Here is a 101390-nt window from a genome sequence, read left to right as displayed (position 1 = left end):
CACAATCATAGACACACCATAGTGGCAAAATCTGCTTAAAGGGGGCATAAACAATTCCAAAATCGAGACCATTAAAATGAAAGGTAGATGCTTACCTAGTTTTGAGGAGGCAGGACAAAGGAATGCTGTCTCATGTCCAAGAGGGCGATTTTTATATTAATCCATGACTTCCATGAAAGCTCCCATTTATCTTCAGGCTGTGGTTGGCCCCGCTGAGCAGCTCCTGTTGCTGCAGCCTCCATGCAATTTGCAGCTGAGTTTTGAGAGAGACGTGAACTCTGGCATGAGCTGGAGCAGTTGGGGCAGCAGTGGTGACTTCTGCAAGGTCACTGGCAATGGCTCCACCTGCATGAACACCACACAGAACTGGGACATTAAAATGCACTTATTACTAACTATAGTGTGACTGGCTTTTCAGTTCAATAGGGAGCTGCTGGTGTTTATTCAGGAGCCTAGAACACTGAAGTCCAGCTTTGTAGTATCTGGTTTGGTAGAGCCATCAGAGCCCTTGGCTACCCTTTTACAGAGAGAAGAGGACACACTGCTGCTCCCCTCTCCCCACCAAACATTTGAGGTGAACTGCCAGCCACAGAGGAAAACGAGAGCAGAAAATGCAGTAAACAAGAGGCAGGTTAGGACATAGCCAGCCCCGCCAAACTGGAGCAGAACTGAGCTCTAAGGCCTGGAAAAAAATTCACTGGAAAAGCCTCTGCCTTTGATGAATCTGAGATTTAGTGTGAAGTTTCATGGCTTGTGTTTCTTATTTATCTCTGAGACCCCTCCCCTCAATCCACTTGTGAGATGGGCTTGGCATGGTTTCCTGTGCATACAGAAAGCCTGCAGAACAGCAGGGTTTGGTTTTTTTTTTTTTGTTTTTGTTTTTGTTTTTGTTTTTTTTTGTTTGTTTTTTTTTTTTTTTTCCCAAGCCCTGAACAGCTGGGCTGTATTTCCCATCATACAGGAGTGGGTCAGAGACCAATTTGTAGGCAGAAGGATTTAAGGTGGGATGGCCCTGAGCACCTGACTAGTCTGGACAAGACTGGTGTCCAGCCTTCCCCAAGCTGCTGCTCTGCTGTGTCATAAACCATGGAGAGGTGAGGGAAGCTTTCCCATGGAATTTGGGGTTGACTGGGCCAGGGCAGTATGTACTTCAGCTGTAAAAATCATGTCCCAAATTCAAAGGAAAAGTGTGTTACCAGGATGGATCTCCAGTGTCCTGAGAAGATGCCACAGGGACAGAACACAGACTTGCTTATCTATTGTCACACGGTGGCAGCTGCAACAAGGAGCAGAAACTGTTAATTCCTTTGGCCAGCTTCTCTCATGGCAGCCAAGATTCCTGCATCAGACACTTTCCTCTTGCTCTGGCTCCTGCCCTAGATGCCTGTCACACTGCTGTGAGCTCTGTGGGAGTGAGAAGAGAAACCACAGCCCAGGAAAAGACAGAGCAGTCGCTGGGATCTCTGTCCTGTGAGCTGAACACCACAGGAACAGCTGTGCCATCCCCCAGCCATGGAGGCGCATCCACCCCAGCCTCCACAACCAGGTCATGTCCACCAATGACTTCAGAGTGACCTTTTCTCACCTGAAAACATGATGTGTGTTTCATTTCACAGCATGTGATAGTCATTACTTCAGTGCATTCCAAATCTGGCCCTTGGCAGCATTATGTGTATTATACTTTCAGCTTCAAGCTGGATTTCTTGTTCTGATTTGCACTCAGCTGTTCCTTATAGCAAGAGAGGAGGGAGATGGAAATCAAACTGCATGAAGAAGGCACAGCAAAAACTGCTTAGGAGCAAAACAGACTGAGATGTTCTGTTTAGTTTTCCTGATTACTTTTTCATATGCTGTGAACATATCAAAGGGAACATAATTACACACATACAAAGAAAAAAAGCCACCAAAAAACCCCACTAACCAACAAGTGAACAAAACCCCACAGAACTGAGCCAACTAGTTTTTCTGCAAGCCTAGATTTTGTAGCTAGGCTAGTATTGGGACCTTGAGTTGTTCTGTGCTCTGTTCTGTTGCCCACAATGTACAGCGAGGCAGAATCTCTCCTTGTTCCACCTCTTCCCCTTCTCTCAGCCTTGTCCCATGAAGGTAGATCTGGCCAACAGCTTTCCAACACTCCCTCACATCAATACAGATCTCCATGGTGGGATTTTGATGAGAGAGATGATAACAGCTACACTTCCTGACCAGCCAGGAAATGAAAAAGTGGAAAAGCTGCATAACTGTATTTCCAGCTCAGCAGCACTTACTTTTTACTTTCCCTCCCTTTTAATTTCAAGATTTTTTTGACAACAGTATTCAAACATGATGTATACTTATAATACAGGGATGTGCAAACACTTGGACATCTCAGTTCCCAGAGAAGGTGTGCAGGAGAAGCCCAAGTTTCTCAGAAAGCCCCTGCAGAGTCAGAGCAGCACAGAAATACCATGCACATTTCTGAGCACTGTGAAAGGAAGAGGTGAGGGCTATGGCATCTGATCCATGTCCTCACCAGCAACCTCACCAGCTCAGGGAGCAAGAAGGGAGGTGCAATAAAGAGGCTCCAGCTGCCAGTGAAAGCTCATTGCAGCTGTGTATCTGTCAAAAGCCATTCCTTTCTCTATAATCCAAACCAAAGTAACATGGCAGCAGTGATGAGCCCTCTGTCAAGGGAGATGATGACTGCCAGACACTAGCTGTGAATAATCCTCAGGGACTTGGGAATGATCTGAGCCATGTTCTGATCCCACTGATGAACATGTATCTTTTTTTATGGTGTGGGTAGGAGAGAAGCAGTGGTAGGACCTGTGTTTGGGTCAGGACTTCCTCAGTGCACCCCAGTTCAGCATCCCTGATTCTATCTCTGACCCACCACTGAAGCACAGCACCTTGAGCTGATTTGGAAGTACCAGCTACTGAGTAACCAGCCTCTGCCTTCAGTGTGGTGGATGGAGTCCTGGCAAAAACCAGCATGCTCTCATCACCTTCAAAAAAACCAGGCTGACATTTCCAGTATTTCTCTCACAGCTGTCTTAACTTGCAGGAAAGTAATGGTTGTGATTCATCCTTTTATCTTTACACTGAAGAGGGAAAAAGACAGTGGTTTTAGCCTGGCTTTAGAATTGTTTTCTAAATAAACTCATCTGTGCTCTAGATCTCCAGTTACAGTGAGGAGTGCCATACACCATACAATTTATGGGACAACAGACCATTAGGGAGAACTGTGATGAACCAATTATCTGTCCCTTCAGCATCATGTTTAGACAGTGCACTGTTTAACTAGACCCTACAAAAATTTAATTACTAGTGTACTTTATGCTTCTTAATTAATACTGTTAATATCTAATCCTTCCCCAGACTTAGAATAGCATTGTCTGTGGGCACTGCAAGGCAGCAGCAGGCTTTTGCTTTATTATCTCTTGGCAGCCAAACCAGACCACTACAAACCTGGAGGAGAATCAGGCCTCCTCTATGCTCAGATGGCAACAGGAATGCCACTATTCCAGGGGAGGGGAAAGAATTCCTGCAGCTGCATTGAAAGCTCTTGTGTTTATTAGTGAAAATACTAACATTTCCCAGTATGCTTTCAAATTGAAGCCAAGTATTTTGCCTTTGGTTTGGAGCTGTTTGTAAAAACAACAAAGTCATACCCAACCAGTAACTTGAGGATCATCAGCTGCAAATGTAACTCCCACAGATGCAGGCAGAAGCTGGCTGGTCTAGAACCTGGTGTGCAGCCTTGGGAGTTTGAAGAGTGCCCTGAGACTGGCTTGTGAGCCAAAGCACTTGCTTTTCTCTAATGGGGAGCAAATTTGTGTATACAGAACAAAACCCATTGCAGAGACAAACATTTGTCTTGTTTGTCTAAAAGTATTTGTCTAAAGTGCCACTAAATATTGCTGCCATTCCCTAGAAAGGCCAAGCAGCATGAATTCAAATGGCAGGAAGCAAGAAGAAGAGATGGTACCTAAAATGCACTACCCATGAGTCCAAGTTCATTAATCATTAGTTGACAAAACCCAGCAGATTGTTACCTGGTATTTGGCACTTCACCTTCAGCCTGGAGAGAGCTGCATCAGCCAGGAGTGAGGACAGGCCAGGTTCTTGGGCTGTGTTCAGCACTCTAGAGGCAGCTTGGTTTGAACAGTACAGCCTCAGCAACACAGTAAACAGCTTTGAGTAAGGATGACAAGGTCTGGCCTGTTAGGTTTAATATTTTAATCTGCTGCCCAAGTGTACTGTGGCTCTAATCACAGCCATGGTGGATTCCTCGAGTAGCTGAAGATTAGAGACCATCAGTAATCCCTGCTGAGCTGCACAGATGAAAGCTAACAAGAGGATTTAAGGAGGAAATAAGGTATATCCAGAAATTCATTATGTTCCAGTTGAGACAAGACAATCCACTAATATCTGACAACTGAGCATAGTCCAGAAAACTGGAAACAGATATTGAAAATGAGCACATTTCAACAGGCCTAATGCAGATGTGATGAACCAGTTCTAAATATTCAATCCAGGAAGCTCTGTCACTAGGGATGGATAGCATTCCTGCTGGCTACTGCAAGGCTCTATGCCCTAGATGGCATTGCTCTGCAACATTAGAAAATACACTCCTAAAATCCAATCTCTCCCTGCAGTCAGCACAAAAGGATTTCAGGCAGTACAAGTGTTGATTTAAGTTCACACACAAAGCAGAGTTCTCTTTTTAAAATGTTACTTGTTTGAGACATTTGCACTGCAGCTGATATATTAATTATTCCACTTTTTCTTTTCCCTGGTTGTTTTTAAAATGCTCACTTGTAAAATCTTCCAGTGTGCACAGTTTGAAGTAGTTTCACTGCACCTGCTCTCTCCAGGCTGTGGCATTCAATTGTTTTTGTTTATTCTGTGCTACTCTTCTCTAGCGACTTGCTTGGCACTGTAAAGAGAGTGCTGTTTGTTCCCCACAGTCTGAGGCTGAAGATCACCCTCCTCCTCCTCCTCTCTGAATGCTGCAGCCTGCTGGAGGCAGCTGGACGGGAAGTGGGCAGGAGCTCAGCTGTGCCCAGAGGGCTGAGCAGGGAGGGAAACCACACAAACCCAACATACCTGCAGCTCGCTCCAAGTCCCAGTGTCCCCACACTGCTCTCCCCAAGGCATGGCCACATGTTTCCTCTGCTTCAGCTTCCCAGCCAGCACAGTGTGCTGGGAGCACCCCTGTGCATCCATCTCCAGCACCAGGGACTGGGAGCTGCACTTCCAGGAGCTGTGCAGCCAGCAGCAACCCGCAGGCTGCCCAGCTTTAGGCAGCAGAACAATCTGGTTTTGGCACTAAAAGCTCTAACAGCTAAAGCCCTTGTTTTCCAGGGTGTGGTTAGCATGTCTAGGATGTCCATGTCCTGGCATGCCTGTGCAAAGGTGGGGAGAAGCCTCAGGTAGGTAGGAAGTCTCGCCTGGAGCTGGGAGGTGTGCACAGGGCTGCATGGATATGCCCCAGCCTTCCTGCAGTGTAAAACCCCATTGCTCTGGGGTGCCAAGCAGCCCCACGACCTGCCCAGCAGGCACGCACTATTTCTGTTGGAATAAACAGGTCAAAATCAAGTGGGCAGAGCCTGGAGGGAGATTTTTATCTGCAATTTACAGAGAACAGACCTCTTACCTCTGCAAGTATTATTTCAAAGCAAATAACTACTGGGGTGGCAAAGACACAAGTCAAGCCTCTGTAAAGCAAGCTAGAAGTGAGCTCCAAAGGGGAAAACCCCCCAGATTTGTGCTCTAGTTTTGCATATTTAAGGTAGTCATGTGGGAGAGGAGTGTTAGTTTTCTTTTAACCAGTTTGTGCTTTTGCTCTGATGCTTCTTTTTTTTTTTTGTTTTTTTGTTGTTCTGCACTAAGAATTCACATCTTTGCTTAGTCAGGGTTTGGGATGGTTGAAGAATAACTGTAAAGGCAACACAGGAACAGCTTCTAAAGAAGCAGAAGTGAATACATAAATATGAATACATGTTCATCCATATCTACTCCATTGAAAGCAATGATGGCTTGCCTTCACACTCTGATTTTCCTAATTTTAATGGAAGCGGTTAGAAATTCATATACTTGCCTGATCTCTGAAAACCAATTTCTAACTCTCCAGGCTGTAAGCTACATAAAAATTTTCTGAAGTGAAGCATGCAAGGCAGAACCAGCAAGATGCACATTTGTCATATCACCATGGCACGGGGCAGGGAGTGAGAGCATCTTCAGAGACCAACAGCCAACTGGATCTGCACCAAATTGTGACAAGAAACAAGATTATCCTTGAACCAGAAAACCAGTCATGGGGAAATACCTAGAGAGATGGAGCATCTGTATGGATTCCAACATATGCTTTGGGTTGCAAGCACACAGAGATGGAAATCAAACAATCACACCAATGGAAAATATTTTCAAGACAACCGCTGGGCTGGCACTGATCAAAGCCATTTTCTGCATTAACATCAAAAGCTGCACCTCACCCCTGCACTCGTGGAGTGTAGGATCAGCACATGTGCCTTTCCTGCACTGCAGGACTCTTCTGCACCTGCAATGAGCTGTGGATGTGCAAATAACCTGCCTGAGAGACAGCTCTGCTTCTTGGAGACATGGAGTGTACTTCAGAAGGATCAGATCCTTTTGTCAGCAGATGTTACACGGACTCAAGTAAAGGTGGTTCAGGTGAGGCAGCCCGACCCAGCTACATGCCAGGATCTCAAACCTTTCCTTCAGGTTACTCTGGATTCCTCAGGAAATGATGAAACTGAATTTAGCTGAAGCATGTACTGGATGACTTCTAAAGGAGCTGCTGTGGGGCACACACCTTTACAGCAAACACACATTCAGTGCCACAGGTAATCCAAAGAATAAAAACTCTCTTTTCTTCTTCCTTCACTCCCTAATCCAGTGCTCAGGTCAAACAAGGGGTATGAAGTACTCTCAAAATTAAGCCAAAAATTAACAAATCATTGGGATTGGAACCCAAAGGGGTGCTCTAGTCCTATGTCCAAGCACACCCTGAAATGTTAAGTTAGTACAAAGAGAGGATATTTTTATTGATAAACGTTATATTGTCTTAGTGTAGATGTCTGACACATTATTAAATCAATTGACAAAACATTTAAAGTAATTCATTCTGATAAAACTTTTTGATATTCCATAGACAATAGTGCTGTGAATTTTGTTTATAGTATAACACATTAAAAACACAGAAATACAAGTTTCTAAGTTCATAGGTTACCAGCAAACAGAGAAAAATGCATGCTTTCATTTCTGTTAGATTTGTAACTTACACAGGCAAGTGGAACAGCTATGCATAGAAGACTACTCTAGATTAAGTTGTAAAACATACAGAAAGGCTGACCTTATAACACTTGTACAAGTATGACAAAACCATTGCAACTAATTTCAAAAGGTAACAAATGTTTTGTCTGTGGCTCCACCATTTTAACACTTTCAAGCTGACTTAATAGAAAGCTATTTTGAGTAGAATTATATTACTAGAAACCACTGCTTGTTTTGCTTTCTGCTGGTTGTAAATGAACATACATTATATATGTACATTTGCACTGAGTTCCACCTACATTTTCTTCCTTATGATTAGAAGCATCACAGAATTGCCCAGAGGTAAGGGACCCAGACAGTGTCATTTGATCCCCAATCAAACAGAAAGTCACTTTTATTGCTGTGCTCCCTGCAGCTTGGATGCTGTGACTGTATCACAAAGCAGACACCTCTCCATGCCCACGATTCAGAGACTGGCACACTCTCAGCCCTCTGGTTTAGAACAAGCCACAGCAGGGATCACGTTCAGCAGCCTAAGACTTCAGCAACAAACTTCAGAATAAACCCAAATTTTCAATTATATCTCTGTGAAATTATCAGATCTTGAACAGCTGACTGCTGGGCCCTGAAAGGATTTAAACATCATCCTCCCCCCTGCCCAGGATGGAGTGCTGGCCCTGGGGCTGTCCCCACATGCCTTGGTGATGCCAGGCTCACTGTGGCTGCTGAGCTTGGCTGCCTTTGGCTTGGCACCCGTGTACACACATCAGCTTGGGTTTGGCTTGGAAAAAACACTGGAAGGGTCTAAAAGTTGCACAGCATACTAGAGGGTTAACAGGTCTGTCTGCTCACCTTTGTGTTCTCTGGAATCCTGATTTACCTGAGTCTCAACTCCCAGTGCCAGGCCTGTGCTGAGTGCTCGGCAGAAGTGCCCCTTCCACTTGTCACACACCCAGAAGTGGCACTCCCACCCTCCCACATGTCCCTCTGGCTGGGGCTCTGATGAATGCACCAGCAAGAGGAACACCCAAGCCATGGCCAGACCTTGCCAGGAGGCTTCATATTGCACAGGACTTTGACAGACAGCAAAAGAATTAAAAAAAACCCCAAACAAATCCCCCAAACTGTTACAAACATCTTCTGAGTAGTGTATCTGTCCTGAAAGCAAAGATTGGATGCAAGGATGAAGGCAACATTCCATCAGTAACCTCACACAATACTGCCTGCATAGTAGGGAACTCCCAGCTTTACCAGGGGGGACAATGAAGTCAATCACACTGCTCCTCAAGGGAATGCTAACTAAAATTCACCCCTAAATCTTCACTGCACACCAGAGAACTCTCAGGTGCACAGACTGTGATTGGCCCATCCATGCAGCCAGGGGAAGAGTTGGAGATATTGGGTAAGGCATCTCTCTACCTTCTCCCTCAAAAGGGACAGAGTACTTCCCATCTTTCCTGACCAAAGACCAAGGGTTACAAAGATCAAGTAGCATCCAGGAAAATCTTCAGGTAAATGTGACCCCTGTGAAACTGAATTACAGACAAATTTTTGTGGTGCCATACTATTTTCGCCTGCACTTGCTCTCCACTGTTGCTGCATGATTACAGATTCCCAGTGTGTCCTTTGCTCCTGGCATCCATTAAACAAAATCAGAATGAAATTACTAAACAAACACGCTTGCTTTGGCTTCTTTCAAAAACCTGTTGTGGTTCAATCTCTGTGCTTGCTCACTTCACCTATAAGCAATTTTACAAGGCAGTTCCATGATACAGAAATGCATGTTATGCTCAGAGGTCCTGACTGCAGTGAGAAACACAAGAGGAAAAGGTTGTTTCTGAGAACCAAGGATGAAAAACTCAGCTGAGCTCTGTGCTTGACAGAATATGGGAGCTCACTCTATGCAAAACTTGCATAAACATTATTAAAAACATTATCACAAACCTTCATGAAAGACTGAGGCTGTACTTTGTACAATCAGGCTTTATCTTCCATTTTTTTTCTTTCCTGATCTAAAATTGCCCCATGCCTTTAAAAGATGGCAAAATAAAGTCCCCTTGAATACATTGTAAAGTCCTTTTACATCTGTAAAAGGATTCCATTGTTGCTGTTGTGTGTTCCCCCAGGAAACCCTACTGTATCCCCCCTGATAGTGATGATGTGACAGATTCTCTACACTGGACATCTGCTGACCTCCTGAAACCAAACCAGTGCGGTGGAAACAGGGGAGAGCTGTGTTTGTGGGTGGTGGGCCCATTTTTACTGCAGGATTTCAAGGTGGGAGGTCCTTGCCTGCTGTAAATGGGAACAGCCCTGCCATAAAGCTGGGACAATAAATGCCAGCTTCCCCCAAGCATTAGCTGGCACATGACACCTGGTCGAGGGGGATCTTCACATTTAACCAGAGCCAATCACTTACTGTTGAAAAGAATTGGGGAAAACAAGTCCAAGGAAGATTAATTCCTTAATGAGAAAGGGGGAACAAAAAAAACCCCACCTCTAAATATAATAATAAAAAAGTCTGCTTGTGGGTAGACATTATGAAATATGGATTTTGGTTATTGCAAATGGTACCTCGTGACAGCGATATTACAAGTATTAAAAGTGCAAGGAGTATTTACTATTTACATATTTCTACATCACCTGCAGAAGCATCTTTGGATCTCTCAGCATTTCTCAGCTTCTCTACTAATAAAAGTTACAAGAACCATTTGAGAAGGTCTCACCCCTTTTTGTGGCCACTTAAAAGGACAGAATGATGCTTTAAATAGCTCAGTCTGCTTGGCCCCTGATCCAGGGAAACCTGGCATTGGCTTTAGGAAGGGACCAAAATTAGGTTCCTAAATCTTCTGCCAGCATGTGGAAATGTTTTCTTGAACCAGGGGCTCAGCACTCTGTGTTTGATAAATAAATAAATAAAATGCACAAATACTGCAGCACAGAACTTTCTGACCTCCCCAATGTCTCACATATGCTCTTTTTTTCCCTCAAAGCTGACTTTATATTCAGCAATAGAACTGGAATTTCAAATGACTAAAAATATTAGAAATATTACTCAATGTACACAGATGTATTACACAGATGCATGGCAACTGCCATGCACCACTAACAGTACCTTGCTAAAACAAATACAAAACTTTGCTTGAGTTTATAAATAGGCATGTGTAAGACTGTCTTAAATACTCATACACCTATAGTATCTTAGCACTTACCATGGTAAGAATTTATTCCTATGCAGAAATAGCTGGTTACCACAGGGCTTCAATTTAACAACAGTTCACACATATACTTTACTAGATAAAGTGTATACATATATATGTATAAATATTTTATTTTGCCTGAATACAAATCTATGTCCATATATTTTTAAAAAAAACACTAAAAACCTGACAATGAATTATATAAACTTGTGACCAAGTCCCTCAGTAAAACTCCCATAGCATAATCTGGTTTCATAAAGTGTAAAAGGCCCAGGTCAGATCTAAAATCCCTTAATTAGATCAATTATATTTATTGTATAATGCATGTCTTTGCACAGGGTGCAAAATTCCCTTGAGGGAGTCTCTGAAAACACGTGAGAAGTGTTCCCATGTCCTGTGCAGTGCCTGATTATCCCAGTGGAACATTCCAGGCACTTTCCAGGCAGGCAGTTTGTGCTGTTTGGAGCCAGGTGCTCAAAGGCTGGTGTGCCAAGCAAGGATCTCCTTGCATTTTCTCCCATCAGCTTACTGGATCAAAACCTGCACACTATTTGTGCTGGCCCAGTGCATTAATTCTGTGTTACAGAAAGCAGCACGTGGGCCAGAGGGATACAGAGAAAGTCAAAGCAAAATTCTGAATCCTGGCAACACAGGGAGCAAGATAAAATAAGGAAGCAAAGTGGGTGACTGCTGGGTGTACAGGGATATATCTGCCCCTGGGAGAGATTTTGGGCACACCAATGGAAAACCTCAGTTACAAATGCTCAGCACTGGAGAGGATCTGTAACCAGCTACAAACATCCTCACAGGGCCAGGCATACAGTGGTGTGGTTTTCCTCAGCTGGCAGTAAAAATGTTGTGCTGAATTGCTGCTGTAAAATTATCACGTTGCCTTTTAGCACCATTCAAATCCTACCTGGCAGAGACAGATTACACTGACAAGATTTCTGTCAGGTTCTTCTGGTGTGGGGGGGGGTTTCAAACTTGTTCTGCAAGTCTATTAGAAAAACAGAAGCCTATCTAAAAAGTACCACAATAATTTCTGCTACATAAATACATTTTAAAATGTGCTGCTTAAAACAATCTGCTTTTTTTGGAGGTCTTCCTGAAATTAGGTGCTTCTACCCAAACTTGGACAGCTTGGACTAGATGTCAGACTGTTTCAGGCCAGCAAATAATCCATTTCATAGCCAATTTACATCCCCAGGGCACAACTAAACAGACTTCAATTCCTTACCCTATTTCTTTACCAGAATAAAGTGAACTTCTCCAAAAGGCAAGGATCAAATCCTCACCAGAGCTTGATTCTGCAGATTCAGCCAGACAAGTGCAAGCAGTTTGGGCAGAAGTTGATGCTTTTTGGAACTGTGCTTCAGATTTGAGGCCACTAAGTGGTAACAGAGTACTTATGTAAATTCCCTTAAAGGTGCTTGGTCTTATTAATAGTCATTTATCTATTCAGGTACGAAAATAAAAAGGCCACTCACCCAAAAATATGCAGTGTCCTCATCCCTTCCAGGACTCTGCTACAAACACAGCACTGACCCTACAACAGTCACAGGGGTTCTGCCCCTGATTTCACAAAGGTCAGATTTCACTCAAGTCCCTGAATACTGAACAATCCCTTCCTGAAACTAAGCCCTGCATTCTGCTGGGAACATCCATTCAGCACACCCAGACTCTGCAGCTCCTTAAATCTGAAGTGGCTGAGGTCTTTCAAATATTCAAACTTCCACTGCTTTCCTTAAAACCATGGCTTTAAACTGATTCAGTTGAAGTTGTACCAGTCTAAAAGGGACATTTTTGTCAGGATTTAAGTCTCTTTTAGACTAACTTGCAGTGGCTGCTGATCAAGCAAAACTTTGAAAGCACAAGGCAGAATTAAATTCAGGTAAGCATGGTCCACTGAGATTGATTTTTAAAATATATTTTTAAACAAGTTTAAAGCTCCAGTGGTGTAACTTTGAAAGTGACAAACCTCACACTATTGCATCTCTGTGAACTTTAATTGAAAGGATTAGGGTTTCCAAAAATCTTAATATAAGAAATATTTGTCAGTCAGCAGAAAGCTATGGTTTTCTAAAAAGTTATTCAACAATACTAAATGTACATTTTATCTCACAAGTATCAATTGGAAAAGACATAAAAATCCCTGTTCTGACAGAGGGGTATTAAAAGTTACCTTCAGGTTACTCCACCTGCCTTGAATGTTGTTTTTCCTAAGCATGACTGCCGTTCTACCCGATTTGTTTTGTCAAGGAAAAAAGCCAGTCCTGCACCTTGTTCTCCACAAGCACAACCATCACAAATCCTAAGTTAATCAATTGATTTCAGTGGCACAGCTGAGGACAGAAATCTTGAAACTAAGCATGCAAGTGGCATCACAGCAAAACCAAAAAATTACGCAAATTAAAATCTCCCATGCACACATTTCATATTGGTGTTCCTATCACAGAAAAAGTCTATTAAAAAGCGTAGCACATGCAAATTAAAATTTAAAAACAAAAAGAAGGGAGGAGAAAAAAGGCAAGTAAAAAGTTCACCTTTGGTAGGGACAAAAGCAGTTTTCCCAGCATGTCTTAAGACCATCTCTTATCATACCCTCTCCTGTCATTCTGCCTTTGAACCACTGTCAAAGGAAGGCCATCCATGTCAAGCAGATCTGAAGCCAGCCAAGGGTCACATATTTAAGTCAAAGTAAGAACTGCAGTGAAGCCTCTCCACGGAGAAAAAGGCTCTTTAATCTCCCTTTGAAATACTCACTGAAGATCATCTGAAATTGCTAGGAATGGAAACAAAAACAGTTGCCTGGTCCAAGAACCAGAGCGGCCTCGGACGTGAAGGTGACCCTTGCTTTCAGAAGATGAAAACTGCAAATGAATCACAGTCATGCTCAAAATACCCAACACAACCCAGCTTCCCTGGTGGCTCCCTGCAGCCCCCAACCCTGAGCCTCAGAGCCCCTCAGCTCCCTCTTTCCCAGTGGCTGTGCCAGCCTGGCTGGCTCCTGAGCCCTGCACGCGCTGACGGCTCGCGGCCATGGGCAAAGCAGAGCCTCCCACGGGGACACTCAGCCAGGCACTGGCTGTCCTCCAGAGCCTGACCTCGGGAGGGCAGAGAGAACCCCCTGGGAGGAGAGAACTCCTGGGAGACTCAGTCCTCTGCAAGGCCCAGTGAAGCTCTGAGTATGCCCTGCACTGGAAGAGAACTGTCCATGCCACTTTTGGAGGCAGCGTACAGGAAGGATGCCAAAAATTGCCAGTTTTATGCTCTTCTAGTCACAGGCTGTGACTGAGCTAATAAGAATGAGAGGTGTTCTCTCTCCTGGCACACTCAGTTGGTCTGCTCTGTTCCAAAGCAGGCCTGGACCTGATGACTTTGATGCAAATCATCAGCACATCTATCAGAAAGCATCGCTTTAGGACGTGCTTATCGAGCCATCTACGGCACAGGTAACAGCAGTTCAAAGTACCTTTTGCTCCTGCTTAGAACAAGCTGCTTGCAGAACATTCTGGCAACACACACAAGTATCAAAGCAAGGTATTTCAGGTTTTACACACAACACAAAACTACAATTGCTACAGTATTTAACGCACACCAGTAGGAAAAGTTCCTAAGAAATACACGTGTAGTTTTTGTGCCATGGGATAGGTAATGGCTATTTCGCAGAAATAGATCCAACTGGCTCCATTGGAGCAGCAGTATAAATATTCAAAATAGAAGAAAAAATAGGCCCTGATATGAAACTTCTTTTATTCCTTCCCCTTATCAGCAAGGACACACTCTGCTTAGGAGCAACTCGCTATGAAGTGAAGCTGCGTGTTTGTGGGGTGGCTTTAGTGACACGTGTGCCACATCGTTGCAAACATCATTTGACTTACAGAAGTATTTTAGGCATTTTAGTGGTTGCTATTATTATTATTCATCTCATTAACAACAACAACAAAAGAAACAAAAACCCAACAACAGGAAGGTACAGTGGGCTTGCTAACACAAGGGGATGTCCTGTGGGCACAGGTATGAGAAGGCTGCTCAAACCTCAGCTGCAGAGCTCAACAAGCAGCAACACAATTGCTTTCCAGGATGGAAACTGGCAATGCAGGCATGTCATTCACTCTCTCTGCTGTCTGTCCCTGGACCCTTTCTTCTTCTTCTTCTTCTTGCCAGGGATCCACCAGCACATGCTGTTCCCAGTGGGACATGGTTTTTTCCACAGGACTTCGCTGCCACACACAGTGCAAGAGCTGCCAGTGCCTCCCCGTGTTAGGTGCAACAAACAAAGAAAACCAGCTGCTCAGCTGAAGGGAAACCACAGGGTGTAAATATTTTCATTTACAACATTTTGCCCAAAGAAAATCAAATTGGAAAAAATCAATTCCAAAAGTGCAAATGAAAAAAAAAATTGGCTTTTCATCTGTGAACACAACGTGGCTCTCTTCTTTTTTCTTTTTTAAACTGGAGCACTTTCTTTTCCTGCTATAGTTTAGGGTTTGGTGTTTCAGGTTTTTTCCTTTCTTTCTGTTCCATAGGGTTTGCTGTACCTTTACTATTATTTGCCACTGTTTGTACCACAGACAAAAACATTCACCTAGCTGGTAGTCTCTTAATACATTTCATAGCAGAACATATACAAGAGGATCAGAAGTGATCAGTGCTCAAAGTAAATACAAGTGGCAGGAACGCACAGTATCAACACATACAAATGAAGCAGTGATGGTGTTTCTCAGGGGTGGAATCTGCCTGCATATTAATACAGAATTATACAAAATCTAGCAGGGATATTGGAACAATGAATAGCTAAACTTTCACAATAACTTAAGATCTGTGAGCGAGTCTGCATTGAAGATATTCCACATTTTAAAATGTGCCATCTCTGTCTGTGTCTTCCTCCCTCCCAAAAGGGAGAGGTGATGAATCCACATGATCTGTTATCAGATAAGTTCAGCTGCTTAAGACGAAAAATATCTGGCCAGGTCCAGTGTATTCTTTAAAGAATGGCAAATTATGACTTCAGTAACTATGTCTGTGCAAAATATGCCTCTTTCCTCTTAAAGAAACCAGTGTCTGTAACTCATTTAGAAAAGTTTTCACATGTACTTATGTCCTTCTCAGAACAAGTAAGACATGAACTATTGAATCCCCCCCAAAACAAGAAATCTGATGAAGCAGAGAAAGTTCTGACCTTCCATTTCCATGTACAGACCATTAAAAACCAGGCCACCTCCTTGGAAGCCCTTCACCTTCTGTTTGGAGATCAAACTATTGCTTGGAAATAACAAACACCCTAGTAATAAAACTCCAACATTCATAGTAAAATGGTAGCAGTATTTACCCTTTGAATCCACATTTAGCTTGCATTCTTTAACAAACCTGTACAAGGTTAATTATTTGTAGTAAAAAGTCATCAGTTTTGTTCCTTGACAATCTTCTTTTATCCATTCTTATGCTGAGTACCTTGAATTGCATTTCCATTTTACACTGCCCTGTGGCCTTTGGATTGTTACAGGAGACCCAGCACTCAGGAGGAGAAGATGCAAGAGAGGACGTTGATCTCTGGCAAGTAAAAAAAAAAAAAAGAACAAAAGCAACACCCCCACCCCCAAACAAACAAAAAAACCCTGCAAACCCAAAACTAAAAGCTAAAAACAAACAAAAAACACTCCCCACAACCAAAAAAACCCAATTATTCTCCTTGAAAGTCAGCCTCCATACGACGTACCCTCTCCTGCATTGTAGCAATAGTCTTAAGTCATAAATTAATTAGTCTTCCATCAAATAACTTAAAAAAAGAAGGAATTGTAGCAGACCAGTTTTGACTGGCTTAACGCCAGTTAGCAGCCAGTTCATCTTGAGTCTCAGTCACACTGTTCAAAAACTGAGCAAGGAAATCACGTGGATGTTGAGAAAAAAGCTCTTCACACGGATGAAGGGTTGTTCCAGGCTGTGGGGGCCAGGGAGAGGGCAAACCTAGACGGGGCCACGGGTCCTATGAACAGTGAACAGGATATAGGTCACGACTTGGAGGTGCCCTGCATCCAGGAAATCCAGCCGTGGCTTGTATTGCACAGGTAAAAAGGAAGCTCCTCCCGACAGTCTGCCACCTGGGTTAGTGATCTCTGCACATTGGCAAGTTCACAAAAGTGAAAACATTGAATTCTGTCATGATGGAGAAACACAGGAAGATGCCGTAAAGGGAAAGGCACACACACCCTAGCTTCTTATCCAGTTTCCATTTGTTCATGTGGACACCAAAAACCTACAATAAACACAGAGTAAGCCACCACAGCAGGAACATTTTGAATCAAGTGGTAAATCCCCTCCTCAGCTACAGGAGCCAAAAGAGAGCTGTCCCCTTACTGATGATGATTAGTTGGAAGCAATCACAAACTGCACCAAGTGAGCTGAAAACCACAGCTCAAGTGAATCAGAGCAGCAGTCACAAAAGCCACCCTGATTTGCATCACCTCACCTTAGGTTTCTGCAGGAAATTTTATTTTGGCAAGAACAATCCCACTTAATTCAATCAGAAATGGATTTAAAGGCCAGGTTCCTTTATTTTTTTTAACTGAAAATTCTTCATGTGCTCCTCTGCATCTCAATCTAGAGCCACACAGTCTAAGACTGCTTGACTTTGCATAGTTTGCTCCCAGCAAAGATTAACATCTTGTGTATGTGGGAATTGTGTTGGTGTGCATTGCACAGGATGCCCCTCCCACCTCAACATTTGGAAGATGTCACATCATTCCTCTTCTATCATTTCTGGGTAAGGTCAGGGAACACCAAGTACTGATTTCAACAGAAACACTGTCAGCACTGTTTTTTGTGGCCTGTGCTGTATTTCAGAAGGATCCTAGAGAGGGCCAAGCAACCTGCTCAGCATTTTGGCTGATTGTCTCACAGGAGAATGGATCTCATCAGGCATCAAGGGACCTGCTTCAGCTCTAGCACAGAAATTCCTGATGGCTCTCCCAGGCTCCTCCCATGGAAAACACAGGCAGAAGTGTCATCCCATGGGAGTGACAGCTCCTGCAAAGAGCCAAATCAAGGCCTTGGGAAGCTTTTCAAGCAGGGAGCACCCCTATCCCATAACAACAGACTTTGCAACCACTACTTCAGCTGGAGGTGAGAAAGGAGCAGGTGAAGAAAATATCTATAAAAATCCCTCTTTTGGAAAAGAAGAACAAAAGTCTATATACATACTGTGACAAAAACTGATGCCAGCAGGAGGCCAACAGAATATATAAGTCCTCTGCTGTTTAACCGAATCTGTAAAAGAAGGAAGTTCATCAAACCATCTCAGAATTTCACACAATATTCCTCTCTGCTTATATTTCCACAATCCTAAACTGCTGAGCTGCTCAACAGTGTCTTGCAAGCTGTAAATGCCAAGTCAGACCATTACATGGCAGATAACTTTGCCTACTCCCTATTTTGCCAAAGGAGTGTTATTAGAGGAAAGTCCTTTGGACCTGACAACATTTCACAGTGTTCCATGTGAGCTTTGCCATCCCTTGTACTATTATATAATGACATTTTCTAGCTCCTATATGAGCCCTGTAAGAACCAACGGGGGAAAGGAAATTTTGCATTCAGTCACCAATTAATGCTTCACAGTGGGGGAAATAAACAAGGACACACACAAGTGCCTGATTTCTTCCCCACTCTCATCTTATTTCTTCCCTTATCTTACTCCTCTTGTTGAAGGGAACAAGTCAGTGATCTCAAAACCTCAGGTGCTGAAAAGTTGTCTATCAGTGCATCATGGCACACTAACATAGGCTGGACATGATTTAGCACCGAGGCAGATCAGACAAGGAGACAATTTACTGTCTGCAGGGCTGTGTACAGGCACATCACAGGCTCTGGTGCAAGCTGTCTTCAGGCAGAGCCCCAGTTACAGTCACTGCCCAAGAGAACTGAGATGCAGGTCCACAAAGCTGGGAAGCCATTAAACTGCCACTTTTAGAGGCTTTGAGCCTAACCTAAGGAACTCACCTGCATCTTTAAGGTCCAAATACTTCTTAAAATGTGATTTTTGTGAGACATAAACCTAATGATACAAAGGAAGGCTACAGGGAGCAAAGCCATCTCTCCAATCCTGCTCCTCAGCTAGGATCACACTTCTCCTTGGTTTCCCATCCTTCTCTTGTGGAACTTAATTATTATCCTTTTGGGCATTGTTATATGACCTCAGACAGCATCATCAGGGCAGCATCATCAGGGCAGCACTCACTGGAGTCTCTCAAGCCACTTCTCCAGGAGCTACTGTGTGGAAGGGACATTTTTCTAAGAAAGGTTGGCTTCTCAGTGCTCCCATCCTTCTAGTCAGATTATAAAGAATCCCAATTGCAAGTGAAGTGGGGATTGCTAACATGTCAAGCAGCACTACAATTTTAAGATTGCATGAATACAGATACACTTGTATCATTTTGTACCACAGCCAAGAAATCATTTTCACCCCACTATTGCTCCTAAATCCAGAGTAATGATTTGGGTTCTTCTAAGCCAAACCATGCTGACTGAGCATTGCTGTTCCCTTTACACATGCTGAGTTCCCTACTGATTGCTGACACCATAAAAAAGGCTACAACCATGATGATAATTTTTTTCTGAAGGGTGCTTGAGGATTTCTTTAGGATGACTGTGCTGTAAGGGTATGGATGGACAGCAGGACCATTCCATTCCTATGGTCATTACATCTTAAATACAATATCCTCATCAGACTGCTCAAAGAAATGAGGATTTGGATTGTTTTAGGGCATGAACACTGATTTTTGGGACTGTCTGCCTAACGGAAGATGAAAAATGTCATGATCCCACTGCTAATGTAAACTTCAGAGATGGACCAGCCTGCTTGGCTTCAGTCATTCCTGTGCATCCACTCCTCCTCTCTTGCTTCCACCCATCAGAATGGCCCACATGTAACAGTCAACCTGCACTTCCATTATTATAAAGTTCAAATGGCCTACATGCAACAGTCAACCTGCATTTCCACTATTGTAAAGTTCAAATGGCCCACGTGTAACAGTCAACCTGCATTTCCATTATTATAAAGTTCAAATGGCCCACATGTAACAGTTAACCTGCATTCCATTATTATAAAGTTCAAATGGCCTACATGTAACAGTTAACCTGCATTTCCATTATTATGAAGCTCAAAAAAGCCCTACACTGACTCTGTGTACTGAAACTGAAATACACACTTAAAGCTGCCTTCCCTGCTATATCTCAAATGAACAGCAGCTGGCTAGGAAAGGGATAATATTTTACAATAAATTCCTGTCTGGATTTTGGTCAGGAATTTTGTATGACTAGTGCAAATGTTTTTAAAAACTGTCAGTATAAAATGTATCAATTGGAAAGGCATCTACAGGAAAAAGAAGCAAATTAAGGAGATGGAATTATTTTACCATGGAAAATGTCTGAATTTAACCTAAAGTGCAAAAATTTAACCTTAATGCTGCTTCTCAGTTACAACTTCATGCTCCATAAAACCAGCAGAGCATTCCAAAGGCCTCTGTGTCTAATTTGCTGAGGACACTGCTTCAAAAAAGAGAAGTTTGGTGCTGTTTCTTCAGACTATCTGCAAGGCTCTTCCTTGGAGGTCATTTAGGGGAATAAAAGATGCCATTAGGGATAATTCAAAAGCAGAAAATGTATGCTAATTATTTACAGCAGTAAGAGCCACACACATCATGCTGTTCCTATGTGGGCCAAGCAAATGTGGCAGTGTGAGCACCACTTGTTCCAGCTGTTCTTCTGTTATTTCTTATTTGCTTCTCAATTATTTTATAGCCCTTTTCACGTGTGGTTTCTGTCCTTTTCTATCCCTTTTCTATCTGCTCCATGGCAGGGAGGTGCCATGCATACCTCCTGAGCCTCAGCAGAAGCATCTGGAATCCTTCACACCTTCTCCAGTAGTTTGAGCTCACCAGGAATTTATTTTTTTTACTCAAACAGTTGCACTTTTTCTTCCAGAAATTCCAGCTGTAATGTGTATCTAGTTCAGCCAAATGAGCTTCCTGACAAACCCTTTCTTTTCCTGAATTTGACTCTGGACTACCCTCTGCTGTTTCACAGATTTCCCATGAGTCTACAGCTCTGGAAATGCAGATTTAACTGATTCCACTCCTGTGGTGATCACCAGCCTACCCCATTTCTTATCATGACTTTTAATTATGAGCACAGAAGCCCAGAAGATGCTGAAATTTGAAACAGAAGCTTAAGAAAAATGTGTCCTTGATCTGTCAAATTAGGGCAGAAATAGTCAAGCAGCCCTCTCATGAGACAAGTGGCATTTCCTGCAAGAGGCAACAGAATATATTTCCTTGGGATATGTGAAAATGTGCAAGTTCAGTGAAAACAAGGGCAGCAAAACATTCAAAACTCACAGTAAGGGAGGAGATAATTTCAGGTTTTGGCAAAGACTGGAAAATGAGTCTCAGCTGGAGTCCTTTTAATTGCATAAGGAAAAGCCCAGTCCCCTGTTCATTTAAGAGGAGGAAATGCCTCTTCCCCAGGAGAAAAGGGGCTGCAGAAGAATCACTCCCTCATGCTGCAAGGAGGAAAAATCAGTATTCCCAAACTCCCCTCTCAGGACTGGCTTGTGTGTAGGGGCTGAAGCAAGGCAGAAAATGCTGCTCTGGCTGATCATGCACAGGAGGTTTGCACATTCACAGCCTCCTCTGTCAGAGATTGAGGGGGGCCACCTCCCTGCTGCTCCTGCAGCAAATGCAAAGAGGCTGCCACCAGCTCCAGCCATTCCCATGCTGCTGTGGTAACCAAGGCTGAAGCCAAACAGCAGAGGAAAAACAATGGATATAAAAGTTATTCTATTCTTAAGTTCTTTTCTGGCAGCTACTTAAGGGAAAACAAGGAGCCACTGCCAAAACCCACACTGGTTTTGCTTCAGGGCCTTAATATGACAGAAATTACGCCAGTAAGGAATTTCAGAAGGGCTATGCTTTGTTTCCAGTCCCTCAGCTGAAAAAGCTGCAGGTCTTCTGCATGTCTGGGTATCCTTTTGCTTCAGTGTCTCTCCCTGGCAGTGCAAATTCAGTCTAAATCCAGCATTCCTGAGGTCTTGCCATGAGACAGCGGTCTAAGCAAACTGGAACTTCAAACATTGATGCATTGCTGCATGTTTAAACGGAATTTCCTTCTCAAACCTGTTTTAGACTCTTAAGAAAGTGTCCCTGTTTTGCTCCATATCACAAAATTCGTTTTGTACAGGGTACACACCTGGAGCGCTGCACATGGCCACTCAGAATATCATGCAGGAGATGCAGGAGCTGTAACTGGAGAGAACTCCTGTAGTGATAGGAGGATTGGCAGGGACAATTTTGCTCCACTACAGCAGAATCATCCCAAAAATCTCTCTGCCACAAAGCCAGGGAGCCAGCTTTGTCCTAACAAACAGTGCCTTGGAATTTAACCAGTGCAAATCAACTGGTCAGCGAGGAGCAGAGCAGTGAGGCTTCCCATCTCCATCTGTGCTTTGCAAGCATTTGCTTCCCTCTGCATCCTCTGATGCCTAAATATGATTGCACTGGGATTATTTCTGCTGTCTCAGGCTGCTTGTTTGGGTAGAAGGAATATCAGGTCTCTCAGACTTCTAATGTACTGTCAAATTTTGCTGAAACTGATGTGATCAAATCAACCTGGCTCTTTATCCTTAAGCTAAAATTCCTGTTCTCTGAAATACTGCTAGATGATGTCTGGTTTACATGCAAAAAAAAAATATTCCAGAGGAAAGCAACTGGATAGAAAATAAGGAGGAAAAATCCTTCCACTCTGCATATGCCAGGTGCACTAGGGAAGGATGCTTGCTGGATTACAGAGTCAGCAATGTGTCCAGGACTCAGTGCTGGAAGAGAGGAGAGAGTGAAAATGTCAAAGGACTCTCAAGGTCCAGAGGGATGCTGCTTTTCCTCCAAAAGCCTGCCAGATTAGCTGTGTACACAACAGAAGGGGAGAGGTGCTGCAAGAGGGTGGCCAAGTGAGCAGTGGAGGTGGAAGCTCCAGTGGGAAGCAGAGGAAGGCAGAGTTAGTACTTGGACATTATTGAGTGCTCAGAAACAAGGGCCCTTGAAATAATAAACATATGGTTGGGTTAAAGACTTGGCATTGTGAAAACAGAAGGGATCTGATGTGGAAAGTTTAATCCTGAATAGATCTGCCTTTTCATGGAAAAAGGGTTGGTGGCTTGGTACAAGCCAGGAATTCTGGAACTGACACTTGAGCTGAAGGCAAAGGGTGAGGCACTTGCAGTGTAACCACATCCTAGGGGAAGATGTTTCATTTAAAGCAGGAACACAGAAGGAAAACCTCCTGACAGATGCCTCCAAGATGCAGCCTGAGAATCATAAGATGGTTTTCCTCTCCCTTCTTGTAATAAGGAAGGCAGAATAAAATAAATACTAAACTAAAGCATAAACTGACAATGGGGCTGGGGAAGCAGCAGTCAGAAGAGAGGCACTCAGTCAAAGTGAGATTTAGACACAGGACATGTCCCCAGGGAATCACAGCTTATTTCCAGTGCTGGCATTCACCTACTGTGACTCCAGCAAGCCCATTTGTCTCTCTGACAGGTCCCCCTCCTGCTCTTTTCCTGACTCATTCTGCTAGATCACAAAGCTGTCTTTTCCCCACTCAGACACCATCCCATGGAGTAAGCTTGAATAAACAAGAAGTCCTGATTCCACATGAAGCCACTTACAAAGAGGAGATACTAGAGAGACACATTTGGGTCCTGTCAAACACCAAAAGAGCAGTACTAAATCCTGTATAAGCTCAGAAATAACCCAGTACTTCTGACTCCCAGAGTTATTCAGGGGACAACCAGGCTGGCCTGAGTCCACGAGCCCCAGGGCAGTTAGCAGGGTCTGCTCATGCAGCCCAAAGGGAATTTCCTGCCTGACAGACCTCAGGAGCTGGAGCTCTACGTGTGCTGCCCCCTCTGACCTGGGTGCCAGGGATGATGCCACACTCCTGGAATGACAACCAGCATCTTGGAGCTCTAGGCACTGTCACCAAGGTACACCTGAGCCAGCTAATGCCAGCCTTTGCTAGCAAGGGAGTAATACTTTAAAAATTAATTGCTAATAACGGGGTGAGGAAAGGGGGCTTGCTTTGTTTTAAAGTCCAATTACCCAAGAATTTGGAGAGAAATCCAGGAACAGCAAGTAAAAACTGAGGAAACTCTCTTTTGCTAATTGTGGAGCAGTTTCCAAGACTGCCTTTTCTAACCATGTGATCACACTGTACAATGGACATTTTGGGTATGCAAAACAGTAGTGACACTGTTATGCCTCCCTGAAAGCTGGCTGCTTCTGTTCAGCCACTTCTTTCATCCTTTTTCACAAAAATATAGATGAGCTACAGATAAACTGCTCATTAAAGAAAGGGATTTTATTCCTGCAGCACTGCTTCCTTGTGGCACTCCTATATCCAAGAAGAGGGAAGATGTGAGGAACTAAAGGCTGGTCAGCCTGACCTTGATCCCTGGGAAGATGACAGAGCACATGATCATGGGAACCACTTCTAAATACACAAAGGACAGACATGTTTTAATTTATGGAGGGGAAATCCCTCTGACCCTGCCTGACAGCCCTGTAGGATGAGGGGGGTTTGCTGGGTGAGGGGAGAGCAACAGACATTGTTTATGTTGACTTTAGCAGGGCTTCTGGCATTCTCCCAAACGTCCTCAGAGACAAACAGAGGAAGAACAGCCTGGAAAAGTGGCCAGTGGAGTGGCCTGATAAGCAGCCAAAGCACTGTGCTCCAAGCCCAGCTGGGGGCAGTCACTAGGGCCTCACCCCAGGGGTCAGGACTGCTTGATGCCTTTTTTAATGAACTGGATGATGGGGAGAGAGATTTTGGTGCCTTATTTAATGAACTGGATGGTGGGGAAAGAGCAGGCTCAGCAAGTTCACAGCCCATACAAAACCAAGGAAGGTGGCTCGTGCTCTGGAGGACTCTGCTGCCATACAGAGGGAGCTGGACAGGCTGGAAAAATGTGCAGGCAGCAAACTCATTAATATCCACAAAGGGAAATAAATGAAAAGCCCTGCACTTGGGAAGGAATAACTCCACAGATCAGCTGGAAAGCAGACTGGCCAAGAAAGACCTGTTGATCCTGGTGGATACCAAGCTGAAGTCAACAATGCACTCCTGTGACATGGAGCATCAACAGCATCCTGGGCTACATCAGGAGAAGTGCTGCCAGTAGGGAGAGGAAGATGATCCTGCTCTGCTCACATTGGTCTGGTTCTGGGCTCCTCAATACAAGGAAAATATGGAGTTCTTGGAGCAAGTCCAGTGAAGGACCACAGGGAAGATTTAAGGGATGGCAGCATCTGGCATACAGAGAGGCTCAAAGAGCTGTGACTGTTCAGCCTACAGAAGAGAAGCTTCAGGGGGATCTGAGCCATGTGCACAAATACCTGATGGGAGAACACAGAGAAGGTGCAGCCAGATTCTTCTGTGTGATATCCATTGAAAGGACAAGAGGAACCACACAATTTTAAATACAGAAATCCCATTATAATGTAAGAATGCTTTTGACTGTTGAGAGTGGTTAAAACCAAAGCAAAGTGCTGAGAGTGGCAGTGCAGACTCCTTGGAGGTACTCAAGATCCAACAGGACAAAGTCCTAAGCACTCTGCTCTAGCTGACCCAGCTTTGAGCAGAGGGTTGGGGACTGGACAATCTCCAGAGGTACTTATCAAGCTCAGCACTTCTGTCATTCTCCTGCCTTTTAATTTTGCATTCACTCAGGGACTGTAATCAACACTCTTCTCTCTGCCCTACCCTGCTGTCTGACTGGGGTCCAGGTAACAGCAACAGCCACAGAGACCTCCCTCTAGAATTCTGTGGCATCTCCTGCTTTTACTTCTCAGAGGGAGCCTTGCAGCAGCTCTGGGGCAGAGGCTGGCTCTTTTATCACTTGGGAAGTAAAGGATAACTTCATTGGTGTTTGGTAGTTTTGTCTTAAACAGGAAAGCTCTGCAGAGTTTCCTGCTGATGGTCACGCTCTGAACCATATAATATTTAACAATTTCCTTCACTTTGCAGTGTGTTAACAGTTTAAGTAATGCCAGAATTTTTCTTACAGATCTCATCTACATTTTATATTTCACCTCTGTGTTTATCCCCTCTGCCTTATTAAAAACAAGATCATTCTTACTTAGAATACATTCAAGAGTATGAAAATCCAGTGCACTCTAGTAAAGCTAGCTTACTTCAGCACAGACTTCTGTCTTCAAGGAAGAAATGGAAGTACTTGTCCTCAAAAGGATGGGAAACGTCCAGTGACAATTAATTTCTACTTCTCCCGTATAACAGAGAAAATTACTTGTTTTTTCAAATAAAATCCACAGAATTTTGGACTTTTTTTCCCTAGATAGATCTGGCTTATTAAAAAGAAATAAATAAGTAACAAATAAGTAACAATGATGTGAACAAATGCAGGACTTACGTATGATCCATAATTCACTGCTAGAGTCTGCAAAGCCCATGGAAGGCCTAGGCCAATTAAAATATCAAAAACATTGCTTCCAATGGAGTTGGACACGGCCATATCCCCCATACCTGCAGGAATGGAAACCACAAACACTCAGGCATGTCTCAGAAAAGTCCTGCAGCTTTAATCTGCAGTCATCCAGGCAGCTTCCCCTGATTAAGGCCAAGATTTGTGGAGGATGCCCCTCACTCCCTCCCTTCCCTTTGCCCCCCATCATAGAAGGCCAGCAGGCTTAAAGGGGCTTAATCCACCTTCCAGGATCAGCTGAGAATTCCCCTCCACTAATCCTCTGCTGCTGAGGGGACCTGCTGTACTGGCTGTGACCTGCTAGGCCTCTGGTGCCACGCTCAGGAGGACTTCTGACCCTTTACTGTGACCATGACATGAGTTTCTGCACTGGATTAATTGCAAAAGGTCTTTGAATCATCTCTTCAGCAGCTGCTTATTTCAGTGACAAGTCACTGGCTTTGCTTCCCAAAGCAGTACTGGCTTCTGGCTTTTCCTCTTTACACACCTGTTTCGAGTGCCACAAATATTGAGGAGCTGCTTTCCTTAAAACCAGCAGTATCTTCCAGTCCTTGTGACTGTGAAGAAAAGCTGGAAGGTGACCTGAAAGATCCTTATGCCATTAAACAGTTCTATACCACTGATATTCAAATTAAGAAAATTACTCTGATTATTGAGGAAGGCTTGAAGCTGACAATACTGCTAGAACTTCTGCTGAGAACCTGTTAACTGCTCTGCAATAGCAGCACAATTTATTTCCTTCTTTGCTCTTGTTTTAAATTCCAGGCTTGTGGAAAGAGCTCTGCTGAGGGAACATCTGTGCTGCCTGAGGAGGAGCAGAATGTCAGGACACAGCCCCACAGCAGGAAGCCATCCCTGCAGTGACCCACCTTGCCTGGCCACGATCAGGCTGGCCATGCAGTCTGGCACGCTGGTTCCTGCTGCCAGGAAAGTGATGCCCATGATGACATCTGGAATTCCCAGGGTGTACCCAATGATTGTCACCTAAAGAGAACATGGAATAAACTGTCAAGGTGTTTACAACAATTAAGACCTGACACCAACTTGGCCCAAATCTGCAAGATCCTGTGAGACAGAGGGTATCCCTCAGTGCAAGCTCACACTTCCTTTAAATAGAGGCAGGCTTTTTTGGTGTATTCATCAACTGGCAGGGGATAGCACTCACCTGCTGTGTACCCTCTCAGGTTAGTTGTTCCATACATTTCCTCCACAGTTTTCCTGATACTAATCTGGAAAAGAGACTGTATGGTGGCTCACTACCCTGGGTAACTGCCTCCTGATCTTGGATGAAGTTTGTAAACATTATTATATATAAATACTAGCTTGGATGAGGTTTGTAAACATTGTTATTTACAAATACCAGCTAAGCAGACACAAATCCACCCTATGGCTCTAGTTCTGCAGGAATTTGACTGAATGTCATGCTATTGTTCATGCTAAGTTCAAAGTGTGATCATTCACAACTCCATGTCTCTTGAGCTTGCTTGCTCCAAGAGAATGAAAAGTTGTTGGGGCCAGATTGTCCCTCAGCACCCCTCACACTGCCCTGCAGGACTAGGAGATGTTCCACTGCTGCAGCTGTAGTTGTTGCCCAAGATAAAGAATCTGGATGAAATGCCAGCCCTAAATCAAGCTCAAAGGCCACGCCTACTGGTCCCTAATTTTCTTCTCTGAGTGTGGACAGGTCCAAAAGAAATAGAAGCAAACCTAGGGTCTCTCACCTGAAAATTCAGGTGTGTAGAACTTCCTATGCATTTCTCTAGACTGACAAACCACCTCCTGCTGCTTCTCCCAGTGGTTTCTAGGTTAGCTGGTACGTACCATCCAGACCATCATGTAAGAAAAAGCTGCAATCCACAGGGTAGAAGAAGCAAAGGTGACCATGAACCATTTTTCCAAGTGGGGTTTGTTGCAGTTGGGCACTGTGAAGTACAGGACAAAACTCAAGGGCCATGTGAAGACCCACTTCAACATTTCTATCTTGCCAGCTGCCAAACAACAAAACAGAGGAAAACAATCATATTTCAGAATGTTATTATTTTGTTAGCATGTGCAAACAAGATGCCAGGGACACCTCAGTCTGTTATGCTAAAATGCCATTCCTTGTTCAGAAGATAATGCTGTGATGGCAGATAGGAGGGCAGAGACAGGCACAGGAGTATGAAGGTTTAACAAAGAGTTTAAGTAATGGGTCAGACCACATGTGCACGCTAGTCAAGTTCTTACAAAACCACATAAAATGCAAGTCCAAGAAAGAGATCTGATTCACCTTCAGTCATGTAATGGGAGGGTATAGAAAAGACGGAGGCAGGCCCTTCACAAGGGAGCTACAAAATTCCTTGCACAAGGGAATTACAGAAGCCAATGGACTCAACTTCCAATAAGGGAAATTCAGAATGGGTAGTACATTAAGTTGTGCATTTTCTCTTCTTTTCCTGCTGGGGTGGGGGGGAGAGGGGGTGGTCAAACATTGGAACAGGTACCCAAAAGTCTGTGGGATGTCCATCCTTATAGATAATAAAACTCAACTGGACACAGGCTTGGAGGAGGACCTGCTCTGAGCAGGGGGTGGAACCAGAGATCTCCAGAGGTCCAGCCTTTCACATACTATGGAAGTCCACAGGACATCTAAACTACTCTTTTTAAGGCTCAGGTCTTTTCCTCACTCAAACTCCAGAAATGCTGTTTGAGTGAGACCTGAACAGGAGCTCCCGAAATTGTATCTTGCCTGTAAAGGGCAGGACCACTCCCTACAGTATTCCAGCTCATCTGAACATCAACACAGCAAATCTTTCCAGCTATGGCAACTGTGACTCAAAGGAATCCTGAGAGGTTCCTGCTGCTTCCCAGTCCCCCATCTCTTCTACATGTGGCCAGGACCCTCACTGCCAAGTGAAAGCTGATGGAAGCCCTCAGAGACACTTCCACCTCTACATCCACCCGCAATGCTTTCCACCATATCCAAACAAACACCGCACAAACGCAGGAGAGCTTCTTACTGGGGAGGTCAAAAGGCGTGTAGGGCCCTTCATGGTCATCGTCGTCATCATCATCATCATCCTCCTCCTCCTCGTCGTTCTCGTTGTTCTCGTTGTCCTCGTTCTCGTTCTCGTTCCTGGCCTCGGCCGCGTCCTCGTCGCGCCGCGTGCCGTTCACACCGCGCTCGGCAGAGTTGCTGGGGCCCGTTCCGTTCTCCACCACGTGCTTGATGGGGATTTTGATGGCTACCTCTGACTCCCCGTTGGTGTAAGTCCTGCTGTTGATCAGCCTCTGTCTCTGTAAATAAAGGCAGACTTGATGAAAAATAAGGCTTTTTTTAAATTTGCGGGTTTTTAAAGCAAAAGGGGGGAACAGAGAAAGAGGTGTGTAGAAGTCTTTACAAATTTATCTTTGAAAGCAAAAAGAATGATTTTCAGCGGGTACAACATGATACTTGCTTGCAGACCACTAGAAAAATCTTACATATACAACTTTTTCAAGAGAAGGTCCAGTGGCCAACTTTTACAAGGTCAATTCCAGCGGAATTGACTCCAGGAGTACTCCAAGACCACTAAGTGACACACTAAGTGCAGTCTTGGGGTAGTACCATATCATCAAACAGATCTATGCAGAGGGCACCTCCTGTGAGCAACAGCTACACGTAACAGCTATATAACAACCTCTGCTAAAACCTCCAAGAGCACAGAAAGTAAGGGACATTCAGTGAAGTCAGTGCCAGAAGGATAAAATCTGGGAGAGCGCTATCAAGGATCCAGAAGAAACACCAGAGTTTCATTTCAAGATAGACACTGCCACAGGAAAATGCAAATTCAGGAGGAGCAGGGCAGGTAGGGGGGGAGATAAGAGACACACCTCATTGATTAGCATGCGGCTGGCCATGGAGAGCCGTGTTTTGGGAGGGAAATGGCTGGTTATCATGATCCGGAGCCCAGCCTCAGAAAATGAAAGCTGGTGTGGGTAGGCAGAGAGCAGCTCATCAACCATGATCACTGAGGCTTTTCGGTGGAAATTTCCTGCAGCCAAGGAACAAAAACAAATTGAGGCCTTCTTTCAGCAGTCTCTCCTTCTGTTCTATGTTGCTCTAAGAAGAATGAACCCATGAGTTCCAAAGTTCTCTGTAAGAACCATTCCTTCAGCTACACCATTCAAAACTAGTCTCATCTGTCCCTAATTTCTGCCTTCTACACACCTTATATTCCTGCTTTTTAATAAATTGTCAACATAGTATGACCACTCATGCAGAACTAAATCTGCTCTGCACACTTCATCACAAGCCTGTGTTAGACACACCACTGCTTCAACAGCAGCCATCCCACCCAGGCAGCTACTCCCAGTTGCAACCTGCACTTCTGTGAGGATATTGTCCTCATCCACCGCTGTGTTCCTGCAAGGTACAAATACAAACGAAAACATTCCTGCACCTTGGGCTTGCAGCTCATGGCTAAGAACAGCCACCAAATCCAGCAGCAACTGCATGTGCCAGAGCAATCCACAGTGTGGGAGCAAAGGGACAGGAAGACAGAGGCCTGGAGCACGATGCCAGTGCCCACTGCTGCCTCTGGGGATCATCCTTCCTTCAGCTGGATGACACCTTGGGCTCTGAGTTCTGTGCCAGGTCTGGGACTTGGCAGCAGTGACACCTGAGGCCTTCTCCAAACACACTTCTGCACAGGTTTATTAAAACCAGTGTTAAACACTGGCAGATGTTTTGTGGCATCACCATTTTTAACCATCACTGTTAGTCTGACTATCTCCTCAGCCTTTATGTTGCTTTTTTTTGCCTACTGAGGCTTACATGGAGTAAATATGTGAGCTCCTCCATATTAAAAAAATAAAAATGCAAACCAACAACAAAAACCAACCACACAGCTTTTCCTTGTGAGTTTTTTCCACACTGGCACTTGTTGAATGGCACCTGGAAAAACTGCCAAACACAGGAATCTTTCTGTTTCAGACTTTTTGGTCCTCTGTTCCGAAAAGGTTTCAGAAAAGGCTTCAGAAGTCTGAAATCCCCAGGCACGCCATTGCAACAGGTGCTGTTGGTGGCCCTGTACCCCTGGCTGGGACACAAAGCAGCACCACTTGCCTCTCCAGGCCTCCTGTGGCCCAGTGCCCAGGAAATACAGGAACAATCTGCAAGAAGATGAAGCAAACCCTCTTGTCTTCCTTCCTGGGCCAGTGTGAGTAACCACAAGTGTCCAAATCAAAAAGTTATCAGCAGAGTAGGCAAAAAACCCATTGTGGGAGTATTTAAAGCAAATCCCACTGGGTCAAGTTGGATGTGCAAGGCCTGAGTTTGTGCTCACTGAGGTTTCCCAATCCAGATTTCCTGGTACAGAATTGCCAGCATAGGTCTGCTGTGGAGAGCTCCAGGCAACAGAGAGCTGTCCCCAAAAAAGCAGCTTCCCCAAATCAGAGTGCACAGCACTGGTGAAAGCCTTCCCTCTGCAACAGGCCTGAAACTGAGAGCTGGCTGCTGCAAATAAACCCCACTACATTTCATGCTTAACTGCTTGCTGTATACAGACTAAGCCTCTCAAGCTCCACTTGCAGGAAAAGAGACCTATTTTTGAGTGGTTGCTTGGGGTTTTTTGAAAGACTAGCTAAACAAAAGAGGCAACCCGTCTGTGCTCAGAGACCAGGACTGATTTGGACAAGACAGAGCTTCTTCTCAGGCTAAGTCAGGGCCTCAGGAAAATGGGAGGTGTTATTCCTGAGAACAGGTACACATACATCCCAAGCAGATACTGCACATGCTTGTTGACTGTTTTAAAGACAAAATAAAGTCACTGTGAATACAGTTTAGGACATCCTTGCAAATGCAGACACTGAACGACTGCTGAGCTATGGGATGGGGGAATTTTTTTTAAGCTGAAGAAATACAACCACTTTTATACATGATCATGACTAAAGTCAAACTGGAACAGATTTCAGCAAAAGTGAAATACCCTTAAAGATCACTCACATGGAAAAGTTGTGCATGGTAAAGCCAGCATATGCAGTAAAAGCACAACGATCAGACCCACAGAGAGTCCCTGCCCTTCCTTCAGTGGGGATATGTGTACACTGGTCTAAGCAGGGCCTTTTTTCTTGCTCAGTTGATGTCCCTTTGGAGTGGAGTTAAATTTAACTGGACATGTTACTTCAGTGCAGAGTAACAGCACCCACAGGAGGAATTAAAATGGCTGTAACAGGCCAGATAAGCAGCCCCTGGGCTTGAAGGAGTCCTTGCAGCCAAGCACCTTGTCCAGCAGCAACAATCAGCCACAAGAGGCCTCAGCCACCTCCAGTGGCACAGGCTGTGGTGGCTGGGATCACCACACTGTGTCCCACATATGGGAGAGGGGTTCCAAAAGGACCACCTGCCACCCCCTATTTCATGGCTTGCAAGAGAGTAGCAGTTCCACTGTGTGAGCAGGGAGAGAACACCCAGAATGATGCAAGTGACAGGGTGACTTACTGGAACAGTTACCTTTCTTTAGTAACACCACTGTGGCATCACAGTTGCTGTTGTCATCCATCTCTGTGTTATTTGCTAAACCATTCACCATATTTGCAGTGTTTTTTGTCTTCCTCTCAAAGAAGTGATGTATGGTTGAGTTGTACCTGCACAAAGGAAACAAACTCAGGATGTACCTTTAATTCTTGAAAAGGAATTCTAGGAAAGTCTTCTTTTCCTAGCCTTGTATCCTGTGCAATACAGCTAAGGGAGGGAAGTAAACTCCTCTGGATTTAAGGAGGATCCCAGAGTTCCAGCTAAATTGCAGATCAAACAATCTCTCTATACCCAGAAGACTATGAAAGACAGAAGCCATAGATCTTGAATGACATGCATGTTTATGTGTTAGGTGTGAATCTTTGCTTGTCATCATCCAAGTATATTTTTTTATCACACCTGAGTATCAGCATTATTTCACTGGGAGGACTCAACCCAGAAACACAACACCTTATGCTAAATTCATCTCAGCTTTGGCATGGCTGGGGAATAATCCTTGCTTCTTGGAGCATCTGGGAGCTGACACAAATAAGAGTCAAGGCTCTCCCCATGACACTCAAAGGCAAGGGCAGACCCCTATAAACACCTGGCAGAGGTCCCTAACTAGGCTGACAACCTTTCAAGCTATATCCAAACAGGTCTGAAAAGACTGTTCACATTACAATGTTGTTTTTAGAAAAAAAAAAAAAAAGTACACATTACAACTGTCTTGCTGGTCAGTTAATTGTTCCAAGAGTAAAAAGCTACCCTCCATGTCAAAATTTCTAATTAATAGATGAATTCTGACTTGTGTTCCTTCAGCCAGCCTGAGTGTTTTGCTGTTCTCACTGAGAATTACTCTCACAATATTACTCTATTCATGATTTCAAAACAAATCTCCAGTCTTACTTGTGGAGACAAGACCACTGGTGTGTTTGGCAGCTGGAAGGTTTTGTTGAATGTTCCAGTTTGAATCTGGGTTTCCTTTCCACTGTCTTTTGAAAACAAGACAGGAGGAGGTGAACAAAACAGCAGAACAGACCAGTTTTACTAGCAAGAAGTTGTGTGGAAGAAGTCACACAGGCCAGATGTGCGAATGTGCTCAGAAAAATCACTGCTGACTGCGCTGTAGTTTCATCACAGATCTCTAGGCAAGCAAGAACTGCTGCAGAGCTTTGCACCCATGAAAAGCAGACTGGAATCTCACTCCTGCTTATTTCTGAGTAGGGATGCTCAAGTGAAGTCAGAAGAGACTGTTTTGGTGGGACTCGAGGATGGATCCAGGTCTCTGCTCTGCCACAGGTTTGCTGTTAGCCTTGGTCAGTTCACACAGGATGAGATCCATATAGCATAGATTCACAGGGTAGTTTAGGTTGGAAAAAACCTCCACAATCATCCAGTCCAATGTTAATTCAGCACTGCCAAGCCCACCACTAAGCCATGTCCCTAAGCACCATATTAAACCCCTTCAGGGGTAGTGATTCCACCACTGGCCTGGGCAGCCTGGTCCTGCACCTGACAACCCTTTTGGTGCAGAAATTTTTCCCTAATAGCCAGAAAGTTTCCCTAATAGAACTGGAGGCTGTTTCTTCTAGGCCTAGGTGAGGCAAAGGGAACAAGGAGCCTTAGAAATTAGATAAACTGAGGGCGCATTTGACTTACTTCATTATAAAGATGTAGATGACATACATCAGCACTAAGACTAAGGACTCCCACCTGGAAACAAGAGCAACACAAACACATCAGAGCAGGGCAAGGCATCAGCAACCCCAGTTCAGCCATTCCCCCATGTTTCTGACATGCCACAAGTGTGCAGAAAGGCTCAAGCCTCCTAGGCTGTCTTAACATTCCTCTATAAAAAAGGGATGCACAAAGAAACAGCTCACACATCCTTCTTTGTTTTCTTGACTTCTGTGACTTTACTTGGCCAAACTGACCTGTCAGCTAAGAACAAGTGACAAAACCCAGGAGTTCAGTGAGCAAATTACACACCCAAGGCCCACCAACACTTCCATAAGGACAATGACCATGGGATGTGGCCAAGGGAGGGGAGCAGCCACCCTGCTCTGCCTGCAGGAGTGTAGAGCAGGACGCTGGGCTTTGGAAAGCCAACTGTGCTGGGACAACCTGAGCAGGGTGCTGGGCTTTGGAAAGCCAACTGTGCTGGGACAACCTGAGCAGGATGCTGGGCTTTGGAAAGCCAACTGTGCTGGGACAACCTGAGCAGGACGCTGGGCTTTGGAAAGCCAACTGTGCTGGGACAACCTGAGCAGGACGCTGGGCTTTGGAAAGCCAACTGTGCTGGGACAACCTGAGCAGGATGCTGGGCTTTGGAAAGCCAACTGTGCTGGGACAACCTGAGCAGGACGCTGGGCTTTGGAAAGCCAACTGTGCTGGGACAACCTGAGCAGGGTGCTGGGCTTTGGAAAGCCAACTGTGCTGGGACAACCTGAGCAGGACGCTGGGCTTTGGAAAGCCAACTGTGCTGGGACAACCTGAGCAGGATGCTGGGCTTTGGAAAGCCAACTGTGCTGGGACAACCTGAGCAGGGTGCTGGGCTTTGGAAAGCCAACTGTGCTGGGACAACCTGAGCAGGACGCTGGGCTTTGGAAAGCCAACTGTGCTGGGACAACCTGAGCAGGGTGCTGGGCTTTTTAAAACCAATTGTGCTGAGACAACCTGAGCAAGGGGCAGCTGCTCTGCTGCTACATGAGTGCTGAGAATGCAGCAGGCAGCAGTTCAAACTGCTGATTACATACAGACAAGTTTTTTCCCTCTGCTGTTTCCATGTCAGACTAATGGAATAATGAAATTTGTATGAAAACAAATTACAATATGGCTTTTAGAGCTTGTTTCTAGGTGATCTTTTTCAGTGTCCAAAATGCTGCATTCTGCTTAGTTCCCCATGGCAAACTGCTAGTCTTTGTGGAAATCATCCTTATCAAACTACTGTATGCTAAACTCATGGAGCATTTTCTCCACAAGGATTTTGAGATACTGCACTAACTATATCCATGTCTCATTCCCTACTTCTTAAGATTCAACACTCAGCTTCTGTGTTGTGTGTTTTGGGTTCTTTTTAGACCACAGTTAAATACAACTGGTCTTCGAGAGAATTTCAGTTAAAAAGAAACACACAAAAAATCAACAAAGGAAACCAGGCCATTGCCAAGAACGGGTGTTTGAAACCTGCCTCTGAAATGGGCAAGAGCCAGTGAGGGGAAACACCAACCCAAGCAGCCTGAAGCTCCCTAGTGCTTGTAATCCAAATGACACCAGCTGGGAGTGACACCAAAGCCAAAGCTGTCACCTCCACTGTCACCTCCAGATGTCACCACATCACCTCTGCGATGTGTCAGAAACAAAACCATGAGACCAAAGCAACTGAAAAGTATCTGCAGCCCTCCTAGACTATCACACCTACTGCACTGCTCTTTAACACATTAATAGGGATTTTTTTATTACTTCTTTTAACTGGCCATTCACTAAATTATGAAAAATCCAACTATACACTTATTTATGACTGCTTGGGTGGCTCCTTCTTGCACACCCACAGCTCTGCTGAGCACACTGTCATCCCCAGACTGTTGCAGGGCATGCAGAGGGCACTGACTCCTGCCACTGTACCAGGAACAGTCTGATTCTCCTGCGCTTTCTTCTCTAGCTCAAAAAATTAGTTACTCTGGCCCATCTTGTGCTGATGTTTCTCATACAGCAGCAAATAGTTGCCCTGCAGAACTTTTTAGCTTTCTCCTCCTCATAAACACTAATTATGACAGCTTTTGTGGTATAACCAGAAAAAATGAAAAGGGATTCACTTACCAGGAAACTCTTTCATCATAAATAAACTGTGGAGAAAAGATTTAAAAATAGCATGTTATACACAAAACAACAGTTGAAAACAGCTCATCACCTGAGGCAGGGAACAGAGTAAAGCAAGCCAGGGCTCGTGGCAATGGCAATGGCATCAAGCTCGGGTGTATTTTGGCACTGCCCTCCTGCCAAGCCTTTGAACTTCTTAACCCATAGTTTGTCTCAGCTAGTCAAGGCTGGCAGGTTCCCCTTTCCCAAATGGCACTGGGTCCTTGTGCAGCAGTTAGAGGGAAAGCAGTGGTGAGCCAGAGACAGGGCTGCACCCCTCTGACCCACCTACCCCCCTGGCTCTCTCACTGGACATGGCCTCTTCCCTGCCAGCTCCCAGCTGGATGCCAAGTGACCCACCAGCAGATCCACAGCAAGCTCTGCAGCTGCTGCCATGCCCTGCTGGGCCCAGGGTGCTGTTCCCATCAGCTCAGGGTGACCATCACCCCAGCTGACTGCAGCTACTGACAGCCCCTTTGGCAACCTGCCGATGGACAGGCACTGTGGCTTCCCCAACAGTGCTGGGGATGCACCTCCTCCCTGAGGGAAAGATCAGCGCCATGCTGAGGGGTGTGAGGGAAGGGTGAGGGAAGGACAAGCACCATGCTGAGGGGTGTGAAAGAAGGACCAGAGCAATGGCGAAGGGTCATGAAGGAAGGGGTGTGAGGGAAGGAGTGTAAGGGAAGGACAAATGCCATGGTGAGGGGTGTGAGGGAAGGGGTGTGAGGGGAGGACAAGTGCCATGCTGAAGGGTGTGAGGAAAGGACCAGCACCATGCTGAAGGGTGTGAGGAAAGGACCAGTGCCATGCTGAAGGGTGTGAGGGAAGGACCAGTGCCATGCTGAAGGGTGTGAGGGAAGGTGCATGAAGGAAGAACCGGTGCCATGCTGAGGAGGGTGAGGGAAGGGGTGCGAGGAAAGGACAGGCGCCATGCTGAGGGGTGTGAGGGAAGGGGTGTGAAGGAAGGACAAGCGCCATGGCGAAGGGGCATGAGGGAAGGAACAGCACCTAGGTGAGAGGTGTCAAGGGAGAACCAACGCCATGGTGAGAGTTGTGAAGGAAGCAGCAGCACCATGGCAAGGGGTGAGGGAAGGGCCCACACCGGCAGCGGCTGAAGGGCCCACACTGGCAGTGGCTGAAGGCCCACATTGGCAATGCCTGAAGGCTCACAGGGACAGTGGCTGCCATGCTCCATGTCCAGGCCCTTCCCCTTGTCGTACCCTGCCATTCCCCGTGCCTCCAGTCCTGCTCCCAGCACAGCAGGATGGCTGCAGAGGGCCCCATGGTGCCGGTGCCTCCACAGGAGGCTGAAGCTGGAATCACATGCAGCCCTCATGGCCCCATGATAGGCTGTGGTCCATTTGGCCCTTCCAAAGCACCAGCAGGGAAATGTGTGACCACACCAGGGATTACAGATCCATGGCTGTGCCCCAGGTAAACAGGAGGGAAAAGGAACGAGGCCCTGAAAGCACAGTGAACACTTCCCCTTGGCCATACAGCCGTAAATAGCAACTCCTGTGTGACAGCCGGCACGAGGCAAGAGTTACACTGGTTACTGGAAGAAAACATGACCACAAAGCGTTGTAAATTACAGTTCCCAGTCACTGTGATCTAATCTGACAGGGCCTGTTTTAGGTTACAATGTTTTGGTGTGATGGGAGGTGAAAGTGTGTGCACCGACTTCTGTGACTAAAAATAACACCCATCTCAATTTTGCCTCTAATGACTCTGACCATGTCCCTTCAAGTTAAGATGCACATGCATCTTTTTCCTTTCAAGAGAACAAGGAGCAGGTTTTGCCAAACTGTACTAGAAGACAAATAATACTATTATAAAGTTAAAAAAAATCATAGGGCTGAATCAAGATTAATTAAGTACAGTAAATGTGGTTTATATCCACTTTTAACCTCTGTGGTTCAGGGTTCACTAAATGGCTTGGAGCAGTAAACAGGTGAGTCTATACTGCTCTATTTCTTACAAGAGCATTGTAAGAAATACTTCCTTTTCTAGTGCAAATAGAGACAAAGTCATATTGATTTTTCCAGCACAGTATCAAGCTTTTTAAAGTTGCTGTATCTCAGCATTGGAAGGAATATATTTATTTCCCCTCAGGTGTATTTATGATTACTAAAGATACCAGTGGAGCACAACTTTTAACACAGCACCACAGGCTGTTGTTTAAAACACCATGAGAACAAACTCCTACAAACAATATAATTCTTTAAGATTGATTACTCTATTCCAGCTGCAGAGAAGTCTCAATGCCCTCATATGGAAAAATTATGCCTGCATGCAAAGCGCTGAAGTGGCTTCTAAGAGGTTACTGTCAAGCTGTCAAAACAAAACCAAAAAAAAAAAAAGCTTTGTGTTTTGCACCTCATTGCTAGCAATTATGTAGAAAAGTTATTTTTCACCAGGTAAAAAATGGCTGGCCTTGCACTATGGGGAATAAAAGTACAAACAGGTAGAGAAAGATCCCCTGTTTGGGACAAGGCAAATGGAGACCATTGGAGCTACAGAGTATATCTGGAAACACGGGGCTTGAGAAGTAGGAAACAAACCAAAACCCCCTGTTGAAACACACCAACCAAAGTAACCCAGACTGCAAGCAACCCTCTTCTGATTCTAAAGTCTCCTTCTTGCTGACATATAGAAGTTAACCTCCCAAAATCACTCTTCCTGCCTTAGGGAATCTAGTGTACTAGGTTAGGGTGGGAGGAAAAAAAGACATGCAACTGCTACATGAAAACTCAATTTTTACATTTCCTGGCACTGCTTGGTACTGGTTACAAAGGTAATGCTAAAATGATAGCAGTGTCTTTATTTAACTCTTGTGCCAATTTTTTTTCAAAGAATAGCCCAATTCTGAAGAGATTTGGAGCATTTTCTGAGCTTGATGAAAATCGGGGTAGGCACTAAGAACTGTTGAAAGTGTAGATTTTGTTTGAGGACTTGCTGTCAGCATGCACTGAACCTGCCCCTATTATGTGTGGAAAACCTAACCTGAAGGTTTTGCAGTAGCTGCTCAGGATCTCTCTCCTCTGGGCACAAGTGCTGCCTCCGTACAGGTTAGTGACATGCATTTCAGGAAGTCAAGAGGGCCAGGAGAGCACTGACCCTCCCACTACAGGCCTGCCTGGGGGCTCAGAACGTGGGTTTAGCTCTGTCCCCATGTCTGCACAGGGCCACCATGACACTCCTCCACCTCCTGCTCTCAGGCCAAGCTTCCCAGCAGAACCAGGGAGACCAAGGGCAGCTTTCCACAAGCAGGAATCCCCATGAGTGCTCGAGCTGGGATGTCAGCTACATGACTGTTATGCCACCTTTAGAGGTGGCAGCAAACATGGGCTCCCACAGATGAAAAACCTTCACAAACAGCAGACATGGGCACCCAAAACCTTCAGAAACTTACCACGATGAGTGCAACAACAGACAGCGTGTAGTAGATCGAATCTCTCAAGAGACTCCACGATGACAGCGCAACAACCTGGGGAAAGAGGCAAAGACAAGGTGTCAGCCAGGCTCTGCAGCACGACTGCCACACCAGCAGAGTGTGCCCAGTGCCACCTTTGTGGGGAGATGTCCCCACACATGCTGGGAACTCGTGGAAGAGGCCTAAGACAGGAAACACTTTCTGTGGCTGCTGGGGGGACAGCTGCAAGGGAGACAGGCACTGCCACATAGCAAGAACCTGTGGACTCAGCTGTCCCTCATGTCAGGCTGTGTGTCCCCACAAAATCTGTGAGGGCTGCTGCTTTACAGGAAGGTAAAGCTCAGGTTTTACCAGCACAACCACACTGATGAGCATCACTACAGCTCTGTGTGCACCTACAAAGGTTTTGGGACAAACACTCAAGTCAACACTCCAGCAAAGTGTAACGAACAAAACCCAGGAATTTTGATGCAACAGAGAATAAAAAGGGATCACTGTGCAGTTCATGTCACTTGTGACCTTCCAAAGCCAAAGAAATGAGGAAGAATTCTCACTGCAGGCTGCATGAGCCTGCAACTCAGAAGAAAATACCACTGAATAGTGAGTTAATCTTTAATTTCATTAATAGTATTCAAAAGGACAGATTAAAAGCATTCATGTGGAGGTAACATCTTCAATATGATTCTATTTTTTGCAGCTCTATGAAGTCCCCTCAGTATAAGCTTCTCCTCAAATCTGTATTTCCCAGTCCTGGAGTGCATTTCAAACACTCTGGATCAAATCCTTCAAAGGTGCATAGCTGAAGGAGGAAGATGGGAGATGGTTCATTTTCACTGATTTGGATCTGAACATATACATTAATTTTCTGACTGTACCCTCCAGTCATACTTGTGCATCAATTCAGTCACATGAACATCATCTTCAGTTCTATTTCAGTGTCAGCAAAAATAGTTTCCCAAATTTCTCCAATATTGGAACTTTCCAAAACTGCTAACGAAACAAATGCTGTAAAAAGATACTGACCATTATACCTGAAAAATCTCTACAGTCTCTTAGTAGCATCGTTTTCTAAAAAATTGATGTCATTTATGCCCAGTGCAAAGTCTCTTTATGCAACCATTTACATGTTAGAAACTCCTACATGAAGCAAAAAATGCAGGCTTTTAAAGCCCTTGGGTCAAACCAGATTTCTACCAGCTGACAATACATTCCAAGGCACACAGACATAGATAAATGGAGATGCTTTCTGATGGAAATTTCCAAATGTAGGAACATGGAGTTGGGTTCATAATTCTATTCAGAGATTCTCAATTAAATCTCACACTTTACATCAGTATGCCTTTTCATTCTGATTGAGCAAATTTTGCAAGTTTATAGAACGATTGGACATTATTCCACTCAGCTTTCAGGATGCTGCTGAAGGTCCTCTGCTCTTACCTCAGCATGGATGCATGCTGGTGGGGATTTTACAGCTGTAACTTCAGATCTGCACACAGAAATCACTTTTCTGAAGCCAAGGACAGCCCCCACAGGAAGAGGCTCTGTCTCATAACCTGTGTCCCTGGCCTTAAAGGTGTCACCAGGCAGCACAGCACACCTGTGAAAGCAAGGTGCCTGGCTATAAGGAGTCAAAAGTAGTCCTCATCCTGTTCTTTGGTATTCTATAATGATCTTGAAGAATAATATTTTCCCAAGGAACTTTCCTGAACGAGCACAGTAAGATCCAGATGCCTAAATGCAGCTTTCTAGCAGGGAGCTACAGCACAGAACTGACAGACCAAGATCCTGTGGGAATCACAAGGAGCCTTGTGCTGATTCCAGATTGGATTGTAGGGGAACGTGCTCATGCCTGGCACCTGCACAGGCTGCCCTCATTTCACAGACATCAGAGTAGGTCTCCCTGATGCAATAACTGTGGGGCAGCTAAATCTCAGACATCTTTGGGGCCCGAGTCACCTATCTGAAGTTTCTCAACCATTTGATCCATGTGATACAGGGAAGCCATGCGCATAAGGCAACCATGTACCAAGGACTCCACATAAACCTTAACATGCTGGAAACTACTGAAATTGCAGATCAGCAAGGCAGAAAAGAAATGAGGGAAGCAACCAGCTTGAGTAAAAACACGATCAAATTTGAGTTTTAAATCAGCAATACTGTCATATTGTAACCCAGCAGTGAGCTGGTCCTATGGGAGCTGAGCATAAGGAGGCATCTGTAGAGCCACTGATTGTCAGTGCAGTGATGTTTCCTCCTTTTGAAGTGAGTACCTGAAATCCAAACACCAGACAAATACCTCTTAGTTATCCCTTGACCACTTAGTGGGGACTGAACCCAGCTTACCTGAGCTGAAAAGAAGAGCTCTGAAGTCAAGGCTTGAACGAGAGCATCCCCTGATGCTCCACACAAGACACACTGAGCCTGCTCCCCTGCATGCTACAGCATCACTCCTAAGGGTAAACATACCCATAATAGCTACCTGGTCTCTCACAGGTAAACTTTCACCCTGCAAAATCCCACATATAAAATTCACTACTCAGAATGCTTACTTCCCTTTTTGATGGGCCGGGGAGCAGAAAAATCAAGATTTTCTCAGTTCTAGCTTGATTTTTGAGGTTTGTAACTCCCAAAGCTGTGGCCCTGTGCAGTACACACCACCTTCTCCACTTAGCACAATGTAGAGATCAGCTACCAGAGGGAAAATTTCCCTAAAATCAGACACTGGGGTCTGCTTCCTGTAGCACAGAAGTTGGCTCAGGGCAACCAGGACCTCAGTGGCAATATGCCCCATGCCTCATCCTAGGACTTCACCTCTTATCCTCTGTAAAAATGACCCTTCTCTCTTCTGCTCATCCAAATTGTTTCTCTGCTCTTAGGAGCATGGAAGCTCTATCTCCACCCAGGAGATATCCATCACCAGAGGCCACCCAGCTGGCTGTTTTCCAGCCTGCTCTGCCCACAGCAGCAATGGGCCCAAGACAAAGCAGATGTGGCAGAACAGGGCTGCTGCTCCCTCCTTGGCAAGGATGTCCAGGGGCATGTGCACTTCTGAGTATTCTGGCTGCTAAAATTCCAGGGGAAGCATTCAATCCCATCCATGTTCTTCAGGGATCTTCTTCACTCTGAATTGTTTTGAGGGTTTTCCTCATCTCATGACTGGTTCTTTGCCTGACATTCTCAAGCGCTGATCAGCTACTAACCCTGCTGGGAAATGCCAGGCTTTGGAAACAATCTCCCTAATCTTGTTTCTCTGTTACCCTCTGGCACAGAAGGTCTAGATTTCGAGGTATTAAGAGCTAATAACCTAATTTGCTGATGTGGAGAGGCAGGAATGCTTGGACTAAGGTGTCAAAAGATTAAAGACAATCCCTGCAAGCGATTAGCCGTGAGAGTCTGTGGAGGTCAGCAGAGATGTGCCAGCAGTGAATCCACCACCATCAAAAGGCATCCAGGAGCAGAGAATCTGGGTCATTCCTCATGCTGCCCCTCTTTGATGTGGACTGCACAGAGGTGATTAGGGAAGCTCTTAGACCAGCCTAGCAGATGCAGGGATCTGGCTTTCTCTGCTGCCTGAAGAGCTGCTGCTCGCTGTGATCCCTCACAAGCCCCCAAGTGCTGTGTCAGCCCCCTGGGTGAGCTGCAGCCAGCTGTGCTGTGGAACCTCCTCACACGCTGCTCCTGGCTTGCAGGAGCTGCCCTCAGAGCTGAGGAGGAGCCTTCTTCAGCCTGTTGGGGTCCCCTCCAGAAAGGGCTGTGGTGCTCACACCGCTGTTCTGCAAACCCTCAATGTGGTTTCAAATCAGCCCCACGGGAAAACAGCAGGATCTCATGCCAAAGCAAGAGAAATGACCAACTGCTGGCCACTGTTACAGGAAGCAGTGAGCTCAGGTGGAGGCCTGGGACAGATTTTCAAGGAATCAGGCTGGCCACAGTTTGCAGTTAATCCATGTCTTATGCATTCAGAATTAAACAAAATTAAAAAGGGCTCTATGTCAGGTATCAGGGTACGAGCTCTGCCTTTAAACTTTGCAGCAGACTATTTTGCTCAGCTCAGGTAATTCCAAGGACCTTGCCACCTGCCTGCTCATTCTCACTGGTCGAGGTATCAGTGAAGCATCACAGATTAATGGGAGAGAGTGACAGTGCCTTACTTGTACTCATCTTTACATTAAATAAGGCTGTAGATCCACCTGTGGCTGTCAGCAGCAAGCCATTGTGGAGCCTCTGCACCTTTCCTGGGAGACACAAGCAGGACTTGGTATGGTTTGGAGGGTGGTGGGTTCCTGACGGCACTTTTGGCATGTCCATAAATCAGGCAAGCAGGTCCAACAGGATCCCAGAGGTGCCATCTCCCAGCACAGCAGGAGTCCTGACCCCACATTCCCTCCTGGCACACTGAACCACTCTGCCACAGCAGACTTTTTAGACAGAGTCCTGCATGGAAAGCCATTGCTCTCCTGTGCAGAGCCCCAGGAAAGCCAGGCAGGCTTTCCAGCAGGCAGTGAGCATCAGCCAGAGGGCCCTGTGCTGGGACAGACTGCACAGCAGGATGTCCTGCACTAAGTGACGCTCCCTCTATACCCCATGGCCGTGCCTGAATATCCCAGGACACTACAAGCATCCAGCTCAGTCTCCAGATCATAATTTTGGCCTCAGGGTCTCATGATTGCAGCATTTGGGCTTCCTTGAGGCTTTGACCAATACAACTCCCAGCTTCAGCAAAGCACCAAATATGAGCACAGGTCAGGCCAAAGAAAAGTCCAGGCCTAATCCTTCTCTCTCAGGCAGTTAAAGCAGCCATGATCTAAGGGACCTGCTGTGAGGAAAGCCTCCTCCCAATTACCAGCCCCCTAATTTCACCTCTACTTTGCCATTCTCTGCAGAGCTCAGTTGTCACTCTGGCTCCCAGTCTGCACACTGTGCACCAACTCCATCTATTCTCATTACTTCCCCAAGAATATTTGCTTTTTTAGGCCTCTCTTGATATTTTCATCACTGCTGCAGCAATCTGTCTATGTGACATTCTCAGAATGGAAATAGTGGACACACTCCAAACCTCAGGACAAAGCCAGAAATATTTCCCTGCTCAACTGGTGGTTATAATCATCCATGAGTTATTTGGACCAGCATGTCTCTTTAGTTCAGATTCCCACAGTGCTGAGGCAGCAGGACCCCAAGGCCTCTGCTGGACCACAAGATCCACAGCAGAATTCAAGGATAGCTGCAGACAGGAAGGCGTGCACAGAGTAAACATCTCCCAGTCTCTTCAGACTGACCAGTTCTTGCCAGAAGTAAAAAACAGAATTTATTATCTCCCTTATTTACACTATAAATGATTTGAGGAAATATCCTACAAATGGTACATCCACGGTATTGATCTGTGTGTCAATTCTGACAGAGAAAACTTAACCGAAAATGGTGATGGTTTTTGTGACAATTAGGAAGTAGCCTTGGTTTGATGCTGATAGGAATCCATTTGCCACTCTTCTGATTGCCTTGGGCAGCACCTCTGAATTAATGGTATCTCTCTATCCTGAAACTCCATCCCCACCTCTCTGTCCTGGCTGCACTCTCGGCGCCTTACAGACTGCCTGATGTTCCACAGCATCCTGCCATCATCCATCAGTCCCCCCTGCTTTCCCTGTACCCGGGCTTTCACACATCTCTGTGTGTGCCATGCCAGCAGCTTTAGGTACCCAAGGGCCACAGCCTTGGCTTCTGAAGTAGTCTGACCTGTTAGCGTGTCCCATGTCTGCAACACAGCCTGTCAGTGAAAAACCAGGCTCATGGTCACTATAAAACACTGCCAGCACCAAACTCCAATGTGCCCTGGGCTCTGAGAGCTATGAACAGTCCCAACAGCTGGCATTAAGCTCTCCTTAAAATACTTCCCCAGAGTTTTACATGTTTTCCACCAACGTTCACAAACCAATGAAGAAAAAGCAACAGGATTTCAACTCTCACCTTTTAAAACTTCTCCACAGTCAAGAAGAAGAAAATAAAAAAGCTCATGAATGCAATCAAAGCCCAAAGTCAGTAATGGCTGCAATCTGAGTTGTGAGTGAAATTAAAGCTTAAAAGATTAAGAGGCATGCAAGCTGGCTGAATGGCAGAAGTGAGGTAAAACAGATTACAGAAGTCCCAGTTGCTTCGTTAAAAAACATTCCACCAGGTTATTAAACTCTGTTTAGTGTCCTGGTCAACACAGGTGTATTTTCCACTGACATAACCCATGGCAGCTGATAATTCCTAGAGGCACCTTGGCTGGCACAAGCATTCTGTGACCTGGACAAAGGAGAGCCTGCTGAAATTAGTTTAATTCTTGAAGTAAAAGAATCCCACTGGTAAAGAAGGAGGCAGGTCAGACAGTCACTGTCATCCTTTTTCTGCTCCAGTATGTTGAGGAATGATGCCCCATGACAGAACCAATAACTGGAAGAGGATCTGTGGCACAAGCCAGCATTCCTGGTCCCCTGCTCCACCTAGAGAAGCCTGTCTATTTCTGGGGAAAGGTGAAATAGAGAAACTTTGACTCAACTGAAAATCAGAGCAATTAAACACTAATTAACAAATCAAGCCATGCACATTCAAAATGAGATGGTAATGCTGGAGTGACTTGCAACTCATGGTTAAGCACACAAGCACTTCTCAGCCTCCTCTGCAGCACTGCAAAACGCTGTGGGTCAGCGCTGGGAGGACAGCATGGTGAGGAGAGAGCAGCAGAGCTGTGAAAACAAGACGAATCTGGATGGGGGAATGTCCAAAAGGGAACAAGCTCTGCTTGTGCTGGCCTGAATGAGAGCTGAATGAAGCAAGGACGGCTTCCGAGAATGCCGCGTCCTTGCCGCCAAGGACGGCGAGAGGGCAGGGGAAGGAGGGGAGGGCTTGGGAAGCACAAACACGAGCGTGAGAGAAGACAGCACAGCTCAACCAAGGCCTGGAGGGGACCCCAGGCTAAGGTCAAGCTCCCCATACACAGCTGGCTTGCAAGCATGGAAAAAGCCCGATGCAATCCATCACAAGGCAGACAGCAGCCTCCTCGCCGCTATCCAGCCTGTGTCCCCGTGAATGCTGCTGGACTACTGACTGAAGGGCTGCATCTGCTGCCATTTCACTCTCCCTCCGTGTTCCCCGACCTCCTCGCTCCCCCTTTGCCAGAAGGAAGCAAAGCAGACACAGCAGCTGAAAAACAACAGCTGGGTTATGTGCCTTAGCAGTTGTCTACCTGCAAGGAGAAGTGCTGGTGTCCAAGGTGTGGGGACATAGGAGGAAACAGCTGCAGACACATCCAGCCTGCACTGCACAGGCAAGTGGGGAATGAGAACAGCTCCTAACTTATTTCCATACCCTGAAATCATCTACAGCTTAGAAGTTGCATCTACTGCCTGGATGAAATAAGAGAAATCCTCCTCTGGGTGTGAGTGCTATGCAGAGTATTTCAACAGGCTGCAAGAAGAAAGCAGGAGGAGCTTCTAAGGCTCACTGCCACAGGCACATGGGCAGCATTCACTATCCACAGGGAAAACTTGAGCTCTCTCTCCAAACATGCCTTGATCAAACATCTCAACACACACCAGACATGAAGTTCTGCTTCTGGAGAGGCCCAGATTAAGCTATAGTTGAAAGCTCTGATTTTCAGAGTGTGGATGCTAGTTTAGAAAACCCAGCCTTTAGGGGATGGCGTTGTCTGGCCATCAAACACATGGGCAGCCTGCATCCACTGTCATTTTTTTAATTCCTCCGATCCAAAATCTCAGGAGGAGATGAAAACAGTGGAAAATACAATTTCCCTGGCTGCAGAGCAGACTCCAGACATCCAGCAGTTGCCTGCCTGGCATGGCTAACATCAGCCAGGAGAAGGAGACATAGAGCAGAGGAGTGGGGAGAGCAGAAGGGATCAAAACCACTGGAAGAAAGCTGCTATGGGCGGATGCATGACCCAAGGCAGGAATCTGGTGAAAGCTTTACTCTCAGGCTCAAGAGCTGGACTGAGAAGGAACACCATCACCACCACACTGGCAAGAGCAACCACTAAATGTTAGGAGATGTAGTTAAGTCATTGCTTAGTTCCAGACAAGAACAGCCCTGGGGATGAGGGCCCAGGACAGAGGCATTCTGTGTGTGCTCTGTGGAAGGAAGTGGGAATGAGGAGAAGAAGAGGGGCTCATATGGCTCAAGGAGCTGAGTGCTCCCAAGGAGAGCTAGGCTGTGTGCAGACTGACATGGCCACTCAAACCATGGTTTTCCAGCAAGGGAAGCCCCGTGGAGCAGCAGGAGCAGCACCAGGACCCACGAGCATGCCACAGAATCCTATGCACCACGGGAAAGAGCAGGCCTGTGCCAGCTCTAATTGGCCCCTAAAAAGACAAGTTATTCTTTTTTATTTAATCTTTCTGTGCTTTGTTTCCCCATCTTTAAAGCATCCCTTCATCTCACAGAGGTTTGGGGAAGATAAATTAACTGCTCATCAACTGCCCAGATACAATAGCGCCGAGATCGGCAGAAGTTCAAGAGGAAATTAATAATTCTGCCTCTGGAACAGGGCTTGAATAGAGCCTGGTAAATAAGGCAGAAGGGCACAGAGCGAACAATAAGAGAAAACAAAATCCTGAATATCTGCTCATTAAGTGAGCAAAGTCCATTGTGTGTGCAGAGGGAGGCAGGGAGCCCGTGGAGATCCCGGCAAGAGACTCTGTAATTAAAGCCTGGATAATAATGCACACACACTGGGGGGGCAAATTAAGGGTGCACAGGGAACCCTCACACTGCTATTTTCTAACTTTGCAGTGTTTGACTTTCAGCCTTCACAACGCTCTTTCAATGCCTTTTTTAGGTGTGCAGAGGCGTGGGCACGCTTCCCTTCTCCCGTTCCAGCAGTAGGATGCTTATTCTGATTTATCCTGAAAAGTGTGTGCATACAGCCAGTAAAGGCTTGGAAGAATAAACAATTAGGGCTGGGGCTCAAGCAAATGCATGCCAGCTTTTTGGGGATGTGCACTTGTTTCTTTTTCTAAACATGGTGCACATAACCAAACCCAGTCTTTTCTTAGGCCGAAGAAGAATACATCCAACACAGCACATACAAACTACAACCTAATTTAAAAAAATAAAACATATCCTGGAGAAGGCTGGACAGTATTTTACAATTCAACTGTTTACTAGTCGAAAATAAAATAAAAACAGAAATGCAGCAGAAGGCCCCTGCAGGTCTGACCTCTGGGATTCCCAGTCCAGGGGCAATACATCTCAAATTCCGAGGGCTCCAGCTGCTCAATCCACAGGTCTGAGCTCAAAGAAAAAAAATCCTGGAGCACAGCAAGCAGCTTTGACCAACCCCAGACTCACCTGGCAACTCACTACTGAGATCCAGGTCCCCAGCAGAACAGAAATCTCACCAACAACCACATTTACCACCTATGTTAGTGCCTCTGTAGAGACATTGTTGACAATAAAACCAAACTCCTACTCACACTAACACAAAGCAAATCATGAATCACACCACTAAGAGGGAATGACTTTTTGGTGAAAGGCTGGGAAACAATGAAAAGCATGAATTGATCCAGAGTTTTATCTAAAACATTGCAATTATTGACACTGACATTTCTTATTTGCTCACTAAAATCACAGTTCCACACGGTGACGTCAATCATTCCAGTGCTCACCCACCCTCTGAGGGTTGGATTGCAGCAAAGGGAGGTTATGTGACTTGACAAAACCACACACAAATCATCAGCAGAGTCCCAAGGAAAACAAAGATGGGGCAAAGCAGTCAAAATCTCAACGCTTGGCTTGAAAGAAACTCACAGACTATGCTTAGGATGACTTGAACTTCTGAAAGCTACCACGGCTGAAGATGTTTTACAACAGCATTTTGGCTGTGATTCATCCTTCTGAAACAACAATCTCCCACCTGCAAAAGGCCTCTGACATTCTGACATTCTCTGTCAAGCCCCAAACTCCAGCAGGTCTTTTCCAAAGCTGTGATTTGTAGCCAATTTTTAGCAGGTTTGAGGCATGCAATCAATATTGTGGAGAATAAAAATCAAAATTGGCTCCTCTGCCATCATTAACTGCTAGACAGTTAATCACCTTCATTTGCATGAAAAAAGCAGCCTGAGAAGGAAGTCCTGTTGATGACAGGAGAACACCTCTGGGGAGCAGAGCCTCATGCCCTGGGAAGGCTTTGGTCATTAAAAATTTACCTCAATTAACTGGGTTTTCACAGTAAGAGTTACAGCAGAACCACTGACACACCGAGCATCAGTAGCTGCCAGCTGCATGCTGCATGCAAATCAGGGCACGTGGGTGGTTAAAAAGTACTGCTGTGACCTTATCCTGAGGCCTCCTCACACTGAAAATGTTCACCTTCAGCCTGCAGAACTTCCCTGCTAATGAAAACAGAACTGAATCATAAGGAAAACAGAACTGGATCATAAGGAAAACCCCATCTCTCTGCATGCTTTCCCACACTGACCAAGGTCTTCTCACTTCTTCTTCCATTGCCCTGTGCTGGTAACATGACTCTGCTTCTCCTCTTTACAAATAAGTCTGCACAGTAACACGCCAGAGAACATTTATGAGATTGTAAAAACACTTGGCATGTTGGCAAGTGTGAAGGTAAATGCAGATTCAGGTATTTAATTATACAGTCAATCATGTCTGCAATTCAGACAGCAGCTCAGATCTCACAGCTTAATTGCTTTAATTTCAGATGAATAGCTTGTGTTGTCAGCAGTGGTTTGACACGCTGGAGAGCAGTCACAAACTACACGAGGAGCAAACAACCAACATTTATTCCTCTGCCCACCCACACACCTTGGGCAGCTCAAAATGCCTGAGCTGACCTTTGCTGCTGCTGTTTTTCATTTCCAAAACGCAGGAGGAACAGCATAGGGTACGTTTAAAAACAGCAAAACCAGAGAAATTTGTGGCAAGGTGGTGAACCTGGCATCTGATTTTGCAGTACAGCCAAGGCACAGGGTGAAGCAAGAACTGTAAGGAATCATTAAATGCTCTTACCTGTCCTGCAAAAAGCCCACACACACCAATAATACAGAGGATGTTGAACACAGCCGAGCCCACGATGGTTCCAACGCCCACGTCTCCTTTTGTGATGAAAACACCTGAAACACAAGTTCAAGAGAAGCTGTGTAAATGGGAAAGAGCTGACTTTTCTACACATAAAATTGCAGACCTCATACCCTATTAATGACTCTAAAGGCAAACTGCAGAGAGTTGCTTTCTGAGGGGACTTGAATGGATTGTGTGATGGAAACCAAGTACATCCAAGTTATGAACTTCCTGCTATTGTGACCCAACATTATGGCAATACACACCACAAACACTGCAAGCTCATGGTAGCAGCTGATGGGACACAAATCCACAGGAAGCTGTCTCCCCTAAGATATTCCCTGAGCAGTACTTTGCTCCTTCCCATATCCCCATCCCAACTGGCTTCAGTGGGATGAAGCTTCAGTAGAAGCTGGAGATGACTCAGAGCTGTCTGGCCACAGCTACTCACAAGCCTCTCGGGATGAGTTACGGGGCTATGCCACAAGCTTTTTTCAGAGCTCTTCTGTCAAATTTGGTTAAAATTGGCCAATGAGGTTAATGGTGAGGGAGATGAACTGACAGACACATGCATCACTGTGCTGCACAAAATCCTTTCCTTAGGAAGGCAGCCTAAAAATAACACTCCATCTCCTGCTAGCTGTCAGTCTGTTTAAATTCACCTCTTGCTTTTAAGGTTCCAACACCAGTTCACATATTTTCTCCAACTTCATCCTTTTCTCAGAAACACAGAAGCCCTCACCTGCCAAGTGGCACAGGGCACCTGGCAGGTTACACCACAGCAGGAAAATGTTCCTGGTGACCATCAGGGCTTCTCTAAGTCACCTGAAGGAATCTGGTTCTATTTTCACCCTGGTGCTGCACTACCCTTAACCAAAGGACAATCCCAACTTGGTGCAATTTAAGTTCCCAAATGATAAGGCTTTGCTTGTGCAATCAGACCTCTGCAGAGCACATAGCTTCACAGCAGGAACACTTCACCCTCTTGATGTGGTTGGGTAGAACATCACTCTCTAGCACTGCCTGCAGTCCCTCTCTGAGAGTTTCCCAGGTTTTGCAACTTAAGGATAGTTGAATCCCTTCATCACACCTCCCATAAGCAGAGAGCTGCTTTGGAAATGTGATGCTCTGTTGTGACAAGCTGTTGCTGTAAGAAAGCATTTCAAATCCTCTTCTCCTCCCCACTCTGGCTTTTCCAGGGAAAAGCAGTGTTGGAAGACTAACCAGAGGGGAGGTGATGGCAGAGAACCTGCCACTGAGGACATGAACAGTGTGCCAGGGTACCAGAGAGGGAAATCTGGGGGAAATCCTTTCCCACAGGGCCCTGGAGCAGGGTGGCAGATGAGGCAGGAAAGTGGACAGGAGAGGATAATGTAGGTGAAACCTGGCTAATGGGCAGGTATGGTAAAATGCCCATTTGTCCTGGCTTGGCAGGGTCAAGACAACAGTACCCCCAGAGTCAGTTCACCTTGACTGTGGCAAGGACTCCCCACAGTCAGTGCCATGTGTGCCCAGTGTTACAACAAACCTTGCAGGCACAAAGCAATGCCATTTCAGCCCTGAAAACAGCCAGGGAAACTGGAAGGTTTAGGGAAGCAGCAGCAGGCTCCTTACCTATGACAGATGTGAAGAGCTCAGGAGCAGAGCTTCCTGCTGCCATGAAAGTTGCCCCAGCCACATCTTCACTGAGATGCAAGCGCTGCAGAGAAACACAGTCACTGATTAGCTGAGGAATCCCACACTGAGCAGCTGAAGGAATTCCAGTCCCAACGTTAACCTGCCTGCTGAGAGTGGGTACCTGTAAAGTTTTGTGTAAACAAAGGTTAAGTATAGGGGGAAAGCCACCACAGGCACTGGCTACTGAAGTGAGCATCACCTGGCAGAGAGGGCAGGTTATGCCAGAGACACTTTTAGAGAGGAGGGAAAGGTCACCATTGCAGCCAACAGGGAAGGCAGGTTCACCACTCATGGGTTTGTGTGCTCCACAACCCCAGCACCACACACCTCATCTTTCCCACGTTCACCTGTAAAGGGCAGGGACAGGGCTCAGGCTTCATTCACCTCCAGCCACCTTCCCTGGCACAAGTTATGCCTTGCTTTACCCTCTCCTTACCCCCTTTCTCCTGGACTACATCACTGACCTCCTGTACCTGTCCCTCAGCAGTACCCAGGGACTGTCTAAAACCTGGGGTTTCTGGAAGGGAAAGGACCCACTGTTCTACAAAAACTTCATCAGCATATGCTGCTTCCAAAGATTTCCTTGGTTAATTACACCCTCTGTGTTTGCACTCCCACTGTTCCATCTGCACCGGCTCCCATTGAGCCAACACCCATCTGCATCTGCTCAGCAGATGCCACAAGGCACTGAAGAGGAGCAACAACCACCCTGAGCTGTTACTACACCAAGGCAGCAGCTGCCACTGCGGGAGCACAGGAAAGGCAGCCAGGAGCATGAGGAAGGCAGCTCAGGGTGGTGGGAAGTGTCCCTGGCAGAGCTGGCTTGCCCCCCAGCCTGGCAGGACACAGCAAACCTGCCTCTGTTCCCATTCCCCTGCACACTGCAGGGCTCCTTTGCTGTTTCCTCCTTGCCTGAGTACCTTTGCACAGAGACAAGAACAGAAATCATCACAGCAGCCTTTTCTGAAGATTCCACAATGGGTATTCCTCACCCCTGAGGGAGGGTAACTCTATCCACTGCCCACACAGAGGTAACAACCCTTTGTACATAAATTATGGGGACAAGGGAAAAGGACAGGATGTGCCCTCACCAGGAGCGCCCTTGAAGCAGAAGACCACAGCACTGCTGGAGTGCTATAAAGCTTGTGGAACCTGATAAAGTACAGATTTATGGGAAACTATTTTAAACAGGATTAAAACTATCGTGAAAGAAGTTCACAGGACCAGAGGCAGATCCTCAAAGGCCAGGTTCTTCTGCAGGATGCTCTGTGAAACTATGGAGACATCCATCCTACAATAGCTGCTGGAACTCATGGTGGTGCCTCCTGAGAGCAAAGCCACCAGCAAAGGGGGCACAGCCACCAGACAGCTGTGCTGACATCATGGCAGGGTGGTTTGCCCTTGGGCATACTGACAGCACCCCAAAATACAAGCCTCTCCTGGACACTGCTCACTCAGCTCAGGTTTTGTTCATCCACAGACACCTGAGCCAGCTTCTAGAGCCACAGTTACCAGTCAGGTTCACTTGCCTGGGAGAGGGGAAGTCAAAGAACTCAGTGTGTCCACATCCCCCAGCATCTCCTATCCCCATTCCCACACCAGTGCTCCCTCTCCTGAACCTTGCAATGGGGTTCCCCAGATTCAGGCCCAGAGGGTGCAGCAACTCTGCAGGACAGAAGCTCCTGCCTTATGTTGTTACCCTTCAGTTACCTCTATACTTAAGCATCAAAAGTGGAATTTGCTGGGGGCTTTTTTCTTTGATGATGCAAAAAAGGCCCACACAGCAGAGTGCTGAACTTTAACTATCAGATTAATTTGGAGACAGCCTCCATCAGTGCTGTCAGCACAAATTATTTGCCCTGTCAGCTCCCACACCTCTCCCAGGGCCAGCACAGCCCACGCCTTGACGGGTGACACTTGTTCCCAGGCACATGGACAGGTGTCTTCTACAAATGGCACAGATCTCTCGCTGCCAAAACCAGCCATATTCTCCTCTCACAGAGATTTCACTGCTGGAACTGACAGCAGATATGGCTCGCAGTAATTTTGGGCACATGGTCTGTGCTTGCTCTGTGGCTGTCCAAGCTGATTTAGGCAAAAATGTTCTCCTTGTCTTCTAAAATTTAGGCATCCTGACCTTACCAAAGAGAAACAGAGTCCCTTGTAATTGCTGGAAGCATTCACAAGCTTCTTTACAGCTGACCTAGCTGTCCCTGCTGCTTTACAACTCACACCCACACAACACAAGGTCTGACAATCATGACTGTGAGGGCAGGGTACGAGATCCATGGTTTCTACCAGGATAAATCACCAGAGGTTTTAATTTCTGTCAGCTAAGGCAAAGGCCTGGTATTTCTGCAGAGACATCTGCAAAGACACAAAAACATGAGGCAGCAGAACCACCCCAGTGGGAATGCCTGGAGCACCTGGAGAGCCTGTCCTGCGAGGAAGAACACAGAGCTGAGTCAACGCACACACACGTCATGTTGAGCAACAAGACAAGCAGCATAGGCAGCACTGCAGGACAACAGCAAATAAATACACCATCACCACAGCCCAAGGCTCTCCAGAAGTGCTGTGAAAGCAGCACAAGAGGAAGGAACATCTAACACTCACTTCACAGATCTTCTCCAGCGAAGGGACGAAGAAGTCATCGCAGACAATTGCCAAGGCGTAGAACATGTACACAGCCTGCAAGGGAGGAGAGAGAGGGCTGAGTCTGGAGACTGTCACACACAACTGAATGGCAGCAGCCCAACCCATCCCAGGTTTCATTTGGTACAGACTTTGCAAGAAAATAAAATGCTCTTGCAAGAAGAATTCATAGAGCTGTCCGGGATGTAACTGAAAGATCGTGGAGTATTTACCCGAAAGTTCTTATAAACTATCAAAAGCTGCCAACATTTTATCTTCACCATAAAGGCTGATCTTTTTTTTGCCTTTTTTAAAATTCTCTGGACATTGCTAATCCACATTGAAATATTTTTGCTTTCCTTCTTTTTTACTCTGGACATTACTAAGCCACACTGAAGTACTTTCGCCTTCCTTTTTTTCCCTGTTGGGCAGTGCAAGGCTTTTCTATCACTGTGTTCTGTAAAAATCTAAACCCTGGAGGAGTAATTTTTGAAATCTAGTGTTCTGGAAAAGAAGCTTTTTTTCTGGACTGAAGTGCCCTGCCATGTCACCTAGGTCCCAGCAGTAAATCTTGCTGAACTTCACATAGGAAAAAATATAACCAAGGGGGAACACAGGACTCGAAAAGACACTGGGCCAATCAGTTCTTTAATGTCATGCAAGAAACATTTAATCTGGGTTTCTGTACTAATCAACAGAATGTTCTGGGGCCTGATCTCTGCCCCAAGAGGCAAACAGTGTGGCTCACATGCACACAGCAAAGCCCTGCAGGGCAACCTGGCCCATCCTACCCACAGGGAAGGAGCTCGCTCCAGAGTTACTTCCACAAGCAGTGCAGCTCCAGTGACTGACTACAGCTGAGAGAAGTGGCCAATATTTGTAGAAAAACAGTGTATTAATCCTAAGGAACCACAGTTCCAAGCACATCACCCACAGATCCTCTAGCTTTGCTTGTTGATGAAGTCCTGCAGAAGCTCAGGCAATGTGAGGAGACCAGAGTACTTTTCTCTGGAGGGAAAGCAGAAATAAAAATGGCCTGCAGTTTTTTTGTTCTTGTTTTGATTTTCCAGGAACAGGTTTAAATCCCCCACCCCCATCAAAAACACAGATTCTACTTTGCCAGAGTTAAAAGTTTGCTGCAAAAAAAATCAATAATTACTGTACATCTCAGCCATGAAAACTTTTCAAGCTCAAAAATAATTCAAGTGTATTTTTTTCAGGATTAGAGATGGGAATTTAATTACAACAAATGATTTTGACACTATCTTGACACAAGAGGTGCTGGAATGTCACTTGGATAGTTTCTGTGCTTCTTTGTCACTTGTCATAAACGTGAGTAAGTGTAACTTAGGCTTTTAGAAAATCTTACACTGCAAAACAGCCCCAGGAACCACAAGAGTAAGCAAAATTCCAGGTCTCCAACTCTGTTGGGTGCAGCAAAGAACCTGATCCTGCAAAGGGAGCACCAGCTGCTGACACAATACCAACTGTATCAACAGAGATAAAGGAAGATAGGAACAAGGATCAGAAAGGGCTCCAGAGAGTGATGTGGCCAAATTCCATTGAAACATAACAGATAAAGGGTGCCTAACTTCAGCTTAGATTTTTGATCTGCTAATCATAATAATCTGCAGTGAGTCATGCCCTCAGTGCCCTGCCCCAACACACAGTAATGCCTCTCAAGAAGGCTAATCTGTGCAGCAGCATCATTCCTGTAAAGTGAGCATGTGCTCTCCATTTGACACGATCCACACCCACGGAGCACAGGGCTCCACATGGCTGCCGGGCTTCCTGCACCTCCCTGAGGCAGGCAAGGGAATGGGGGCGAAGGGGAGGCAGCCACCACAGCATCCCATGCCCCAGAGCCCAGGCAGCTCACCCCAGATGCCCCCACACATGCACTGCATTGCACTGTAGGGGTCCACAGATGATGCCACGCTCCACAGGGCTCACAGAGGCACCAGGGCCACCAGTTCTTCAGTTTAGACAATTCCTACTCTGGAATTTTAGATGCACATTCAAATGATGCCAGGGGAGGGACTGTGTCGCTTCCAGTGCACTCAAGACTGCCAAAGCATCCCAGCATCAAAGTGGAGTCTCATGGTGTCCAGGTTTTGAGAGGGCACAGCAACCACCTTCAAGGGTGACAAGGGAATTTGCTTTTGTCTGCCCATGCTTTCTCATTAGTAGGATCAGGTACAAGACAAAAGGCAAAAAGGGCACAGAAATGAGTAAGGAACAGAAAAATAAATGTGAAGGAACTGCTCCTCCAGGCTCTTGCTCATTCCCCCCAGGAGTGGGGACTGTATCCCTGCTGCAGGAGCTGGAAGCACTAAAGCAAACCCACTGCACTCCTCAGGACGGAGTGCACTGACCAGGCTGAGCCCACGGCACCTGCACACTCCAGCATTCCCTTTAATGACCTCACTGCTGTCACAAAGCTGGCTTTGGCTCTGAGTCTTCCCTAAGTTCATTCAAGTGGGTGCAATAAAGTGCGAAGTGTCAGAATTGAAGGAGTATCTGGCTAAACCCCAGCCTTGTCCACAGAGTAAATCACTGGAAGCTGCCCACAGTCAGCGAACACATGAGGAGAGCAACTGTGACTTCCTTGGAAGTTCTTCGGGCTTTTTGGTGGGGCTTGTTTGTTTGCTTCTTAAACAAACACAACACAGCAATATTAAGAGTTTGGGCCAGCAGGAACACAAGCAGGAGGGGGCTTTTCTATGCAAGAGGGAGGACAGGCAGGAGCATCAAGGAGGCCAGTCTGCATGGCATGTCCCGTGAGGAGAGGGCCAACAGCACATCTTGAGATTTCAAGTCAGTCATCCTGATATTTCACTAAGGAATCACATGGATTTTTCCTTCAGCACATGGCCCCCTGTCTTCATGGGCACCGCGGGAGCAGCAGCTCTGGAAAGGAGCAGGGCAGCACAGACTGAAGGGTGTTCCACCTGGAAGTGCCACTGGGAATTAAGGAATTGGTTGGGGGACACAGAATATGGCCTGTGCAATGGCAGCAGTGTACAACATGGAGGACTCAACACACAAAATAAGGCTCAGCCCCAGTTTCATTCAGTTCTAAGTGATGATATGGGAGGCAATACACTTTAAAAAACACACTCACTCCTCCTCCCCATCAAAAGGGACATTAAAAAATTAGGAAAATGCAATGGGTCTGCATAAAAGGATTATAAATGCCAGATTAAGTACCACATTAGGACTGATGTTAAAATGACAATTCTAACAGAGATGCAATCTCTGCATCAAAGGTGATTAAGTTTCTTACTCAAAATACCTGCTCCACTGCACAGCACAGAAATGGTCATTCTTCATGTTTGTCCAGCAGCCCTTTGAGCTTCCCATGACAGTCTTCACACTCAACCTCGCTTCACTGAGTGAAGGAAGCTTTTCACAAGAGAGCAGAATGCTGTGGAAGCAGCAATCCCTGCAGCCCTGCCTCCTTCCCAGGGGGCTGTGAAAGGCTGAGGTTGCTGCTGGCAGCAAAGCAGGGGTGGGGTGTCTGCTGCTGCCCCACAGACGCTGCCCTGGGGGGGCAAGACTAGCAAGGGGCCACCCCTGAAACTACCTTAGCCAAGCACAGGGCTTTTCTCAGCTCTGACTGCATCACAAACCTGTGGGACCCCAGGAAATTCCTCTGGCGGCTCTGGGGGGCTCAGACACCTTCACACAGAGCCCAAGACCTCTGGGCCTTTGATTCAGCCCTTGGAAAAAACAATTACCAACCCTTATAGGAAGAATTACAAGTTAAAAGGGTTTAATTAGAATAATAGTTAGTTTGTCACCAGGTGAAAAATAGAAATTTTTTGGGGTTTTTAGAATGGGGGCTCAGGGTCCCAAAAATGGAGGAATTTGGGCGTGCCCTTTCCTTCTTTTTTCTTCTTCCTAGCCTCCATCTTCTGGGTGATGTTGGCATTTTTAGATTGGTTTAGAGTAGAAGCTCACTGTCTAACATAGGTGATAGGTATTGGGAAGTTATTGTAAATAATGCACATGTAGTTTTTAGTATTAAAAGGTAACACCGCCCCAGGGGTGGCCAGAGTGTCTCTGTCTGTCCTGCTGAGTGGACCTTGGCATGCCAGGAGAAAGAATTTTATAGATAAGAAACTATTAACAACCTTGAGAATGAGAACAGAAGAGTTCTGACTCCTTCTTCAAGCACCGGGCTGGGAAAAGAGACTTTCTAAGACATCTTGGGGTCACTCTGAGCAGCAGAGATTCCGAGACAAACCCACCTAAAACTCCATTGCTGGAGGGAAATGAAAAACCCCAACCAAAGCAGGAAGCCACAGAGCCTGGGTTGACTCTGTCCAGCAGTTTGTGTACCACGATGTGCCCAGCATGTGTACCACGATGTGCCCAGCAGTTGGTGTACCACGATGTGCCCAGCAGTTGGTGTACCACGATGTGCCCAGCAGTTTGTGTACCATGATGTGCCCAGCAGTTTGTGTACCATGATGTGCCCAGCATGCGTACCATGATGTGCCCAGCAGTTGGTGTACCACGATGTGCCCAGCAGTTTGTGTACTATGATGTGCCCAGCAGTTTGTGTACCACGATGTGCCCAGCAGTTTGTGTACCACGATGTGCCCAGCAGTTGGTGTACCATGATGTGCCCAGCAGTTGGTGTACCATGATGTGCCCAGTGGTTGGTGTACCATGATGTGCCCAGCAGTTTGTGTACCATGATGTGCCCAGCAGTTTGTGTACCACGATGTGCCCAGCAGTTTGTGTACCATGATGTGCCCAGCATGCGTACCACGATGTGCCCAGCAGTTTGTGTACTATGATGTGCCCAGCAGTTTGTGTACCACGATGTGCCCAGTGGTTGGTGTACCACGATGTGCCCAGCAGTTTGTGTACTATGATGTGCCCAGCAGTTTGTGTACCATGATGTGCCCAGCAGTTTGTGTACCATGATGTGCCCAGTGGTTGGTGTACCACGATGTGCTCAGCAGTGCTCCCACAGACGGCCAGGGCACTGGAGAAATGCACCCCCTAAGGAGACAGCCCTGTGCTGCAGGAATGAGATGTGTCTGGCTACTGACCCGATGCAGAAACAGAGACAGGACCCGTCCAGGGCGACCTACATTCCCCAGCTCCTGGCAGGAGGGAGGCAGGGGCTGTCAGAGCCTGTTCCCATGGCTACAGGAGGCAGTGGCAAGGCAGGAGCAGGAGGGATGGATGGCTGAGCACACACACTGCTCCTCCACCCTGCTCTGCCCAGGGACAGGCTCAGCTCTGACCATGCACAGGCTCCTCACGCTGGCAAGACAAAATATCCTGACTCTGCACTCCAGACCTGCTGGAGGAGGCTGGGAAAGGAGGAAGCAACACTGTGCTGTCAAAACACCAGGGTAATGCAGAGACCCAAACCCCCCATTCTCTCTCAAATTCCCCTTGGGAATTTCAAGGCAAAGCCATTTCCCTCCTGTCTGGAGGGGGTAACTGGTGCCAGTGCCCCTGAGCATGGCAGGGCTGAGGATCTGCAGGGGGACATCAGGAACAAAATGAAACCCAGTAAAAGGCTAAGAGAGCACCTACACAGCCTTCCAGCACCCAAAGGGACTGCAGGAGAGCTGGAGAGGAACTTTGATACGGGCTTGGAGTGACAGGACAAGGGGGAATGGCTTCATGTTGACAGGGGGCAGGGTGGATTGGGTGTTGGGAAGGAATTCTTCCCTGTGAGGGTGCTGAGGCCCTGGCACAGGGTGCCCAGAGAAGCTGTGGCTACCCCTGGGTCCCTGCAAGTGTCCAAGGCCAGGCTGCACAAAGCTTGGAGTAACCTGGGATAGTGGAAGTTGTCCCAAGCCATAGCAGGGTGCTGGAACTGGATAATGTGTAAGGTTCCCTCCAATCCAACCTACTCTATGATTCTACAAACAGTGATGTTAAGATTGCAAAAAGAAGCCCCTGGGTGCTGGGGAGCTCCCAGGTTGTAGGAACAGCACCAGACTTAAAATCCAGACCCTGGCCCCTCCAAAGTGAACATCCCAAACCAGTGACTTAGTGGGGAGTTACTCAGCAGCTCATGGAAATGATGAATGGCAGTGAAGCAGTCAGCTGCTGACCTCTGAAAAAGTATCCAGAAGAAATTAAACATCATAACTCTAACCTGTAATATGCCCTCAGTGGCCCACTTCTCCTTCAAACCAAAGTATTTTCAGTTCAGACCTAAAACTATTGCTGACCTGCCCATTTTTCCCACATTTTTCAAGTGTTTAGGGATTAACTTTCATTTTTGTGAAGTATCAGATCATGTTTAGTAATTCACACAGCCCCACTGTAAAGATTTGCTGGGGTCTTTTTTCCCTTTTTATTAAACAATAGGGAGAGGATGCCCTGGGAAGCCTCCTGCTCTTCCCAAGGTCTCTGTGATAGCTTTTGTCCCATTCCTCTGGGTTCTGGAAAACCAGCTTTGCCTTGATGTCCTTCAGAATTAAACATGAAAGCACAGGCAAAGGGGCAGAGAACAACATTTTTACTGCAATGAACAGAAACTATTTAAGGGGAGGTCACTAACATGAGAAGCATGGTGATGACCTCTAATCACCACTGCATTGTTCTCCCCACCATTACAGAGCTCCTTTTACAGTCCAGTTTCCTCAAACCCAAGAAAGAAACCTCAGTAGAGGCAAAAAAACTCTGTGTCTGTATCCTCCTTCCCCTAAAAAAGTGCATTTCTGCTTCTGCTCTGATTTCATCACACATTTGGTAACTATTTCTGGGAGGTAAAAAACAGAACTGGAGGTTCAGAGCACCCCTTCCAACCCAGACTAGAGGCAGGCTGTTAAATGCTAACATTTTCTGGTTTATCTGAGTATAATTTTTTACTTTGACAAGAGGTTTTCTCCAGCTATCTCAGTACTGGAGAGGCTGAATCCAGCCAGGTCCTGTACCTCAAGGACCACAAGACAAATAGTGGTCAGTAAATTTTCCTAAGTCCACCAAACTGCTGCAGAGAACAATGGAGCACCCATGGAACAATGGATGGAGGGAGCTGCCTTGCTGTTTGCTAGCAGGGAAGAAACTGAGTACATTTCTGCTGGGACAGTGGGTGCTTTTCTACTTCTCATTAAAAACAGATTTTTCTCTTTATTCTGAACTAGACAGTTCAGTCCTCCAGACTCCATTTTGGTACATGTTAAGGGCATATTCACAACTGAATTTATATATGAATTTTTAGGAGTATTCTTGTTGGTGATATAAAATCCAGCTCGGGTCCAGTGCTCAGTTTCCAAAACATTTCAAAGCTCAATGTTCCCATGGAAACTTGAGATTCTTGAACTTGCCAGGCACGGTCAATAGCAACGTTACTCAACAAATTTCTGCAGCTATTTAGCCAAAATAAAATCCTTACACAGAGGGCTCACATTAAAATACACAATGCAATCTAATTTATGCTCAAAAAGAAATCATGAATCACTTCTCACAGCTAATGGTGACTGCTCATTTAAGCTGACTAAAAATTGTCAAAAGTATTTGACTAAAAATTGTTGAAAGCTTCTAAACGTGCATTGGGAGCAGGTATTTTCTTGGCTGCTTAAGAATGCCTCTGATGTAACTCAAAGAGCTGATAAAGCAAACTTTCCAATCCATGTAATGCCATGGATATTTCTATGTCAATTATTCCATCCCATAAACTTCAGAGAGTCCCAGAGTTACTTCTTGCAGAACTCCTGTATCTTTTAGCTCTCTGGCATTTGGTTTTCATCTTAAAGATGTTAAACTGTCCCATTTTCAGAGACAACTTTCTTTTTACTGTGGCCTGACATTCTGATGGTGTCTACAGAAAAAATAAAAATGGGAAGCAAGTTTAAACCATCCTTCCATTATTGACTCCTTTATATCAGAAGATCCCAAGAACAAAAAACATCACATCCCTGACTTCACAGTCCATCCAGGAGATGAAAATGCACTGAAGAGAAAATAACTTCAGAGCTCCTGAGCACACAAGGCCCTGTCCGTGCCAGCAGGAGAAGAAAGGCAAAGTCACAACACTTACACAGAGGACGTGCAGGACAACAGCTCCATGTCTCCTGTCCTCGTTGGTGAAGATGTCATTGGGGAACTCATGGAGAGCTGCAAAAAGCAGGGAGGGGGGAAAGAAAGCGCAGATGTTTAATCAGCTCCTCACACCCACCCCACGAGCTGCTCAGTAGCACAGCAAGAGGCGCCCAACCCAGCCCTGCAGCCGCTGCCACAGGCTCTGCCTCACCTCCCTGGGGCTCAGCTTACCTTGAACTCAGGCGCCTCCTTCCCCAAATTTTACTGTGCCATTTCCTGCTGTGGCCAGCACCACCCTGTGACCCACAGATGCCCCCCTAGAGCACAGCACGGCTCCTTCCTCGAGGGAAGCACTCAGAGCAGGTGCAACATCTCCTGCAGGGGTTGGCAGCTCTGTTCCCACTGCCCAGCAATCCAGAGAACCATGGAGAGGAGCACAGCAAGCATTTCACAGCCTTTGCTGCAAATGCACTGTTGCAAGTCACCAAAAGACAAATTCCCTCCATTTGCTCAAATGCCTTATTACTGCTCTGGATGTTAATTGGATTATAAAGCTCTTAAGAACAGCCTGGCAATTAGGCTGCAGGAATGGCTTTGGGTTATAAATCAAAAAGCCAGTGTGAAGATGATGGTCTAGCATTCAAGTGCTTCTCAGTAATTCCAGATTTTGAAACAACAGCTTTCTTCTAATGGTCAGTTCTTCACATTCAGCCATCAGCTGGAAAAAAATCAAACTGCCTTTCACATCTTTAGCATTAATAAAGCTCCAGCAATAGGGACTTAATTACAAATGCACAGAAGATTAAATGGTAAAACAATCCAGCTCACTCTCCTGGTTTTGCTGCCTCTGAAGCAATAACTGAGCAAAAGGCAGCTGCATTTGAATTTTGCTCCTCATGCAAGCAACAGCTCTACCCAGACACTGCACCAGAGGAGGAAACCATTCTTTTTTACATACAATCTTTTACCCAAAGGCTCAGCTTATTACTGTTAATTGTATTCCTATGGATTGGAAAATTCTATAAGGAGTCCTAACAAATTAGCAGAAGCATCTTTAAAATATCCACAACAGAGGAACACAGCAATACCCTTCTCCTTTATGAGAACCAGCAATGCCTGTGACTTTTCGTCACCAGTCAGGACTCACCCACCAGGAGCTGTGACCACTTCCAGGAGCTGTGACTCCTTCCTTCCAAGGCAGAACAAGTCCTGCCAGGCTGCCTTCCCTTCCCACCCCAGCACATTTGCTGTGTTAGAACTGCCAAAGGTTGCCAGAAACCCCTGTGTTAGGTGTGCAGCCTAAGGAAGCAGTCAGGGAGGTGCCAGCACAAGGACAGGAGTGAGGAAAACCCCAACAAGCAACACAAAACACTGTGGAAGCTGAGAGACAGCAAAGGTAAATGAGGTGGAAAGGATTCATCCTTCCTCAGCAAAACATCATTATGTCAAAATCCAGTGTTTCCCTCAAAGCTTTAAGAAAAACTCCTGACCACAGGAAACACAAGGGAGGTGTGCCTGCAGCAATATCCAGAATTGTTTGCCAATACACGTGTGTGTGCTTCCCCTCCTCCTGCAGCTGCTTCTGAGACTTTACATTCATTACAGACAGATGATAAAAATACAATCCCTTTATCAAGAGTCTCTGGGAGGTTCAAGGAGCCTGAAGTGCACCTAAGGTAAAGGCATGTGGGGAAGAAACAGTACAAAAATAGCATAAGGTGTCTTTAGGGTAGTGGCTGGGAATCCTGGCCCTCCTTCCTGCACACAGCAGAAATGCCCAGTGCTCCCTCAGGCAGGAAATGCACCTGCTATTCAGAGAAAATCCAAAATGTCCATCAGCACATCCTCCACAACATCATCCCCAACACAAACACATTCAGTGGGTTACACTGGGAAACATGCAATTATAAACTAATGTATGCAAATCTGAAATCTGCTGCATTTTTATTAGCTGCATCAGGTGCAGATGAGTACAGATAAGAGGAGAGCTTTGCAAAATACAGGAGCTCCTTTCTAAGAAGAAATAAAGGGTGCTGCTGAACACCACTCCAACAACAGCTGCCCTATTTAGTGGATTATAAAAGCCCAGACAGTTTGTTATTTCACTAAAAGCGTCCCCAGCCTTTGTCAGAAAATAGGTGCAGATTTTGCCAGGTTTATTTTGATTGCACAGAAAAAACCCCAACCACCCTGCCAACAAACCTAAACTCAAAGAATAAAAGACTTCTGCCTGATAATCCACTCTGGTCCAGCAGACTTGGCAGGTATCAGATTGGAGCAGGGGAAGGGCAGGATCTTCACAGAGCTTATTTAGCACCTCCCCAGTTCCCTCCTGCATTGTGGGCATCAGGCACAATTCATGGTGCATTTCCCAGGGGGTTCCAGCCCTTGGACATACACAACTCAGTCTCAGTTTTCAGTTCCTGAGGGTCACATTCCCTGAAAACCAAGGGCTGAACAACACTCTTTCCAAGGGTGCAGTTCTACCTTGCACTGGGGCAACTTGTAGAACTGTGAATGAATATAAGGATTATTCACATAACTGGAATTAGATGGCCATTAGCAAGGTAAGGACTGGACTTGGAAAAGGGGCTAAATATTGCAGGAGCAGATGAGCATCAGGTGTGAGAAGCTGTGCTGTTTTGCACTTGACCCCAGGTGTTCTGACAGGCTGCTGTGCAGCACACGGACCCCACACCTTTTGGGGACACCATCAAAAGGGTATGGCCAGATTCAGAGGAAAAGTCTGGATCTGCACCTGCCAAGAGAAAATTATTTTAGTCATAATACAATGAGCTGGAATTAATTCTTGTCCTGTTATTCTCAATTAATGTGCAAAATTGGAACCCTGTTCAGCCCAGGCCACAGGTGACTCACAGAAGGTTCTGCACTGGCTGACACAACACAAACCTGTCTCTGCTCAGGCCAGGTGTGCAGGGAAGGTGCTGCTGTACCTTTCCTTGGGGGTGGCACTTTTCACAACCCTCTTCCCAGCTCCTCCTTTCCCTCTCTCATTTAATGTTCCCACCTCTCCAAAAGGATTACTTTTCCAAAAATCCAGCACTGTACTGGAGCAATAGTTCCAAATGCTGCGACATCCACTTATTTTTTTAGGAAGTCTTTATATTGCTAGCCAGTGTTTCTGCTCTGGGGACAAGAAAACCCTTGGGAAATCTCCCACAGCTTTAAGAAATGAAAGATGTTCAGCCTGGCCAGTGAGTTACCAGCACAGAAAACTCACAAATTTACAGCCTTGGTTCGTTTTCTCATGCTGTCCTCACAATTCCTTCTCTGTGAATTCTGCTGTTGTCACCTATGACATATATATATATATATATATATATACACACACACACACACACATATATATATATATATATGTACCTTTAAATATATAATAGATATATTTAATATATATTTAATATACATATTATTTCTATAAATATATAACATGTATTCTATATATAAATATAGAATAAATTTAAATATATAATATATAAATAATACATATATAATATATATAAATATATTAAAATAAAATATATATTACATATAATATATTATATGCAATATATAAAAATATAATATATATTTAAATATATAAAATATATTTAATATAAATATATAAAATATAAATATATATCTATAAATATATTAAATATATAAATATAAATATATAAATACACACATATATATATACACACACATATATATATATACACACACATATATATACATATATATATATATATATATAAATAATGTTTTACTCTCTACTAAGTGAAAATGGTGCTGACATTGCAGTGGCATAAGCCAAAATGCAAAGAGAGCCAAACTATGGTGACACATCAATAATAAAACATTTTGCTAATGTTTCACTCCTGTCTCCACTTTGCTGCAAAGCAGCAGCTGAAGCAGCACGGGGCCCAGAGCCCACAGTAAATCATGCAGCATGCCCAGAGACACCATCCCACACCTTGCAGGGGCTTCTCCAGGCTCTGTGCCTGGCCCCTGGGGGACAGTCACCCAACAGAGGTGGCAGCAAGAGGCAGAGGGGTGGGAGCATCCCTGCTGGAGCCACTGAGACTGGCCAGGTACCTGTTCCAGACAGAGCAGGTGTGGTGTGAACAGAATGGGAGAGGTCTGTGTTTCTACTGAGTAACTTACGCATGGGCTGGGGGAAGAAAGGAGGGAGGAGATGGAGGAATATGAGATGGTGAACCCTGTGCACCACGGGGAACTCAGAGCTGGCAGCTCATTTGCATGGGAAGTGAGAACAAACATTACTCCCTGCTACTGTGGAGAGAAATGCCAGCCTGAAAGCAGCTGCCAGAGCAGCTCCCAGGGCCCTGCACCCACGGAGCAGCCCCACTGCTGCCTCTCAGCACCAGTTCCAGGGAGGGCAGCTCTGGCCAGGCTGGAGGGCTGTTTTACCTGGGTGTAAACATGCACACAGCCACAGCATGCATGGTTCTGTGGGTGTCCCCAAAATCTGAGCAGCTTGTCATTCCTTACACCTCTGGCTGACAATTCTCCAGAATTCCACATGTTCAGAACTGTGCAGAAAGTGCAAAATGCATCTCCTTTGAGAGAAGCAGGTGAAAAGCCCAGCCCTGCACACTCCTCACTCCCCAGAATCAAGTCCTGCTCCATCATGGGGCCCTTTCCCTATGCCAGCTGCACACACACTCTCCTGGTGCTTTCCTCCACTGCAGGAAGCACAGCCTTGAAGGAACAAACCCCTAAACACAAGCAGAGCCCTTGTGAAGTCAAAAAGGTTCTGCCTTGGCTGCAGTGCAAATGAGTTGCTTGCAAGGTCAGAGGTGAATCGAGATCCAAGGAGAAGAAGCACATATATCTTAGCAAAAATGGGGGAGAAATCAGAAATAATAAATAATATGCTACAGCATATGGGTCGGAGAGAGTTTAAGTCAAATAACAGCAGCAAGTGACCTTTAAAGAGAAGGTTATACTTTCCTTTGTTCAGTACAGGAACTAATTTCTGTCACAGCAAGAATCTGGCAATTGTTTCCCAGGATCTTTGAGCTTTTATCTTCCCGTGTTTCACTTGACCATGCTATAGTTAGGCTGCTTATACATATAAATAAATAAATAAATAAATAAATAAATAAATAAATAAATAAATATATATATAAAATATATATAGTATCTTATATATATAATACATACTAGATAAAAATATATATTTATATGTAAGTATACATTATATATACATATATATATTTTAAATCTATATATTAATATATATAAATATGTTCTATTACAATATATAGTATATAATATAATTTTTATTATCTATTGTATATAATATATAATATATAATATATTTTCTATTATCTATTATATATTATATTCAATATATTATATATTATATTCAATATATATCTAATATAAAACATATATTCTATATATTATATAGACTATAATATATAAAATATATATAATATGTAATACTATATATATTATCTACATTTTAAATAATATATATAATGTATCTATATACACTGCTTATATTTTTAATATAATTTTTATATATACAAAAAATATATTAAAAATGTATATGTATAATGTATGCTTAAGCTGACAGAGGGCAGGGGTAAGAAATTCTTCCCTGTGAGAAGAAAAAGACCAGGCTGCCCAGAGAAGCTGTGGCTGCCCCTGGATCCCTGCAAGTGCCCAAGGCCAGGTTAAATGGAGCTTGGAGCACCCTGGGATAGTGTCCCTGTCCATATCAGGGCGTGCCAATTGTACAGGTTTTCATGTCCCTTCCAACCTTTCTGGGATTCTGCAGCAGATTTTGCTCTGCTCTGTGCCCCATCCTGAGCAGCAATTGCTCCCTGTGAGAGGCAGCACAGGGAGCTATCAGCACAAGTGCCAGTGGTACAACTTTTACAGACCTGAGTAAAAGCTCCACAGCTGGTGCTGGATCAAGATGTTACCCTTGACAAATGCAATGCTCCTGCAAAGTGATCCATTATCAGCCACGCACTCTGGGCAGAAATAGCTGGTGCAAGGAAGGCTCTTAACAAAATCAAACAAGAAGAACAAAAACCAAGCAAGAAAAGAACAAATCCCTGGCTGGTTCCTGTCCTCAAATGAACTGCCAGAAATTCCTAATAATTTACTGGCTTAATTACAGCTATTCTGGAGTTCCCAGACTACTTCTGATTTGGAACGGAATACAGTCCCTCTTTCATTAGCTTTATTTTGGGTAACAAATATTTATATTGTGCTCCTATCCATGGGCAGGCTAACCAAAAAAGGCAACTTTACAAGAAGCACTTCTATAAAGCCACCTGGAAAGGAAGAGATGCTGCTGTCACCTCTCTGCTTTTCTGAGGGGGTGGGAAAGGGAGGGACTTTTTAACCTCTCAGCATCCCAAGTACTGGATGCAGGGATGCCATGAGCTCAAAGGAGGGGAGCAAATTCCCCTGGGAATACAGGGGTGGGTGGGAACCTGGATTGGAGCATATTAAAAAAAAACCCAAAAGAACCTCCTGCAAAGAACCAAACTTTTGGATTTTGCCAGAAACATGTTTAAAGTTGTGGCTTAAACACGTGGTCATGGAATAAAGGCAGCTTCAACACGGGCTGGCTTTGGCAAGCAGCAGGGCAATGCCACTGTGAGCACCTGGAATGTGGCACAGGGACAGCACCTTGGGCCAGAGGAGGATGTGAGGGACACAGAGACCCTGGAGTCACAGAACCCTTTGGGCTGGAAAAGCCCTCACAGGTCACAGAGTGCAGCCCCCAAGCCAGCACTGCCCTCCTGCCAAAGCAGCCTCTGCTCCAGGCCTCCCCCAAAGCCATCAGGGCAGGGATTTACTGCCTGCAAATGAATTTCAACATTTGAACTGTCCAGGTTCATCTGTGGAACAGCTCTAATATGCTTTAAGCTCCACTGAATGTATAAATGCTTAAAGCTATTACAATCTCTGCTATTTTACATTAGGCATCCCATTAACTATTTTCTTACTTTGATGTAATCAGTGTTTACCATTATTTGGAGATTGGTTCTGGATAATGAGGACACATGGCCTGTCTCCTCTAGAGGCCCAGAGCTGGTTGAAAAGGCAGGGCAGCCCTGCTATGACAGAGAGCCCCTGACACCCTGGGGAGCACAGGACAGGACCCAGAACGTGTTAGGATTTTCCATTTAAGCTTAAATGACACCCAGAGGATCTGGTTCCTTTCCCTCTCAGCCACAACAGAAGCAATTTTCCTTTCCCATTTCCAACACAAGGTGCTTAAAGTGCTCAGGCACTTAAATCTTATGGAAATTATGTTTAGCAAATCAGAGACAGTTCCATACTTCAGACATCCATCATTTAGCTCTTTGCACGTAAAACTGGCAGGGAAAATTTCCATTCCAAGATTGCAAGGTTAAAATGCTACACCTACCTAAAGCTTCTATAAAAGGAAATTAGAGCAATTCTTTACTTTGATAGAGCAATAAAAGTACATTAGAAGGGAATTCTTGGGGGTGTAAACATTAGCATGGGAGGGATTTTCAGGTGACAAAGCTCTCGGGATGACAGCCAGCCTTTTCCAAGGCATCCCAACACCTCTGCCTTCAGCTTGTCTTGGATCAGCCACAAGCCCAGCTCTTCTGGAACAGAGCTGCAGTCAGCTCTCTGCCTGGCTGAAACCCACAGCACAGGGGTCTTACTTGTGCCCTCATCACATCTCCAGCTCCTTTTGCAGTTCATTGGTATTTCTGAACACCCCTCTGCTCCTCCAAGCGTACCTCAGACTCTCAGCTCACACCCGACAGGTTCCCCGGACTTACCTGCTCATGGTCTGGCCATTATTTAATCCAATTTTTCCAGTTTTACTGCACTTTGATACAGTAGCTGAAAATGTCCAGGTTCAACTGGGACGTTTCTCAGCCCACTTATTATCCTGCCACCAGCAATTCCCTTACTCCAGGCTGAGATTTCAACAATTTTCTCAGTGTTACACGCATTCATCATGCACCCGGCAATGACCACCTCAGAGAAGACGGGGACACGTGCTCTCCCAAGAAATGGGATGAAACACAATATTTCTAAAAAGAGTCTGGGCAACTGCACACCATTCTGCTGAGCAGAGTCAGATGGGAACTGGGGATGGCTGTGGAAAGGAGAGGATGCAGCAAGCAAGATCTTCCATGGATGGGAACCACCACAGCCTTGTCTAAACAAACTAATTGCTTTCCAGCAATTAGCACTGACTAAAGACCAATGTGACTCCCACAGCAAGGCTGTCACAACACCCTTTGGAATCAGTGCCCTCAGAGGGCTGAGGTCAGTGAAACTGGGGGTTCTGGCTCTCCAGCACAGCCTGACAGAGCACACACTTTCTGTTCCCCACACCTCACCTCTGAACTGCACAGGAAGCTCGAGAGATTTTTTGTCTCCTTTGTAATTATCTATACAGTGCCATTCTTCCTTCTTACTCTCATTTTGTCCAGAAGAGCATCCCTGATGGGGGAGCTCAGTGCTGCTGAGGGGACCAAGCCAGAGAGTGAGCACCATCAGGGTCCAGATCTTTGGAAAACCCACACCCAGGCTTTGCTCTGTGTCACATGGCAGAGCTGGGTCCTGCCCTTTCCTCTGGGGTCCCACTGACAGATTTGAGTTTTGCTTTCCTCTTTTCCTCCTAGCTGGTTGCTACAGGGAAGAAGTGGTTCAGCTTATTCTGTGACTGTGGGAAAAAGTGAACACGCAGCTCGTGCAGATGAAGCAAAGTACACAGCAGGTCCCTCTGCAGTTATGCATTTTGCTTTATGGTGACAGGCAGGCTTAGAGCCCAATCTCCAGCATAAAAATCACATCAATCAATGTCAGCATACTGTTCATACATCAGAAAGACAATACTGGCTTTAAATAGGTACCAGTGGTTGCAGAAGACGAGGCGTTTCCAGAACTCCATCTCCGAAGCGCCTTTCATCTCACCCAGAAACTGAAAGCCCCTAAATATAGGACTACTGTTAAAAATTCATGAGCTTCAGCAGCTATTTATCAAAGTCATGGGAATAGGATATTTTCATGATGGTGAATGGCTTGACATTCATTACTAATAAGCAAAGGTGCCCTTTATTACCATTTTAGAAGAGAACATCGCTACTGATACCCAAGGAACATTGCTATACCACTGGGCCTCAGCATTAGCTCTGCTACAATACACACATCACTCCTGCCATCTGGATGCCTCATGCTTGTTAGCTCCCAAATGATGATGTGCACGAGGCCAGCTCCCTGGAGCTTGACCACACCAGGCTGCTGGGAGGCTCTGTCCCAAAGGTGGGACTCCTCTCCAGGAGCTGTACCCCAGATCACTCCTACAGTGATCCTTCCTTCCTCCAGGCCCCTGGGTGCCCTCAGCAGAGTCCCAGCTCCTTGGTGGCAGTGGCCACTGGACACAGGCAACACCCCCTGCTCACTGCAGTGACATGTGCCCCATGGCAGGTGACAATGCTGACTGGGCCATCACCAATGGCAGCTCCTTCCACACCCTCCCACCAAAATAATTTGACCTTAAAGGATCAATCAGAATGAAGAAGAAGGGAAAGAACAGTTCCTCTCTGTGATGGTTTAAGTTTCTCATGTCTTTTATACATGCAAACATTTATACACTTTCTGTGTTGACATGGAAAAAGCATTCACTGCTGTCTGCTGGAAGAAAGGAGAAGCAGAGAAGAAGGAGGAACCCCCTCACCTCCCTCACATGACAAGACAAAGCTGGACACAAAAAAGGTTTGATTTCAGTGGATCTCCAAGAATTTGTTCTTCCAAACAATCAGAGGGAGCTCCAAGGGCAGCTGTAATTACATCTAAATCCCCACACAGGCAGAAGAAAGGACCATCTGTTTTACTAAGGTACTACTGGGCTCTTTTTTCATTTTCTGTTTTATCCCAATTATATCCTTTCCTCCCCTTCCTCCCTAAATGGAAGCACTGCATTGCTAATATCCAGAGTCTTAAAATAAGATTATGTTTTCAAACGAGAGAGTCTTTAAAGTCTTTAAATACCTTAAAATGGTGAGCCAGTCTTTCAATCAATTCCTGAGGATACACTTACAACTTCATTTATTCTGGAAGAGCCTACATTTACCAGGCAAAAAAAATGAGAAGCATTCAGGGGAAGTGCCTCCAGCCCCTCCTTTGATGAGCAGCCCAGAACCCCCCTCTGGTGCTCCTCCAGAGCTCCAGACCTGCTGAAGGAGGAGAAGGGAGAGTGTGGTCCTGGTTTCAGAGGACCACTGGCCACCAGCCAGCAGGAAGGGAACCATGACACAGCAATCTGTGGGGCTTTTAAGCTATTTCTCCTCTTACAAGGAGGAGAAATAGTTTAAAAGCCTCCTAGGTCTGTTTTGCACAGCAAACTCCTGTGTCATGGAAAGGCCAGCTTGTCAGGGTGGTGCTGGCACTGCTGATGTTGCAGCTGCAGCTGGAGACAGACAAAGAGCACCCCAGAGATGTTCTCCCATCAAAGCCTTACCTGATACCTTTCATTTTACACCAAATATCATCCACCTCATCACCCTGTTCCCCCTCCTGCCACCTTGCCTTGCCTTCCAAGATGGAAAAACAAGAAGGCAGCATTCCTATCCTCAAGGAAAGGAATTCCTTCCTTTGTGTGAAGGAAGCCAGGCATGACACACACTCTGCACAGGCTGGAATGGCAAAAGGGTCACATCATGGACAAGAATCCCTCATTGCATGTTGCTTCTCACTGAGCAAACTCCAGAGATTCCCAAAGACCAGGGCCACGAGCTCACATCCTTCTTTCTCTGGCAGCTCTGGATGCACTCCTGGGATGAGGGACCCCCCTGCACTCACTGGGTCCAGGACAGGCTCCCACACAGGGCACTGACCATCTCCAGCTGCTGGGCCCAAATATTGACTGTGTGCTGCTGCCTTACACAAAATCCATCAATCCCACCCCATTCCAACACACAGCTCATAAGAGCAGCTCATTAAAACCACCCTTGCTGCCTGCTACACAAACACCTGGGCAGGACAGTGGTGATTCCTACAATCTGCTATGCAAACTTGCTCCTCAGCTAGGACTGGGACCTTCCTGAGCCACAGGGAAAATGCAAATGCTTAAACCTCAGCCATTTCATATTGTAAATTCACAGCCCAACTCCACTTCCTAACAATGCACACACATGCTGCACTAAGAAGTGGCCCAGAGCCCCTGAAAGCATTAATATAGAGAAAATCCACTTGCACAACACGTGGCTTTTAGTTTTAATGGCCTGCAAGAAGAGAGGATGTTTAAAGCAAAGCTAGGGAGGATGGCAAGCTCGAGAGATTTTTTGTCTCCTTTGTAATTATCTATACAGTGCCATTCTTCCTTCTTACTCTCATTTTGTCCAGAAGAGCATCCCTGATGGGGGAGCTTAGTGCTGCTGAGGGGACCAAGCCAGAGATGCAAGCATCTCCTTGCATTTCAGCAGGCTGCAGAAAAGCACTGTACCACTCAAGATGCACAGCCAGAGAGGTGCTACAGGCACAGACGGCCCAGTGACAGACACAAACCAGCTTGGGATGTGAGCAGGGGCACAGAGGGGACACTCCAGAACCAGGCTGTGAGCTGCTCCCAGTGATTCATCCTGTCAGGAGGAGGCTTCCCTCAGCCACACACAATGATCCAGGCTAATTTCCTCTGCTGACCTATACACTGCTGTGTCACACTCGGGGAACACATGCCAGACACTTTCAAAGAGCTTTGGGGAGCTTTAGCCAGAAGGGCAATGGATTTCAGTGGCAATCACACAGCTAAATACCACGTTTCCCTTGGTGGCATAACCTTTGCATAACTGTTACACTTCCCTGCCATCAATAATCTGCAAACGGCCTCAAAAAGGCCTCTCATCTCCCTTGCATGAGCCATTTGAGGGGCACACCTGCTAAGGGACCCTGTGCACCCCAGTGCAGTTTCTGAGGGTGTTATTCCCAGGTGCCGTTCCAGCCATGTAGGAGCCCAAAGCACAGCACCTCTCTCTGCCTGGTTTCTGTCAGAACCAAGGTGAGGATGCAGTGGAGATGCAGAAATGTGTGTGCAGAGCAGCTGGAAGCCCTTTCAGCAGGGAAAACTCTGGCTGTTTGCAGAGACTGAGGGCACAGCACACCCCCATGCACTGCCAAGCTTCGGGGCACGGGGTTTTGCTGGTGTACAAACCTTGGGCACGAAACAGTGAATCCTGGGGCTGCAGTGGAGTGGGAAAAGGGGATTGCTGAGAGCCAGGCAGGGCATGGCTGTGCATGCTAACAACCTGCTGCATGGCAGGGCCCTCCATGGCTGGAATGACACCAGAGAGCCCCAGCACTCTCAGAGGAGAAGCACCACAGGCACAGCAGCAAACAGATCTTCGTGCCCTGACACACACACAGCAGGGGACTCTGCACAGCAGCACCTTTCTACTCCCAGTTCCACGCCCAAGGCTCTTCCTTGGGCTGCAAACCCCTCTCAGCCCCACCAAGGGAAGTGGAGGGCAAAGCACAGCGAGCACAGCCATGAGATCCGCACAGGAACAGAGCAGTGAACAGCTCCCGACTCAGGTTTTGTTGGTGAGGGAAGGAAAAGCTCTAAATTTATCTACACTTATCTACATTTATCTACACTTATCTGCATTTATCTTTTTTTATTCTATCTGGCATCTCTGTGGCTAAACTGGATTTCCTAAAGCACAGGGGGCAGCAGCAGACTGCACTGTCACCCAGGTGAGATGGAGGGACGTCTCAGAGAAAACAAGATGACAACACCACGGTGCTTGGCAATCTCCTGCTCTGTTCTCCAAAACAGCCTGAGTTTTTAGAGGCTTTAAAAGCCAAGAAGCTCTCCTCCAACCAAACAATGTCATGATTCTGTGATAATTAACACAACCAACAGAAACCTGCCCTGTGACAGCAGTGACCAGAGTGACCCAGCACATCCCTGCTGACACAGAGCCCAGCAAGGAGTTGGGGTCGCCAAACCAGGAGGGTAACAGCCTGCTGCTGGCCAGGATCAGTGCATCCCTGCATTCCTGCACAACAAAACCAGCTCCAAAATGATGGATGGCACACAGCAGTTGCTGGCAGCTGCAAATTTGGAACTGAGCAAGAAGCAACCAAGTATTTGGATCACAGATACCCATCTGTTCCACTTCTAAGGCTCCTTTCCATGAGATTTCCCAAACTGCTGCAAAGAGCTGACAATCCTCCCGAGGCACAGGCATCACCCCTGTCACTCCACTGAGCAGCACAGAGGTGCAGGGGGGTGAAGTGACTCATGAGATGGCAAAGCAGCACGAAACCAAGGCACTGCCTTGCACGCTCACAGACTGAAATGCTTTCTCTCCTTTCCCCCAGGCTCGGCATCATCACCAGAAACAGCCCCACCCCTTCCAAACCCCAATAAAAACCCTTCAAGCTTGATGCTATGAGACTCAAACCACAAAGCTTTTATGGAAAACTAAATTATTTTCATTAAATGCTTCCCTCCTGCCTCCAAAAGCCCTGATTTTATTCAGCTCTCTGCAGAGAATTTCCCTATCGTAATTTGGCTCAGCCAGAGCAAACCAAAACCAAGGGAAGTTTTTCTGCTGACTGTTTTAATCCACCTGAAGCCCTAAACATATAGGGCTGGCTGATTTTTAGGACAACAGTGCAAGCTGGGAATAGGACAGCTTCAGAGGTCTGGACCCCTTGGAGGGGACATGGATGTGGAATACAGCTCAGGCATTGAGGGACAGAGGATCTGACCACCCCAGTGCTGGGTTATTCTGGTGGAAATCTGGGATGCACACTTCAGCTTGCTGTCAATGCCATAATTTAGCACTGAGACTGAGAGCAGCATGTGACCCCCCAGAACTACCCAAAGGCATTTCCATTTGTACAGAGTGACTGGATGGAAGGAAGTTCCCTGCCCAAACCAGAGCAGGAACACCCTGGTGCAAGGCAGGGAAGCACATTTTCCCTCTTCCCTTCCCACACCTGACTTTTCCCTGGCCCACTGTGCAGGTGCCTGGGACAGAGCCCTGGATGCCAGAGCACACACTCTTCCCAAGGCACACACTGCTGACACTGTGCCACTGCCATGAAAACAGGACACACTTTGTGCTTTTCCCACAGCAAGGCTCCATTGATCAGCAAAGCAGAATATTTTTGCCCCAGCCACGGGGAAGGAATTAATCTGCAAAGCAGCATGCCCTTGGATGATGCCTGGGGAAGGCATTACCATCCCCACCTCGTGCATTTTCTGATGAGTTTCCTGAAAGGCTTCCTAGCCCTGAGCAGGGAAGGTTTTGCTGCACAGGACGAGGCTCTCTGGCACTCCACCACAGCAGCCTGCTCTCCATCCAAGCACTGCAGAGGCCAAGTTTTCCTTTTTCAGCTGTATGATATACACAGCTGGAGGTCTAATATGTGGATAGGATCCCCAGGGAGGGTTTGTGGTTGGCCGGGAACATTTCCTAAGGTGTTTTTGAAATCTCTTTTAACTCTGAGATTTTTCCCCTCTTCCCTGTTGTTCCTCTTATTGCTGCCAAGCTGAAACATAATGAGTTCATTTAAACTGGAAGTGGAAAGGTTTGCAAGGGATCTGTGAAGCTTTAGCTGTTCCCATATCAGGGACAAGGGCAAGCAGGTCTGGCTGAAACGCCTCTAACAACAGCATTATTTCAAACAGAAGAAAGAACCACCCAAACTCCCTAACACTGAAATTTCCATTTCAGCAGTATTTCAGTGCTTGTCAAGCTCCTCAGTGAGGCTTTACCTGAACTGACCTTCCATGATCTCCCTGGCACCAGGCCACGGAGGGAATCCCCAGACTCTTTGCTAGGGTCCCATCACTCAAAACAAGAAAATCAACAGCTCATAAACACTGGAGAAACACCAGGAATACAAAGCACTCCCAAATCACACCTCTTTCTTGTCCTTTGCTGCCTACTGTGCAATTTACAGTTTTACTTTTATTGCCTGGCCACCCTCAATGCCACAGGAGCGCAGTCAGCAACAGCAATCTGCCTTTTGCTGTCACATCACAGACACGATGGGGATTTGCTAATCAGCCACTCCTGCTCACTGCATATTCCTGGTTAGACCTTTCCCCACCCAGAACAGGACATGAGGACACAAAAAACCCATGGTTAACATCCTCACTGCTCAGCAAAGAGTCAGGAGACTTCACCTCAGCACCAACCGCGCTCTGCTGGGCCCGGCATGGAGAGAAGGACCAACTCTGCACCTTTTATAACTCAACAAAATACACGTGCAAAAGGGTTCTCCCAGTGTCACCAAGCTGGCTGGTGGCAGATCTGGAATGATAAAGCTTCAAAATTCCTGCTCTGCTGATTTATTTTGGCTGCCAGTCCTACATCTGACGAACCCTGTGTGGCACAAAAGGCTGCCCCAGCTCCCTGTGATTTTAGAGACGGCCGACGCTCATTGTGTTGGTGCTGCATTTCAGTGCGCTGCAGAGACCAAAAGGTTTAGATTTTTTAAAACCAAAAAGTTTAGATTAATTTAAAAAGCACATTAGGCTAACTCATGGGAGACTGGTCCTGTCAGTGCCTATCAGACTCCTCAGTTTGGACACAACTGCTAAAGAGCAACTAGTTCTGCTGGAGCTGGGATAGAAAACCAACCTCTGGCCTAGACCACTGCACAATCTCTCTATACCTCCTAAACACACCAAGCCACACACCTGCAGCACTTTCCCTGTGGGGCAAGATCCAAAAATAGCCAGATTGTGCATACAATGCCTTCTGAGCTGGCATTCAGCAGTGGCAAAGGTCAAGTGTGCTTTGTTTTGGCACTGCTCAAGCAAGCCTGCCCCTTTCCAGAGAGGGCAGCCAGACCAAAGATCCTATTTCCAACACCAGCCACAAAGTTTATGTTTCACCTCCATCCTTGGCAGCTGTTTGCAGCTTTTACTGTTTACCCTCATATTTATTCCAAAAACAACACAACGTGCTCAACAAGGCTATGTCAGGAGAACACAGCACACAAAATAATATCAGCAGGCAGGTCACTGGAAGTTTAGTGGCTGGGTGCCAATCAGATAATGATCTGCAAGCTGTTTCTCAACACGTGGGTGAGCACATGGGACCCTGGGCTGCAAGCAAAAGGCAGGTTTTTTTTCTAGGAGATGAAGCACTCTCAGCACACCAAGGTACCAGCCCACGGAGTGCTGGAGTTACCTGAAGCTGTGCTCCCCTTTTTGTCTCATGGCAGTTCATTAAAAAGAAGAGAAACACCTTCCCACCTGAATACTGAGCCGCCAGAGCTCTCTCCTGGTGCTCCAGGAATGCCTGGGGCAGAGCATCCACGGGGACCCTGAGAGCCCTCAGCTCCCAAGGCAGGGATTCCTCCACCCAAGGAAGCTGCTCCAGTCTGGCACCTCCATGAACCATGCACACCTCCCTGTACTCTTGTAAAGCCTTTCTGCACAACACTGGATCTGAGCTGGGACCTCACTGGTCCCAGTTTGGGGCTGGGCTGGTTTTCCCTCTCAACCCTTTCTAGGAAGCTCTTCCCCACTGCCTATCTTGTTGCTAAAATTTCTTGTTTCCAGCCTGTGTTTATCCATTGCCCATTCCTATCCCTCGCTGTTGTGCCAATCCTGCCCACAAGTTTAGTGCTCATCCTTGGGTATGCACAGATAGCACTTGATTTTTTTTTTTTTTAATTATTGCACCAAATAAGGCCAAGGTGTTGTTTTCTTGTTCTGAGCCTCCACAGTCCCCTGATTATCCCAGTATTTTCCATTTACCTGCTCCAGGCTGAGTTCCTTCCTCAGTGTGCTGACACTGCTGCAGCGAGCAGTCCTAACGAGCTCCCGGTAGAGCTGTGGGCTGTGAACATTTTCTGATCCCTGCTGGAAATGCTTCGTGTGCCAGAGCTCAGGCACTGGCTGCCCTCTGTGCAGGGGCTGTGCTGGGAGCTCCTCTCACAGCTGTGGCTGCTGTGCTCATCCTCACGGCAACCTGGGTCTGCTCCATCCCAGCTCAGAGCTGCTGCCTTCCAACCTCTGTACACAAACCACCACCACATACATGGAAAACAACCAATCCCAGGACCCAAATCTGGATTAACTCATCTATTAAATTGTTTCCAAACTGCCTGCTTCTGAAATAGCATGAAACTTTAGTTGGGCAGTGCAGATCCTGCCTGAGGGATTGATTTACTCCCCCAGTGATCCCCAGCAAGTTTGGAAAAGGCATGGACTCACCCTGTGCATCCTCTCCCTACTTCACACGTCCATAAGAGCTCAGAGTGCATTTTATCCAACAAGTTCCACTTCACAGTGACCCTCTCCCTGTGCTGGGAAAGATGTGGAAGCCCAGGGCACAGGGAATATTTCTCTGTCTGCTCTGGGGTGCCCTGACCCCCAGGGGAGCACTGACTTTGACCCTCACTCATGGAGAAAGTTTCCTAGACTCCAGAATAGACTGGAATCCACAAAAGTGTGAAATAGATTCTAGAGAGCAGTGTAGGTATGACACTTGGGTGGGAAATTCAGGTTTTGGGATTTTTAGTATGTGGTGGATGGAAGCAAGATGGAGAGCACAGGGTGTTGTCCTGGGTTTCTTCTTCATGCTTCTTCATGGGTTTGGGTGGCATTTTGTGATTGGGCAGAAAAGTCCCCATTGTGGGCTCTTTGGGATCAGTTATTGGGTTAAAAGGGAAATAATCCAGGTGTCAGCTCTTAATTGGATGGTTTAGGTTTAAAAGACCTTGTAATACAGGCCCATGGCCAGCATGGAGGGGGCATTCCTTCTGGCCATCCACAGAAGAAGTGACTCAGACGTGGAGAAGTGGCTCAGGCCACACCTCACAGAGCTGTCCCCTCTCTGATACATGACCAATGCCATGCTGTGTTTCATTCCAAGCAGCAGGGACCAGAGAACATTCCTGAGGATGCCCAGGCTGCAATAAAACCCACCTGGCTCCTCACCAAGGTACTCCTTGTGTTCCTGTCAGGAGTGAAGAGCTGCTTCTGATGGCAGCAAGGGAGAGGGGACAGAGCACACAAACACGGGAGGACAGCAGGTGAGAGCTGGCACATGGTAACAAAAGTAAAGTAAATCCCCTAAAAGGCTGGCTTGGAAAGATTACAACTGACCCCTGCTTTACTGAACATAACTATTCTCTTGTTCAACAAGGTAGATGCAATTATTTCTAGCTGCAATTACTGAATTGCAACATTTTTGACTCCTTAAGAAAAGCAGCCTGATCTCTCCTAACCATAATCTTTTGCAGAAAAGATTATGCTACCTGCACAGATAATTCTCTCACTGGGGGCAGTCCCAGGAATCTTGTTAGCAAACCAAAATTTTCTATGTGCACTCTAGTGGTATTAGTTAAGTAAAAAGAGGGGATTTGATCATTTTCCCTTAAAATAACCATCTGCAATACACAATTGCAGGTAAAAGACAAACAGATCAGGAGATTAACTCTCCAGAGGCAGACAAATGCCATCTGGTTCATGAATAATATTCCAGGTATGACACTCTTCTGGCAGATGATACATCTTTTGACATACACAAATGTGTTTTGCTAAAATAAATAACTGAATAAATGAATAAATAAATAGAAATAATGCTTAAAAGCTGCCTTCCCTCAGGTAAGACTCCATAAACCCCCAAAGCTGCCACAGAGCCCTGCATTCCTCAATCAGGGCCAAGGAGTGATGGTTTTAAGCTGAAGGAGGGTGAGTTTACCTCAGATATTTAAAAATTATTTTTACAATGAGGATGCTGAGGCCCTTGCACAGAGAAGCTGTGGCTGCCCCTGGATCCCTGGAGGGCTCCAAGGCCAGGCTGGATGGGGCCTGGGGGAACCTGGGGCAGTGGAAGCAGTCCCTGCCTGTGGCAGGGCAATGAGATGAGTTTTAAGGTCCCTTCCCTCCCAAAGCAATCAGGAATTCTGTCCTAAACCCTGCCTGGCGCTTGCTGCTGTGGCTCAGGGGCACATCTGGCCCTGAGACCTGGAAAGCAGAAGAGCTTTGGGCCCTTCAGCTGGAATAAAGACACCAGGAAGGTTCTTCATAGCATTCACTGTGGATGTCAGTCCTTCCCCTCCATTTCATGCCGCACCTCCTCTCAGCAAGAGAAGTCATTCCTTTCCAGCCCAGTAAATCTTTTTGTTCCAGGGAATCCTAGAGCTAACTTGCCTTTCACTGCTGGAAATTGTTCCCATCAGGAATGCTGAGTCAGGAACCCCAAGTCTGGAGCAGTTGTGCTGTGGTTAAAAACAAATCCATCATCTTTCAAGACTTTCCCTGTGTTATCTGCAGGCTTTGCTGCCTCACTAGATGTTATTGCATTATTTCCAAATTTCCCACAAGGCTCTTCAGTCTTGAATGCCTCACAAAAACACCAAGTTACATTTCACAGAAAACCACAGAGTATTTTCCTCAAGTTCACATATAAGACAAGTTACTGGGCAGAAAGATGAACACAAACAGCTACTAGGAAATTATTACAGACACCAAGAAGCAAGATGAAGATTCTTCTTTTGTTCCAAGCAAAAAAAACCTTGACTCAGCTACACAAAGGTGGGTGTGAGTGTGAGTGGCCAGCCTAGCAGCTCCTGCTGCCCCAGCCCCTGAGGCTCCAGGGTGTGCAAAGTGTGAAAAATGCACGTATTTTATGATTGGCTTTTCACAAATATTAAAATGAATATTATATGTGTTGTGTTAGAAAGTAACGCTGTGTTAATTCTCTTAAGTAATGTGTTAAATATAATTTTAGGTTATAAAAAATGTTAAAATAGAAACTATGTTATGTAGGATACTTTTTTTAAAGAAAGGACTGGCAGTGAGATAGCAGCCACAGGACACCTGAATCTTTCAGAGAAAAAGAATTTATTGCTCCATTATCAGAAGAAACGAACTTCTTCCCACCTTGAAGATGCTGTTAGGACTCAGAGGAAGAAGCTGACACTGACCAGACAGAATCCTGTGTTTGAATGGAATTTATGCATCATGGATGAGGTGTATGAATATGCAACAGGCTGCTGCTTTTAAGGGTTAATCCTCTGTGAACGTGGGTCCTTTTTTGGGCTGGTGCTGCCCAGAAAAGGTACCCAGATGTCCGTAACTCTTTGTTTTTATTGTCTCGTATTGTCCTAATTCAATTTGTCCAAATTATTATTACTCTAATAGTATTACTATTTTTAAAACCATTTTATTACTATTAAACTTTTAAAATTTTAAAAACAAGTGATTGGCATTGTTCACACAGAACGTGCCCAAGACAACTAAAAAACCACTGCTGCTGCTGGCCACTTTTGGATTGGGGCGTTTGGATTTTCTAAAAATTTAATTCAACTAAGACCCTGAATACTGATTAGATCTAAGCCCCAGCCTAACCCCTCCAATGTTATGTAATCCCTAAAATCCAAAAAGCCTTGAAAAGCTTAAATGTGACAGCGCTGGTGATGTCATGCAGCTGAAAGGTTTCCATGGAAACCCCTCCTACCGCTGCCATATGCCTGTGGCTCCCAGTGCCCCCAGCCAGCACCACCACAGCTGGGGAGAACCGGGAGGCGATTCCTGCAGCCTGCCAGGTGCACCCCAGCTCCCCCTGCTCCCCAGCCAGCCATGCCAGCATAGAAACCATCAGTGCCCAAGAGGTTTCCCCATCGGAACTCCTTAGAGGAGCAGGCAATGCTTGTGAAAAGGGGACACTCCGTCCTGGCTCCCTCTGAGGCACATCCCTGTCCCCATTCCCAGCTCCCATCCCACATGCCAGCTGCCCTGCGGGACAGCCTGGCAGCACTCACTCAGTGCCACCTCGCACTGCCAGAGGGTCAAACCCACTTTCATCACAAGCAAGTTAAAGAGCAAAACCAGGAAAATCAAGCGAACGTCAAAAAGCGCTCCTGAATCCCCGTGTTTGCAGAAAAGAGCTTAAAAACCTCAGGTTTTTCAGGTTTCTCAACTAAAAGAAGAAATCTACTGGCTTTAAAAATCTGCTTTTCCCCCCCTCACTCCTTTTCACCAGCCTTGCTACTCCTGCAGCTGTAAGGCTTTGTGGCTTTTTCTAAGGAGTAAAGCACAAATTTCTGACGTATCTCTGCCCGAGCTCAGCTGACAAACTAAAACAAATGCAACAAATTAAACTCTGGGATAATTTAAGACGCAAGCAAAGGGACGGCCCTTACGACTTTATTTTTCCTCAAAGAAATTGAGAACCCCCCCCTGTTGAAGGGTTCTGCATGTTTAATCATCCTCTCCATGCAGGGCATGCCCTTATGTAAGGGTTACAAACCCATTCCATGTGTAAGGGTCATAAACCCATTCCATGTGCTCAGAGACATTCAGTGCCTCTGCCTGGGTCAGAGACCCCTGGGAGAGCTCAGCTCAGCCCCAACACTGAAGACCACCCCACATATCTATGATTTTACGGCAGATCACACAAATTACGCTCCCCAATGGAGCACAGACGGCCAGAACCTCTCCTGCCTCCCCGAACACCAGTCCAGCTGAGCAGAAGGGCCAGGCCCTTCCTTACCTCACCCTGGTTTTCAAAGACAAAGCCCTGGCAGGGAGCAGGGGCATCCAAGACCTGCTTTGTCCCACATTTACCCTCCAGAGTGGTTTCCAGCAGAGGTTGAGGAACACAAGATGGATTTTTTAAGAATGCATCACGTACACTTTGGCAAAAAAGAGAATAGGCTCAAAAAAGCTTGAGGGAAGCATCAAGCTGTTGTTTCCTCATCTCCCATGAAATCCCTGCCAAAAAGCCTATAGCATAATTCAACAAAACCCAACTACAATTGTAACATTTTTCATAATTACATGACGGGTCCAGATTTTTGAGCTTAACATGGATTCCCTTTTTTGGCATTCACAACTTGAACAGTTATACACATGTTCCAGCTTAGTTACCCCCAAAACATTATCCAAACATTACTATTTCAGGACATGCTGTGGGGCAAATAAATGAACCCTTCTGGATTGGGGGCTGGCTGGCTGCTTTGGACCACGTGCTTCTTGCCAACCAGGCATGGTTTACTTGCATCCCCCTCAAAGAAATGAACAACACCCTCAGACACAAAGCCCAGGGTGGGGTTTTGCTTTGCTTTCTCCCCCATGTTCTCTGCCAGGCTCAGTGCACCTAATGATAATACTTTTATCATTATTCAGTGCAAGCAGAGGATGAGTGAAGCCACAGCAGCCTCACACAGCCTGCCTGGAAAAGCAACGAAATGGCCAAGCACCAGCGGCAAACACAATGGGAGATTTTGGGGGGCCCATGGGAGTTTGCCTTGACCACACATGGTGCCCTCCCTGACCACACCAAATCCCTCTCTGAGCCCTTATTCCTGGCTGCTTGCTGCGTGTTCCTGCAGCATTTCCAGGGAACAGCTCACAGTGTTGCTCCGTGACTGCCGCAGCTCAGTCCTCGTTCCCACAGCGACGCTCAGGAAGGTTTGCAGCTCCTCTGTTTAATGCCATCATGCTGAAGCAATGCTCACAGGTCCCACAGCCCAGTTTGCTGCATTTTGTTCAAATTCACGTCACAATTCCCTGCCAGCTCCTGAGGCAGCCAAGGACCTGCTCCCAGGGAAGTCACTTCCCTGTTCTAAAACTGATGTTCTGAACTATAAGGATGTATTATCCCCCGTATTGTTTGTTTTCTTCACAGCTCCAACCCACTTATTCCATTTGTTCCCAAAACAGCCCAGCTCTCATAAACTATCATTTGGTGGCAAGTTTTTGCAGTCAGCAAGCAATAAAATCACCTCAGAGCCTCGTTCTGTAGCAGCAGGATCCCTATGGCATGCCTGATCCCAGACAAGGGCATGCTGCTTGGCCCCAGCTCTAATCAACATCCTTTCATTCACAGGCAAAAAGAAAAGGGAACAGCATAAAGAACTGTGCATTTCTCAGCACAGTGCCTCAGAAATGAACTCCCTCAAAAACACCATTTAGCAAACCTGAACAAAGAAAACCCCACTCCTCCTCAGTTCCTCCCAAACACAGCCAGCCCAGTCAGGAACCATTCCACGTGTCCCCTCTTTCCCTGGCCTCCATGAAGCCAATACCTCCAGCAACAGAGAAATCCCAGCTGCTATCAGTCCCCAAAATCCAGCAGTCCCCAAAATCCCCCTCTCTGTAATCTCTGTGCATCAGCCATGGAGCACAAGGCCTTGCAGGCAGAGGGGTCTGTCACAGACATATTTTATGAAAAATCCTTTTGTTGGGATTTTTTCTCCTGAGAAGCTGAAAGGCCTCAGGAACAAAATGTAAACATTGATTATCTGCTGCTGTGGAATGCAACAGGTGCATCTGTGATTGGTCTCATGTAGTTGTTTTTAATTAATGGCCAATCACAGTCCAGCTGTCCTGGACTCTCTGATCAGTCACAAGAGTTTATTATCATTCCTTTCTATTCCTTTCAAGCCTTCTGATGAAATCCTTTCTTCTATTCTTTTAGTATAGTTTTAATATATAATTTACTTTTAATATACTATATATCATAAAATAATAAACCAGCCTTATAAAACATGGAGTCAAGATTCTCATCTCTTCCCTCATCCTGGGACCCCTGAGAACACCACCACAGGGGTCACCCCCACATAGGCACAGGAAAGTCCATTTATTGTCTGGCTCTTCCCTTACAAGCTAATTGTGCCATTTCTAACACCAGGAAAGCTCTTCTGAATCTCTGGCTAAGCTATCCATACAGGCTTTTCACTGACTCCCACTTATTCTTCCTCTAAATATTCAGGCTGGTAAATAAATGTTTTGCCTTCCCGAGCTAATGCATAATGTATAAATCAGCCCCAAACACAAAGAAACCTAAAAACAGTTCTCATAAAAAAGATTGAGATTTTTTCCATAAACAACAGCTGGCAAAGTATCTCACAAAAGGAAAAAAAAAAAAAATCTTTGCAGATACATTTAATTGCTTCAGGATTTAATGCTTCTCCAGACTTGTTTGCTGCAGCCAATGTTAGAAACAAAGAGTTTCAACCCAAAAACTGCAGCTCCATCTCCCACTTCAGGACACACTGCCTGAGGAGAGCTGGAACAGCACAGGTTTCTCCTCAGCTGTTCCAGCCTTCCACAGGATCCTGGAGCTTGCTCCCAACCTCCTGGGCTGGGAAGAGGATGCATCACCTGTGGCACCATCGTGCTGAAATGTGAAGATGAGGGTCTCTAGTATTTTCACCCAAAAATTAAAAATCAGGTGAAGCTGTTCTGTTTAAATTTTGAGTGAACAAAACAGCATTACACAGAAGAGCCTTTAAACGTTTTTTGTTTTTTTTTTTTAAAAAAGAGAACAATAAAGGCAACAGAGGGAAGTGTTTATTCTGACTTTCCTGTAAGTATTTTCACCTCCGTATAAACACTGCACAGCCACTCCAGAGTGCGTGTTTGCCTGTGCCAGCACTCTGAGGCCATCCCACTGTGCCTGCTGCTAAGCATGTCAAGAAATAAGGATGGATTTGCCCTGACAGCCACACCTGAGGCTCCACACAGAACCTCCCCAGCAGTTTCTGTTTACCCCAAAAACCAGATGACCTCATTGTCACAGCCCTGAGCGCCCCAGCCCCGCTGCTGTGCCATGAAACTTGTCAGATGGGCAACACCACCCCAAACCATTCCTGAGCTTCCCACACAGCACAGAACCTCCCTCCTCTGCAATTTCCAGCACAAACCTGGCACGGCACACAGCCTGACACCTTCCCAGCACAAGCCTCCAGGTTGTTTCAGTTCTCCACACACTCACAGCAATACCCTTTGAGCAGTTCCCTTAGCTCTTTGAGTTACACAGATAAACTACAAAGTAAATGTTTCCTCTACTGGTCTTGTGGGAGTAGAAAAATAAGGCAGTCTTACTGTTATATTTAATGAAAATCCCTTTGCTAGGATTTTTCTCCTGAGAAGCTGAGAATGCTCAGAAAAGAAATGTAAACAATAATTATCTGATTGCTTTGGAATGTAGTTTGGAGGTTGCTCACCAACAGGTGGATCTTTGATTGGTTCCATGTGAATTGTTTTAAATTAATAACCAATCCCAGTCCAGCTGTGTTGGAACTCTGGTCAGTCACAGGTTTTTTATTATCATTCTTTTCTAGCCTTCTGATGTCTCCTTTCTCTTTCTTTAGTGTAGTTTTAGTATATCATTAGAAGAATAGAATAGAATAGAATAGAATAGAATAGAATAGAATAGAATAGAATAGAATAGAATAGAATAGAATAGAATAGAATAGAATAGAATAGAATAGAATAGAATAGAATAATAAAGCAGCCTTCTAAAAACTTGGGAGTCAATTCTCATCTCTCACCTCATCCCAGGACCCACAACAACAATGCAACAATTAATTACAAGGCAGTAAATTAAACCTGGTCTGCTTGCAAACCTCCTCCCTGTGAAATTGGGCAACAGGCTCTGCTTTAACCCCACCAGCCCTGTGCTTCCCAAGCTCCAGCAGGATTGGCAGCACCCCATTTGTGGGAGAAGGGGATGGCACCAGCCCTGTCCCCCAGAGTGACACCCCAGCTCCACCTGCAGAAGCAGAATCACTGTGGGACCCCCATCCATGGGGCTGGGAAAGGAGCCAAAGCAACAGGACTTTCTCTAGTCCCACTGGCTGCAGGCAAGTCTGCCCCTCCACTGGGAACGTGCCATGGATCTGCAAAATCAAGATAGGATGGGAAACTGACTGACAGCACACACCCTTAAAAGGCCATCTGATGCTGATTTATAGGCCTGAAGCAGCAGGGAATTTCCTACATGGAACAATCTGCCAGGGGAGACATCAATCCTGTCCTCAGCTCGGCTGTCCCTGGCTGGGCAGAGCACTCCAAGTGCTCTGCAGAGCAAACAGGACCCAGGCTCTCACATGTGTGCCCCAACACGGGTGCCTGCACACCAAGGGCTCCTCCGGCAGCCACCAAACACCACCAGGAGCTCCAAGGAAACCTGGCCAGGCAGGTTATGGGTAAGGATGTATCACATAGCTCTGTGGGCTGCTGGGTCCTCCTGCCTCCCTGTGTGCTCACCTACTCTTTGATTCTGTTCTGAGGCAGGTTAAATATCCCCGTGAGTCCTTCCCAGGAGACAGAGATTCAATCCAAACCATTCAGCACAGAGGCAGTGGAGGTAGGGCAGAGGATGTACTGGCTTTCAGCAGAAGTTTCACTTGGAATTTATGGGTTTTTTCTAAGAAAAAGTGAGTTTGGAAAGACAGACCTTTGGGTTCCAAAGAAGGAACCCAAGTGCAAGAAGAATATAAAATTAATTCAAGCTGAGGCAGCATGAACAGCTCCATTCCCCCACTGCCAGCTTCCCCCCAAGCACAGCAGTGGTGGCTCAGTGGAACTTTCCATCTCCCAGTCCAGGTATTTGTCAGCTCCTGCATCCTGATTAAATCCGTAATCCTGGTACCTGGGATGGGGGAGAGGGTGAGGTTCAGCATTACCCACAGGAGCCTGGCTCCACAGGGATCCAACAACCTCACTCCAGGACATAGTTCATGGGATGGGATCCACCTGCACTGCCCTGTCCACTGCTCCTTGAGCTCTCCTGTCTGGTCCCTCAGCTTTAGGGCTGGGGGCACAGTGCAGTGACCAGAAGGGATCTGGCAGCACAGCTGGACACTCTCAGCACACCTGCCCTGCTCACCTGCATGGCTGTGGGTGCCTCCCCTGCCTGGCCCTGCAGCCACACCTCTCTCACAGGCCCATCAGTCCAGGGATGCTGGCAGCCACCACCACATCTCCAGCTGTTGCCATGGCTACAGCAAAGTCACCGCATCCCTGCATGAAGCATCCTGCCTCACTGAGGGTCCTTGCAGCAACCAATTGCCCTGGAGGACATCCTTGAGATCCTGCTTGCTTCAAGAGTGGCTCTGATGTCCTCTCATGGAAATCCATGCCCCCTCCTTCCCTTTTCCTCAGCACACTGGCCTCCTCTCAAGAGGCAGCACAAAGCTCAGCAACTCTTACTGCAGAGCACAAAGGGTACAGGAAACACTCAATTTCCCAGGGAAAAGGAAACACAAGGAGCTATTTCATATAGAGATACCAGACTTACTGAGAGATGCAAGAGTGCACCAGGAAAGTGTCACTCAGGCCACTGGCCCCATCCCAGGGGCAAACACATCTCACACTCTGCTTGCTCTTTTTCCCTGGGCGTACAGGGAGCCAGAAGACAGTGTCAGACACAGCCCTCCAGCCTGATCAGCCACCTCTGCCACTGCAGGGCCCTTCTCCAGGCATGCTGTGGCACACTGACATCTCTACCACGAGCACAGGCAGGGATGCCATCAGGCACCCAGCTTGCAGCCAGGTTTTATGGAGCCACAGGCTGAGCTCCCGTGGGCAGCAGCCCCAAGAGACTCCAAAGCAGCCTCCCCCTGAGGGAGCCATCCCTGCAGAGTGACAAGGCACAGGGCTCCCCGTGCCCCAGCCCCCAGGACACGTGAACCCCCACTCTGCTGAGCTGTGCTGGAGTTCTGACCATCAATAATTAATCGCCGCTTTGTTTTCTGGTGAAATTCTAGAGCAGTAATTATCTCTGTTTTAACATAAAATAATGATCACTTTCTCCTTTCCTCCTCTTCTGCTGCCCATTAAGAGATGGGAAGGCAGCACACCTCTGGCTCATGGCTCCTCAGAGCCCTTTGGGAGTGGAGCTGCAGTGCTGGGGAATCACTGGGATGCTCTCCCGGGCCACACAGTGCCTGGGTCACAGGGGACTCACACTCATGGGGGCAGGAGCTGATCCTCCAGTTGGTTTCTTCTTAATGAGTGCTAATTAGAAGTGGCCATTCAGGCTGTCAGCAGCTGCCCATCCATCCATCCATCACCAGGTGCCTGGGCTGTTTGTGTTCACCAGGACTGGCCTTGGTTACACTCACTCCGCTCAGGACTGCTCACTTCCCTTTATCCCACACCTCTCTTTTTTCTATGCACATACATATAAAACCAAGGAAATGGTTTATTCCAAAGCATTTCCCCCTCCAGCAGAGAGGCATAACCACAACTGTACAAACAACCTTGAGAGTTTCTGGCAGATCCTCATCCAAGCTCATGCCTATAAGGGACACTGCCAAAACCAATGGTGAGGACAGAAAGCTGTGGCACTGCCTGGACACTACTTTTGGTCACTGGCAAAGGCACTCAATGAGCTGGGGGGCAGCAGTTCCCCCAAGAGAGAAGCTGCCAGAGAGCTCACGAAGCACTGGGGCAGCTGCTGCCCCACAATCAGTACTTTTTTCCCCAAAGCTCCAGCAAAACCCTTTTAAAAGACATTTGACCCTATCCTGAAATTTTCAGGTATCCGACCATATCCTAAAATCCTGACATTCAAGATGGAAACGAAACCAAATCTGAAAACCACCCAGTATCCCTGGATGAGCATCCACAGAGTGCTGAGCAGCTCTCCATGCTGGTGTGTGCCTGGTTTGAACACTCCAAGCAGCTGGCACCTTGCTCTGTTACTCCCCCCATGTGCCTGGAGCTGGCATGGACAGTTCTGGATTGCAGGGGTGATCTCCCTTTCTGTGTGGTTTCATCACACCCAGCACAGAAGATTTATATCCCAGCAGGAGAGCCCCCGAAGAGCCTGGGCTGAAGCAGGATGCCAGCACCTGGCATCTTGGGATCTTTGTTAAAGAAAAACCACTCACCTCTCCATTTTGCAGGGAAATGACAAAGGACCTGCACATATGGGCAGCCAGTATCTAATCTGGGAGCTCTTTTTAATGCAGTCCACAAAAAAAAGGGCATTTTAATTAAATATTTTTATTTTACCCACTGCTGCACATTAAATCAGACTGCTTCAGCATTAATACATGAAGCCATTATTCTGTGCATGCATAAGTGAATTTACGCACGTGTCTGTATATAAAAACTACACAATTAAGCACTGCTTAAAATGCAGATTGCAGATGATAAAAACTCCACCCTGACTGTATTAAAACCTGACTTGGGATGGTTTGTTAGATTCTTGGTCATTTAAATCTAGTGTAAATGTAATGAAGTCAATGAAGCCAATAATAATTTACACTGGTGGAAAATCCGGACCTTTGGTTTTTAACTACTAACTACTGGCAAGAACCAAAAAAACAAGCAACAAAAATCCAGTTTGCAACATGGGGCCAGATGTTATTTTTCTTCCTTTGCAGTAATAGCTCAAAAATACCAAATTTAAAACAGAACTCTAAGAAAGGCTTGTCCTGGATCTTAGAGCTACATCAGCTTTCAGCCCTGAAACTTAAGTTAATTCTTGAGGCCCCTGCTTACACATTCATGTTTGATCTGCGAAATACGACAGGCACACCAACATTTAAAGCATGTGCTGGTAACTACTTGCTCTGATTTCCTTCATTATCAAGCTTACTCCCTCTACCCTTTTAGCACCATAGAGAAACTTTCAAATAGCTTGGGAAAGGCACTGTCCCAACAAAAACAACTCTCACATTTTACATGGCCTGGGATCAACAGGCACCAAGGCAAATTCCTTCATTCCTCAATTTCTTGGTACTGCAAGTCTAAAATTTTTAACAACCAAAAATTTGGAGCAGCACAGATTTTCCTGGGGAGAATTGGGACATTTTACAAAAATGCAGCAATGTACTTTTCAATGCTAAGTGGACAATTTGCATTTATCACGCCAGGCAAATGATTCAGGTGTGGGAAAAAAAAAAAAATAAACCATTTTGGTATCTGGCCTGGCCAGTCTAGAAACATGTACATCTGGTACGCAATCACTGCAATGTTATTGCAGCTGTGAGCAGCCATCTGCACCTCAGCAATGTCCCGAGGCAGCCAGAGCCACCAAACAAGGGGACCACATTGGCTCTTCCCAGTTGCCAGCCCCAAACCCTCCACTGGTGCTGCTTTCCATGCTCAGCATGTGAAAATCCAAGTGCTGCATTTTCCTCCCAGAGAAAGGAGCAAGTCTGACTTGACAATTTTTTTTTTTCTTTTTTTTCACTGCCTCCTTAGAAATTCAGGTCACAGGCTTCATGGAAGACTTCTCAGATTACCAGAGTGATGCACAGCAGCAGCCTGGCATCCTCAAGTGTCAGAGAAGTAAAACCCAATTCAGGGAGGCACAATGTGATATTTATTCACATTTGAAGTCATGCTTTGTTGCTTAACACCTTTTAAATGCAAAGGCATTTAAAGATTTGGAAGCAAGGGTCCCCTTTCAGTATTTCAAGCCTCTCTGCTGCCTTTTCCACAACACAGTAACCCAAGCTTGCTGAAAGGTCAAGGAAGCAAGCCTCATTCCTCCAGATACAAAGAACAAATAAAAAAGTAATGGAGGAAAAAAAGCCAAAATAAATCCAAAAAACCAAGAAAATTTCTGGGTGTTTTAAAGTTATTCCAGAGGGGGAAACATAATCATAAAAAAGGACATAGGGCTTCCCCACTCCACCACTGGAGAGCTACCATGCAGATGGGGCTGCACTTCTGACAGATGTCAAATCCCCTCCTCCTGTGCCTTGGGCAGCAGCAAGTGTACAGTTTCTGTTCTTTTTCACCTACAAGGATTATTCCTTTCTTCCTCCCTCCTTGCCATCATTTCTCAAGATTATAAACATGATTCTTGGGCAGCAACAGGCAATTAACCTTTGGTGCTCCTCACTCCCCGTGCAGGGTGCCACACTGATCTTCCCCCAGAGCTCTGTGGGCCCTCCCTGCACAGCCAGCCCATGACAACACAGCATTTCCCACCAGGAACAGCAATTAAAACAGGAATTAAAACACTTAAACAATTAAAACAGGCTCAGCACAAGCATCACCAATGGAGCAAGCAAGTCCCAGCCTGAGAGATCTGCCCACACTACAGGTGCACATCCTGGCTGAACTGGAGGCTGAGCCAAGGTTCTTTTCCTCAGAACAAGCAGTTTAATTACTGTGCTGCTGTAAAATTTTTGGTTGTTGAAAATTTTAGACTTGCAGTACACCAAGAAATTTGGGAATGAAGGAATTTGCCTCAGTGCCTGTTGACCCCAGGCCATGTAAAATGTGAGAGTTGTTTTTGCTGGGACAGAGTATGAGGTTCCTGAGCAGATCTCATAAAGGACAGTGTCTTTCCTAAGCTGTTTGAAAGTTTCTCTATGATGCTAGAAGGGTAGAGGGAGTAAGCTTGATAATGAAGGAAATCAGAGCAAGTAGTTATCAGCACATGCTTTAAATGTTGGTGTGAATATTTCCCAGTATTTCCCAGATCAAACATAGATGTGTAAGCAGGGGCCTCAAGCATTAACTCAAGTTTCAGAGCTGAAAGCTGTTTGATACATGTGTAGTTATGGATTCTGGAAAAACTGACAGCAGCTTTTTGGGGAAGACACTCTGGAGCTCAGCACCTCTCCTCAGTCTGCAGGGACAAAGCTGGCTTTGGAATCTGGAGTTTGCTTTCTCCTCCTTTTGTTTCACTGATGCAACAGAACACACCAAGGATGAACTGGGTAATAGCACTGCCACCTCTTGATTTTAATCTCACCGGCTTTGTGTTATTTTCCCCCCTGAAGCTCTGGCTCTATGAGTTGCACACATAATCACATGGGAACACTGGCAAAATTTTAGCAAAAAGAATACCACTGGCCTCCTGTATGCCCAGAGGGGCCTGTTTTACAGGGAACTGCATGGTTGTGGTGATCAATTCAGAGTTTTCAAGTACCCAGCCAAAAGCAGTTGTTCTGAGCTCCCCCTCTGGCACACTGTCCAGGTCCTGCTGTAGAACACACCAGGTCCTGCCTCAGAGCAATGGTGCTCAGCCACCTGTTCCCCTGCACTCAGCCACACTTTGGATGGCTGGAAAATCCTACAGAAAATACTTGGGACCACCTCTCATTGCTAAGAAACCCTACAATCCAGCAATCCCACAAAGAGCCCAGCCCAGAAGGCAAAGCCCAAGCTCCGAGCCCAGAGCACAGCACAGAAAATGAAAACACCCACTGTGGTTTCTAGCAAAGAAAGCTCTGCAAGGAGAGCTCCAAAGCCCTCACTCACTCAGAAGGGCAGCTTTGGGACACAGCCAAATCCAGTGTTTGGACACAACCTGGGGAACAGAACCCACCTCCCTGAGCCCCAGCACCAAAGCTCAGCCCCTGGTCCCCACCACAAGAACATCTCTCCTTCCTGGCTGCACCAAGGGACAACCCAGCTCCCTGCCAGCACAAGAACCCAGAAGAAACAAGCATGTTTTTGTTTCTATTCCTGAGGTTTCAACCCCAACATTCTGGTTTTTCTGACGCTTTAGGTCTGAAGTGGACAAACAGAAGCAAAGCGTGGAAGCAGAAGTTCGAGCAAATTCCTGTCAAATTCACCAAACTTATAGCTCAGTGAGAGGAGAACATCGTTTTTGCTATTCCTCAAGGATATTTTGTTACTAAACTTACAGCAATTTATTTTGCTAACGTTCCCCCAAGTGAAAGCAAGGTTTGGCAACTTGCAAGGCAGGAACAAATTTTTACTTTTCATTTTTGCTAGGATAAAATTAATTTTGCTTGAAGGAAGGCAACTTTCAATTGGATTGAGGCTCAAGGAGGAACAGGAAAAAAAGGAAAACAAAACATTAAATCACTCATGTGAAGAGTGAATAGGGTGCTGTATTTGCTTGGGAAGAAGGCCTTTCTAAACTCTGCAGTTCTCTGGACATGACAGCCCAGCAGAACTCACACCACATGCATAAACAAAAATGAGGAAAGAGATCAGAATGCTCAGCTCCACCCTTGGGGGTCTGGGTGTGTGGTTCAGTGCCAAAGGGGCTCCAAAAACCCAGCCACAAGTATTCAGCAAGGGTTACCTGCTCCACAGCCAAGCACTACAAATCACACTACCACGAGCTGTGACTCACTGGAGAAATATTGATAAAGTTGCTTTTGAAAGAACATGAGGAAATGTAAAAAAAAAATAATTGCACAAAAAACTTCTCAGGCTGTTTAATTTAAGCACTTTTATGCCTGAGGGTCTAAATGAATACAGGGAGATCTTTTTGTTCCTGCAGCAATCAAGTATTTCCTGCCATTACTGATAATGACTTTAAAACGGCACATTTAAGCAGGGCTGTTACTTTATTTTCAGCCTTTCTGAGGTGTAAGTGCTAAAGAGGGGGAGGAAAGAAGGTGATGACGGCTCATCAGAGGAAGCATATGAGGAGCTGGCACAGGGACCTGGCCACCTTGTCCCACCTGAACCTCCAGACATGGGACATGCCACCCTGACACAGCCTCAGAGCCTGTCACCTTCTGGCAGCCAATAAAAGAAAGAAGAGCAAGCTTTGGAGCTCCTCCAGTGCAATTTGAGTTCTGAATCTGGCAGCACAGGGACTGACCCAACATTAAACCAGCTTAATCCTTTTTCTTGGCCTCCAGTGGGTGAATCACATTTCTGAACAGGACTGGGTGAGTAAATGATACTTTGCCTGAACTGACACAAGTCATTCTCACTCTTTCCTCGTCATCTTTTGCATGAGTTGAAGCTGTCAAACATGGCCCAGAATCACAAGTGCTTCATTTAAACAGTATCACTAACTCCAGTGAATAAACTGTCCAATTTGTTTTTGTCCATCTCTAGTTCCACACACCTTCATGTGGATACCACAAGGACAAGGGGATGGGTAGGAGACAGCAGAAAATGCCATAAGAAGCCACCAAGATCCAAGAGGGAGGGGACAAGCAGCTCTGACTGCAGGGCTGGACACTCAGAGGACTCCTTAGAAAAGACAGCAGGCTGCTCTGTGGTTCTGCTTCCACTCAAAACAACCACAATCAGCCACAGGACCAGGCCAGAGCCCATGATGGGCATTTCTCAGAAAAACGTCAAAAAAAAATCCTAAAAATGGTCTTTAGGCTGGAATCAGCCCATTTCAGCACTCTAATATTTCTACAGTTTTTGTTGCAAAGGCAAAGGGAGCAAAACCCCCACTATCTGGAGCAGCTCTGATGATGAAATGATACTAGATAGGTCACTGGATAAACCATTAGGAAATGAAAGCAGCAGTTGGCAAATGTCATGGCAGGCATTCAAATGAGCCTGCAATCACCCAGCAGCTAAAGAACACAGATCCTCCCTTTAGCAGGTCAAGGTGTGTTTATTGCCAACAGAAGCCAAGCACTGTAAAAAAACCACAGCACATTTTAACAGGAGGCATTCCACTCCACTCCACCAGCAGGTGAGGTAAAACTGCTTTCTTAAACAACCCACTTCTGCCAAGCTGCAAGGTGTTTATACAGGTTCACTTGGGAAGTAAGCAGGAAAAAATCCCCTTTTCAGGCAGCCTTTCCCTCCTGACACCTGCTCAAGGGAAGGAGAAGCAGCGGCAGGCCAACACTGGAGGGAGGTTTGAGCTCTGCAGACTCCCAGGTCACAGGGGCCCCCAGGCTTTGGTTACACAGCACTGATGCACTGTGCTCAGCAGCACCACAAAGTGCCCCAGTTTCCCTGAGCAGCCCTTGGAGAAGGCAAAGCAGCCATGCCTGCTGAAACCCCAAGTGCTGTGCCACCATTTGGGACCTGATCCAAAGGGAAGGACTGTGCTGCCCTGGGATGGAGCTTCCCAGCAGCTCTGCCTGACAAGCACAGCTTCTGCTGTCAGGGCTGAGCCAGGATTTGAGCCACCCTACTGCTGCTCACACTTTCAGACATGAAAGCACAGCTGACACCACTGTCACTGATGTGCCCATGCCTTCCTGCCAGCTCTTACTCACTTGTTTGCTGAGCAGCACAACTGGTGCATCCTGCAGGTCATCCTCATCCCACTGAGCTCAACAGGTAACTCCCACAGACACTGAATTTTGGGAGTGGAACACTCCCAAATGCTTCTGACTGCCACCTGGCCGGACACCAACAGCACTTAATGCTACTTAATGTTATTTGCATTTGCACTGTGACAAACCCAAACAAAATCGACAAAACCACAGGCAGGACCTTAACTCTGTTACTTTCACTTCCTTTCTGTAGTAATTTGCAGCAGTTTCTACTGCTGGATGTCACACATCATGACAATTTCAAGAGGAAACAGTAATTTCACATATCTAGGTATTCCTGCTTTCTCTCTCCTGAGAAAACACAGGGTGCTCAGTAGTTATTGTTCTACTTTCTGAAAAAAAAAGGGAGGGGAAAACCCAGGAGAAATAAAATCTCCCACAAACGAACTCACCACAAATAAAATCTCCCATGCTTCCTACAGACCACTACTCTGGTGAGGGCAGCAGGAACAGCTGCAGTGGTGAGACAGAAGGTGCTGAGCACAGTGGGGGAAAATATTACTGCCAGTGCTGATATGAGGCTGCAACACTGGGTCTGCACAGTGCCAGAGTTACGCAAACAAGCAAAAATTGAGGAAGAAGAATTTTTGTACAAGTTTTTGCTGTCTAAAAAACACCATAATCATCCATCTGTCCAGAAATGTTATTAAGGATTATGGCAGAGGAAAAATTATAGGCAGAGAAGTGCAGCCAGAACTGGATTTGTTAGAATTTCTCCTGGGGCACGTAACCTACATTAGTCCTGAAGAACAGAGAAAAAACCCTTCCCCTCCTCTCCCCAAAACTTGAGGAAATGCATGTGTGGATTGAAAAATAAGCAAGCCTTGGCAGCACAGATGTGAGGAAGCCCCCAGCAGGACTGAGGAGCTGGAGGCAGCTTTCATTCCTACCTGGCTCAGTGCAGTTTCTGATGTAGAGCTGCTGTCCCCCATCCTCTGGAGCGTCACTCACGTTCTGCTCACGCGCCTGCAGGAGCTGCCGCCCGCTCCACTTGTCACCATCTCCCACAGAATAGCTCAGGGCATCATAACCTGAAGGAAAAGAGCAGTGGATACATGAGGAAAGGCAACTCCTGATCATCCTGAAGCAGCCAGAATATTTGCATTTTAAAAGTTCCACAGCCCCTTGGGTTTGAAAGGGCAGTGGTTCTAAGCCCACTGGAATGGGACACTGCAGCAGCTTCCCATCCCACGGGAGCCAAGTGCATTCCTCCACAGCTCCTGAAGTTCATCCTAGGAGAGCACCTCTGATTTCCCACCCAGCACCATCTGACTGAAGCCAGAGCATGCCTCTGACTCGTTTCCACACCTCCAGTAACAAGAAATATCCATGAACACGAGGGGCAGTGCTTGTCTCACTACCTTTGACTCAACCCTTGCTCTGCTTCCCCTTCAGCTTTTCCTTGGAGCTGCTGCTAAGTGAAGCTCTGTTTTAGCAATGTCAACAAGACAGCTGGCTGGTTTCTACAATATTTCTGGCACGAGGCTGGTCAGCCCTGGACATGCCATGTCTGCCTAATCAGCTGGACAAACGTGCTCATGTGTCAGTTCCATGCCTCCTATGCTGGTTCAGATTCAAGGGAGGAAGAAACAACTATTTTTTTTTTAAACCATAAGATATCCACACACCAAATCAGCGCTCTTGCAGTGGAGACCTTGCAGGCCTCCAGGAACAAACAGCATCTGAGAGGGATTTCCTCCCAGCCATTCATCCCCTTCCCAACAAGCAGAACATGGGCTCTCTCACAAGGATTCCTGAATTATTCCCGGTTTTGTCCATTACTTTGCAAACAGATCACAGGCAAAAAAGCAGTGGGATAGAAATTCAGATCTTGGGCCTCAGAGGGTGATTAAGGACAAAGGAAAAGGTTCTCTGCAGGTACCAACCCTTGTGTTAGGTTCCCTGGCACATCCAGGTGAGAGGGCTGCCCAACCTGAGACTTGTCTGCCGTGCCCAGATCATGCTCTGCTCAGGCCCCTCCATGCCATGGCAGGAGAGAATGTTTGGGAGAGAGATGCCTGGGAATCTGCAACCCAGGCCACCAGCAGTAACTGGGACCAATTCTCTCAGGATACACAGGAGTCATCTTGGTGCATGTTTGGGGGAAGAGCCTAAAGCAGCCTGAAGCACCCCTGTTTTCTAAGCAAAAAAACCCCATTTACCTTGGTAAACCAAATGCCATCATTTGAAGCTTCAAGCACTTTGTCCTTTCAATGCTTTACAAATGTTAGAGAATGGAATTTGCTGTCAGTTTAGCCTGTGAGCACCAGTAAGATGAAGCTGATGGAAGCGGGCTGCATTTCCAAGAAGGAGCACGAGTGGTAATGCAGCATCAGGGATCTCCCCTAACAACAAACACTCTGCTAGCCTGAGCAAAGCAGTTTCAGTTCCACATACAAGCTGCTTTCAAAGCAGAGGAACTCCTTTCCAAGCCAGAGAGGCTTCTCTGTGTCATTGCATGGAGCAATGGCATGAGGGAGGGAGGGAGAGAGGGAGGACACAGGGATGGCCCCCAACCTCCTGCAGAACCTCTGCCTCTCTTGGGTGGGAAACTCTTCCAAGCGAGGGGTAAAGAACAATGTCATTTAAGGTGACTTTGGAAGGGGAAAAGCTTAATTTGGCAACAGGAGTGTTTATAAAGGCTACATCCAGCACTGACAAAAATCAGAGTAAATAGCAGTGGATCTGGTCCACAGCTGAGCTCGATGCAGTGACTGAGACCAGGAAAAGCTCTCCTCTGGCACCTCCAGGTTGGAGCAGGGCCAGCTGTCTGTCCCACAGCAGAATCTGCAGCCCATCATCCCCAAAATCCTGCCTAGGGCATCTCCATTCTAAAACGCATTTCACTCAACAGAGCAATAGAAAATAGAAGTTAGAGATGAACCTTTTTCAGAGCTTTGGCCTCCCAAGGATTTCCCTGTGAAAACAGGGACACGTGGAGATTTTTAACCTTGCTAACAAGGACACTCAGTGACACACAAGAGGGTCCCTGTGGTTTCCCCATGTGCTGGCACCAGTCTCCTTGTGCTGGGGTGGAGGCAGCTCAAGGCCTGCCCTGCTTTAGGTGCTGGCACAAGGCACAAGCACCAGGGCCATCACCTCAGCCACAGAATTCCACAGCAGGGCTGCCAGGACACCACCACCATGGCCAAACTCTTCCTCCCAAGGAAAAGCAGGAAAACTTATAAAACAGGAAGCTAACAGTTTTCTCTCTCAACTGTAGTTATTCAGGACTGAATTATTTTTAATGGGAAACACAACAAAGAGTTGTCTTCATTTTCTTCATACAGCAGAGGTAAAGACTGCTAAACTGCCTCACCTGCAGTGCCATTTTGGGCAAGCAAGATGGAATGCTGTCCTTATTAATGTTCTATACATAAAGTAATGTATAAAGCTGCTGGCTTTATACTAAAGCAACACTGTGACACCCTCTAAAGCCCT

General features: G+C 46.1%; 1 protein-coding gene across 1 annotated transcript; it reads right to left on the bottom strand.

Moving 5' to 3' along the window:
* Positions 1-15789: 15789 nt before the first annotated feature.
* SLC24A3 (solute carrier family 24 member 3) lies at positions 15790-98962 on the bottom strand. The gene is made up of 16 exons (XM_059469528.1): positions 98840-98962; positions 63202-63278; positions 55161-55235; positions 52482-52566; positions 50817-50920; positions 39777-39851; positions 36326-36351; positions 34166-34219; positions 32489-32634; positions 29881-30041; positions 29028-29304; positions 27850-28016; positions 26898-27012; positions 25957-26069; positions 17679-17744; positions 15790-16734 (listed from the first exon to the last, which is right to left on the bottom strand). The coding sequence occupies exons 3-16, from the start codon at positions 55224-55226 to the stop codon at positions 16585-16587; spliced, it is 1605 nt and encodes a 534-aa protein (XP_059325511.1). The 5' UTR covers positions 55227-55235; positions 63202-63278; positions 98840-98962; the 3' UTR covers positions 15790-16584.
* Positions 98963-101390: the final 2428 nt, after the last annotated feature.

Source organism: Ammospiza nelsoni, chromosome 3 (genome assembly GCF_027579445.1).
Source record: "Ammospiza nelsoni isolate bAmmNel1 chromosome 3, bAmmNel1.pri, whole genome shotgun sequence".
Lineage (NCBI taxonomy): Eukaryota > Metazoa > Chordata > Aves > Passeriformes > Passerellidae > Ammospiza > Ammospiza nelsoni.
This window is presented reverse-complemented; position numbering and strand designations above follow the sequence as displayed.

Bases quoted from the DNA above. Each gene is read 5' to 3' on its own strand.
- SLC24A3 (XM_059469528.1), bottom strand. From the start codon at position 55,226: ATGTTCTACGCCTTGGCAATTGTCTGCGATGACTTCTTCGTCCCTTCG. The intron at 39,852-50,816 runs GTAAGAGCATTT...CTCTTTCCCCAG, and splicing joins GTGGGCTTTTTGCAGGACAG to GTTGTTGCGCTGTCATCGTG. The intron at 34,220-36,325 runs GTAAGTGAATCC...TCTTGTTTCCAG, and splicing joins TATGATGAAAGAGTTTCCTG to GTGGGAGTCCTTAGTCTTAG.